This window comes from Quercus robur, chromosome 3 (genome assembly GCF_932294415.1).
Source record: "Quercus robur chromosome 3, dhQueRobu3.1, whole genome shotgun sequence".
In the NCBI taxonomy this organism is placed as follows: Eukaryota; Viridiplantae; Streptophyta; class Magnoliopsida; order Fagales; family Fagaceae; genus Quercus; species Quercus robur.
Window position 1 is genome coordinate 52,439,969 of NC_065536.1, and position 130,473 is coordinate 52,570,441.

A 130,473-nucleotide genomic window follows, 5' to 3' on the forward strand; every position below is an offset into this window, starting at 1 on the left:
CTAAATCGCCGAAAGCATAAACCTTGTTGAAGCAATGTTTGCTTGGAAACCAGCAGGAGGTGGCATGCTTTCGTGTCTCTTGTTGTGAGCATATGAAGGAGACAAGGATAACAAGAGGATGAAGCATGCAATTTGAAGAAACAAGTACTTGGAGTTTGCCATTTTGTGAGTCAAAAAAGGATCCTGTTTGTTTGTTTGATTGTAGGAACTAAATGGTGGAGCAAATGAGGTATTTATACTTGGTGCCTCTCCCTTGTGGGATGGTAGCTCATTAAGGCATTGTATGAACCTCCCTACCTTTAGGAGAGGAAAGATGATCTTTGTTTTACTTGGTCATTATCCAATGTCACAAAATTTGCAATTTTAAGTCTTGTGGTGTAAATTTGACTCTCTATGAGCCTAACAATGCTTGGGAACTCAGCTTCATTAGTGTTTGCAGAACTGATCACTCCTAAACACGTTGTTGGAGATTTAGACCCCAATTGTTAGAAATTAACCAATTTTAATCTAGAAAATTAATTAACCAAATATTTTGGGACGTTCAATTTATGGTTAACTTTTTTGTAACCTCATACATATGCATGAGATACAGTTACAAATAAGCATAATTAAATGAGTTTTAAAATTTTACCAAATTTATATATTATATATATAATGTTTGTATATTTGAAAATATACAATTGTTACTAATAAAATAAATATAATTTTATTTGAAAAAAAAAAAAAAACATTGAAATTGTTATCCATAAAATTCTCAATTTTAATTTGGCTAACCTCTATTTAATTTGTATAATAATAAATTAATGATGGTGATTTTTTAAGGTTTATTAATTTTGATTCTATGATTTTCTCATTTGATAAATCTTTTAACACAAAAATTTAAGAAAAATTAAATTGGACTCGATTTTTGTGGTATAGTAAATAGTTACCAAAATTAAGAAAATTGGTTGAAACACGTGACATAAAATTAAACTCCTATTTGAGATCTAATTGGATTTCTCTTAGCTTTGATAAGTAAAAATTAATATTGTGTACAAATAAATGCAAAAAGTAAATAACTGAAGCAATATGGTTACGAAAAGAAAAGTTCTACATGGAAAAACTCTTTAGAGGTTTACCACCAACTCCCAAAGAAACAAGTCCACTAAATAGAATCAAAGCACTATAATATAGAATCATCCTTAATTCTACTACTCCCCCCAATTCCCTCCTATAGCACTTACAATTTTACCACATGCAACTCAAAATCCTTAGATTCTTTTCTAGAAAACTTTGTACAAATTAATGCTCCATCTAAATTTCAAGTGTCACATTGAAGGTTTTCACTATAGCCCTTGATCATCAATCTTAATATCTTTGGTTGTTGCTGAGTGAGAACTCGGCTACAAAAACCCTGTAAATGCAAAACATAGCTATCAAAATCTTTATTTGGTTGTCCTTTTTAGTCCTCATATATTCTAGCAAGTAGGGCATAAAATGTTAGAGATTGGATGAATTAATACCTAAATTGGATTTTGTATCCGTAATTCTTGATCAAACAATAGGTATCAAGACATTTATTGAACTTATCTCAACCAATCGATTTGTATCGAGCTATGTATTGAGATTTCAAAAACTTCTTTCTTCTTGAATTGTTCTAGGCATAAGTCTTGGACTTCAAAAACTCTCTAAAAAGTAAAACACACTTAATGCCAACTTTATCTCATGATTTGCTAGCCTACAATCTATTGACCTAACGCATGTTTCTACTCATGCAACGACTATCACCAAAACCTTTTTTTGGGGTGATAGAATATGGGATCTATTTTTCTTTTTTAGTCAAAATATCATCAAGATAAGTTTATTTCCCCCTTTTTTTCCACATCTCCAATAAAATTTAAGCTGACCCCAAAAAAAATCAAATTTCATAGCAATTATAAAGAGTTATGAGAATATGGAATCACCTCGTCCAAGTCATCTGCTACCTTAAAATACCCATTGCTACTAATTGAAAATTGGTATCTAAAAAGATCTTATAATATTCTTACTTGAAAGATAAATGCTATCATTCAAGGTAAAATGACACTCATTACTATATTAAATTCCTTAATTAAATCAAATGTATGACTGCATTAAATTTAATTGTTCTTAAAAAAGATAAATTCTTTTGTATTTTATTAGTTAGCACAACTATGTAGTTGAATTTAATTGGAAAACCTATTATATATCAATTTTCATACAAATAATTTACATAATTTCAACAAGAAAAGAATTTTTATAAATTTTATATGTTGTTCAATATTTAGGTCGCAAAGTTTTAAGGAAAAAGTTACTCCAAACCATTATGTGGCTATTTATAAGATTATTCATGTTTAGTTTTAGTCCCTTAACTTTTTTAATGAGTTATGTCTTATGTGTTTTGGCTTTAAATTAAATAATACACATAGATAATTTTATAAATGAGATTAAATTTTATAAGGACGTGGTGTAAAACCCAAGTTTTGCTCTTTCAATTTCAACATGTCATATCATCATATTACATATTATAGAATAGGCACAACCATACTCAATTAATTCTAATACCCAGATTCTCAACAAAAAATAAATAAATAAATAAATAAAATAATCTAATACCCATTTGAAAATCCAACTTAATTGTGAGATTATTAAGATGTTATAATGTGTGATAAAGTGTATTGAATTTTAAGTAAAAAACTGATATAATAATCTCTTATTAAATGATATAAAACATGAGTTTTACACCTTATCTTTTCCAAATTCGGACCCTTTATAAATTGCCACATATTGAGTTGAGAAGATAAACTTTGTCCAAGTCTTAATATACCTCTCTATATATTATTATCTAGTTTTGTCCAACATTCAAATCACGAATATGTTGATCAAGAATATATTACGGTTTCTCACGAAGAGCGCATGGGTCAGCAACACTACGAAATCTCTACAAACTAACACCAGTTTGGGCAATCAGATAAAGTTTGAAAATTCTTGTAATAAAATTTGTCCCATCAGAAAACAAATTAGTGCATCTTAAAATAAACAATTAGTTCCCTCAAAAGAAAAAAAAGTTAGTGTTATTTTTTATAATAAAAAATTATGGCAAATACCAATTATTATTATTATTATTATTTAAATATAGGAATCAATTAGTGTCTTGATTGATAAAAAAATGTTATAGAACATATGTCATAAGCTCAATAAAATAGTAAAATTGTTAGAGGTAACAAAAAATTAATCTATACGCTTATATACTCTTCTCACATATGGGTTCTATTGTCTTATAATTTTGTTTTCGTGGCCATTTTGTTGCATTTGTGGTGGTGGTCTATTGCCAGGGTGCCTCATAATGAGATCGATGTCCCATTTTTCGAGTGATCTCAAATTCTCAATTGGAGGATGTTCCTATGTAAGTTCACCTCAACTGATCATTCATCTTCTTCAAAAGAACCCTTGGTTATCTACTTTATCTACCATAACCAACTTGTTCAATCTGAAGTAAGACTTCAATGGCTCGTACCAAGATCATTTGCATCAAACAATGCAAGATAGAAAAAAAGTATCACTTTCACACATTTAACTTCCAAAATCGCTCACATTAGTTAAATTAAAAATGCATAAATTTGCAAAGTTGCTACAGTAATTATGTAAATTTACACTAGCATTATTTACTATGCCTATAGTTTTTAATTCATTTTTTACGTATTCTGAGGTTGAAAAAAGAGAGTGGGTGATGGTTAATGGTTATTGTATGTGAAAAAAGAGAAACAATTAAAAAAATCAAAAAAATTTGATATTTTAATGAAATGTAGTGTAAAATAGATAATCTGATGTAGAGTGTTTTAAAAAATGTGAGTATGTAAAATAGAAAAAAAAGTAAGTTCTTATGCTAAAATAGAAGGAATTTTTTTGCAAGAGTTGATGTGAATGCTTAAGAAGACCTCCAACCAATCGCAAGTAGAAGCTTTTCTAGTCAAGCTGTTCATGAACTCACAAAGATGCTACGAAGATTGTTAAGGTATTAAATGGTGAGTAAGTAATTCTTAGAGCATTTGTATCAGCTTGTGCAAAAATTTCTATCTATTTTAGGATAAGAACATATTTTTTTTATTTTACACAATAGCTTTTCAAAAGAACCTACATTAGATTACCTATTCTATATTCTATTTTATTTAAATAATCATTTTTCATTCTTTGTTTATTATTATCTTCAGAGAGAGAGAGAGAGGAATTAGATGAGGCAAAAGATGAGAGAAAAAAAAATTAAAATAATGATATACAAAACTACTACAGTAACTATGTATATTTACATGATTAATGTAGCAACTTTGCAAATTTACCATCAATAACTTAACTGATGTGGGTGATTTAGGGCTTGAATGTGTAAATTTGACACTTTTCTTTTATTATACACCTACTAATGCTAATAGTCTTACTCTATACAATTGAATGGCCCTTCACGGTCTATCAACAACACCCTCAATTTACTTTTTTTTTTTTTCTTTGAGAATCATCCTCAACATTCATATAACAAGTTTGTAGGAATGATATGGACATATAGTCCATGGAATTCTAATAGACTAATTCTTATTGTAATAAGACTATAAAATAGGGGTGACAATATTCGACATGACTTGCAAACATGATATAGTTGTTTTGTGGGTTAATGTTTAGTTTAAATGGGTTAGTGTCAAAAATGGGTCAACATTCTGAACATGATTAATAAATAGGTAATCAACTGGAAATGGCCTATTTGAATATAAATAAATGTCATTTAAAAAAATTGATTATAAATATAATTAAGTAATTAAAATAATTTTAATAGTTATATTGATAAAGGATAAAGTTTAGCTACATATAAAATTGGTTGTACCTTAAGTAATTGGTTGTATCGTCCAACGATAGAAGCAACAACAAGCGTACCAGTGACCCTCGTCCGTATATGGACGAGCTTAACACCTCTAAGATCTACTTGTCATTTATGAACGACAAGCCTTCCAAGATGATCTCGTCCGTCTTTCACTAAAAGTGGACGAGATCATCCTGGAGGTCTCGTCCATCCTTGCTATGGATGGACTAAAAGTGGACGAGCTCCTCATGAAGGTCTCGTCCATCCTCACTATGGATGGACGAGTTCATCGGCCCGTCCGACCTAAGTAACTTCCACAGCGGTTACTCCCAATTCTCCGGACTCCTCGACACTGGGAACGGTTACCAAATAGATAACCGTTCCACACACTATATAAGGCTTCTTCGATGAAGGAAAAAGGTATTCAGACATTTTCTTACTTTTAAGAGAATACTTCTTCGTTACAGAGAGTTCCAAGTAACTAACTTGATCATCGGAGGATTTTCGGCCGGTCATCACCGGTCCCCTCTGATTCTGTGTCTTTGGTATTACAGGAGATAGCCCGAAGATCAACGTTCAAGTTTTATCAACCCACTGATAATCAAGGAATCATCAGTTGGCGCCGTCTGTGGGAACGATTGTTTTACAGTTTGTTTCTCCGTGACAAAGGGTTGATGGTTCGGACTAGATCAAGGGCTACTAGCCCAGGCCATCAGGGAAGCAGCAACCCGCTTCGCGATCGCCAGTCTGCGCCGGTCATGCAGTCATCTGCCCAACATGCACAATCTATGGCAGACGCTATGGCGGAGTTGACTCGCCAAAACCAAGAATTACGAATGGAGATCAATATGAGGAGGCAAACACAAGAAGAACGTGAAGGAAGACAAACAGATGGTCATGGTGGAAGAGAGAATACCGAAGTCGGAAGTCAGTTTAGAGGCACCACTTCGCGAACGGTACCATACTTGAAGGAAGAAATGGACCAAATGAAGAGAGTTATGGAGGAGATGAAAGAGAATATGAAAAGAGCGAATCCGATAGAAGACTTGGTTCACAGGACTGATTCTCCCTTTACGGCCTCCATCAACGGTCACCCACTACCATCAAAGTTCAAGTTGCCTTCTCTGGATTCATATGATGGAACATGTGACCCGTTTGATCACATAGCCACTTTCAAGACCACCATGCATCTTCAAGGAGTGCCTGATGAGATAATGTGTAGAGCCTTCCCAACCACCCTTAAGGGTTCGGCGCGAGTTTGATTTAGTAAAATACCTCCAAATTCGGTGAGTTCTTTTGAAGAGTTGAGCAAGTTATTTGTTAACAATTTCATTGGAGGACAAAGGCACAAGCGTTCCTCGTCCAGTTTGTTGACGATAGAGCAGGGAGAGAACGAGAGCCTTTGGTCATTTATCACCCGTTTTAACAAGGAAGCTCTCAGTGTGGACGAAGCAGATGATAAGCTTCTACTGGCAGCCTTCCACAACGGGGTGAATTCAGATCTGTTTATACATAAGCTCTACGAGAAAGAGCCCCAGTCCATGGCCGAACTCGTCCATTCGGCTCAAAATTTTATGAATGCAGAAGATGCAATCATTGCTAAGAAGAGGAAGAGGTCCGAGAGAATGGACGCAAATCCCAGTCGTCAGCACGAGCAAGGTACTCGTCCAAAGAAGGGACAGATGGAGGAAAGGAGAGATCGAGAAAGTAAGAAGCCAGGCCCTCCAGTACGGAACCAGCAGTATACCCCTTTAAACGCCCCACTTGAGCAAGTCCTTATGCAAATCAAGGATGATCCTTCCCTGAAGTGGCCGGAGAAAATGAAGGGTGATCCCAACAAGCGCAACAGGAACAAGTACTGTCATTTCCATAGGGATCATGGTCATGACACGGACGAGTGTTTTGACTTGAAGCAACAAATTGAAAATCTCATAAGGCAAGGGAAGCTGAGGGGTTTCCTTGGACGAGACCAGAGGGACGAGAAACAGAAGGGAAAGATGGAAGATTCATCGCGACCACCACTCGGGGAGATAAGAGTCATCATTGGGGGAAGTACAACTGGCCAGTCGTCCAAGTCCAAGAAAGCTTACTTGAAGGTAGTACAAAGCGTCCAGCTTTCTGGACGGTCACCAATAGCAAGATCCACGGACGAGCGGGCAATTACTTTCACGGACGAGGACGCTGACAGAATTCATCACCCTCATGATGATGCCCTCGTCATCTCCTTACTAATTGCAAACTACACAATCAGAAGAGTGCTTGTGGACAATGGAAGCTCAGCAGACATTTTATATTATCCAGCTTTTCAGCAGATGAGATTAGGACGAGACCAGCTCCGTCCAGTGAACTCCCCCCTAGTAGGCTTTGGTGGGATGAAGGTGCAACCAGTGGGTACCATTTCCTTATCCGTGATAGTGGGGGCATATCCACGACAGATTACCAAGGATGTGAACTTCCTTGTGGTAGACTGTCCATCCTCTTACAATGCCATCATTGGGAGGCCAACTTTGAATAGTTGGAAAGCTGTTACCTCCACTTACCACTTATCAGTCAAGTTTCCAACAGAACACGGGGTAGGACAGGTACAAGGTGACCAACTGGCAGCAAGAGAGTGTTACTTGGCCATGCTGGCCATGGATGAACAAGTTCAAGCAATGAACATTGAAGAAAAGAGGGTTGTAGCAAAACCTACTGAAGCATTGGAGGATATTCCCTTGGATGAAAATAACCCTGAGAGGTGTACCAGGGTTGGAGCAGATTTAGAAGAGAAGATTAAGACGGACCTCGTCCAATTTTTGAAGAACAACATCGACGTGTTTGCGTGGAGTCATGATGATATGCCGGGTATAGACCCTAGTGTCATTACCTACCGTTTGAATGTCTGTCCTTCCTCCAAGCCTGTGCGGCAAAAGAAGAGGGTGTTTGCCCCATAAAGAGATAGTGCAATCAAGGACGAGGTCCAAAAGCTGATGGTAGCAAAGTTCATTCGGGAAGTGTACTACCCGGATTGGTTGGCCAATGTAGTAATGGTCAAAAAAGCGAATGGAAAGTGGAGAATGTGCGTTGACTTCACTGATCTGAATAAGGCTTGCCCCAAGGACAGCTATCCGTTACCGCGCATTGACCAGTTAGTAGACTCAACTGCAGGCCACAAATTGCTTAGCTTCATGGATGCCTTTTCAGGATACAATCAGATAAGAATGGACGAGACTGATCAAGAGAAGACATCTTTTGTCACCAGTCAAGGCTTATTCTGCTATAAGGTGATGCCGTTTGGTTTAAAGAATGCAGGGGCGACATATCAGAGGTTGGTCAACCACATGTTCCGTCCGCAGATTGGGCGGAATGTGGAAGTCTATGTAGATGACATGCTGGTGAAAAGTCAAGACGAAGGAAGACATCTAGACGACCTGCAGGAGACATTTGAGACATTGAGGCGGTATCACATGAAGCTGAATCCTAGCAAATGTGCTTTTGGAGTATCATCAGGGAAATTCCTTGGCTTTATGGTATCCCACAGGGGAATTGAAGCAAATCCAGATAAAATTCAAGCAATACTGGACATGAAGCCACCGCAAAATACTAAGGAAATCCAATCCCTCACTGGACGAGTCGCTGCGCTTAACAGGTTTGTCTCTAAAGCTACTGATAAATGTTTGCCATTTTTTAAGGTTCTCAAAAAAGCATTCGAATGGACCGACGAGTGTCAGAGAGCTTTCGAAGATTTGAAGGTATACCTTACCAGGGCACCGCTACTAAGTCCATCAGTGGAAGGAGAGGAACTATATTTGTACCTAGCGGTAACCCCATATGCTGTGAGCTCAGCATTGATAAGAGAGGAAGATAAAGTCCAAAGACCTGTGTATTATACAAGCAAGGCATTGAAAGGAGCGGAAGGACGATATCCACAAATGGAGAAGTTGGCCTTCGCACTGATCACAGCGTCAAGGAAGCTGAGGCATTATTTCCAAGCACATGTCATTAATGTTATGACAGATCATCCTCTCAAAAAAGCAATGAATAGACTGGAAGCTGCAGGACGATTAATCCAGTGGGCTGTGGAGCTAAGTGAGTTCGATATCAGATATCAACCAAGGCATGCCATAAAAGCTCAAGCCCTAGCAGATTTTATCGCAGAGTTTACCCCAAGTCATAATGAGGCAGAGGAGAGCAAGAGATGGATCGTCCATGTGGATGGTTCGTCTACACGGCATGCAGGAGGAATTGGTGTGGTCCTGCAGTCCCCAGAGGGAGACAAACTGAAACATAAAGTCCGTCTACAGTACCAAGCGACAAACAATGAAGTCGAATATGAAGCCCTCCTCAAAGGGCTAGAATTGGCGAAGTCCGTGGAAGCCAAGTCCATATGTGTTATGGGAGATTCCCAACTGATCATGGGGCAAGTGAATGGGATGTATGAAGCGAAGGAAGGACGAATGAAGAAATACCTTGGTAGGGTGATGCGCCTTGTGAAAAGGTTCGAAAAAGCTGACTTCGTTCAAATCCCCAGGGAGGAGAACGTGGAAGTTGATACTATAGCAAAAGAGGCCTCAGCAGATGAATCATTAGAGAAGTCAGATGAAGTTCAGTATATGCCGAGTATAGATGCCCAGGAAGTACAGCAGGTGGATAACAGAGAAAATTGGATGACTCCCATTATATCATATTTGAAAGACGGACGACTACCAGAAGAAAAGGACGAGGCCAGAAAGGTGAGGGTGAGATCAGCTAGATACGTCCTTATGAATGAAGTGCTATACAAGAGAGGCTTCTCTCAACCTTACCTTAGGTGCCTTGCTCCGGACGAAGCGAACTACGTGCTGAGAGAAGTTCACGAAGGGGCATGTGGCAATCACTCAGGAGCCAGATCACTTGTCCACAAGGTCGTCCGTGCAGGATATTACTGGCCGAACATGCAAGCTGATGCAAAAGCATACGTTAAAGTCTGCGACCAGTGCCAGCGATTTAGCAATGTCCCCAGGCAACCGTCGGAATACCTCACCCCAATGGTAGCACCGTGGCCCTTTGCATAATGGGGATTGGACATTTTGGGTCCCTTCCCTTTGGGAGTAAGGCAGATGAAGTTCTTAGTTGTGGGCATCGATTACTTCACCAAATGGGTGGAGGCAGAACCATTGGCAAATATCACACAACAGAATATTAAGAACTTCGTGTGGAAGAACATTGTTTGCAGATTTGGAGTGCCGAAGGTATTGGTGTCTGACAACGGACGGCAATTTGACAATGCACTCTTCAAGGACTTTTGCTTACACTTTGGAATTCAGAACCATTACTCCTCGCCTGCACACCCCCAAGCCAACGGCCAGGCTGAAGTAGCAAACCGATCCTTGTTGAAAATCATCAAGACTCGGCTTGAGGGGGCAAAGAGAATATGGCCAGATGAATTACCAGGAGTTTTATGGGCATACAGGACCACTGTGAGGACCCCTACAGGGGAGACCCCTTTCAAGTTGGCCTATGGAAGCGATGCAGTCATACCTGCAGAAGTGCATATGGCTAATCACAGGGTGATGACGTATCAAGACAAGGATAATGAGGACCAGCTTCGTCTGAACCTCGATCTAATAGACGAGGTAAGGGCAAACGCAGAATACAGGGCAGCAAAGTATAAGAACCTCATGGCTAAGCAGTATGATGCGATGGTGAAGCCTAGGCGTTTCAATATAGGAGATCTCGTCCTAAGAAAGGTCTCTTTGTCAACCAAGAACCCAGCACATGGGAAGTTGGGCCCAAACTGGGAAGGACCCTATAGAGTAATCAACTGTAAAAGACAAGGATCCTACTACCTGGAGGCCCTGGACGGGAGAAAATTGGAACATCCTTGGAATGTGGAGCACCTGAGGAGGTACTACCAGTAAGAGTGAACCTATGGACGAGACTTAGGTCTTATCTGTCTACTAGCGTACTATTATGAGTAATGCTGTTTGATACTACTATGTTTGGTATTGTTTGTGTGTGAAGTTTGAAACTATGATTTACTTTTTATAGTTGTGTTGTGGTTATGGACGAAGTCATGAAGTATGTATTTATTAAATAAAAAGGCATCAGTGTGCATGTGCCTTGTCTGTAAACAATATTTATGTTATGTACAAAATGTTGTGTGAATTCTCCGTGATATTGTCGTCCAATTCAATCCTCAAGAGGGTTGAAAGATCCAAGACGAACAAAATCTCTGGACGCAGAGATGTAACGTCTAAATTTTCTTGAATAAAAGAAACCACATCCATACTCGTCCAACTCATGGACGAGGTAAAGCCAACTGAAACAATCCAAATTCTGGACGAGACAAAAAGTTGGCAAAATAAGTAGACGGTATGTAAAATTAGTTTGCAAGTCTTAAGACGAATCAAGCTAATTAAAAATACTACCTGCTAAGACGAGTTAGACTACATGAAAAATATGTATTCTCGACATGGACGAGCAAAGAGTAAAATAGCTTAGCAGCATCCGTCCATGCAAAGAAAATGAAATCACTCGTCCATTCAAAGAAAATGAAATTATTTATCCATGCAAAGAAAATAAAACTTCATTCAAAGGGTGGACATCCTACGTCCAAAAACCCTTGATTAGTTTGAAAAGCAGAAATAGTATACTTAAAAAACCCGTCCTAAAACCATGGACGAGTATAATGTATTCTTGTTACATAAAGAAGGTCCAAAAACAAAGGACCAAACACAAAAGTTACAAAAAGAAAGAAAAAGCAAAGCTACAAAGGTTAAAGTCTCGTCCTAAGAAGGGGGAGCATTCACAGCAGGCTCGTCCTGAGGAGGCTGAGTACTGGCGTCGTCTTCCACGTTGACGTCATCAGAGCCAGTCTGAAGGAGAGAGCTTGTGGCAGCAGCAAGGTTAAGTTTGATTGTGCTGAAGTCAACTTCAAGAAAGTTTTCAACAGCGTCCATTCTGAAATCTTTAAAACCAGCTGCATAATTGCGATCCAAAGTGTCTGTATACTCTTTGGACGACTTGAACTCAGCCACAGCGTCCTCTCTTGCCTTGGAAAGACGAGCATTCAACTCATTGTTCACCTGTTGTAAGTGATCAATGCGCGTCTCCTTCTCCAATGCATCCGTCCTTAGCTCCTCAATCAACTTCTTATGCTCTTTGACCTCGTCCTTAGCTTTTTCAGCAAACCCAGCCCATTTCTTACAATCAGCGTTCACCTCCTGAATCCTTGTCTCCAACAAGACTCTCGTCTTGTCCAGCTCCGTTGCCTGTCTAGACGCTGCTATAAACTTCGACATGGCCTGTGAATAGACAGAACAACATGGAATGATTAGATGAGGAAAATTTAATAACTGAACAAGGACGAGGGATGCTAGCATACCTTGAAGAGGTCATGGACGCCTGAATGTTCAAATTCCTTCAAGCCCATGTTGTAGCACATGTTTATATCCTCGTCCTTGACGGCTGTCTGGAAACGTTCCCAAGCCAGATCTTCGCTCTCAATTATGTTCGTAGAAGGCTGGGACGAGCCAGGCATAGTAAACTTGGCTAAAGGAGTTCTGGGCGGAGTCTTGGACGGAGTGGATTCAACTGGAGTGGACGAGTCCACGTCGACTATCTGGACGGCAGGCTGAGTCTGAGGAGGTTTTGACTTAACCACCTTGGACGAGCTCTGCTTAACCCTTTTGTCTCTACGACTGGGGAGCCCTTCCAGGTCAATACTCTTTGGCAAGAATTTTCTTTTATCCCCAGCCGTTGGACGCGTCTGACCCTCAGGACGATCCTGGGCTATACCTTCAGGACGCTTCCCTTCTCTAGCAATTTCCTTCCCTTTGTTCTCTTTCATGGTTGACATTCCTAAGACGAGATGAACAAGTTAAGAAATGTATACAAAAAGAGAAAAGGGTATACAAAAAAGAAAAGGGAAAGGAAGTTTAGCTAAAAACTTACTTTTTCGCACAGTAACCTCGTGAGCTATAGCTTCGTCTGAAGGCTCGGGACCTAAACCCCACTTGGCTAGACGTCTAAGCGTGACAAGAGAATGGAAGCTCCTATCTACGTGTAGACGAGCCCTGTGGACGCGGTCACGGTGAAATTTGCTCAAGGACAGACGTTTGGCAGCTACAACACAATGAACAAATAAAGGTTAGAAATTGTAAATGTACCAAATAGGAGTAAGAATAAAAATAGACGAGGGGAAGGGACGTACCTTCTGGACGAAGGTTCCCTAAGTCCCCAGTGTAAGGAGGAAAGGGATCCCTGCCAACGTCCACAGGGTTCCCTGCCCAGAAGCCTGAAAGAAAAATGAACTCCGTCTTCCACTTCCTATCAGACGAAGCTAGGGACTTGATCAATCTACAATCATTCCCTCTAGCAGTAAACTGATAAAAACCTTTAGACTGACTTATGGCAGAAGGTTTATAACAATAAAGGAACTCGTCCACTGTAAGAGGACGGTCCCCACCAAACACTTCCCTCCACAAAATTTGCATGGAGATAATTAACCTCCATGCATTGGGATTGAATTGACAAACACCTAAACCTAACTTGACTAGTAACTCCCTAGCAAAGGCATTTAAAGGAAACCTAAGGCCACCTAAGAAATAAGATTCATAGACGCCTATTCCAAAATGGGGCTCACAACACCACTCTCCACGGACGGGTAGCCTAGGGTTAAACTCGTCTGGGATTTGATACCAGGACCTAAGGTTACCTAACCTTTGTTCGTCTGTCTTAGAATGGACACCTACAGCGCAACTAAAGACGGTCTCTACCTCGTCCGTAGGATTGGACGGAGAACCAGCTTGAGAGCCAGAAGCTCTCCTAAGCTGTTCTTGGACGACTTCAATAGGGAGCCCAGGGGCCCCAGAAGAGTAGTTCTCGTCCGTGCTTCCTCCACTCTCATCACTAGCACCGCTAGAGCTAGACCTATCACTAGTATCATCACAATACTCGTCTATAACCTTATTAAGGCTATCTGTAGACGAGGAAGCGACAGACATCCCTAACAAGAAACTTAAACCTAAAGACGAGAAAAAGAAGAGTACCTGGCTCTAGACGGAAGAAGACTCTAGACGCAGAGAACTCCTAGACGAGGCTCTAGACGATGGATGTCAAGGAAGAAAATTTCTGGAATGAGGAGGGTCAAGGGAGGCATTCCACTATTTATAGGATGCTGACCTGGGTAATCGAAACGACCCAACCAATACAGAAGCAACACGTGGCATCTACCTTGGAAAAATAAATCGACGGAATCAGTCTCTAATAAGAAAAGGACACGTGGCACAGTAATTATTAACCAATTGTGTCCAAGAACGTTCAACCTTTTGGACGACTCACATGGACGAGGGGGCAACTGATGGTGTCACAAATAATCCTAAGCCCATAATTCGTCCATATGTATCGTCCAACGACAGAAGCAACAACAAGCGTACCAGTGACCCTCGTCCGTATATGGACGAGCTTAACACCTCTAAGATCTACTTGTCATTTATGAACGACAAGCCTTCCAAGATGATCTCTTCCGTCTTTCACTAAAAGTGGACGAGATCATCCTGGAGGTCTCGTCCATCCTTGCTATGGATGGACTAAAAGTGGACGAGCTCCTCATGAAGGTCTCGTCCATCCTCACTATGGATGGACGAGTTCATCGGCCCGTCCGACCTAAGTAACTTCCACAGCGGTTACTCCCAATTCTCCGGACTCCTCGACACTGGGAACGGTTACCAAATAGATAACCGTTCCACACACTATATAAGGCTTCTTCGATGAAGGAAAAAGGTATTCAGACATTTTCTTACTTTTAAGAGAATACTTCTTCGTTACAGAGAGTTCCAAGTAACTAACTTGATCATCAGAGGATTTTCGGCCGGTCATCACCGGTCCCCTCTGATTCTGTGTCTTTGGTATTACAGGAGATAGCCCGAAGATCAACGTTCAAGTTTTATCAACCCACTGATAATCAAGGAATCATCAACGTGTACAAAACACCTTTGAACGTTTAGACCCCCAAAATACAACTTAACCAATACAAGCAATATGTCAAACAACTAGTGTGCGGAAACTTAACACATGCTATAATACAAAATTGGTTAAATACTATCTAAGCCATAACAGAATAAAACCACAGCAGATAATATAAAGGCAAAGATAGAGAGGAAGGAAGATGCAAACACAAAGACAACACGCGAAGTGTTATCGAAGAGGAAACCGAAGTCCTCGGCGAAAAACCTCTCCGCCGCCCTCCAAGCGGTAATCAATCCACTAGAAAATACAGTTGGGATACAAGGACAGCAATAGACCCTCCAAGCCTAATCTACCCAGTGCACCTAAGCCCTCCAAGCTTCTTGCTCCAACGAGGTTGCGCCGAACCTTTTTCTTTTCTAGCTTCCCGGATTCCGCTACTAGACCGTAGCATCAACCAATGAAGATTGGCTCCTTCCTAACTGCTTCCCAGAAATCCAAACAACTGTCTCACAGTGATGATGATGGTGAGAACCAGGTTTGGTATAATGCCTCTCAAGGATTTGACAATGGAGAGGAAGAGAGTAGGGGAATTTGAAGAGACTCTAAGATATAGATTGTGGGTGAAACAATCTTGTTTTTCTTTAGGGTTTCTCTCTCAAAATTCTCTCTGGAAGCTCTCTTTCAATCGTGGGTAAAAGGGGTATTTATACTGGAGTGGGAGAGGAATGTGAAATGTCAGGTTTTACAAAACAGGGGTGGCTCGCGGCTTGACTAAGTCGCGAGATCCAGTCGCGAGTTAACCGTATGGCCAGTTGTCCTGTTTTGTCCTGTAGTGCTCCAGCTAGCATGACTGTTCATCTTCCAGCATGCTTGGCACGTGTGCTGCTTCTGGCGGCTTGCAGCCGCGAGTAACCCGCGAGTCCTAGCCGCGAGTCTTTGTTTTCTTGCACACTCTTGAGCAATCTTCACTCTATCTCACTCACTACCCTTACAACAAACCCACCTAAATACAGGGTTACTAAATGCTGAATTACAAGCAAATTTGGCACGGAATAAAGCCAATTAGATGGTTGAATAAATTCAACCTTACAGTTACAATTATACTTAATAAAATAAAGGGTAAAATAATTTTTTGGTTCCTAAAATTTACCAAAAGTTTTTTTTTTTTTTTTTTGTCCCTAAACTTTAAAAAGTTCTTTTTTCATCCCTAAATTTTGTAAATAGTTTTTTCAATAGTTTAGGGACAAAAATATGGATGAAAAAAGAATTCCTTTCAATAGTTTAGGGATGATTTTTTTTTTTAAGTTTAAGGGGGAAAAAAATCATTTTCAATAGTTTAGGGATAAAAGACGAACTTTTCAATAATTTAGGGACGAAAAATGAACTTTTTAAAGTTTAGGGATGAAAAACAAACTTTTTGTAAAGTTTAATCGTTAAAGTTTAGGGACCAAAATAGTATTTTACCCTAAAATAAACATGACTATATATTTTGAAAATTTAACCATCAAATTACATGTTCTTTACACTCTTAATATACATGTCAAATTTTGTGTCAATCAGATATTATTTACCAAATGATCTATAAGTTTATATTTTATGCATAATTTTAAACTACAAAAGCTTGCAATTTAAACAATTTATTGATAATATAATTATTGATCTTTGATTTTCTAGAAATTTTACCATTGCGCACCCTTGGTGCGATGGTCACTCTACAAGTATAAATACTTGTGGAGTGTGGAAAAAGGGTAAGGGTCGGGGTTCAAGTCTCCAAGAGAGAGTTTCACACACATATACACTTAGGGTATGTTTGATTAGGGTGAAACCAGGGAGGATGGAAAATAATGTGGAAAATAACATTTTTTCTTGTTTGGTTCAAGAGAAAAAACAAGAGAGACAAAAAATGAGGAGGAAAATAATCCTTTTGGGCCCACATTTCTTTGTCCTCCCAATTTGGGAGGAAAACTAAGGAGAAAATATGTTGAATGATGTAATTTACACAAATACTCTCATTTTATTGCACTCACTTACCCCTCTACCTCACTTTATTTCTTATATATATTATATAACAAGAACATAATAGTCAATTTATATAAACTACATTTTCCATCCTCCCCTTTTTTTTTCAACCAAACAAAAAATTTTTCCACCCTCTCACTTTTCTACCTTTCCAACCAAACACACATGAAGGAAAACCAAATCTTTTCTCTCCTCCCACTAATTTTCCATCCTCCTATTTTTCCACTCCTCCAACCAAACGGATCCTTAGATTAAGTTAGAGTAGAAATTCTATCTTGTAAAAAAAAAATAATAATAATAATCTAGAAATTTTACAAGCATGGAGGATATAAGAAGAATATGTAATCCAATGGTTGATTTGTCAAAATTCACCTCCAATAAAAAGATATTGAGTAAGATTGATTTTATAGTTAAACTTTTTCCATTGATAAATTTTTCAATGAAACTCTCAAGTCCTCAGCTCTTCTACCCAAAACAAAGAAAAAAAAATTCCCTTAGATTATGTATTAAACAGATTGAAATGAGTTGTGTTATGTTAACTCCCTTGATTAATAAGTTGTATTAGAAATGAGGGAGATTTGATTTGACATAATTATTAAAGGACAAAATTAGTTACGAAAGTGGCTATAACTTAAGGTTACAACTTTTCTAAATATCTTTTTATTAGAGGTAAATTTTGACAAATCCACTATTGGATTACATCTTCTTTTTATACTCTTAATGCTTGTAAAATTTCTAGAAAATTAAAGATCAATAACTATGTTATCAATAAATTATTTAAATTGTAAGTTTTTGTAATTTAAAATTATGCGTAAAATATAAGTTTATAGATTATATAGTAAATAATGTCTGATTGATACAAAATTTGACATGCGTATTAAAAGCGTAAAAAACATACAATTCAATGGTTAGATTTTCAAAATATATAGTAATATTTATTTTATTGAATATAATTGTAACTAAACTTTGTTCATTATTAAATGAGTTTAGGTTTGAGCCACACTATAAGAAAAATAGAAACGCCCAAACATGCATTTCAATGCACCACTTTTTGAAACGTAAAACCAAAGTCGGCAGCGTTTCCTCGCCAAAACGACACCGCAGTAACGCTTTCTAAAAAAAAAAATTCGGTAAACATTAAAAGTGGGTGGGAAATTTCAATTTGACTGGGTGGTTTTTGCTAATTACTCCGTGCAACAATTTCCAGATTCAACTAAACTACAATTCTTTAGAGAGTCTTCAAATCACAAATCTAAAGCTCATCGTGAACCGTCCGATCACCGCAACAACACGACGCCGTTTCCATTCACAGGTCAAATACAATAATAATTTCCCGTTTCTAGGGTTTCGTTTCGTTTTTCATTTCCAGATTCTAGATTTTGAATTCATATATCTCTCTCTCAGGTTTCGTTTTTCGAATCTCACGGATCTGGAGGGGCAACGGTTTCGATTATGAGCGATTGAAATGTCTGAGAATCATAGCTCAGAGCAGGTTCTGGAAGTTTCTGGAGCTCAGAACAGCAACTTTCTTGACTCAAATCCGGATCGTGCAATCCGGGCACCCGAAGAAGCTAACGGGTACTACGACCATGACCGAGTCAATCAGGTAATGAATTTATGATTGGTTGAAAGTATAGTAATTTTGATTTGATGTGAGAAATGGTTTATAATTTGTGCATATTAGTGAAGAGGTTGAGAAATGATTGCAGGAACCGGCGTTATTGTCGGTGATGGGTCGTGCTGAAAACGATAATGATAATGATAATGGGGTTTCGGAGGAGGAAGAGGGGGGTGATTTTGTTGACTGCTCGGAAGAGTTGGTTTCTAGTGCTGAGAAGGAAGCAGCAGTTGTGGCAGTAGCGAGGGAAGAATCGGGGGATGATGGGGTTCGAGGAATCGAAAATGGGGTGTTGAATGGTTACGTGATGGATGAGCAGCCGGAACAACAACGACTGAGCAATGCACAGGAATACAAGGTCGAAAAATGTTGTTTAGTTGGGTAGTTTTGTTTAGTTACTCTTTGTGATTATCAATTTGGTATCAGAAATGCTATATGTCCGTAACGTTTTCACAATAGATTCTAAGTGACGGGTTGTTACTGATGAGCACTTCTCTTTTGGTATTGATTTGTGACTTTTGGCGTGCAGGACGAAAGAGAGGCGTTTGCTAGGGAAGTTGCTGAGCTTCGTCACGGGCTTAAGGCTCTGATTAATCATCAGCAGCCGTTGCTTGGTGAGAATGAGAGTGGGGAAAATGATAATAGCCCTTTGCTTGAAATGATAAAGGAATGCTCGCTGTTTGTGAAATTAGCTTCAGAGGACCGATTGCAGGCTGAGGCGACAATGAGAGAAATTCATGGTGTTGTTCTTATGAATGAACAAGAGATTGGAGATCTCAATGCACGGGTTTCTGAGTTATCAGTGTCGAATGATGCTGCGGCGTCTTATATGAGTTCGGTTCAGAATTCTTTGGAAGTATCGTTAGAAAAGGATCGGCATGTAGAGGATGTGGCAAACAGGATGTTAGCTTCTCTAGCATCGGTAGGTTATCAAGAAGAATCATTGGAGGATTCTATTAGTGGGAAAATAATTCAGGTTGAGAAAGGCAACTCTTTGTTGATTGAGAAGTACAATCAGATTCTTTCTGAAATTGATCGACTTAGGCAATGTTTGAACGAGACTGGGGTTGATATCAGGGTGCAAGAGGGTCATGGGACAATTTGTGTTGCTGCACGTGATGAGTTACTTGAGCTGAAAAGAAAGGAGGAGGATTTGACTGATAAAGTCAGACATCTAGAGGATGAAAATAGGAAATTAGTGGAACAACTTGACGGGCATAAAGAAATGGTTGAGAAAGTGAATGCAGAACTTGCAAACACAAAAATAGAAGTTGAGCAGGAGAAGGTTAGGTGTGCTAATACCAAAGAGAAGCTTACCATGGCTGTGACAAAGGGAAAGGCATTGGTGCAACAGAGAGACTCATTGAAGCATTCTCTAGCTGATAAAACAAGTGAGCTTGAGAAATGTTTGATTGAATTGCAAGAGAAGTCTAGCGCATTGGAGTCTGCTGAACTAAGCAAGGAGGAATTGGTCAAAAGTGAAAATTTGATTGCATCTCTGCAGGAAACACTATCAGAAAGGACTTCCGTTCTTGAAAAAATTGAAGAAATTATGTCTGAGGCTGGTGTACCTGAGGAACTTCTTTCAATGGATATTAGAGAGAGATTTAGATGGCTTGTGGATGAGAGAAATATTCTAAAGGTTGTTTCACTGGAGTCTCAAAAATTGAAAGATGCTTTTTCCTCATTTGATCTACCAGAGACAGTTTCATCATCTGACTTGGAAGCTCGAGTGGGTTGGCTGAGGGAGTCATTTTACCGGGCTAAAGATGATGTAAATAGTTTGCAGGATGAAATTGCTAAAACAAGGGAAGCTGGCCTTAATGAGATTGACCGCTTAAGTGCTTCACTTTCAACAGCATTACAGGAAAAGGATTATTTTGAAACAGAGTTGGCTGATCTGATGAGGAAATATGAAGAAATTGTTGAAAAAGAACTTCAGGTTACATTGGAGAAGGATCACTTAAGTGCTTCACTTTCAACAGCATTACAGGAAAAGGATTATCTTCAAACAGAGTTGGCTGAGCTGATGAGCAAATATGAAGAGATTGTTGTAAAAGAATGTCAAGTTACACTGGAGAAGGACCACTTAAGTGCTTCTCTTTCAGCAGAACTACAGGAAAAGGATTATTTTCAAACAGAGTTGGCCAACCTGATGGGAAAATACAAAGAGATTGTTGAAAAAGAGCATCAAGTTTCAGTGGAGAGGGATCAGATAGTGAAAATGTTGATTGAGGTTTCTGGAACTGAAATGGAAAAGGAAGAAGGGGTCTATCAGACTTTCTCTGACAATTCCAGTCTTGTTCACAGATGTTTTGAGAAGATAAAAGAACAGAGCAGTGCCATTTTGGATTCTTCCTATGTTAATGCAGAATTGTTTGAAAGAGTACAAAGTCTCTTGTATGTAAGGGATCACGAATTGATGCTGTGTGAGAAATTACTCGAAGAAGAGATGATGGTGAGATCAGAGGAAAAATTGATGAATGAGTTAAAGTTGGTTTCTGAAGAACTTGTAGCACTGAAAGAGGAAAAGAGCTCTCTATGGAAGGATCTTGAAAGATCAGAAGAGAAGTCTACTTTGATGGATAAATTGTCAAATGAGTTAAAGTTGGTATCTGAAGAACTTGTGGTGCTGAAAGAGGAAAAGAGCTCTCTACATAAGGATTTTGAAAGATTGGAAGGGGAGTCTGCTTTGGTGGAAAAACTGTCGAGTGAGTTAAAGTTGGTATCTGAAGAACTTGTAGCGCTGAAAGAGGAAAAGAGCTCTCTACAGAATGATGTTGAAAGATCAGAAGAGAAGTCCACTTTGGTGGAAAAACTGTCGAATGAGTTAAAATTGGTATCTGAAGAACTTGTAGTGCTGAAAGAGGAAAATAGCTCTCTACAAAGGGATCTTGAAAGATTGGAAGAGAAGTCTGCTTTGGTGGAAAAACTGTCGAATGAGTTAAAATTGGTATCTGAAGAACTTGTAGCGCTGAAAGAGGAAAATAGCTCTCTACAAAGGGATCTTGAAAGATTGGAAGAGAAGTCTGCTTTGGTGGAAAAACTGTCGAATGAGTTAAAGTTGTTATCTGAAGAACTTGTAGCACTGAAAGAGGAAAAGAGTTCACTTCATAATGATCTAGAAAGATCGGAAGAGAAGTCTGCTTTGGTGGAAAAACTGTCGAATGAGTTAAAATTGGTATATGAAGAACTTGTAGCACTGAAAGAGGAAAAGAGCTCACTTCAGAATGATCTTGAAAGATCAGAAGAGAAGTCCACTTCAGTGGAAAAACTGTCGAATGAGTTAAAATTGGTATCTGAAGAACTTGTAGTGCTGAAAGAGGAAAAGAGCTCTCTACAGAAGGATCTTGAAAGATCGGAAGAGAAGTCTGCTTTGGTGGAAAAACTGTCAAATGAGTTAAAGTTGGTATCTGAAGAACTTGTAGAATTGAAAGAGGAAAAGAGCTCTTTATGGAAGGATCTTGAAAGATCAGAGGAGAAGTCCACTTTGGTGGATAAATTTTCAAATGAGTTAAAGTTGGTATCTGAAGAACTTGTAGCGCTGAAAGAGGAAAAGAGCTCTCTACAGAAGGATCTTGAAAGATTGGAAGAGAAGTCTACTTTGGTGGAAAAAGTGTCGAATGAGTTAAAGTTGGTTTCTGAAGAACTTGTAGCACTGAAAGAGGAAAAGAGCTCTCTACAGAAGGATCTTGAAAGATCGGAAGAGAAGTCTGCATTGGTGAGGGAGAAGTTATCCATGGCAGTTAAGAAAGGCAAGGGATTGGTTCAAGATCGGGAGAACTTGAAAAAGCTTCTGGATGAAAAGAACTCAGAAATTCAGAAGTTGAAGCTCGAGTTACAGCAGCAAGAATCTGCAGTCATTGACTGCAGAGATCAGATTAAAACATTGTCTACTGACGTAGAGCACATCCCAAAGTTGGAGGCTGATCTTGCTGCGATGAAAGATCAACGTGATCAACTTGAGCAATTCTTATTGGAGAGCAATAAAATTTTACAGAAAGTGGTTGAATCTATTGATGGCATCGTTCTTCCTGTTGATACAGTTTTTGATGAGCCCGTAGGAAAGGTGAATTGGCTTTCTGGGTACATTAATGAATGCCTGGAAGCTAAGACGCATGTAGAGCAGGAGTTGGGTAAGGTGAAAGAGGATGCGAATACCTTGGTTAGTGAGTTAGCAGAAGCCCAAGCAACTGTGAAATCACTGGAAGACGCATTGTCAGTTGTGGAGAACAATGTTACTCAACTAGCTGAAGAAAAGAGGGAATTAGAAGTTGGAAAGACAAATATTGAACAAGAGTTACAGAAAGCAGTAGAAGAAGCTTGTTCCCAGACCAGCAAGTTTGTCGAGGCTTTTGCAACTAGGAAGTCACTTGAAGAGGCCTTATCACTGGCAGAAAATAATATATCTGTGCTGTTCAGAGAGAAAGAAGAGGCTCAAGTAAGTAAAACTGCTGCAGAGATGGAACTGGAGAAAGTGAAAGAAGAGGTTGCTATTCAGACCAGCAAACTAACGGAGGCCTTCAAAACTATAAAGTCACTTGAAGATTCACTGTCTCAGGTAGAGACTAATGTTGCTTTGCTGACTGAGCAAAATAATGATGCACAAGTTGGTAGAACTAATTTGGAGAATGAGCTAAAAAAGCTGCAAGAGGAAGCGGGGTCCCAAGCTAACAAGCTGGCAGATTCATATGCAACAATAAAATCGCTGGAAGATGCGCTGTTGAGGGCAGAAGATGATATTTCTGTACTTCAAGGTGAAAAGAAAAATGCAGAAGAGGAACTATTGTCACTTAATTCCAAGTTAAATGCATGCATGGAAGAGTTGGCTGGAACCAGTGGCAGTTTTGAAAGCAAATCTATAGAGCTTGCTGGACACCTTAATGATCTTCAAGTGATTATGAAAGATGAGACTCTGTTATCAAGGGTAAAAGAATGCTTTGAGAAGAAATTCGAGAGCTTGAGAAAAATGGATCTCATTCTTAAAAACATAAAGACCCATTTTGTAGAAGTGGATTTAGAAAAGCTGCAAAGTCACCATGTCATGGAGGTAACCTTATACGAGCATGTGTGTGTATACATCAAAATTTTTCTTGTTGAGTGATTTTTTTTTTTTTTTGGGGGGGGGGGGGGGGGGGGGGGGGGTTGTGGGGGGGTCTGTGCATGTTATTTTGGTAGATCTCCATATGTGTGTATTTAGATTTTGCCTTTTTGTACTTGATTCTGTGACTAGTAATTACCTTCACCTATATAATCGTTATGAGTGCATCAACTTCAATTAGCCAATCTGTCTGGGTCTTTAAATCAGAATTGTTAGCATTGAGTATTGACAAGGCATTTTCAATTATAATTAGAATTATCAATGGAAAAGAATATACCACTGGTTTGGAATATGTATGCTCAAGTGGATCACTTGTTTGCTTTAAAAAACAGACGACAGTTGCCAATTTTTTGGTTCTTTATTAGTGGTTGTGGATCTCTCTTGCTAACATGCTCTCTTTTTCTATTTAAGAATGCAGAATGAATCTAAAGCTTTTCTCTTTCTCCTATCTAATCTTTTCCATCTTTTCTCTAATTGGCTTGTTTTATTTATTCCAGGATGATTTAAATGTTATGAACTCTTTCTCAGATAGCCTCAACAATATTGTTGATGTTGAAATTGATAACAGCTGGGTGAGTGCTGCAGATGGTGACAATATTTCTTCACAATTTAGAAAGACTGTGGAAGGGTTCCAGTCGAGAAACAAAATTATTTATGATAAAGTCGAAGGTTTTTCATCTTTTATAGATGAGTGTATCGCAGGTTTGTTGAGAAAATTACAGGAAACACAGGATGGTGTAGTATTTGTACTTGATCACATTGAATCTTTGAAACAAAAATCAAAGAATCTGGAAATGATTCAACAGGAACAGGAGACCACTATAGCCATGTTAGAAAATGATGTTGCGACTTTGTTGTCTGCTTGTGCTGATGCTACGAGAGAACTGCAGATTGAAGTGAAGAACAATCTATTGGAACTTATCTCTGTTCCTGAGCTTGAGAAGTTGAACCATACTTTGTCTTTAGAAATGAGAGAGACTGATGGAGATGCCACAGTTGAGCAGCAACAAAGGCTTGATGGCAACAAACATGTTGATGCTGCAAATAAGTTGTTATTGGCAACTAGAAAATTTCAATCTCTGGTTAAACAGTTTGATAGCACAAGTAATGTGGCAGCCGCTACAGTTGAAGAATTGCAAAATAAATTGAAACAAAGTAGAATAAGTCTTGAAAATGCTATTGAAGAAAGGGATCTAAACCAAGATAGAGTTTCCAAGCTAGAGAGTGAGGTAGAAGAATTGCAAACTTCATGCAGTGAGCTGAGGCTTAAACTAAATGATTCTCATTCCAAAGAGGAAAAGTTAAAGGAAAGAGAGGCAGAAATTTCCTCGCTGTCCAATACTTTGTTAATGAAAGAAAAAGGTAAACATCTTTGATGGGATCTTGCTGCACAAATCTATTTTGGTTGTTATTATTTTTTCATTTTTCTTCTGACTTCTTTGTTCATATTTGTTGTTTCAGAGGCAGAAGACTCCCTTCTGTCAGCATCCCAAGTGAAAACACTCCTTGACAAAGTTGGAGGGATTGAAATCCCTATGGCAGAGTCAGAAGTTGGAGACCTGGTGCCCCATAATTCTGCTCATGTAAAGAAGCTCTTTTACATTATTGATACTGTTACTGAGTTGCAGCAGCAAGTGAGGTTATTGTCTCATGACAAAGAAGAGCTGCAATCAACAATTACAACACAGATTCTGGAAATTGAGCATCTGAAGGAGGAAGTTGAGGAACTTGTCAGGGACAGACAAGATTCCGAAAAAGTGAAGGATGAACTGTCTGAGCTCACTTTTGGTTTGGAGAAAATTATAGGTATTTTAGGAGGTGAATTGTTTGACCAAAAATCTGCTGGTGTCAAGGGACTTCTGTCAGTATTAGAAAAGCAGGTTGTGACCATGCCTTTGGAATTGGAAAATTCAAAATCAAAAGCTCAGGAGCTTGGCACAAAGTTGTCTGCAAGCCAAAAGGTTGTGGATGAATTGTCAATCAAAGTTAAAGTTCTTGAAGACTCACTTCAAGATAGGAGTGCTCAGACAGAGATTGTTCAGGAAAGGAGCATCTTTGAAGCTCCCTCATTGCCTACAGGGTCCGAGATATCTGAAATTGAAGATGCGGTAATTATTGAATTACATGATTTTTTAATATAATTTTCTTCATGCATGATTTTTTTGTTTCTCTGAACAAAGTTTTCACGGATAAATATTAAGCAAACTGTGTTGGTTTTTGGATCTCAAAAGACCTTAGGTTCAGGTCTTGCAGATGTTCCAGTAAGACAATTTTTGTTTCTCTGAACAAAGTTTTCACGGATAAATATTAAGCAAACTGTGTTGGTTTTTGGATCTCAAAAGACCTTAGGTTCAGGTCTTGCAGATGTTCCAGTAAGACAAATTAGATTAATTAATATATTCTATATATATATCTGTACTGCCTATAGAGTGTCGTTTTTTGGTGATCTATGTGGCCAACCTAATTGTTAAAACTTTCCATTGGAAAAGTTAAAGCTTTCTTCAATCCTTTTTCTTGTTCTCTCTTCCCTAATGAATTTCAAAACTTAAGTTGGATATTGAAAAAAGAAAGATGTAGTTCAGGCAAAGGAGTAATGATATGTAACACAATTTGGGTAGACTTGCTGTTAGGTGACTCAAAATTGTCCTCTCCAAATAATAGAGAAGATGCGTGTATAAAGCATTTCTTGCCATATGCAGGGCTCACTTGGGCAGACTACAAAATCTCCTGTCCCGCCAGCCACTGTTGCAAGAACTGTGCGAAAGGGTTCGGCTGAGCATCTCGCAATCAATGTTGATGTGGAATCTGAACGTTTGATCAACAATGAGGGAAGTGATGAGGACAAAGGTTTGCATTCTATCTCATCTTCATCCAAATATTCAGTTTAGAAAGCTCAGGTAATTGACGTATGTTTTTTTCTCTTATCCAGGTCATGTATTCAAGTCTCTGAACACGTCAGGTCTCATTCCAAAACAAGGAAAGTTGATTGCAGATCGAGTTGATGGAATCTGGTAACATGCCATATCATCTGCTTTAGTTTATGTTTCAATTACTGTATTGAAATTTGGAACCTAATCTACTAACTGGCGAATAAAGTCATAACTGAGTTGGATTATGTTCTATATACAGACTCGATACTAAGTTTCTTTTTAATCTGTACATGCAGGGTATCCGGTGGTCGACTTTTGATGAGTCGTCCCCAAGCAAGGCTAGGCCTTATTGCCTATTCACTCTTATTGCATATATGGCTGTTGGCAACGATTTTGTGACGAATTCTTTGATCATCTGTTCTCTGGATCATACCGCAACAATATTCTTAGTCTGCAAGTTGTATCATAGATAAATAACATTTCTATTTTTTTTCCCATTCTTTTATGGTCACGGTGGTTAACATGTTCATATTTTACATATCACCATATTGATTCTCTGAAATCATATTTTTTTAGGGGTTCAGGGAATACATGCCTCTCTGCTTTTAGAGAGATGTATCACTTTAGTTACTTAATAAGTCTTTTGTCCTGTTGGAATTTTGAGCTATAGTTTCAAGTTTGGTAGATAAACATGAAATGTAAGTGGTGACACACCATTTGTTCTAGACTTCTAGTATCTCTGTGTTAACTATGCGGACTTTGAGGATTGGTGCTGAGACTGAGAATGATCTTCATTGAAATCGGAAATTATTTCTGAAATATTTTAATTATCTACAACTTATTGTTGAGCAAATTAAAACTCATAGTTATCCAATTTAATTCCAATAAGCACCGAGAGATATTTGAATCTCAATTTTGCCTATCTGGACTAAATTCTGAATACAAATATTAACTTGTACTAAGTTATTAATTCAAGAATTGTAAACCAAAAAAAAAAAAAAAAACCTACAAAATTAAATATCTATTTATATTACAGGAGTTAATTTCTTCTTAAGGGTTTTTTTTTTATATAAATAAAATTGGATTTAATACGTATTAGTCATATCTACTTTTTTTTCTTTTTTCCTTTTTCCCTTGAAACGTATGGAGTGGACGAGGATTATTCAAAAATAACCATTTAATTTTTTTTTAATTAAAAAAATAGAGGATTGAGATTGAGAGAAGCTTTCTCCTCGTTTGGTCCTTGAATATTCTGAATTTCCAAAACTATCCCCCAAATGGCCACGTGGCGATAGCTGAAAATTTAGACAGAGAGTAAACAAACGGTTGGGAAGAGTTGAACTCTCAGTAGTTCAATGTTCTCAGTTCTTACTTTCTCAGCCTCAGAGAATTTGAACATCTTTCTTCTGCTTTTCCCAGCAAAACTCAAATAAGGTTTGGTTTTCTCTGAATTCCAGTTGCTTTACCAAAAAAAATATAGAGCTTACTTTCTTTACCCATTTCTTTTCTCTTTATAATTGAAGTAGTAGTTGGAATTTAACAGACATCCAAAGTGAAGTGCACCCATTTGGATTTTGAAGCTGCTATCTTTTTATATATATATGGGTTTGCTCACTATAAACTGTTGGTGGACCAGAACAAACAATTTCTCTACAACCCTCTTTCCTTACAGAGCATCTACCTTCATGGGTTAGTTTTTTCAAACCCCCTTTAATTTATTTCTCTCTCTCTTTATGTTTTGCTAAGTTTATATTTCACAAACACACATATATTTATATATAAAGAACAGTTATTTGTATGTTATTCTTAAACATTTCCATTAAGGCAGATAGGGGGTTGTGCGTTGATCATTCGTTTTGGTTCATGCATATAAGAGTTGGGTCAGACATTGCTCCTTATAAAGCCTTATTTAGTGCTGGTGTTTAATTTCCCAAATGTTGTGGTTGCAGCACAATGATAGTGATATTTTGTTGGTCCTATATATGGACCTGGGATGTTATTATGTAGGCTTGCAAATATGGGAGGGGATTTCTGAGACTTGGGTCTTAAGTCTTGACTGTGTATTAGGAAGAAATTACTTTATAATAGCACAGAGGGATCGAATCAAATGAGGAAGGGACAAGAACTAGTCCTCGTTTAGGCTTTGTACTACAAATAATGGAATATTTCATAATTTCATCTGTTTTTTTTTCTTGGTTGCTTTATATTATGAAGTACAATAACAATGCAACCTCAAGATGCTATTCTATTTTGAAATTCTACACTAACATTACAATCTTAATAGCAAGCTGCCCCATCTAACAGCATTGACATATTCCTAGCTGAGAAGCTCTATTTTTAGTCTTGCAGTATTTCATTTTCCATTGACAATGTACTTGTTATTTGTTAAATGCTTAATTTTTGTATGACTGTCCAAATGTGATTAGGCGGGAAGTTTATTCACCTCTATGATGCGGAACAGGTTGTACTTTCTACATTGCACAGTGTAATATTCTCTTCTTTTTAGCAATTTGATGTTAAATCTGAGAAAAATTGCAGAACTTTTGTTTTTCTATCATCTCACACTAATATAATTCTTTTTGCAGGGTTTTAGATTTGATACAAGGGCTTTTGCAAGCCGGAATTCAGTGAAGAAATTGAGAAGAAATAGACAACCACCTGAAATTGTAGCAGATATTCCTCCCACAAAAGATGATTATGTTCAAGATGAAAACTCAGCTTCCTCTTTTGAAAATTCAGTTGATCAGAATTCTACAATAAAGCCTTCCAGGAGTACTGTGCTTCAGGCATGTACCATCACTTCTGGATTAATAGCGGCTTTGGGTATAATACTTCGTCAGGTATGCTTACTCTCATGCATCACTACCTTGGCATTCTACTCTATTTTTGCCTAAGAGTGATATTTCTGGGATTGTAAGAAGCCACCTAGTCATACTCATGTCATTTCCGCTCCGTTTTGGTTTCTCATTGTGTTATTTGAATTAAACGCTTCCTCCTTTTTTACCTTGTGGATTCTTCCTTTTTTTCTGTTTAGATTGAATCACTACTTAAGAGTGGAATCAAAATTGTGAGACAATTTCAGAAGTTTGAATTAGGAATATTTTATTTTATGATGATGTAAATGCGCTACACCCAGTTCCCCCTTTCTTTATCCTCTTGTTTGTGACAAACAATGCATCCTTGTATCCACTTATAACGTGCGAGTAATGTTCTGTCATATTGTTAAATAGCAATCAGTGCCATAGGACTTTTTTTCTATTTAATATCAATATTTTATGTTCACGCCAAACACCAGTCATAAAACTTTGTTACTTAATGTTCTTGATTTTAGTCAGGACATGTCACTTTGGAGTAAAGGAGAATTCTCAATTTCACTATAATAAAAATTAAAAAATTTCATGGGCAACATTATGTTTGGTCAATCATCTGGATCTTAATTTTGTTCTCTAATTGCTATTTGCAGGTATCCCATGTTGCATCAGTGGAAGGATTGCCAATCCTTGACTGCTCCGCAGAAGTATCATGTATAAATTTTGTGTTCACTTCTTATTGCAAAATTTTCATTGACTTTTTTTATTGTTCTCCCTTTTCAGATTCAACATCCTGCTTCTTTCCGCAGAATGCAAAAGAGACATTTTCTTTGAAAATAACTTTTTGGAAAACTGAGCAGACAGGATAGTGAAAATCATCTAAAATGAATAGTTGTCCTAAAAGGCTAAAACATGATTAACATTTCTGGGAAGCAGCCCATCAGCCAATGGCAGTGGAATAGCAGACACCAAATGCAAATCAAATTATTGGTTTTGTTTTTCTAGATTTTGAAAGCTCAATTGTACTTTCTCGTGGATATGAAATATAATTTTGGGTTTTGATTTTCAAAAAAGATGTTACTAGAATAATCAAAATTTGCTCATTTTTCAAATCTGCAAAAAGGATTAGAAATCTATTGAAATATAGAATATGCTGATGCTTTATTAAAATAATTTTCCTGATAATTATATAATGTGGAGAATGTCATTCTAATATGGAATCATCTTTCCAATATTCTATATTTTATTTTTATACAACCTTTTTGCCTCTTATGTTGTAGACTGGAATTGGGCATTTCATTACTTAAAAGAGTGTCATGTTTTCCCCATGTACAGTTGGTTTTGAGATGTGGCATCTTGAGTTGATTACAGGAATAGTTGTATTGATATCATCAAGCCGATATCTACTACTGAAGACATGGCCAGATTTTGCTGAGTCTAGTGAAGCAGCCAATCAGCAGGTAGCTGTACTGATTTTCCTAACTGTCTCTAGAGGGACTCGTACATATCATTTAATTTTTGTAATGAATTAACATCTCTACAACTGTCAGCATAGCTAGAATTATATATTGGATGGTTGAGAAAAGTACACCCCCCCCACCCTCTCCCCCCCCCCCCCCCCCCCCCAACAAAACCCTTATCTCCCCCAAAAAAAGAAAAAGAAGTCACTGCTCCAGTTGAGTTGATATTGTACCAATCCTTAGCTGCTTTGACGAATTCCAACAACATCCTATATTTGATGCAGGTCCTTGCTTCACTTCAGATTTTGGATTACATAATTGTTGCATTCCTGCCTGGTATTAGTGAGGTAATAAGCAAAGAAAAATGTTTTTATCATTTGTGTGTGTGTGTGTGTTTTTGTTTTTAATTATAGTTCTATTAAGAGTGCATTGTTACATATGCTGGTTCATGGTTGACTAGGAATTGCTTTTCCGTGGTGCATTGCTACCACTTTTTGGATTCAATTGGAAGAGTGTCTTTTTGGTTGCCGCTATTTTTGGTGTTCTACACGTCGGCAGTGGCCGAAAGTATTCCTTTGCTCTCTGGTATTCATCTTCTTGACATGATAAAGATTTCATTTTCTCCAAATTAATTTATGAATCAATTGCATTGACTCTCTACTTTACCTTATTTAAATTAAGAGTAGGCATATATCCTCTTCATTTAGTCCCTACTAATATTTAGTATGCCCTTCTTGCTGCATCTTCTACTTTCCATTCTCTGATAGCTCTAACTTTCAAAGCAAATGTGATGCCTTCACTGGTCCATTTAAGGCAGAAATTAAACATTGAGTAGTTATCCATCATCTTATAAGTGAACAGCTCTAACAGCCTTTGGACATCCAGCCATGGATTATATTTTATAGTTAGTGTTTTGCAAATAGAATTCATATTAGGAGACCTAGTGTTCAAATCCTCCCTCCCCATTGTTGTCGAATTATTTATAAAAATAAAATTATAAATTATAAATAAAAAAATCAGAAGAAGTTTGGATTGTATTGTTTGATGTCCTATGGAATAATCTTCAAACTATTCAGGCACTGTGGGCTCCAATTAATCAGGATTTTGGTGTTTGACATGTTTCAGGGCAACTTTTGTTGGGCTTGTGTATGGTTATGCCACAATTATGTCTTCTAGCCTTATTGTGCCAATGGCTTCTCACGCGATAAACAATCTGGTTGGAGGGATTTTGTGGCGATACACCTCAAAATCATCAGAGAAGTTATAAGACAATTACAATCTGCCTCATTTTCAGTTGTTAGGGAAAAAATAATAATAATAATAAAAAATTAAAAAAAAAAAAAAAAAATGTTCTTCAAAACTGGTCAATGGTGTATCCCTGTCTAGTTTGGTGTAAATATGTGGTGTGGTATACATGACTTTGTCACCCACTTGTGCTGTAAATTCTTGTAGAACCATCTTAGTCTAGAAGGCGGGTGGTTAATGCAACAATATTAAGGCTATTATTACAGAACTCGCCCTAACTTTACTACTAGGAAACAATATATCACATTTTTATTCTTGAAGTTGGAACTTTTTTCTTTTTTTTTAGGTTCAATTCCTTCAAATTGGAATAGAGCAATTTTTTAAGGATCATTAAATCTATGCAGTCGGTCGTGGAATTCTATCTCCTACCATTTTCCCTAAAATGAAACTTTTATTCATTCAAACTAAATTAAGATCACTCAATTTACCCCGTGAACACCTTAAATTTAAATGACAACGTTTTCCTCTAAATTAGTTTGGAGAATCTTTTTCAACACATTATTTGGCAATCCATAAAACTATCTATGCATATTCTTTAAACAAGTCACATGAATCATTAATAGGTTATGTGTTAAATAGTAGACAATGAATAATGGTTCTATTAATCACCATGTAGTGAATTGAAAGAATTTTCCTCCAAAATGATTTGAAGGTAAACTTTTTTTCATATTTAGAAATGCACAAAATTATGTTTTATTTTTATTATAGATATGAAATATTTAAATTTGTGGAATCCACTTCATGATGATCATTCTTTTTCATCAAGGAACTGTTTGGTTTTTGATGTAGACGGTATTGGAATTTTAAGTCCCTTTATGTTTGTAAGTTTTTAAAAGAATGAAAATGCTAAAAATACTACAAATTTTCTACATAATCTTTACAAACTGATATAATAATGAATTTGATTGATAGATGTCAACAACATATATAATTATATATGAATGTTAGAATCACTTTTTATTTTTTCTTATTAGTGTATCACATTAATTTATAAAGGTTATATAGTAAAATTTGTAATACCCCAAACCAATTTCACTCTTAAAAAAATGGAAAGGAATAAAATGAATAACTCATAAAAGAATTGAATTGAATGGAATATAACCTAATGTATTTTCTCTAATGTGTTTTGATGTTTATAAAAGATGGGGTAGGAAAGAAATATTTATCAATAAAAATTTATATATATTAATTGCATTCATTTTTTTATTTTTATTTTATCCTTTCCAAAGTAGGGATGTAATTGGTATTTCATCTCCCTTTCATTAATATTTTTTTAAGAGGGAAATCTCCCTTTCATCAAGGAGTGAATGTTCTAAAAAATGGGAGGAATATTTCCTGGGGAATGGAATGTTCTTAACAATTCCTAATGAGTCATGACCAATCCCTTACTCCATTCCATTACTTTCAAGTATTAAACTTCTAAATAGGAAAGTTAATGAAATATTCTTAAAACATTCCTTTCCATAATTTCAACCATTACATCCCTTTATTTTCTCCCATCCCAAAATGAAAGTAAGTTGACTTATTCTTTTATGTAGAACTTTTTAACACCACATTTAAAAAAAAGAAAAAATACAACTTACTCAAACTCTAGTTTATTATCAAGTGTACTTGGCTAAGTGTTTTTCTTAAGACAAAGTTTAGCTATAAAATAGATTGTAGTTTTAAACTATAACTTTACTCAAAATATTTTTATTAAAAGATGAATTTTAACAAATCCACCACTAGATTACATTTTCTTCTTATATCCTCTATACTTGAAATTTTTTTAGAAAATTAAAAATCAATAGCTATGTCATCAAAAAATTATTTAAATTGCAAGTTTTTGTAGTTTAAAATTATGCATAAAATATAAGTTTGTAAATCATATAGTAAACAATATCCGATTGATACAAAATTTGACATGTGTATTGAGAGTGTAAAGAACATACAATTCAATGGTTAGATTTTCAAAATATGTAATAATGTTTATTTTATTGAGTAAAGTTGTAAATTTAGGCTACAACTAATTTTGTAGCTAATTTTTTTCATTTTTCTTAACTTATTTGGGTAGGTATAGCACTAAAGCTTTTTTAAAACCTCAATTTTCTTCTAGATACATCTGTATTTTTGTTCAATTTTCATCTTTTAAGCAAAATAAAATAAAAACTGTACCAAATCTAGAACAAAGAATCCCAAGTATGGTTTTAGCCAACTTAGCCTACTAGAAAAAAAAAAAAGGAAGAAACAATTCAAACAATTTCAAATATCAAAACCTTAACTGACTTATTTGGTCATGAAAATCTTGCTAACATGCTATACTAAGTTACTAACAACTGATCACAGGGAACAATGACAACTTAGCAATTTACATTCGGGTTTCTCAAAAATTCAATTGGGGTATTCTTTTGTTGTTATTAATTTATTATTAGCATTATTATTTCAACCTTGACAACTAAAACTTGTCTTTCTTATTTTTAAGGCTAAAATGAAAATTTATCCTCTAAGTTTTAAACAGAATTCATTTAAGTCCTTTAAGTTTGTTTTCGTTCATTTTAGTGCTCTAAGTTTATTCAATTATGACATCTCCGTTAACTTTCGTTAATTTTTAAAATAAAATTAAAATTATGGGAAAATATTAATTGATTAAATTTGAAACTTATAAGATTGTAATAAAAAAACAAAGTTAGAAAATTAAAAAGGTGAATTTTGCAAAAAAATTTCTTTTTCTTTTTTGGGATAACCTAGTCTTACTCTTTCATCAGTAAAACAAGGAAACAAATTTATTGTCCCCGCGTTTGAGACGAGTGCAATTCGTAAAGAAAAACTGAAAATCGTTTGGTCTCCTCCAAATATAAAAGTTGCATTTCCTGTTACCAATATTTCATCAGAATCGAAAGTACCCTTCTTCATTTTCATTTTTATCATAATTTCTCAAACCCCAAAATTCTGGTTTTCCATTTTTTTTTTTGTTGGTTCTTTCATTTCCTTATACAACTCAATCATGTCTTCGGTAAGAAAATATAAAATCCCCGTATTGTTTTTCGTACACATTATTGCTTGTGTTTCATTTCCCATGTGATCATAAGTGGGTTTTGTCGTTTCAATGTTTTTGTTTTGTTTGAATAAACACGTGCATTTTACATGGTTTGAGATATATCATGAGAATAATAGTGGGTTGGTGACTTGGTGGGGTTTATCATTTGTGGGACATGAGATTCACAAGTAGGGACTTAAAATAATATAATATATTTAAGGTCTATTGTTAATGTCTTTTTTTTTTTTTTTTTTTTTTTTTTTTTTCTCTCTTTATTAGACTATTTGGTGATTAGGGTTTATGTTGTTCTTGAAATATAATGCAATTTTTTTATTTTGATAATTACAATGAGAAAGAAAATATTTGAACTTTGAATATTTCTATTAAAAATACTCATTTATTGTTTTGAGTTTATTGCAAGCTTGAGAATAATCACATAAAAATAGAACTAGTGGAGAATTTTAATTTTATTTATATACATTTTTTAGTGGAGGAGGCATATTTGAAATCAACAAATGACATTAAGCTATGTGACTCTTGACTTGAAGCTGATTTTTATGTGTTATTATTTCATGAGTTTATTTATTTATTTTTAATGAATAGCAGCAATGAATGCATATGTTAAATTTTTTATGGTTTTCTTTGCTTTGTTTGCAGCTCAATAAGGATCGGCCTCTCCCCAAATTCGGAGAATGGGATGTGAACAATCCTGCCGCAGCCAGCGAATTTACTGTCATATTTGACAAGGTTAGAGATGAGAGGAAGACCGGTGGGACATCTAGTAGTGTGTCACCAAATCCATCGCCAAAATATACAGCCAGTGATAAATACAGCCATTCCTCCAAGTCCAACAACAAGGTATCAATTCATTTCATATCTCTAATCTCTGCCTATTGTTTTTGGTCCTTGGTTTTATAACTCTCTTGATATTGAACTTGTTATCTACATGTTGAATGCAGAGAAAGTGGTTCTGCCTTTGTTAAGTTGCTCCTTTGGATTCTCTCTCCCCTTGAAGATCTCAGAGAGACAGGAGACTTTGGCTGGCTATGGTCGTTGGGTACTTGTGTTGGAGAAGAGGGTCGTGACATTGTGGTTGTTAACCTTGCTTTTTAGTGTCATTTTTTCTTTTTTGGCTATGGTTGTTGGGTACTTGCATTTTATGCATTATAGCTTGTACTCCCGGAGTGTATTGTATATATATATACACATGAGTTTCCTTTCCTTTCTAAGTGCAAAAAATACCAGTAAATGTCTTACATTCACTTCTCGTGTTTTAAATATGGACCGGACATTATCTTTCATTTAAAAAAGTATATGGCTCACATATAAATATAATTATAAATACAATAAAAGTTTGTAACAATTTCATAACAAAGCCCTTAAATCAATTGTAAATAAATTATTTTATGAAAAGTTTGATATCATTTTCATTAAAAAAAAAAAACCATAAGAAAATTAATTTTTTTCTCTTTTCTACGTAAAAAGTTTTTTAAAATATTTCCTAAATCAAATGACATCCATTAACTTTTTCCTTCACAATATTCTCAAATTTAAATTCTACTTTAACTTAATTTAAATATCTAAAACTTCTTTTTAAAATTTTGAACTTTGACCTTTACCTTTTCTTAACATCATATAAAATTTTTTTACTTATAGAGTAACCATTACGCCTAGACTCAGCAAATGATCACTAAACCTTAATTATCATGAAATTGCAACTGCTAACCAGATAAGTTCGTAGTCTATTCATATTAAGTTTCTTTTCAAAGTGCAAATGCGTAGGTTTGATTAGTTGGGCAAGGGCACGTGCACAGACTCAAGGTAGTCATAGAATTTAGGGACAGATGAGGCCCACATAAATCTCAAAATTGGGCTACTTTGAAGTTTCCTTTGAACATGAATCACTAATTTTAATATAACTTTTGGTCAAATCCGTCACCTCATATTTCCTCCACAGTTAACGTGGAGAAAATGGAAAGTGGACTCCATTGCTTCTACAAGACTATCTTCAATGGCCACTACTATGTATAATCAAAACTATGCATATATATATATATATATATACTCTTATTACATTTCTATCTTAATGCTTGAATTACTGAATTATAATTCATAGACCCACTTTTTCTACTTCTTTTTATATATGCACAAAAACTATGAAAATGGAAACTTGTGCATTGGTAGGAGGCTGCGTCACCGACTACATAGCGATTGCCATATCCATCCTTTCCATGATCTTGTATGTTTTCCTTTCTGGGGTTCTTTAATTATTGTTTTGTTTCCCAATATATGTGAAAAATTTTAACTTCAGTAGAGCTTATTAAACATGTTATAAGAATTGGAGGCTGAGTGTTTGATGATATGTCTCAGTGAATTTTTATTATTTGCAGAAAGATCACAGAATTGCCTGCTTTTTTTTTTTTTATATATTTATTAAAAAGTGCTGTTGTTGTAGACCATTTATTAGTTGGTTATTTTAGGTGGGTTATACTGTTTGACTGTGTCTAATAAACAAATTTTATTATTTATTATCAGCTCAGCATATTGTAGATTTGATCAAACAAGTTATGGGGCTAGTGTAAGCAAGTAACTGAAAATATATATATATATATATATATATATTTATATTAACAATCAAAGGCAAAGTAGTTTTGACTTTTGAGTCTTATGGGATGTTATTGTAACCCACAAAGTGAATTTGATTCAATGTGGCAAACTAGAAAGTATTAATTTTTTTTTTCTGGGTTGAGCTGTGAAGAATTTGAAGAGGACAAATCTGCAGCAAGTCAGTTGTAAGCTGGGCTGAGCTGGGCTGGAGTGATTTATAACTTATGGGCTGACAGGAATGCAAGAATTCATGTAAGGAAAGATTTGCACTGAAGAAGCGAATTGGTGCAATGGCTTATTTCTGATATTAGGTGTAGGCTGTCTTGGTCTAAACAAGTGAAGCATACCTTTGAAAAACATAGTGTTATGCTGTATTTGGGGAATTTCTGAATTTTTTTTTGGTTTGTTATTAGGCTGGGAGCTTAATAAGTCTAGTGTTTGTCTGTAGTGTGTGGCTGCTTGTTTGTACTGTGTTCTGGTGTTTGCAAGCTTAGGCTGCTTGTTGTAATTTTTTTTTTTTTTGGGGGGTGGTTCAATTAAATTTTCTCATTCATAAAAAAAGAAAGCATCAATTTTTCTTTCGAGGAGAGAGAGAGAAGAATATAGGCCTTGGTGCGATGGGAAGTGTCTTCCACCAAAAGCGACAGTCACGGGTTAGAGTCCAAGAATCAACCTCTCCAAAAAGAAATTGGGGGTAAGGTTGTTTAACAATTACCCCTCCTAGTCCCAGCAAAAGTGGGAGCTTTGTGCACTAGCCACAACCTTTTCTTAGGAGAGAGAGAGATACAGTGTCCTAGAACAAACTGAAGTAATGGAACTAGTAAATACTTTGTGTAGCTAGTTTCATGAATTTAGGAAATTAGGGTTCTTTAAATAGCTTTGCAATTCATTCCTCTCTTGAGTCTTTCTAGTTTCTCCCTAACAATAATGTGGAAAGAATTGTTGGTATGCTGTTCCTAGGTTGATAAGAGAAGTTATTGATGTGATGAGCATTGGCATGTAAAGAAGATAATTCCTTTCCTATCTCATATGTGTTTTCTTTTTGAGTTATTTGGTATGCATTTCTCGGGTAGTCAAACAATGTGGAATTAATTAAGCAGAATTTATTGAGCTGATTTACTTGAGGAGTGGATGTTAGAAGTAGGGAGCATAAGAGTTGGAAGAGTTTGAGGGTCTCTTTGTCTGATTATTTATGGGATAAAAACTCTTTGCTAGAGTTTTTACTTTTTATTTGCAGTTTTCTTAAGCCATTCCTGCTTACTTGGAAATGATTGTGTGATTTGTGTAACTGGCAGCTATATATATAATCAAACGAAACCAATTGAGCGTTCATTGTCTGTCAACTTGATTCAGACTAGTCGCTGCCTTCTTTTTCTATATATATATGGCTTTCCTTATAAAAACATAGTGAAATTTTTAATTGGTCAATTGAAAGTAATTGCTTATGAAGAATGCAAATCTTTGAAGTAAACTTTTTTTAAGGTATTCCCAATATGAAGAAGTTCTTTTTGGTTATTGTACATGTTTTTGGTACCAAAGAAGAGTTTATTTATTTAGAGACTAACTTCTTTTGTCATTAATTGTTTGGCTTTGTTCTTTCAGACTTCTCTCACGGTTACTTGTACCCTTTCTGGTTCACAAGGTTCCTCGTACTAAGAACAGTGGCTTCTGGATTCCAATAATTCATGTTTTTGCCAGCTTCAACCTTTTGTTGTCAATTGTGGTAGATTATAGATTGTTTTGTTACCCTTACTATTTTTTTTTTATGACTTCATGCACCAGAAAATTTTTGTAGATGACTTTTAGTTATACTTGTTACAATACTATAGGCCCATGTTCCGTGCAGGTGTCTGTCAATTTCCTAAAATTCACGAAGAGGCATTGGTGGCAGTCTTGCTATGTTTGGGCAGGTTTTTCACAGCTTCTATTATTGTTACAATCTTTCAAGTCCTTGTTTATTTTTTCATTTGTCAGATGCTTATTTCTTTAGAGCACCAATTTCAAGCATCTTTTGCTTTCAGTTTGGGTTGAAGGTCCACTTGGATTTGGCTTACTGCTAAGCTGTCGTGTGACACAGGCCTTCCAGCTGTATTACATTTTTGTCAAGTAAGTAAAGATTTTGTTTGCTTGGGTAAATATGCTTGACTGTAATTCTGAAAGAAACTTGCCATAAGGTTGCATCTATCTTAAATCAATGATCTGACTGTAGATCTCACATCCCCACCCTACCTATTAACCACCCAAGCCAAGGTCCTTGAGACTTTTGTGATATGGTTGGTTGATTGTTCTGACGATAGAAACATTAAACAGGTCAACAACATGACTTATGGGGGCTAGTTTCATCTTCTTCTCTCTTTTTTTTCCCTTTTTTTGTGCAATGGTTTCGTAGACATGGAACATGTTTTATGCAAGGACTTTTTCATGTCTTGGGCCTCTTGGCAAATAATTTTTTTAAACCTTTTTGTGTCGTACTACACTACTTTACTAAAGCTGTTATAAATTTTTTACTTCTGATATTTCAGGAGGCGTTTACCACCAATCAGATCTTATATATTTCTTCCACTAATACTGTTGCCATGGATTGCTGGGGCTGCATGTAAGAGTCTCTAAATTGAATCAATTTACTTATTTGGATATTTATCTTCTCAAGTTGGTCTTTCTACAATGAAATTAAGATACATTTGGAGCAGTAACATTATTTATCAATGTAGAAGTATATTTTCCAATGAAGTGATCAGTTTTCTTTACTAATGTCCATTTTTAGTATTTATTTTTCTTTAATATTTAATATGTGTGAAACCTGTTTTATGCAGATTCTTAGTCCTTGAAAACGTATTTTCTGTTTTTGGTCCTGTTTGTTTTTCAGTCTCCTCACCACCCCCCCCCCCCCCCTCTTCCCCCCTCCCCCTCTTTTGGTCTTTTTTTGAAGATACTCTATCTTGGAATAAGTTCACTATAGTACATATTTCTTTTTCAGTTTGGTTTATACCCCATTAAGCGAAAGAACAATTGGAGCAGCTAATTTAACCACAACTTAATTCCTTTCTGGTATGATTTGTCATATTTATGCCTACAACCAAAGCATAAATATCAGTGTTGATAAAAGTATCAAGTGCACTAAAGTGCGAAGGCCTCTTGGAGGCTAGGCGCCAAGCGCAAACACCTGATTGAAGGAAAACATACATTTTTCAAATATGACTTCTAATAACCTCTAATAGAAATATTCATCTTATAATAAAAATTAAATAAAAACTCAAAAACTTTATATTTTACCTATTTGGTAAGTGCAATTGTATAATATCTGTAAGTTTAGAAGACATAGAAATATACATTTCTCGAGTTTTGTGCCACATTGTCTACTTTGGGTTTTATGGCGGGGACGGAATGCTAGACGCTTTGAGGACTTTGAACAATTGATCCTTGATATAAAGTCCTTTTTCTTTCATACTCTCCTTGAATGGAACTTAGTCTTACCTTCCTTCTCTTCTATATCCCTCCTTGTTCTAGTTGATCATTTTAATTTGGGTCCTTAAATTTTGCCACTGAAGTACATTTCCAGTGTACTTGGGTTGGCTATTCTTTAATAAAAAGTTCTTATGTTATTTGTCAAAAAAGAAAAAAGAAAAATGTATAATATAGGAAATTGAAGTCATAGAAAGTTTCAACATAACATTTTATGTAATTCTCTTGTGCTTTATAAAAATACATAACTGTGATAGTTATGATCAAATGAGGAATATGGTTTAATCAACATACATCTAAAAGGCAAAGACCAAATATTACAAGAATAGTAATTAACTTGGCTTATATCTTTTGACATGTAAATAAAAAATAAAATTTATTGTGTAATATAATATAACACCTTAAGAATAGTGTTTGTCCATGTCATAACCTTCAAGATCGAGCAATTAATTTTAACGATTCATATATATATTTCTTTAGCAATAATATAAAAAAGAGTGCCTAGGTATGCTATGTTCTTCTTCAAAAAGCGCCAAAAGGTGCACTTCATTAAATGAGCTTCACTTTGGCCAAGTGAAGCGCTTAGACTTTGGGGCTTCAAGCATTGAGTTTTAAAAGCACCTAAGTGTGCTTTTAAGAACACTGATAAGTATGCAATTCTCAGTACTTTTTCTTTGCTGGTTTACTAGGGCATTATTTATATATAGTAAACATTTTCATAAGGTAGAGGCATTATTATTGAATTGTTATGGGAATTTTCAAACCATATGTCTCTAAATGCGCACATTCCAACCCTTTTGTACCTTTTCTTTTATTTGTTTGCCAAACTTCTGTTAGGAGCTTCAAACTCAATGTTCTAGTACACGACTTTTTGTTGCTTTCTTACAAAATTTAAATAACTGTGGAAAAGAGTCTTTTGTCAAAAGCAGTATAGATTATGAAATTATCTATCATGATTTCAGTGTAGCAGGGGAAGACAATTCCCAAGTACAAAGATGCATTTAATCCCTGGAAGTTCTTGATGAGCAAGGTAATCATACCAAAATTCATCAAGAACACTCTCAAGTAACAATTATCAAGCCTTATTTTCTCTGGTTATCACAAAACACCTTCCAAGTTTTGATAGTGTGTGTTTGGTATCTGCTTATTTAGCTTTTTGATAAAAGTGTGCTAAAGTATACTTGTACTTTGAAAAAGTGAGAAAAACTCTGGTTTTAACGTACATAAAAGCGTAAGGCTAAAAGCTTGTTGAATAAGCTGGAGGCAAACAGGCTATTAAATTGGTAGCAGTGTTTTGTATTATGATCTTAGAACTGAACATGTAAGTTTAACACTCTTGGGATGGGCGCTTTTTCTTTCATGGAATTGTATTTGACTGTCCATCAATAATGAATAATCCTGGTCCAACGTTACTGTAGTTTGACTATGTATCTGAGTGTGTTATTTCACTTCATTTTATTCAAGCAAGTTATTTTAAATGTTCTGCTGTCTGTGTGGCTTGATTGATCTTGTCAGCCAAAGTTTTATTTATACATGTCATCAATATCAGCCTAGAGCTCTTTGGATCTGGTCATAGATTGTGTAGTTTTTCACTCCTCCATTTGATTGGTAATTTCTAACAAGAGTACTGACATATGCTGTAGTTATCCATATGAAGAAGCCTCTAAATAAACGGTGCCACATGGGGACTTACTGGGTCATTCCAACTGCGACTCTCCACACATTGTATGTCGCTGCTTTAGTTGGATTCACTGGGGCTATTCGGCACATAGAGTTCAGGTTTGATGAACTCAAAGACCTGTGGTGGGGGATACTTTTCTCAGCCTCTTCCATTGGTATCCTTTTTCTCTAGGTTCTATACAAGGCTTCATTATTTTTTTTATTTGCTCTATGTACATTGGCCATATATATTCTATAGACACAGTTGGACAGTCCTTTTTGTTTTTGTTTATTTTTTTTGTTTTCCTCTTTGTTTTTAATTTGGAAACATTGTTTAGTGTTTATGGTTTTTGAAGTTCTCTAGCTACTTAAAACATATTCCACCGCATCCCCCCCCCCCCCCGGGTGACCCCTTTTATTGGTAATTACACACTCACCTGGTGGGTCTTGAACCACAATCTCTCCCTCCATCTTGCTCTTACAAGGGGAAAACATGACATTTGAGCTAGAGCTCATTGGAAGTTTAAGAACATATAACCTAGAGTAGTAGTCACAGCTTATTGGAAAACATTCTGATGACTTAAAAATTGTTGCGCATAGGTTTTTACGATAAAAGGAAGCTGACAATTGATGTTGGTGACTAAATTCTTGAGTGTCTATGTGCAAATTAAAGTACTTAAGATGTCCAATTAGGAATTAGTAATAATGCTTTTGGCATGGACTCTTGTAGCATCAGTCATCTTGCCATGATTCCACTTAACTGCAAAAACAGCCACCCCAAAGAGAAGAAAAAAGGAGGGAGGGGGCACCATAGGCAGTGGGTTTTTGCTGCTTCTCTAGCCATTAGGGAGTTCAGTTAACATCTGCATCTATAACACAATGGAAGAACAAACAATGGTCTGGGAACTTTCATTGAGAAAGTCATAATAAACTGAAATAGTTTATTGTGTCTTGGATCTCTTTCTTCGATATCTATCGTATACATCCTAAGTACTAATGCTACACCCTTCCTAATTTTGTAATAAAACATACAGAAAAATAATTTAATCAAAATGACTCACCTTCTTTTTGGAATTAATTTGTGCTCTTTTCCACTTCCAGGAGTATGGGTTACTGCTTACATTTTGAATGAAATTCATGATGAAATATCATGGCTTCAAATTGCCTCCAGATTTCTCCTTTTAATTATGGTATGCCATATGATTGGTTTGTGTCTCATTTTCTTTATTCACCTTCGCCATCATTAGTTGATTGAGATTTAAGTTCTAACCGTCTTCAGCTCATGTATTCTTGCTAACATTTCTCAGGTATATTCTACAGGCAAGTATTCTAGTACAGGCTCTTTTCTCTTTATCAAGTTCACAGCCTTTACTCACTCAAATCAGTTTAAGGAGAAAGGCACCTCAAGAATTTGAGACAATGGGCCAGGCTCTTGGTATACCTGATAGTGGACTACTATTGCAGACGGAAGCAGTTCAAGTCATAGATCCCAATGAACCATTGGATAAGCTTCTTCTGGACAAAAGATTTCGGCAGTCCTTCATGGCATTTGCTGACAGGTTTCATATTCCTCCCCAAGCTCCAGTATTTGGGAATACATTTATGAGGAAATATTTCTTACGAAAACTTATATCATGAGAAAAATTCCAGGTTTAGAGAAAAATTTTCTTAAGCTAAATGAAGAGGGAAAAAAAACATTGTTTCCATGTCCTGAATTCCATGGAGATTAATGGGGCCCTAAAGCCTAGAAGATATCTCCAAGACTCCCCCCCCCCCCACCCCCCGTTTTTTTGTAAATAGAATTGAAGATGAGAAATAAAATTAATTGTTTGGAATAAAACTTCTTCTCTTTTCAATTACAGTTGTTTGGCTGGGGAGAGTGTGCATTTCTATGATGAGGTGCATGAGCTTGGCAAACTACCTGTAAATGACCCTGTAAGAAGGATCTACATGGCACGGTATATTATTGACAAGTACATAGTTGCAGGTTTGTGGTTTGTGGTTTTTATTTTGGGATTTGTATTCAAAGCAATTTATTTTCAATATGCATTACCTCCGACTTAAAGTCTCATGCTAACCTTTGAATACAGCTCATATGGCTCTTTTGGGTTGCACGTGCCTCAAATATAGGAATTTTTAGGTAGCTGAAGCATTAATGTTGGTAGTGACTTCATCTAGAAAGATGTTCAACTGGTAGTTTTGGCAATCAGAGATGTTTGTACATTTTTACATCTTTAGAATTCTAACTACTTTTCCTATTCATCTTTTTATGAATCTGGCATGATAATTAAATAAATGGTGTCTACTATCCTCAGCTTAGATTGCTTCACGTGGAAAGCCATCATTGTGTATGCACCTTATTTGGTTTGGTTGTGAAAGATAAAAAACCTACCACTTGGCTTAACTTAAGCTTTAACCATTAAGCTACTTGAGATTAGATTGATTAATAGTGGGTTTGAGCTTTCTAATAAGATGAATAAATCAAGCTTGAGTAGCTTATTACTAGGATTGTTTCTAGTCCTACTTACAGGTGTCCAGTATCTTTATTATTTCCTCCCTTTATTTCCAATTATAAATGTCTATCTAAAATTTGGCAGCCTTCGCTCTGTATGCTTGTAGAAATCTGATTTGTTTGAAATCACCCATCATATGAGCAATTTTCTCCCATTTCCTCTTCCATGACATTGCCATTTTTTAAAATATAATCATTACTTATAAATGCAAGTCTCTGGTAAATCTTTTACTATGAATTAGTAATTGAAGGTTGACGCCTGGTTTGTGTTTTCACTGTTTAATAAAGAAATATGGGTACATCACAATCATGTTTGTTATAGGACAGATCAGCTATGTGGCACCATGTGGGCTGCTATAGCCTGTTTCTTTCCATAGCCGGAAATGCACCCTAATTCTTTTTTATATCCTATTACCTTTGAAGCTTATGTGACTTATCTTTATCTGATTTCTTTTGATTGATTTATAAAGGTGCGGCAAGGGAGGTAAACATTTCTCACCGAAGCCGACAAGAAATTTTGACTACTGCTGATCTTGCACACCCTAATCTCTTTAACAATGCACTAAATGAGGTGATGCAATTGATGAAAACGGTAGGTTATTTCCTTGCGTTTATATAATTTTACTGGTTCCTTTGGATTGGTACCATGTCTGAGTGTTTTTTTTTTCTCCTTCCCCTCAAGAACTTGGCAAAAGATTACTGGTCATCCATGTACTTCATGAAGTTCAAAGAAGAAGCTAGTATGAGATCTAATGGCCTTGAGCTGGAACAGATGACAGGTTTGAACTTCTCTCCTAGGTTGAGTTCTGTACATGGTGCTGATGACCCCTTTCACCAAGAACACTTTTCTAAGGGCTCAGCCAATGATAGTCATGATTCGGACACACAATGAACCAAGAATTGTGAATAGTTGTGCACGTATCTAGAAACTCCCATTTTAACTCTTTCTCTGAAGTTTATACATTCTTTACCCGGACAAAATGGCTTGGAAAGCCAATAAGAAGAAAATGGAAAATAAAGGATGAGGGAAAGAAGATAGGTTGAACTGAGTAGCAACTGCAGGAACATGTTTTATGTATCATACCTGTACAGACATGTATTAAGCCTAAACCAAACTCACATATACCCTTGGTGAGGGTTGTAAATGAATCAAGCTATTTATGAACATTTCATGCTCAGTTCAAAAGAGGAAAAAAAAAAAAAATTCATGTTTGATTATTTAGCAAAAGAGCTTCAATCCTAACTCTAGGCTCGACTATTACACACGTCAAACTCAAACATAATAATGTACTTGTGAGTATATGACTCAATTTATATATATATATATATAAAATATTATTTGTTATACGTGTAAAAAAAATAATAAATAAATAAATAAAACTTATATAAACTTGATATTGTATTGTATAAGTTTGTAAATATGTTCATAATATGTCAAATTGTTATTTGTAATTTATTGATAATAGAAATAGTTCACTTTGTAGTAAAACTAAAAAGTGTATATAATTTTTAACAATTTGAGGTTGATAAATCTTTTTTTCTTTTTTAGAAGTTTATATACAAAAACCATTCTTTCTAATTAACTCGAGTAGCTCATGAACAAGATCAAGTTTGCTCAATAAGAGAATGAACCAAGTTTAAAATCTAGTTTGATAAAGTGTTTGATCTCAAACTCATATTTGAAATAAAATTAAATGAACAATCTTGAACTTTTAATATTTGTTTCCAGCTTGATGTTGTAACAAAATTACAAAATCGTTACACCTACTACAGAGCTTCCTTTTTAAGGATTTGGTTTAATTTTTCCATTTTAAAAAACGAAAAGGTAAATTAAGAATATGTTGTACAATGCATATTTGGGTTTAGCTCTCACCAATAAAATCTAATTCCTTCTTTTCTGTCAAAGCTCCAAACGACCCTGGAGGAATATATTATACTTGTACATATACATACATGTGAAGTTGAGTTGTAGGCATCTAGGCAATACAGGTATTGAGTGATAGACTGATAGTTTGATTAGTTTAGCATTGTGTGAATGACCATGAAGACATGAAGAAAATAAGTCTTTTTTTCCCCCACATATTCCCACATCTTTTATAATGTCTTGTTATTTCCTTTATTTTACAGTATTTTATTAACACAAGATCCTAGTCAAATTCTAAAGGGAAGTTATCCTCACAAAACAGACTCGATATAGTTTGAGTCCTAAGATGATAAATTTTTGTAGGGCCTTTTATATTTAAATAAATTCAAACTAAATCAAGGTTAATTTGATAAATTAAATACATTTTTTTAGGATAAGATGAATTAAATACATAATTTAATGAATTAATACTAACCAAACTAAGGTTAATTTTATATAGAAAATAAAATATCATGGTTCAAGTATAAAATTTAACAAAGAGAAATGAAATTTATATATTTTTTAAAACAAATGTTTACTTTATTTTGGATAAGTTGATGCATGGTTAAATAAAATTTTAATCTAATTTTAAATTTGTTTTATTTTGGTGTTAAGAAAGAGATAGAAATTGTAGAGTGTGTAGTCATGTGGCAAACTATAATTTCACCACCAAAATTTCAAATCATCATCCCTATGTTTGCTTCAAAAAAGAAAAGGGTTCAAACTTCAAACGCGAGAACTTCACAGGAGGTCACCCTTCCTATTACTACACTTGCCCAAACACGCTATAATGTGAAGTTTTGATAAGATCCAATGCAGTAGTGTTAGTATGATCACACCCTAGCTAGTACTAAATTAGGCAATTCCATTACATTTATTACTTTATTTTAAGCATTTTAAAATTATATGTGACACAAGTCTATTAACTTATATAAATTTATAAAATAAAATTAGAAAATGAATATATGTATGTATTTTATTGCATGCTTCATATAAAAAGTTTATTTTTATTCTCAAAAAAAAAAAATATATATATATATATTTATATATAATTAGTTTACATTCAATTATTGAGATTGAATACAATATTGCTTAATTATTTTTACATGATATAAATGCTGATTTATTTAACGTTATCAATGTATCGTTGTCATAGAAAATGTCAAATCTGACAAAACTTAAATTCTTCACTATTGACATTTCGATAAGAATTATTGTAATTTATCATTTATTTTATTTTAAAAAATCAATATTTCTCTTTCACTAAAGCTTCTTGTAAGAGGAGTAGATCCACTTCTGGGCCGAGGCCCAAAGGACCTTAAAGCTCGCACTAAAAAGGAATGGCTAGGCCCACTACTATGAATTATAAAGGGAAGTGTCCTCCAAATGATTCCTAAGGAGTTCAGAATATGTTGCCAACGCTAAAACTCTCAACCAAGGAAACAAACATGGGTGACATCGGATGATACAAAGGAGTAATCTTGGAAAACCCGTTCCTTTTCGTAATCCAAGGTACCATTCTCCCTAAGAATATCTCAAGAAATTCCCTGAGAAGATAAGCATCACAGAGATTGCCACCTCCACATTAATGAGAAGTTCTCCACCTAATTTCTACCACATTAAATGCATATATGAAACAACTTGAACAGTACTAACACCTCCAAATTCCTGTTTTATGATAAGAATATGGGGAAACCAATGGAAGGAGGGAAAATATCCCAAAAAGATCCAGCTAAGAGTAAGCCAGCTGAAGGGATAAGGAAATAAAAAGACCTATAAGAAGTGGGGGGAGGGGGGGAGGGGGGGGGGGGGGGGGAGGACATGAGAAAGAGGATCTAAAAAAAAAAAAAAGAAGAAGAAGAAGAAGAGTGGAGAGATTTTTTCTTACCTTTGAATCCCATCATCATGGGAAAAAAGTGTAATGGTTGTTGCTAATAATATTAATATAATCTTACTTTCATAAATTAGTTGTTTGAGTTTTCCATTATGGAGTTTTCACCTCGTACATTAGATAAATAAATTGTGTTATTCGGATATCTCAATCCACACACATAGTTATTGAAAGTTTGTATTGGTTGATAAGACCATGCATATCCTCCAATGGGAGGATTAGATAATTTCTCCCAAAATGGTATTATGGTTGAATTGAAATCCTATCCATATTTTTTAGGAAATTCTACCATGGAACTTCTAAAAATCATATGAACTAACTTGTAACTCGTGCTTATACATGGAAATAAAATATTGAATAATAGTAATTATGAAGGTAATCCTAGCTTTCTCACTGAGTAATATAAATAGGCACTTGACGCAAAATTATACTATAATTATAAGCTAATTTAGATTTGGATTATGCCCTGACTTAATATATATTGCCGATTTTCTCATATATTGTGATTTGATCTCAGTTTTCTAAGGATAGTTTCTGACTCTAGTGATGCATCACTCACATAAAAATAATCACCCCTCAAAGAAAATAAAACCTTGAAGATGCATTCAACCACTGAGTTCTTATAGAATTTTGAAGTCATAATAAGAATTAGAAAACTTACCCCATGTCATGCAATACGGTAGTCAACCACATTATTGTTACAATCAGTTCTACTAAGTTTTAGCACCATTTTCCCCTTAATATTTTGGAAGGTAGATTATACTTGCAAATAAACCATTACACAGAATCAATTTCAGCCTCAAAGTTTTATACAACATTAATTATAAAGTAATTGCAATTTAACCACTTAAATTGTTGAGAATGAACTACCTTACAGAAATTTCTATGACATTATTATGATGCTTTCTAATAACCATATAAAGAAGACAAATACATACCTAGCATGAAAACTCCTTTCCACTTATCAAAAATATGAAACCTTTCTAGGAAACAATGTTAGTGGCAAATTTGGAATGAATTCAACCATAAGACTTGTCAAGTAACCCATGGAAGATTCGTCTTTTTCTTTTTCTTTTTCTTTTTTCGAATTTTTGAATTTTCCCTTCTTAGCAATATTGATTCACTGATTTCTTCAGGTGGATATGAGAAGCATTATGAGAAAGTATATGCAACCACTACAAACCTCTAGGTATGATGGTTACTCCTCAAATACAAAGTTCTTATGAGGTGGAGGGGGAGAGGCAAGGGCTAGAGTTCCAGTATTCAGGAGGAAGTTTCACACACATATATATTTAGATTAAGTTATAGTAGAATTTCTATCTTGTATAATTTTTTTTCAAAAGAAAGAAAATATATGCATGAGTAGAAGTTAATTCAAATTTTAATATATAGATAATTCATTTAACTCTTCAAGGACTACATTCAGTGGCAGCTCTAGGAATTTTTTCCAATGTGGTCATTAAGAAACTTAAATTATACAATATTTAATAATAAAAAAATTATTATATCTCATTATCAATGCTGCAAGTTATATCTCTTTCAGTTTCCAAAAAAAAAAAAAAAAACTATATCTCTTTCAAAATTTTAGTTAAATAATTTTTTTTTTTTTGGAATTTTCTTTTTGTTTGTAAAGACCCAATATATTGTTAAAATGACTAAAGTTTGACTACAAACTTATTGTAGCCTAAAACTACAACTTTCACTAAAAAAATTAACGTGACTACATATTTTAAAAATCTAACCGTTAAATTGTATGTTTTTTTATGCTTTTAAAACATATGTTAAGTTTCATGTCAATTGGATGTTATTTACTATTTAATCCATAAACTTATTTTTTGCATATAATTTTAGACTACAAAAATTAAAATTAAACATTTGATTGATGATATATGCTATTTATTTTTAATCTTCTTGAAATTTTGTAAGCATTGAGAATATAAGAAAAAAAAAATATAATCTAATTGTGAAGTTATTAAAATTCATATCTAATAAAAAAATATTGAGTGGAGTTGTAGTCTTAATCTACAACCAAGTTTTTTGCTAAAACTTTGTCCAAAGCTTAATTGTATTAGACCTAAAAAAAATTTAGGGTGGTCACACATTCTTTTTAACCTAAAAAAATAAAAATAAAAATTTAAATTTTATACATAATAAATTAATAAAGATTTTTTTTTTTCCACGCCAGGGTGGTCCTGTGACCACCCTGCCCCTAACGTGGAGCTGCCAATGACTACATTTAATCAATATTAAATTTGTACCCATCACATGTCACTTCAATCAACCTACCTAGAAAATAAGAATAGAAACAACAAATTTAGTATCGGTTGTAACTAAATCTTGGGGCTTTAGAAATTTTCACAAGAGCAAGAAAGTCTTTTTCAATTACAGTTTGTAGTAATTGAGTATGCGAAGTATTTGTGAAATTTGAAACTCTTTTAGGCAGGGCCTTTGTTCGCTGCTAGCAATTTCATATCAACCTTTTGTTTTACCCCATTTACAGTGGCATTTCACACCAACAGAGGCTGCTGCCTAACTTGAATATGTCGAAGTTAATGCTGGTTTTGGGTTCAAACAACGTGAACTATGGTGATAATCCTATTACTGATCTGTTAGTGATTTCTTCCATAGTTCCATTGGGGTTTTCTTGTTTGATGAGGGATGATTCAGAGTGATTTTGCAACTGTCTGAATCAATATTATGTTAAAACTAATGCAAGAAAAAAATAAGATACAAAAGTTTATTGAGATACAATAAGCCAAAAAATGACATTCTATATTAGAATTAAGCAAATGTAAATTTTCAAATCAAGTCATCTATCTACAAGATAAAATGGATATTTTGCTCTCATAAGTTTTGTGTCGGAGTAAGCAATAATGACTCATGTAATTCTCCATAGACCAATTGCTCATACAAATGCTTAATAACACAAAAAACTTGACTAAAAATATTAATAATAACAATCAGAGCCTCTAGTATTAACTTAAACAACTCAAATGTAGGACCATATCATAAATATCTATCCAAGTGAGTTATTATGTACAAAAATCAAAGAGTCTATAATTAATGAACATAAAGTTTTGTTTTTTGTTTTTTTTTTAAATGGACCATTTGAATTTTCTATCTAATAATATTCTTACAAGACTTTTTGAAGAGTTAAAAAAAATATAAGAATGATTATCAATAATATTTAAATTATATATGTGAAAATTATACTATATATCTTAATGTATATTTTTTAAGTATATTTATGCATATGCATGGTGTTATAAGCTAGTATATATATAAGTAAAGCTTAGAGAAAATTAAATTAGAATTTGAAATTAGAATATGATTTTGAGCCATGTATCTAAATTTATGTGGTGATCACGCCATAATTATTCACTTAAGTTTGTGTCATGTGTCCACTTAAGTTTTTAATTTTTGTACCAAGTGAGTTAATGAGTGCAAAATACTAAAAATCAAATATTAATTAATGAAATATAAAAAAAAAAAAAAAAAAAAAAAAACAATCACATATACTCAATTAAAATCACCACACAACAAAGATCACAGCATGTTCTATCTTATTAGAAATTAGAAGAAAAAAACGATCATAAGTAGTATTAAATTTAGGTAAGAATTTTAATATGTGACCAATTACGTGTACTTTTAAAAAAAATAATTTGACTAATTATTTATATTTTTATAATAAAAATTGTATTTGATTTTAAATGTATATATATGTATGCATGCGTTACATGCTATTTTTTTTTAATAATTTGACTAATTATTTATATTTTATAATAAAAATTGTGTTTAATTTTAAATGCATCTATGCATTTGTATGAGTTATGTAGGGGCAATTTTTGGAGCCCAGGCCCAGCAGGTAAGTGATTCTGGCCCAAAGAGCCCTAGACAATGAATTTGTAGAGAGCGGGTTACAGAATTAGGCCTTAACGAAGTGAGTGTTAGTTAATTTTGGGCCATGCAGCGATTTGAACATAAAAATACCTCCTTTAGATCCACTGGATGTTCGGTCCGAGGAGACGTGTGGGTGCACTTCTGTTCCTGATTAAAGTCTATAATCTTTCTCTCTCTATCTCTCCTTTCTTTCTCCTTTTTTCCATCTTCCCTTCATGGGGATGCCTTTCTCTTATATAGCCTCCTTAAAGTAATCAGAACCTTACACTTGTTGATCATCTGGACCTTCACTTGAGTGTCCATCCCATCGGATATCTACCCTACCTTTCTATAAGTTGCAGTGGCCAAGGTAACACTGTTCGCCTGTCTTCTCCACATTAATGCGGCCATAACAGAAAAGTAGCTTCCCTGCATTTAATGCGGCAGTTGTGGTTTCCCTCTGGACATCCTGTACTCTCTTCCTTCTCCCGGCCTTGTAAGGCTCGTCCTTACTACCAATATTCGTTGGAGTGATTCCTTATTATGGATAGGGTGCATGTTTGGTCCATATTTGGCACGTCCGAAGAGGCATTCCTCCTTGGACCTCTTTTAAAATAAGTTTGGACTCATCAGAGTTGGGCTAGAAGTCCTTTTGGCGCCCCATTTTCTCCTCGGTCGTGGCTGGACTCTGTATGGGGCCCAAGACCCATTGTTTGATTTGGGAATTTTACCCCTACAAGTTACATGCTAGTATATATTAATAGGTAAAACTGAAAGAAAATTCAATTAGATTTCAAATTGGACTTCAATTAAAGTCAAATTGTGCGTCATGTATCTCATCTAATCTAGTTTTTAAAATTTTGTGCCGAGTTAATTTAGTGTAAAAATTGGATTTTAATTAGAGTTTAATTTTGCATCATGTGTCTCATCTAATCTTCTTTTTTTTTTTTTTAAATTGTGTCTAGTGAGTTAATTCAGTGTTAAAAATGAGGAGTCCAATATGAGTAAACCTATGTAATAAATAAACAAAACTTAGAGAAAATTTTGTTAGAATTAAAATTAGATTTTTCCTTGTTAGCTTTTCATACAAATTAAATTGTTTAGATTTTTGCTATTATTTTTTCTGAACTAATGAGGGTATTTATTTATTTATTTATTTATTTTTTAATATTGTTTCTATTTACACATTTTGTATATGAAAATCTTGAACATAACAAACTGTAATTGAGCTAAATGATCCAATGCACCTATCATCATTCAATTTATGAGATACTATTAAACCAATTTATTCATTTATTTTGTGTTATATTTAGTAGAATTTCACAGACAGTGATAGTGAATTGATATTGTATATGTAGTGTCCAATAGTGATTTTCAAAATTATATATATAACAACAGTGTAATGAGAAATTGGGCGTAACCAATATCATTAAAATTGCAAGGGAAAATCATTTTAGTACCTCCAAATGTTCTGGTCAAACTAATGTCTTATATATTTGATAACTTAAACTAACATCAATAATACCATTATAATTTATTATTCTCATGCATAATCATGAGTTACATACTAGTTTGTTTTATAACAAGTAGATTAAATTTTTCATTTTATCAGTATTTTATTACAGTATTATATAATTGATATTAAAGATGTGATGCGATTAAAAACATATGTGAATAAATATTTTTAAGTTGAAGGAAAATTGTGTATAGAGAGAGATTCATGTAATTGTTTAGTATGGATTTCTGCAATTCATTAAAAAATAATTAGCTTCTGAGAACGAGCATGAGCGCGTGCTTAGAGATTCTTCTATTTTTTTGGATAAAATTTAATAATTTGCATCCATTATAATTTGTGATTACTTCATTTTTCATTCACAAAACAATCTAAGGGTATGATAAGTATTATGTGTTTCATCACACCCCTAGTTTTTTTTTTTTTTTTTTTTTATTGAAAAATATAGTAATCCCAAATTATAATGGATGCAAATTCTTAACTTTTACCCAAAAAAATAGAAAATCCTCTGAGCACGTGCTTAAGGCTTAATAACAATTATCAATTTTTGTTTAATTCTAAAATTTAGTTTTTAAATCCTAAATGGTAGCCACTTACTACACATCCATAACAAAAGTTAAAAAGAGCTTAAATTTAAAATTTAGCAACTACTTTCATAACATTTTTAATGAAGTAAATTAATAATTATAAAAAAATGTAAATTGAATTTCACATAGAATTATACAAATGATAAATATAGTTTCTATTACAAAAGAATTTTTTTTTACAACAATTTCTTAGATAACAACCACTTCATGTGAGGTTTGAATCATAACAACAATTTCATTCATTATTATTCAAAATTGTTATATTTTTCAATCACAAAAAAACCTAGGGTGTGATGAAATTTATGCATCTATGAGTGAAACAATCTTTTGGTATAAATATCATCAAACCCCTAAATATTTTTGTAATTGAAAAATATAATAACTTCCAATAATGATGAATGAAAACTTTCCAAATGATAAATATAGTTTGTTACATAAGAAATTTTTTTATAACAATTTCTTAGATAACAACCGCTTCATGTGAGGTTTGAATCATAACAACAATTTCATTCATTATTATTCAAAGTTGCTACATTTTTCAATCACAAAAAAAACCTAGGGTGTGATGAAATTTATGCATCTATGAGTGAATTAATTTTTTGGTATAAATATCATCAAACCCCTAAATATTTTTGTAATTGAAAAATATAGTAACTTCCAATAACGATGAATGAAAACTTCACAAATGATAAATATAGTTTTTGTTATAAAAGAAATTTTTTTTTATAACAATTTCTTAGATAACAACCGCTTCATGTGAGGTTTGAATCATAACAACAATTTCATTTATTATTATTCAAAGCTACTATATTTTTCAATCACAAAAAACTTAGGGTGTGATGAAATTTATGCATCTGAGTGAAATAATTTTTTAGTATAAATATCATCAAACCCCCTAAATATTTTTGTAATTGAAAAATATAGTAACTTTCAATAATTAGGAATGAAAACTATTAACTTCTACAAAACAAAAATAGAAGTATATATTTCATCACACCCTAGGTTTTTTTGTAATTGAAAAATGTAGCAACTTTGAATATTAATGAATGAAATTGTTGTTATGATTCAAACCTCACATGAAGTGGTTGTTATCTAAGAAATTGTTATAAAAAAATTTCTTTTATAACAAGAGGCACATATATATCATTTGTATAATTCTATGTGAAATTTAATTTACATTTTTTTTTTCATAATTATTAATTTACTTCATCAAAAATGTTATGAAGGTAGTTGTTAAATTTTAAATTTAAGCTCTTTTTAACTTTTGTTATGAATGTGTAGTAAGTGGCTATCTTTTAGGATTTAAAAACAAAATTTTAGGATTAAACAAAAATTGATAATTGTTATTAAGCGCATGCTCAAGGGCTTTTCTATTTTTTTGAGTAAAAGTTAATAATTTGCATCTATTATAATTTGAGATTACTATATTTTTCAATCACAAAAAAAATCTAGGGGTGTAATGAAATACATAATACTTATCAAATCACAAACGCATAATACTCATCACACCCCTAAATTTTTTTTGTGAATAAAAAATGTAATAATCTCAAATTATAATAGATGTAAATTATTAATTTTTACCCAAAAAATAGAAGAGCCTTTGAGCACGCATGTGAGCATGTGCTCGGAGGCTAGAAGATAAAAAAAGATGTATAGAAATTCAGGTGACAGATGACATTGTGAATAGACTTTAAGATTTACACGTGATCTTCTTTACCTAGCATCATAGAGTACTTATGAGGGCATTCATTCTGCTCAACCATTCAGAATATACGCTTTTTTTTTTTTTTTTTACTACCTTGGTTTGGTTTTTTAACAAAGAGTTAAATTAATGGGGGTACTGAGTCACCAATTTAAAATAGGAGAACATCAGGCATACTTAGATTAAGTGAGAGTAATTAAGATCAAACTTAAGACAATTAGAGCTCTAATTGTCTCAATTGGATGGGAAGAGTTGGGAGGACCATCCTCAGGAGGTTCCAGTAATTTCTCCCATGTCATTACTCCTTATAGCAACTCAACCAAACACCAGAAAAAAAATCTAGTAATTAATTAAGTAGTACTGACAAATACCAGACCCAGCTTCCAAAGTTCAAACCTCAAACAACACAATCACATCACTCTAACCAAACAACTAGCTAGGCCACAGAAAAAGGAAAAGGAAAAAATGATACCAGCATGCATTCATCACCTCACAACCCAACCAGCTTGGCTTCTCTTTCTCTCATTCATAGGTTTTCTTTCCTTTCTCAAACACTCAATCTCTATTCTCAAATGGGTCTTCATCACATTTCTCAGACCCCCAAAAAACCTCAAGAAATATGGTTCATGGGCTCTTGTCACTGGAGCCACAGATGGCATTGGAAAAGCCTTTGCTTGCCAACTTGCCCGGAAAGGCCTAAACCTAATAATAGTCAGCCGAAACTACGATAAGCTCAGAACTGTTTCAAAGGAAATTCAAGCTGATTTTCCATACACCCAGATAAAGATTATTCCTTTAGATTTCTCTGGCAACATCTCAGCTGGTGTTCGTCTTATAGAGGATGAGATCAAAGGGTTGGACGTTGGCATTTTGATAAACAATGTGGGGATAACTTACCCTTCAGCGATGTATTTTCATGAGGTGGATGAGAAGGTGTGGATGAACATTGTTAAGGTGAATTTAGAAGGGACTACTATGGTTACGAAAGCTGTCCTGCCAGGGATGATTCAAAGGAAGAGAGGAGCCATTGTGAATATTGGATCTGGAGCAGCCATTGTTGTGCCTTCCCATCCTCTTTTCACAATCTATGCTGCTACAAAAGCGTAAGCATATATCAAACTTTCTCTTTCTACTCTTTTTTTTTTAAGCATGGCTGCCTCATATTATATATTTTATAAGTACAGTATAAATCTTCTTTGTTTTTTTCAAATAAACCAGTAATTAGTAGGATTTAAACTCTTGAGATTTCTGTTAGAAACACGAGATGTGATTTGAATTACAAGCCTCTAATAAATACTTAAAAAATAAATAGTAAATAATTTGTAAGATAATTATAGTAATTTTTTTTTTTTTAATAATTAATTGAACAAAATGAATACATTGTGGTAGAGTAGACTCAGTAGAGTAGTGTAGTTGGTTGTTTATTTGTTATTTGTTTAGGTAAGGTGCATGACAAAATTTAATCTGAAAATTTAATGCAAACCAAATTGTCATTAAAACCATCGATCAGATAATTTTCCAAAATAAAAACCATCGATCAGATCCACATAAACCATTTTCGTACTCTAGGTTTTATTTTTTATTTTATTTATTTATATATATAAACGATAGGGTGATAGAAATTTTATTTTCATATTGAGATTAACTTTGCCATCTCTTTGAAATAATAGATAAAATTTTATACTTCTTGATCCAGTAGCGGTTTTATGAATTTTCTTAAGAGTAGTCATTAAGAAATTTAAATTATATAAAATCTAATAAAAAGAGAATTTCATACATTGACCAAAAAAACACAAGCACACATGTAAATACATAAAATCTTACAATTTTCTTTTAAATTTTTTTAAAAAAATTTTGAAATCATTATATAATAATCTCATTATTAATGTTGCAAGCTATATCTTTTCAAAAGTTTTGTTAAATAAAATTTTTCTTGGACTTTTTCTTTTTATTTGTAAGGACCTGATATATTGTCAAGAGAACCAAAATTTAAGAACAAAATTTGGCTACAAACTTAGTTGTAGTCACTCTCACTAAATAAATTAATATTGTTACATATTTTGAAAATCTAATCGATGAATTGCATGTTCTCTATGTTCTTAAAAAATGTCAAAATTTCATGTCAATCAGATATTATTTATCATTCGATTCATAAAATTATTTTTTATGTATAATTTTAGATTACAAAAACTCAAAATTTAAATATTTGATTGACAACATAGCTATTGAACATTTATCTTATTGAAATTTTGCAAGTATGGAAGATTTAAAAATAAAATGTAATTAAATGGTGGATTTATTAAAATTCACATTCAATAAATATATATATATATATATATATATATATATTGAATAGAGTTGTAACCTTAGTCTACAATCAAATTTGTTGCTAAATTTTGTCCAAAATTTAATTATGTTGGGCCTAAAAAATATTTAGGGTGGTCACAAAGGTTTTTTAAGGATAAAAAAATCATAAATTTTTAAAATTTATACATAATGATTTTTTTTTTCCAAGGTCATGGGCGGCTCTACATATATTCAATTTACAAAATACATTGCATTAATATTTGAGACTAACACTTATAAGTCTCATCTACTATATATTTTCATTTTTCACTTAACCAAAAAAACAAATTGTAAAATTTTTCTGTGTAACACATGGATCTGTTACTAATTATAGTAGTTTGTAAGCCCTTGTAGATCTAGTGGGTTAATTATTTCAGTACAAGCTAGTGGAAAAAGATTTATAAGGGTAATTTAGCAAATTAAATGGAGAAAGGGCAAAAATGAGAATTAACTTATATGATTTTGACTTACATGTGATTGTTAATTAATCATAAGTTAACAGCCACTCAGAATATGGGGTAAATTTTTTATGCAATCATGCAATGGAGTAGTAATATTATAAATATTCCTTCAGCCAAAAAAAAAAAAAAAAAGTAATATTATAAATATTCATAATTTGAGATGCAAAGTGGTATCTTATAATATAGGGTGAATTTATGCAAAAATTGTATGTATCGGCAAATAAACTTTGGTCACTTGATTCTTCAAAAAAAAAAAAAAAAAAAAACTTTGGTCACTTGCCACACGAGTCTCGCATGTTCCTGCTACAGTTAATAAAGGGCCCATTCCTTTTGTCGCCTTTTTAGCTACCCAATACAAATTGCCACGTTACCGGTAAGTCTCTCATGCCCCTGCCGCAGTTAATAAAGGGCCCACTCATTTTGCCGCTTTAGCTACGCAATAGAAATTGCCACGTTACCAGTAATACATCAAATTCAAAGAAATGTCAAAATTAAATTATAAATATTAGGTACATTAAGCTTCGTTTGTTTGGATTAGCGTATGCGTCAAAGGAGTCTGCATTTTTAGCTTTTTTTTTTTTTTTTTTTTTTAAGGACTGGCGTCTCTTACACTGTTTATGAGACATGAACAGTACATTAAGGTAAATGAACAGTATTTTTTTGTATAAACAGTAATCGAAATTTTTTTTTTATTGTTTTCAATTTTCAGTTTTTAGTAAAATAAGCTGTATCTAAACGCACACTTAGTCTTATTGCGTGCATAGGATTTTTAATTTTTTTAAATGTCAATAATTTTTATTCATCCTAATTTGGGGTTATAAGTTTGCCAGTGAGGTTTCTGTTTTTTTAAATCATTGAAATAGCATGAAATGCAATGAGATCCAGCACAAAACATTAACACACCCTCAAATTATAACTTAATAAAATGTTGAGCTTAATTAATGTCAAACACAAACAAAACCTAACCATAAGAGAGGATATGATTTTGGTATTAATTTATGTCAGAGAAAAATTATAACTTAATAAAATGTCAAGCTTAATTAATGTCAAAGGCAAAATATAACCTAACTAACAACAAGAGTGTATATAACTTTTGTATACAAATCTTACCTTATGGAAAATAGTATTCTTCTTCTTTATAGCAATAGTGTTCAGTGTGGAAGAAAGAAATTTATAGTTAGAGACGTCAACATTTGAAGGTGTTAGGTAATTTAACTGGTGATATTTTCATATATATATTTTCATACATTTGAATACTGTATAAATTTTATTATTTTTTTTTTAAGAAAGAAAATGAAAAGACGACCTTCAACCATGTATTCAATAGGCCTAATGTACAGGGCAGAGCTACATTGCTCCTTGGGGGGCCAGGCCCCCCCTCCCGAAAAATTAGAACCGGCTTCCAATTATTTATGAGATTTCTAGTTAGTCCAATGGAATTTTAGTTGGCCTCCTCAATTGTTCAAAACTTTATTATCCGTCCATTTCAATTATTCCTAAGATTTATTGTTAGTTCAAAAAATAATGACTACAGTTAATCTTTTCAATTGTCCAAAAAATTTATAATTAATCCAATGGATAATGACTCACTCTCTAGCATCATTGACAACCCATTTCCCAACATAATTTCAAATTTTTTTTTTTTTTTTCATCTTTAGGTACCTACAAAGCTTTGTTGTAGTGGCTAGTGCCAGCCCATGTTCCATTTTCTTTCTTCTCAAGACAAAAACTCCTATCTCAACCAAAATTATTAATTCTTTTTTTTTTCCTGGTGCAACATCATCTTCTTGACTTTTTAAAGAAGTAAATATGCAAGTGCATTTTCTTCTCTCTCTCTTTTATCAATCATCATTGTTATTTTACCATTAGTATTATTTTTGTTTCTTTCTTCTACCTCTATGTGTGTGTTCATATGCATATGGGTATTTAAGGGTTTTTTTCTTTTTTTTTTTCCACATTTTGTATTGCTATCTTTATTCCATTAAGGATTGTTAGGCATAATTTTGATGTGAACTGTTCTTTTATTGGATTTTTTTTTTTTTTTTTTTTGTATTTGTCTATAATAAAATATATAATTTTTGTATGTTTATTAATATTTAATAATATAACAATATATCAAAGTTAATAATTTTGTGTTCAATATGAACTATGGTTAATATATCAATACTACAATTCGGCCTTTCCAAGTAAAATTTTCTAGCTATGCCCCTTGCTAATGTAGTGACCAAAAAGGTCAAGAGGCGTAGCCACATGGGCAAGTGTGGGTGCAATGAGGTGGGGGTTTGCAATCTATGGAATCGCATATCGCCTAGGTGTGGTAAAGGAGAAGGTTTTATATGTGGGTTGAATATCTAAAATATTAACAACATTTTTTCCCTTACTTGGTGCTACAGAAAAACAAATCCATGAAAAGTATGAACCCCAAAAGGATAATATTGTTAATATGAAGATTAAGGCATTACATATGGTATCAATCCCTTGCTTGGTTTGCTATTATTGTATCCTTCTTTTGATTTTTTTTTTTTTTTTGATTTTTTTGATTTTTTTTTTCTGGCAGTTATATTGACAAGTTATCAAAATCTCTAGATGTGGAATACAAGCATTATGGAATTGACGTGCAATGTCAGGTAACACATTCTAAATTTCTCATGACCTTTTTTTTTTTTAATTTATTTTTTGAGTGAATGAAAAAAATGAAGTGTTTAACAATCCACTAAAAAAGAGTTTTAAGGAGTCCTTAAAGTTGAAAATAGTTTTAAGGTTAAAGTTAATTTAAAAAAAAAATCAATTTACAATTCATACTTTATAAATTTAGAATTTTATAATACTATTAAGTGTAATTAATTTGCCAAATACTCAAAATACTAAAAATCTTTTCAATTAAATTTTATATCACAATAACTTCAATGGATGTCGGTTTTGTTGCTTTGAGGCTATATGAATGATCCTACATCATAAGAATTCTATAAAGCAGGATCATAGGATTTTACATTCTATTATCTAGGATTGCAATCCCATGTTGATCCTAACCTCCTGAAATATTCTACACCAATCTAAATCTTTTTTTTTTTATATATATAGGATGGTAGGATTTTAAGATTCTAAAATCTAGGATCAGGATTTTGACAACCATGGTTTGCATAATTCTAGTTACTATTATATTCAATTCATTTTTTATTAGACTTTAGTCGCATGTTGTGTGGGTGTGTGTTGAGTCACACATCAAGTAAATATTGAGTTAATATGAGCTTTATTAACATCTACAAGGAAACTAAACTATGACTTATTCTTCTTGCTTTTCATTTTTTGTAAATATTACATAAAAATAAAATTAGCATTTCAAAATTTCAAATGGCAGGTGAGGCCGTTGGGAAATCACAAGCAAAAATTGAGCCTAAAAAGATGACTTTAGAAAAGATAATGCCTACTGTTTTTGTTTTTTTTTTTTTTTTTTTTTTTAGCTATAGCACCATATGGGGCTGCTGTTTGTCATGGTAATTCATTTGACATGTCTAATTAAGGAAGGGTCATTGACTCATTGGCTCAGGTACCATTATATGTTGCTACAAAAATGGTGTCCAAAGTGGCTGCAATTGAGAGATCATCGTTGTTTATACCATTGGCAGACGATTATGCAGGAGCTGCAGTTCGCCAAATTGGGTATGAAGCAAGGTGCACGCCCTACTGGGCTCACTCACTACAGTGGTGCTTTGCTCGCTTGCTTCCGGAGGCTCTTCTTGATTCTTGGCGTCTTTCTATTGGTATTCAGAGGAGGGGACAAGTCATTGCATGAAGGAACTTTCTGTCTTACTTTGTCAATGGCGTTGAACAATTATATGCAATTTCTTTTTCTTTGAAGAACATGCAAAACTATTATTGAAGTTTGTAGAAGTTACAGATCGAAATATAGCATATATAATTACAAAGAACAATGACTAATATATAGGTTAATGTTAAAATGAAAATTAAATTTATAACATTTTTTACTAATAGAAATCATTTCCAACCATGATCATGCAAATGATATCACAGGGACACATGTTAAATGTGTCATTGTTTTATGCATTGTCAAAAGAGCACGTGTTATCATTTTCTGTATTCACCATTTTTAAGATTTCAACTTTTATAACATATATAAACCAAAATCTAACCCCAAACCTAAATTAAAAACAATCCAACCAAAATACCCAAACCTAAACCCAAAGGAAAAAGATAACCTTATTGATAGCAGCCTTTTGAAGTCTGATCTCTTTATCTTCACCTTATAGGGTTTCTGTCTAGTGGTTTTGGTTGTCTGACGGTAACGGTAGGTTGGTGATATCTCTCTGGACTAACAGAATATGGAATCTCTTTTTTTCTTTTTTTTCCCTTCAATATTACTTAGTTTATTCTTCTTGTTGTTGTTGTTTTTGTTTTTTTTTTTTTAAGTGAAATGTTTTAAAACCAAATCATATACCCTGTTGTTTAAAGTTTAAACCGTGTGTTTAATGGTATAGCATATACATGTCTTATTGGGAGTGAATTGTGGATTTGGCTTCTCCAATTATATATAGTATATGATATAATGGATGATATCATAATAGGTTTCCTATTAAAAAAAATAATAATAATAAATTTGGGTATAAAATCTTAGCTTCAAACTACCTTGAAATGGTTTAGCCCTTGAAATTCTTTCCAAAGTTGTTGGCCTGAATTTTTATTTTTATTTTTTAATTTTGTTCTGCCATTATTTTCCTTTTCTCTTTGTGGTTGGTAGTTGTTAACCTAAATAGTAAGTGGCTCTTGTGGTCTACATAGAAACACATCTTAGTTTTCCGAAGATACCAATGTTTTGAGTTTTCGTCCACAGACATTGCGACAAAGCTATACCACAATCATAACACATCTTTGAACAATATCATGGATCTCTATCGATTATTACAGATAATGGCTGTGAATTCTTCAGTATTTTATGCCCCGGATTCCATCAACGGGCCCAAACCCAAGGGCAGAGTTTGGATTTTTATATTGGTCTAGAAGGGCTGCGAGAGGCAGAGTATGTGCAAAATACTCCTCCTTAGATTAGTAAACACAATTTGTAATGGGCCAGATAATTGTAGTTTCGAAATCATACAATTTTAGTAACCCAAAAAAAGCAAATCACATAATAGAAATGAATTATGTATTTCCTAAATAGTCTGCCCTTTTTTTTAATAGGAAAAGTTAGAACTAGATTAGATCACCATGGGTAGAGGAAAATCCATTTCTAATTTAAGTTATTTGTGACTCGAGATATTTTGTAATTATCTTCTTCTTAATAAAGTTAATAATAATTATAGCTTTGGAATGTCATATAAGTGAGTGAATTCTTTTTCTTTTTTTTTTGATAAGTGAGTGAATTCTTACCTTACTTCATTACCATAATTTCTCCTCTAAAATTCCAAAAACTAAACCGTCAATATTCATTCTAGATATCTATACCGATGAAAGTGAAATCAACAAAGTGACACTATAAAGATGATTTGGAGTTTTGATTTTTTGAACCCAATCCTTTTAATTAGAAAAATTGAACAATATTATTTTTGCTTATACAAATATAAGAAAATTATGAGCTTACATCGTACTATTAATATAAGGTTTACATTGTAGACTAAACAAACATGTATAATCTTTTACACTTTTTGCAATATAAATTTTACACTGATAGTACAATATAAACCAATAATTGTTCTAAATATAGTAGAATTTAAAATTAAATTCAAACCGAAAATCTCTTATTTGGTCAATAAAAAATTAACTCAAGGCCATCTTACCAAGTCATAAGACTAAAATAAAACACACAATTTGGCACCCTTGTGTAAAAATAAAAAGGGGAGTATAAGTCTATTAGACACACTTGCACCTATAGCACGCAATACTTGTGACTTTTGTGACTTCACTTCAAAACTGTGACTTGAAATTCCAGTTTTCCTATGTTTTTGGAGAGAGAGTGTACCATGTATACATTAACCCTCCAATTCATCCCAACCTTTTCTACAGTACCAATGTTCTTGATTGGCTTCGCCTTAACTGCCAATGTTCTCAAAAATGCGGGGTCTCAGAGGTTGATTAGGGTATTATCTTTCCCATGGCAGTTTGGGCTCTCTGGCTTCGGCGAAACAACATTGTGTTTGGTAGAACTGGTCAATCCAGCGATCTCCAGGATCAGTCCTTAGCAAGAGCAGTTGAAGTTGCTTATTTGGGTCTTTCAGAGAAGCAGTCTTCAGGTCGTGCTAGAATCTAGGTGAAGTGGTTTCCTCCTCCTCTCAACTGGTTCAAACTAAACTCGGATGGGTCTTCTATGGGTAATCCGAGGTTAGCTGGAGGAGGTGGAATCATTAGAGACAGTGGTGGAAGATGGCTGAAAGGTTATGCGCGGGCTATAGGGGTTACAACAAGTGTGGTTGCTGAGTTATGGGCTTTAAGGGACGAAATTCGGCTTTGTATTTCTCTAAACCTGCCAGCGGTGGAAATTGAATTGGATGCTAAAGTGGTGGCTGATTTCATGAGAAGCAACAATAGTAGAGCTAATAGCTCGGATGTTATTATCGTCGATTGTATTGAAGGCCTCAAGAAAATCCCCCTTGTTAGAATTTTGCATTGCTTTAGAGAGGCCAACAAATGCACTGATGCATTACTCCCTCAAGATTTTATGATTTTTATGAATCCGCCCCCTGAGGTTGTAATGCTCCTTAGTTTAGATGTTGTTGGTACCTTGTATGACCGGTTTATTCCCTCTTCTTTAGAGGCTTTTTAGTTCAATGAAATTTCCTATTTACCAAAAAAAAAAAAAATGTTTTGGAGAGAGAGTGTACTATGTATGCATTAAACACATTAAACTCAGAGTAATGTTTGCGACACATAAAATGAAACATATGATGATGGATTCATACCAGAACACCTCTAGCACAAGTAACTAGTCATGTACAAATTATGATAAAAATTGTGTTTTTCTGGCATTACTCTTACACTTCGTTTTCCCAACATAAAATGGTGCCAACTAGTCCAGCAAAATACAGTGGCAGCTCCACGTTCTCTCATGTGCGTCGTTTTTTGATTGTTTAATTACGGTGGTTTTCCGCTCATCTACTTCACCCAACTATTTCCTCTCTTTCTGACTCTGTTGCCTGCATAAATTGAATGCCTCTTGGTCTGCTAACTGTCCTATCTTAATTCCTATATATCCAACCATCTTTTAGCATTAAACACGACCAATTTGGCCATTTCCTCTTACTCTCTCAAACCCGTCCTGCCCTCCTAAATCAACCCCCAGCTAACCTTGTCAATCTCAAACCTACTCTTTCTCCCTCTCCTTACAAAAACCCCATTTGGCCATTTCTCAGATCCAAACCAAACCCAAAAAAAAAAAAAAACACACACACACACACACACTCTGTTCCAATCATGCATACCTGTGTTCTAGACAAGCTCAAGACTCAACCTTTCTGGGTTCCTGTGCTTGTCACTTTAGGTTCTCTCTCGGCTCTAAAACTTTCTCTCACTTTCCTCAACTGGGTCTACGTCAATTTTCTCAGACCACCCAAAAATCTCAAAAAGCACTACGGCTCATGGGCACTCGTAACTGGACCCACTGATGGTATTGGCAAAGGTTTCGCCTTTCAATTGGCTCGGGCTGGGCTTAATCTTGTCTTGGTGGGTCGGAATCCAGAGAAGCTCACAGATGTCTCGGATTCTATTCGAGCCAAGTACGGCAAAACCCAGATCAAGAATGTTGTTGTGGACTTTTCTGGTGATTTATCTGAGGGGATTAAGAGGATTAGTGAAGCTATTGAAGGTGTAGATGTTGGGGTTTTGGTCAACAACGTTGGGGTATCGTACCCTTATGCCAGGTTTTTCCATGAAGTGGATGAGGAGCTTTTGAAGAATTTGATTCAAATCAATGTTGTTGGTACTACTAAGGTTACTCAGGCTGTTTTGCCTGGGATGCTCAAGAGGAAGAGAGGTGCAATTGTCAACATTGGCTCTGGAGCTGCCATTGTGATTCCTTCTGATCCTCTTTATGCTGTTTATGCAGCCACTAAAGCGTAAGCATAGTCTTGCAGCAAGTTCTTTCTTTCTTTGTTGAATTTGAGATAACTTGAAAATTTTTGGTTCATTTTATAGTTTTATGAGCTGAAAGGAGGTTACTTGTGTTTTTGATCAGGTATATTGATCAATTCTCGAGGTGTCTCTATGTTGAATACAAGAAAAGTGGAATCGATGTTCAGTGTCAGGTATTGAGCTTATGTCTTAGATAATCTTGTTTTGTTTTGGTTAAGTTTTATTTATGTTCAAATGATTAGTTAATATCATTCTTCTTAGAATCCCATTTCCTTTAATTTTTGTATATTTCTTAGATTTCTTTTGGTGATACAATAGTTGTCTTGAGAAGGACAACATAGGATGGAAGTTTGAAATTTAGATTTGTGCCATTAATATTGAACAAAAACTACTTCAGACTTTAAGCCTTGTCTTGTTGAGGGTATTGTAGAAGAAGCCAGCTTTTGGTGGGCTTTTGAAGCCAAATTAATAGCCTACTATTCGACTTGAAGCTGTTAGACTTCAAATGGAATTGTCGGCCACCTAAGCAAATTTAGTGGTATATGGCAGCCCTGTGTCCCATGCTAGAGGCAAGTGGCTGTGATTGGTGAATTATATTAGTGTGGCCTATTGTCATCTAACTTAAAGTTTTTAATGCAATGAGGATACTCAATCTATTCACAACCTAATTTGCTTCCTAGAATATTAGGTAAAGTTATCTTTTCTTGTTTATCCATTTCAGATTGACGGTTTATATTGTAGACAACGTTGCTTGTCTTAATTTGCTTATTAGACTCATTAGGTAAAGCTTGTCTTTCATTGATTTCCTTTTCATATTAATTTATCCTTTTAAATGTGGCATGAAGGATTAATAGATTGTTTAGCTTAGCTATGGACTGTGGGGAAACAGAAAAAAAAAGAATGCCTATGTTGACATAAAAATGTAGTCTCTTTATTTTTTTAGGACAATGATAGATAGGCTATAGATTAAGGGGTGGGCCTTAATCAAATATCTTTTATTATTTTTAGAAAGTAACAAGAGGTCTGGCTTTGTGGGATGGCAAGCGCCTCCACCAAAAAGCAATAGGTCATGGGTTTGAGTCTTGGAATCAGCCTCTCCAAAAATAAAATTGGGGGTAAGGTGGTCTATCAATCACCTCTCCCAGACCTTGCAAAAGTGTGAGTTTTTTTGTACTGGCCTACTGGGTTTGACCCCCCCCCCCCCCTCCCCCCTCTTTTTTTTTTAGAAAGTTACTGTCAGGGTGTTAGGTAGCTTCATATATTATTGAATCATGTTATTGATAAATATAAGGGGTTGTTGTCTAGTGCAATGATAAAAGGCTTGGGCTGTCAAAGGCAAATGCAAAGATATAAGCATTAATAGCAGTCAATTTCATGCAAAAAAAGCTAGAAGGTAGGATCAAATCCAAGCCATCCCTCCCAGCCCCCTTCATTTTGATTATAGGTTAAAACTCTATCTACTGAATCTACTGATCATAATAACAACTTACAATACTCTATGCAAATCATATTTTGTCCTTCAATAGGTCATGAATTTTACATGAAACCTTCTACATGGTCAGAATTTGGACAATCCATGCGCAACCCCCCCCCCCCCCCCCCCCTCCCCCCTTCTTCTTCCCCCAACCTTTTCCCAGTTCAAGTTTGTTTTTAAGTTGGACTGCTCATTCTGCGTTGGTATCATGAGGACTTTCTTTTATATGCTTAAATATGGGATGTTGGATGAGTGGATAATGCAGTTCAAAATTGGGTTCATTTATGATGAGTTTAAGGCAGCTTCGAATAAGTGCAAGATAAGGAAATATCAATGGGATGGTTATATTCAGTGACCAATTGATGTCACCTGTAATTAGGAATGATAAACTGCTAAACAAAAGATCAAATAGAAGTAACTCTAGAGGACATAAGTTTAGGCAATGAAAAAATGGGTAAGTGATGATATGGACTCACATATAAAGTGAAGCAATTTGCTTAGTGAAATGCAATGCTTTGCATATTTAAGATGTATGTTTTTTTTTTTAAAATTGTTAAGTGACATACACACCGATGGGTCTTGACCCATGCTATTACCTTCCATCCCATTATTGTGGGAGGAGGAAATGTCATTTGAACTAAGCAGATAGATGCTTTTCTTTTGTGTGACTATTTTATGTCAAAAGCATTTAGCTTATAGACATGCAAAAAAAACTGTGTTGTGAACTTTTGTTCGCTTATCACCCTTTGTATTGCCTTGGTTTATGTTCTCTGATCAATCCTCTGGATGCAGGTTCCACTATATGTGGCAACAAAGATGGCATCAATCAAGAGGTCCTCCTTCCTTGTTCCATCAACAGATGGATATGCCCGAGCAGCTTTGCGTCACATAGGCTACGAGCCTCGTTGCACACCTTACTGGCCACACACCCTCCTCTGGGCTTTGGCCTACTCCTTGCCGGAGTTTGTTGTTGATGCATGGCGGCTGAGGTTTTGCCTTGGTATTCGAAAGAGGGGACAACTCAAGGACTCAAGGAAGAAGGAATAAGCCAGCGTCTTGCTCTAACCTTTATCAGGGATGGGTTCTTAGTCAAGTACATTGGTGGATTAAAATTAAGAATGCTAATTGTATGGTTGGAGTTCACCTTGCAATTTCATTAGCATTATGAGAGTTTGGTTTCATGATAGACTGTTCTTCATTTTTCCTCGACTCTTAAAGTTTGATTTTATGAATGTTATAAATGTGGTCCCCAAAGGGTGGTTTTAGTTTCCTTCAATTTATTTCTTCATGTCAACCCTTGGTTCTAGTTTGGCGCTACATTTATTAGGTTAGTTGAATATGTTGGCAGAGTTGGTTACTAAGGGCATGTTTGGTAGATTGTAATAGACACTGTAATATAATAGCTATTACTGTAGCATAACTATTCGGTTGTTTGGTTATGTTTTTATTACAATAAATAGTTATTCCTTATGAATAGCTATTCTTCAAAATGAGGAATAACTATTCTTTATCAAAAGTAATGAATATCTATTCTTTCATCTTATGTAATAACTTTTTAAAAAAAATTCTTAAAAAACCATTAGTTGCCACATCTTCAAAAAGAAAGAATATAAATTTTTCTTGTTAATTATTAGCTCAATTTTGAACACTCTAAAATAAGTGTATTTTAGGAAATCTGACTTAAAAATAATTTAATTACACATTTTTTTTATACTCTACTAAATTGTTGATGTATATTCAGAATTCTACTCCTAAATGGTCACCAAACTAATGAATAGTAATACTTATTACATTCCAACTTAATGTATTCCTTGTAATATTTATTCCCATTCTCATGTAATAATCATTATAATGTATCAAACTTGCCGTAAATATTTTTCATGACGATTTCGTTCACGCAAAAGAAGCAGATCAAGCACCCGTTGCAATCATGTTTTTAAGCTTTCCAGTAGTACAGATACGGTTGCAACAACTCCTACCCGTGCACTAATGATTAAAACAAGCAACCTAACACACAAATATGACCAACTCAAAAAGTCATGTAAAAAATGTAGTTTTTCTTCTGGCATGGTTTTACTGGTTTGGATTGGAGTACCACATCATCTATGTTTTTTTTAGGTGGATTGACAATACCGTTAAGAAGAGGATTTACCAAAGATTTTATACAAACTTAAACTCACAATTATTTGTACCCATGCTTATAGCGTAATAATATGTTTCTGGAGTAGGATTTCATTTGTATCTGCTAGAACTAGAACTATTCTTAAATGTGGTTAATGCCCAATTTTTCTAGAGGGCCACACTAAGCAAAACCCATTTATTTTGGGCCTACTATCTTTATTTTTAGCTTTTTTATTTTCTCACATGGCCTAAAGTTCATGTAATATTAATGGAGAAATTGAAAGAGTGTGGTATGGAGGGTAAAGAGTGGGCCTATTCTGAGCTTATCCATAGACTCAGGAGATAAATTTTGCTAAGTGAGCTAGTAACACTTGCAAAATCCATAAGCAAGCCTCGTGCAAACCACAAATACAAGAAAAAACACAAAATTGATCTGTTGCATTTGCCATAAATCTGGGGCTAATTGTCTCCACTATGAAAAAGCACTTTGTCTTCATTTAATATTGACTGGCCAAATCCCTTAAATTTAGTAGATTCTTTGGGGGTATGTTCCTCTTAAAATAGTCCAAAAAAAATTGGTTTAGTCTACCGATTGTCTAAAATTGTCATAAAAAGCAAGTGATTGTAATATCCAAATAAGATCAAACTCCAAGTAGCCATTCTTTTAAGAATCCAGAAACCAAGAAACTCAAATCTTTATGTAAAGTTGGACATCGTACACCATTTAGTTCAATTATAAAGCTTAGCTCCAGTAGTTACATTTTAGAGAGGAAGTAATAGATCCCAAATTTTGCTTTTCTGTGGGTGTGGTCGCATAAATAAACCTTCTCTCTCTCTCTCTCTCTCTCTCTCTCTCTCTGTGTTGTATTATGATATTATGATCATATAAAGTTTAAGAGTAATTACTTGGTTGATCTCTCATTTTGTGGGTTGGTATCTTTAAGCAGTTTCTTCACTATACATCATTAGCCTCTATTCTTTATAAGAGTGAGTTGTAGACTTGACTCATTTCATCTTGAACCAGGGTTGGTAAGTCCAAACCCTCTTGAACCAGTCATTCAAAAAACCTTCCTAACAAATGTCTTATGTTTTATTAAAAATTTAAAACCGAAGGGGAATTTGCATTTTTGTTTATGTTTCTATTTTTTGAATGGCATAAATGATTTCAAATTATAAGAACAAGGAAAATCTAGATTAATTACTGTTAATTGAAAGCTTATCAAGCCCATATCCTGCATAATAAAGAGGGCAACCTTTTTCACTGTTTAAACTCTAATGCCATTATACAAAATACTCATCATTGTCATCAATATGAAATTTCCCATACAAGAACAAACAACTTTATCAACTAAATTAACTCAGATCCACAAATCACATGTTATTAAGCTCAAAACAATGCCCTCAATGATATATTATTATATTTGTACACTTCAGAAATTAGCATACAAGGTTACTTTTCACTGTTTAAACACTAATGCCATTATGCAAAATACTCATCATTGTCATCAATATGAAATTTCCCATACAAAAACAAACAACTTTATCAACTAAATTAACTCGAATCCACAAATCACATGTTATTAAGCTCAAAACAATGCCCATAATAATATGTTATTATATTTGTACACTTCAGAAATTAGCATACAAGGTTACTTTTCACCTTTGTTTTTTTTTTTTTTTTTTTTTTTTTTTTTTTTTTTCCCTCCTTAACAACAATAAGTCTAATTACATAACAAAATTTATAAAATTTGAAAATTGTGTAGGTAGCAAGTTGTGATGAGCGTACAATAAAAGTGATGTAAATGGTGGTCTCAAATTAAAGTAAATTTATACTAAATTACTGATTAAAATTTGCCACCTCAACAAGTTGTATAACACTAAAATTTGTTTTGTCTGTTGCATTATTGTTTACTTAATTTTAGTTTGGATACAATTTATTTTGTTGAAAACTAAAAACTGAAAACACTGTAGCAAAATAATTTTTAAATGTGTGAATAGTATCGTGAAACCCATTTTTAATAAAAAGTTGCTAAAAAGTGAGGTTTGTAAGTCTTGTAAATAGTCTACGGAACCCACTGATACACTCCACGTGAAAGTAGCATGTTAAAAAAAAAAAAAAAAAAAAAAAAAAAAAAAAGAGGAAAACGCTGAAAACGTAGACGCGCAGGAAATAAGCCCAATCCAAATGGGCAATTAGGTTATGTTTGGTAACAATTTTTGTTTTCTATTTTCAAAAGAGAAATGATATGTCCACAACATTTTTACAATAAATCCTAAGTGGCAGGTTGTTACTGGTTGTTATTGTTGGGGCAAAAAAGTAATCTTAGTGTTAGATTCAAATTTAAACCAATAACAACTAACCACCTATGATTTGTTGTGAAAATGTTGTGGACATAGCACCTATCTTTTCAAAAACTTGTTTTTAGGAATATAAAGAAAAAAAAAATTTCTTTTATTTTTGAAATAAAAAAAAAATTTTGGTTAGTTGAAATTAAAAAGCTAGTTTTTTGAAGAAAAAAAAAAAAGAAAACACTAAATATGTTGTTATTAAGATTTGAACTATAATGCTAACTCATTAAATGAGATAAATTCATTAAATTAAATGTGTATTTTCATTGACTTTTGAAAATTAAAAACTAAAAATAACATTTTGCATGTTTTCAGTTTCTTTCACAAATTGAGTTTTGAGAACAGTTTTTGTTGTCAAATAAGTTTATTAGTCTCAAAAAAAGAATTTTTTTTTTGGAAACTTAAAATAAAGGGAAAAAACAGTTTCCAAACATACCCTTAGTGTGTGTTTAAGAAGGAATTTTAAGTTGCAGTTTGCATAATTTATCCACTGTTTGCAGATCCCACATGGGTCTTGCAAGAAAGAAACTTATTTCTACCCCGGTTAGGTACTATTTTCGAGTCCCACTCTATAATTTTTGCTCACTTAGTGCCTTTTTTTTTTTTTTGGCTATAGCACTTTCAGCCCATTGTTAAGTGTTTTTTTCTTACTTTCATCCCTTTGGGTCTAGTGTTTACAAAAACAAGTTGAGCCCATCATCAAGGGTACTAAAAACACTTAACAATGGGCTTTCCTTCCTAAACCCAAGCGAAGAAAAACACTAAGAGTATGTATGTACTATTCTTAAAGCGGTGCGCGCTTCTGTGTCTCTTTGAAACACCAAAAACCCAAAACAAAACAAAAACCTTGTGGAACTCCCAGACTTCCACTACATATATATACATGTATATGCCGCCATACAACAATAACCTGTGTGTCCACTTTCACCCTCATCAGCTCAACCTCTAAAACTACTCAGTACCTCATTCATGGCGAAACCGGGTTCTGGGTCCGGTTCCGATTCTAATAAAGCCTCTCAGAATGTTGTGTTTGTAGACACCAGCCTTGACACCCACTTGGCCTTGTTTGTTTCAGATTCCGACACCGTTTCCGACCTCAAAAGTAATCTCTTTCTTCCATCACCTGAAACTTTTTTTCTTTTCTCTTTTTGGGTTTTGTGCTTTTGTTTTAATGAGAGGTTTTTGCTTGGTTGGTTGGCATTTTGGAGTGTTTGTTTGGAAAACGAATTTTTTGGGACCAAACAGTGTATATAAGCATGTTAAATTAGATTACTTATACTGTTTTATAGCTAATGCTAGGAAAGTTAAAGTATTTTGATCAATTGCTATTGCCCAATTTGTGGGTTTTTTTTTTTTTTTTTTGGTGTGTTTGTGTGTGTGTGTGTGTAAAATAATTTCAGAATAATTCATGAATAAGTCTTGAGTTTTGCACTGAGAAATTCTGGAAGACATTTGTTGAGCTACATATGTTGAATATGCTGTATGGCTGCACTTTTTGCCTAGGCCTTTTGACATTGGAATGCTATAACTAGGTGAGATTGAGCTGTTTCTTCAATTTATAGAATGGTTCTAGCTAAACCTTTGTTAGCACTGGATCCTTGACATTGTTCAGTGTTAAGAAAGATGTCAATTATGCATTGAATCTATGCATTGAGGGAGTGATATTCACATCAATTTGAGGCGAATGAAAGTTCAACAGAATTCAATTATAGTGATTAGCTATTTTGAGGGTTAGTCCTCCCATAAGAATGGGGTTGACGGGTAAGGTGTTGGGTTCATTGCTCTCTAAGTGCACATGTAACTTACCAATATAAAAAGGAGGGAGGGGGAGAGGAATCTCTCTAGGGAACATTGCGAAAAAAAAAAAAAAAAACTGAGATCAAGGGATGAATTAGAAATTCAAGGGTTTTTGAAGCCCACTTCCAATGACTCAATGAGACAAATTTATATTATATTATCTTTTGTTAACTAGCAATATGCCTATGCACTGTTTATGTGTTAATTAATAAAATGATTGTATACTTAAAAAAGGGATAAAATAAACGATATCTTATATTGATTTACATTTCTAAATGTGAGTTTGCATTGAGATGGATAACACTTTTGATATGACAAAAAGAAAAACATGATTTTGTATAATTATAATTTTTAGTAGTTAAATTTCAAATAAAATAAAGTAATTAGTAATCCAAATATTTAGAACTGTTTTTTATAAGTTCCTAATTATTTAGACTTATAAAAAAGAAGAAGAAGAATTATTTAGAACTTTTGCTGATGAAGTTCCAGTTGAAGCAAGATGGCTGATAACTTCAATGTTGAATTTTGTTAATGGAGTTCAATAGGAGAAAATTGGTTGTAAATTTTTTTTTTTTAATAAAAAATTTAACTAATCAATGCTTATAAATAACTGATTCTTAAGTTTTGGGGCTAAAGCTTTGTTATTTTTGTTGTTGTTTTAATCAAATCTTAAAAACACAAAAAGAAAAGCAAAACAAAGAGAAAAGAGGAAAAAACAACTGTCTCATTGTGAAAGGATTGCTTGTAATATCTGCATTGAGTCACGTGGAATAAACACAATGTACAAAACTCAGCCTTTATTATATCATGGAACACATGATATCTTATCATTTTAAGTAATTTGGTGATGTATAGATGTGTACCTTATGGTTCTTCACCATTATGATCTATGCAACTCCTAGATTAATGCCAGGGAAAAAGATAATTCTAATTTCCCACCAACTAGTGCTTAAAAGGTCTCTACTAATTAAGCAGTTATGCCTTTTCAGTTTCTATTCCTAATGACCTTTACATGTCGTCAACTTGCAGAGAAAATTCTTTATGAGCACCCACTGTGCTTTCCTAACACTGGGAAGATACAAATTCATGCTCTAAAGGTATGCTGCTTGAACATATAGAAAAAACTTTTTGACATTTTGCTTTTTGAATATATTTCATTCAGTTGACAGAGTCTTTTAAACTTGGCAGGTAAAGCGCAAAGGATACTTTTACCACTTATCAGATTCCATGTTTGTAAAAAGTGCTTTTGATGGAATCAAGAAGAATTGGTTTCTTTGTGTTGATGCCTCTCATTCAATGGAGCATGGTGAAAATCAACAGTCCCTTATTCCCGGTTCTAACAACATATTAGCCTGTTTTGGCACCAATAATAGTACTTTATTTGATAGGATTGATCTTCCTCATGATGGTTCTCTCAAAAGGCCATCTAATATTAATGGTTCACCACTACAGCTGGTTGGGAGCAACCAGAATGTGAAAGAGAATATTCCTATGGCTGACCAGTATGGTTCAAGTGATTTTGGTGTAGAAGTTTTAAAAGAAAAAAATGCTTCAGTTCATGGATTTGGCAAAGATGCGTCACAACAAGATATTGCAGTCCCAGAATACTCTTTAGATAATGCAGGTAGAGAAGTTTCATTTGATATGAGGATGGGAAACAAAAGTATTCCTGATGAACCTTGCAGGAGTTCGTCTTCTAATATTAGTAAGAGGTCAGTTTCTACAGTAGAGAGGAAGAATTATCTGAGCAAGGAAACTGAAGTTAAAGAAAAACATGGTAATGGCAAGATTGAAAAATTTAAGAATGACATGGATGTGCAAGGCAACAAGTCATTGGAAGAAGCTGCACAATCTAGGTCTCATAAAAAGAGAAAGCGTAACATTGAAAAGAAAATTGGAGATGAAGATTCTTTGAAGGAAAAGAGAGTTTTGACTTGTGATTCTACTAAAGAGATCTCCAAGGCAAATACCATCTTAGGCAGTATATCTTCTGAACCAGTGGAGGATGCCCATTTGTTAGAAACTGGTTCAAGCAGTGGGAAGCATAAGAAGAGAAGAAAGAAAACTTCAAATACTCTCAATCAGGTAGTTTCTGCAGTTCCTTCTTCTGGAAAAGATGTTAGAGAAGAGAACTCTCAGGTCACGGTGGGACTTAATCACAAGGATTCAGGTGGAGAACCTGGTGCAGCATCTGCTCCTGGACAAGATGTCCAGCTTGCAACTGTAACAGCTTCTGAACTCTCTGGAATTTCTTTGAAGGAAAAGCAGGGTGATTCTGTTCATGAAATGGGGGAAAATAATGAATTACCCTCTTCACTAGTGGACAAACAGAAGACAAATGTGACCGTAGACAGTTTAGCCACTGAACCTTTGGAAAATGTACATTTGCTGGAAACTGATTCAAGCGGGGTAAAGAAGAAGAGGAAAAAGAAATCTGATTCCCTTAATCAAGTAGTCACTGCTGTTCCTTCTGCCAAAGATACTAAGGAAGAAAGTTCTAGGGTCACTTTGGAAATTAACCAGAAGGATTCAATTAAAGAACTGGATGCAACATGTGCAACTGGAGAGTGTGTTCAGGATGCAATGACTTCTGGACTTCGTGAAATCTCTGAGAAGGAGAAGGAGAAGGAGAAGGAGAAGCAGTATGACTTTGCAGTGGGGGAACATGACAAAGTACCCTCTTCACTAGGTGATTCCCATCCGTTTTATTCATATGTGATTTAATATAATCTTGCTTTTGTTTAATTTTAGTTCAAGTTTGTTGAAGATGTATGTTTAATTTGTACAACACTTGTGAAAAATTGGCATGTCAGAAATTATATTTTAAATTTTAAAAGAAAGCACCTCTATTAACCTCAAAAAATGTGCATTGTTATAAGGGTGCTGTCATTAATGGCAAGAAACTAATACATATTTATTGTTTTTATGATACTTTCAATTTTCTATATTTATGTTTTTAATACATGCAAACCCTGTATATGTTTACTGTGATATATTCACTAAGATATATACATATATAGCCGCATTACCTGTGCTACATCTCTCATACTTGCCATGTCTGCACCCCCTGCCTTTACTGATACATGACACTTGTGTTGGTTTTCAGAAATCATAGCATCTTTTTGCTGATTATACTGCTCCCTGTATATGTTTATTGAGATAAATTCTCTAAGATATATAGATACATAGCCACGTCCCTAATGCTACATTTTTCATAAATACCACATCCAACAGCCCTTTTCCTTTGATGATACATGACACTCATGTTGGTTTCCAGAAGTCATAGCATCTTTTGCTGATTATACTGCTGGCTCTTTTGTAGATCTTGACATGAGTGACACTGATGCTGGCAATGTGAAAATCAAAAGTAATGCATCTGAAGGAGCTGCTGCTGTTGGAGTAGGGAGAAATACAAAAGACAGTTGTGTTGTTGACCTTGAAGGCCATCCCTCTGTCATCAAAAAGCTGAATAATCTCCCTAAGCTTTCCAGGCCTGAGAATAGCATCCTTAATGACAATGCCAATTTTGAAACTGATCAGACTGACAGAGTTGAAGAAAAAAGAGAATCATCACATGACAGAGATCCTAAAGGGATGCTGTCAGAAATGGACAAACCATCTAGTCGGGGTGAAACAGACATGAATGCTAAAGAAGTGATTGTCACTTCCAAATTTTCAGATGGAACTGGAATTGTTGAGCATAGTAAATCTGGTAAGAAAAAAAGGAAGAAGAGAAAAGCTGAGGATTCAGTTGGAGGGACACCAATTAAATTAGGTACAGAGCTTGTTAAAGGTTCTGAACATGAAATATCTTCGGCAGAGCCTGATAAAGCTTTAGATGGTGATAATTCCACTAACAACACTAAGAAAGGAGAAAGAAATTTCTCTCAATCTCAGGAGAAGGAAGTATCAAAAATAAAAACATTAACTACGTCCCTTTTGGCTTCTGATGGGGAAACTGGTGATGTCAATGGAGATGACGTGGAATCCTCAAAGCAAATCAGCAACACTCAAGCAGATGCAGAGAAGGATGAGAAAATGCGTAAGAAATCTAAAAAGAAACAAATTGCTACTGCAAAGAACCTCCTGGATTTACAAACAAAAGATCAAGATGTTGTCCATAAGGATCCAAAACCTTCAGCTGATGATCAAATGGAAGTGCAAGCTTCTGGTGGGGAAACTGGAGATGTCAATGGAGATGAGGTGGAACATTTAAAGCAAATCAGCAAAACTCAAGCAAATGCAGAAAATGTGGATGAGAAAATGAGTAAGAAATCTAAGAAGAAAAAAAAGGCTACTTCAAAGATCCTCCTGGATTTGAAAACAAAAGATCAAGATGCTGGTGATAAGGATCCAACACCTTCAGCTGATAATCAAATGGAGGTGCAAGCTTCTGGCGGGGAAACTGGTGATGTCAATGGAGATGACATGGACTCCTCAAAGCAAATCAGCAAAACTCAAGCAAATGCAGAGAATATGGATAAGAAAATGAGTAAGAAATCTAAGAAGAAACAAAGTGCTACTGCAGAGAACCTCCTGGATTTTCAAACAAAAGATCAAGATGTTGGTCATAAGGATCTAACACATTCAGCTGATAATCAAAGGGAGGTGCAAGCTTCATCCAAATTGACAAAGAAAACTAAGTCAGCAAAAACAAGTACCAAGAATAAATTAAATGAATCAAATTTGAAGCACGAGAAAGATTCAGGGGTTGAAATCGATTCTCTTCATGCTCAAATGAATTGTGTGACTGACAAGTCTTCTCAAGTTCCATTACATACAACTGAAGGCAATTCTAAGGGAAGGCCAGTTGAAGATGAACAGTCTGAGCAAATTCTTCCTCCTGACGAGAAGGTTCCAAAAGCTTCTAGAAGTGACTCTGGAACTGGCAAGTCTTCCCAAGTTCCATTACATACAACTGAAACCAACTATAAGGGAAGGCCAGTTGAAGATAAAGGTGCCAAGCACATGCTTCACCCTGAAAAGAAGCTTCCAAAAGCTTCAAGAAGTGGCAAATCAGCTCCTCAATCTAGTATGTCTGATACGTTCACTTCCATTCCTAAAGAAGTAACAAGGCCTGGCACTCTCAATGCTTCTGAGACCAGAATTAATTCAGAGAGAAAAAGTGAAGCTTTAGCTGTATCAAAGTCTAACTTGGGAGATTCTAAGAATTTAGTTCACCAAAATAAATTATTTAATGAGAACAAGTCAGGTGCAGGCCAGGGTGTTAGAAAAGCTTCTGTTAATGACACTGGGGAAGTTGTAAATAGCTCACAACATGACAAGAGCTTGCTAACTAAATTGGGAACAATCTTCAAAGATGATAGTAGTGGGTCTTCTGAAGACGAAGATGGAGTTGACAATTCAGATGCCAGCACCAGAACACCGTCAGATAATTCATTTTCATCTGACTTCTCAGATGGGGAAAGCAACGCAAAACTCAACTCACCACGAAATGGTAATTCAATTTCTGTCTGGATTTTTAGCACCCAACATTGTTAATTGTATCAGAATTCAGGAGGTTATTTTTCCTTGTACATTGCATTATATTTTCTCTTGCATCTTTTGTGATAAGTGAACAAGTCAGACTCATTGCTTTTGTTCTTTTTAAATGTTAAATATTTTAAATGTGTTTGGATGTAACTTTGATTGTCTCATGGCAAGAAAACTTGAATGATCCATGTTGACCTGATTCAGATATCATTTAGGTGGACAGCATTTGAGAAGGTATAATTACAGTGTTTAGGCCTTGAGGCAAACATAATACTTATCTTTTATAAACTGGATGGCAATTTCCTTAAGAAATGCTTGAAAGTTGAAACCTCCTATATGTGTTTAGCATTGAGGGGGCGTTTGGTTCGTCATGATGTTACATTATACCGTAATATTACATTATTGTAATCATATATTAATGTAATCTCAATACAATAATACAACATTATATTGTTTAGGAAGATGATGAGAATAAAATGATGTGGTATATTTTGTAATTTTAAATTATGGTAATGTTAGAAACATTAAAATAAACCAAAAACCTTAATGTCGTATCATTGTAATGTGCATCACATCAAGGGCACATCATAACAAACCAAACATTCCCTGACTGTATTATATATATATATATATATATAATATTTTACAAGGTAAAATGTCTCTTACTTTTAAGTATTAATGTCATCCACATCCACAAGTTGCAGTATCTCTTATTTTTTCTTTTAGTATTAACTGGATGGCAATTTCCTTAAGGATCTATAACATGAATCATGAATGGCATCGTCTTCATTTTCTCTGTTACTTTCTGTCTAACAACTTTGGTCTGAGCTTGTTGGAGCTAATTTTTCTATTCAAATCGAAATTGCCTTAGGATCTAATGACTCGAAAAGAAATAACAGTGGTGGAAGAAGCATCATGAAATCATGGTAATCTCTCTCTCTCTCTTGTGTGTGTGTGTGTGTGTGTTGGGGGAGGGGGTTTAAAACTTAGATACAATTCCTTGTGTGCACTACATAAGGTTTTCCAATCAATTCAAACACATAGCTGTATTAAATTTAATTGTCATTGAAAAAGATAATGCTGATTGTTGTTTTATTAGTCAATGCAACTATGTGCTTGAATTTAATTAAGGAACTAATATACTGCACCTAAGGAACTGTATGGAAATTGTTCCATGTGTATATTTACTGTCAGCTAGCTTTTTTGACATTTAGAATTTGCCAATTTAAAGGCTACATCCTCATAAACATTATTTCTTTGTTATGTATATTTTGCACTCATCATTATCTCAAAAAGTCTTTAATATATTTGTGATCCGTGGAGCAGCTCTTCAGTTGCAAAGGGTATGGACCTCGGTACAATCCTTAGAAGTTCGCGCAGCTACGAGAATGCTAAACTAACCGCATCGCAGTCACAACTGGAAGACACTGAAAGCCAGCCTGTTGATTTTGTTCCGGACAGTCTGGCTGACCCGTAATTGCTCTCTTTGTTTGAATGTAATTTTTGTTGTGTCCAGGAGCAAAAATTTTGGTCCTTATTCACTGTAGGCTGCGCATGTCTCTATGTACTGTTGAGAAACAGAGGCATTAAGCATATCTGCCGGTTTTTTGTTTAATAATCAATTTCAAAAATTTTGAGTTTGTGTTCAGTGATTGGATTTTGACTAAGAATTTTGACTGATAATATGATACAATACATAAGGGAAGGAATTGAAAATTTGAAAGGATTGACTTTATTTTCTTCTTCTTCATCATCTTTTTTCCCAATAATAACTATTTTTCCATTCATTGCATGTCATTCAATTTAAGCCAATAAGAAAATTTAGCATGCCCACATTGAAACAAAAGCTATATAAACCCCATCCAAATGTCATCACACAGGCATTCTCTCCAAGTTCATTTTCCATGAACTAAATGGAGCCACATCTTCATCATCCATCACGAATGAATAAGCAATTTGCACACAGCTAAATTTTTAGAGGGTAAAAAATTTCAGTTTCTATGTTGTACATGTTATGCGATGCCTGAAGTAAAATTATATCTATTTGTAATGAAGTTTTAGTATAATCAAAATTATTTTTATTATGAAGGCAAGGTTAGGGATATGGAATACCAAATTTAGTATCCTCTCCCTAAAATGTTAAAGAGAAATAGTTGAATATGAAATACCACAGCAGAAATGGCCAAAATAGCACTATTTATCAAAATATGAGGCAATATACCACTGTTCACGAAATATTTAGAACAATACTACTGTTTTAAAACTCGAGTTTAAGAAACGTGAATTTACAGAAATTGAGTTTCCAAAAAACGCGCGACAGTGGCACCCATTTATTTGAAATTTAGAATTAAAAATGCCACATAGAATTCAAGTTCATAGAATTCGAGTTTATAAAACGCGAGTTCCATTGAGCTAGAAAGAATCAAGTGCTGCATTTGGTTGAAGTGTTAAAAACAAAATAGGATTAGGGAGAAAAAGAAGGCAGGGGGAGGCAAGTCAAAGACAAAACTGAGATTTTGAAAAACACAAAAAGTACTATTTGAAGAAGAGAGAGGCAGTGAGCCAATAAGACATAGGAAAGCAGACTGTGAGTTTGTTAAAAAAAAAAGAAAAAAGAAGAAGGATGATTGCAAGTATGGGAGGAGATGGTTATTTCAGCTATTATATGAATCAAAGGTCTGGTTTGTGGCTTTGGTTTTTCTCTCAACTCATACCATAGGTATTTGCTTTCTCTAAATTTCTCTTCTTTATGGTTTGCTTGATTTCTTCTTTTCATTTTTTTCTATGATTAACTACGAAATATAAGATGAAGAAATATGTACATCAAGCTTAATAAGCAACTCTCTCTAAAAAAAAAAAAGAAGTTTAATAAGGAACTAACCAGCTTGGCTTCTTTTGGTTCATTAAGTTTAACAAGAAACAAGGAACTCGATTTATATGAACTCGAGTTACATGCATAACTTGAGTTTTAAAATAGTGGTAATCTCCTCAAAATTTCACGAACAATAGTATTTTCCAAAATATTTTACCAAATTGTGTTAGTTGGCCATTTTTGCTAAAAATACCACAATAAAACTCAGAAATTTTGTCACAGCTTGTCAACGTTGCGAGTTATGAACAGTGGAGTTTAGTATAATCAAAATTATTATAAATATGAAGGCAAGGCTAGGGTGGATATGTAATATCAAATTTAGTACCCTCTCCCTGAAATGAGAAATAGTTGACTATGGAATAATGCTAGTATCACAACAAAACTCACAACTTTTGTCATAACTAGCATCACAACAAAACTCACAACTTTTGTCCTAACTTGCCCAAGTGACAAGTTGAGTGATGGAGTTGTGGGTGCATTAATTATTCCATATCCAACTATTTCTCTTTAACATTTAATTGGGTATTGGCTTTGTGGTTATAGAGTCAGCAATGGGGTCGGGTCCTATTGCTTGAAAATTAATCTCTGGTAAGCGCAAAGATACTGAATTGAACCTGCATGGTTTAGCATATTCCAGGCATCAACAAGAAAATACAGCATTCTGGATTCTGGTACAAGTAAAAAGAGGTTTACAATCATGATAGATAATCAAATTCTTTGGTCAAATCGGCAATCTTCTCCCTAGATCGTTTGCCTTTCTATACGCTTTAGTATATTGATGCTTGATGATAGAGAGTATCACGAAGTTTCTTTTTGTCCCGTAAAGTCTTAACCAGTTGATTTTATGGGTTTGAGAGTATCCTTTATTCCTCTTTATCTTTACGTATATTTCACCTAACGTATACTCTCATTATTATTATCTTATTGTTATTATAGTATCATGATTCATGCATGATGCATTGGGCCACAATTAAAATGATCCCAGCTTACTCCTTCCTTTGATAGGTCCCAATTAATTGCATCTTTTATATATAATATAGTAAATGTATGAATTAAAAATTAGAAGAAAGCCAAGGATTGCGATGCTATTGATGGAGTACACAGCTCACCAACATCATTAATCATACTCATCCTGCATTATTAGGATTATTAGTTGTGGTATTCTTCAAGAAATGGATAAAGCCTGGTCTTGAACAAGAGATAGAGTATCTTAGGGAGCGACCCTAGAAAAACCTCTCACAGCAATAATTATATTTATATCATGTATTGGATATATGCATTTTTCTCTCACAGCAGTATGTAAGAATGCATATATCCATTACATGAAAAATATTCTCATCTTTCAAAATATATATATATATATATATATATATATATTCATACACTTGTGAGCCGACACCACATGTTGTGAGTGGCAAAGTGCATACATAGCTCCTCCATAAATAGTTTTCTCTTAAATTGACATTAATTCAAATTTTGGATTTGAGAGGTAAATGAATCTAAAATTTCAAATGTTTTAGAAAAATCAAATAAGCAACAGCAGTAACAATAAAAACTTGATTAATAATTAATATATTTATTTTTTCTCCTAGTGAAGAATATACCTTTCATCATTTAGCATCACAATTTTGGTGATCATACATGAGATTTTATCACAATTTTGGTTGTCGTACACGAGATTTTATTAAAGGTGTGCAAAGTGTTTAGTGTTCCTAATAATAAAGTCATTCAGAGTTTAAATTTTTCTCTTGTATCATTGTAACTATCAATTTTTTTTTTTTTTTAAGTCTTCTAAAAGAAATTATTTTTTTAAAGAAAAAATATTTTATACAAAAAAAATACACAAAATTTATGAATTATCTTCTTAAAAAATTATAACGTCTCAACATATAATCAACCAAAAATGTAATTACTAATGTCAAATAATAATTATCTCACTCATCGAATGTATGTATCTCCTCTCTCATACTATAGAGGTGATTGTAATCATGAAATGCTCACATACTGCACAAAGATATATGTGTATACTTTATGCATATATATCGAATCTATGAGATATCTTTTTAGGAAAAAATTGCCAAACAGACTATTTGTGGGAAAAAATTAGGTGTGTGGCACGTTTTCAAAGTTATTTAGCAAGGTAGACTGTTTTTGAAAGTCGAGTTTGGCAAACTCGACTTTGGGCTGAAAAACGAACACTATAGTGGCGTTTTTTTGTGGCTATAGCAGCGTTTATAGAAAACGCCGCTATAGGAAACCTATAGTGGCGTTTTTGACAAACGCCACTAAAAAAAACGCCACTATTGTGTCTGTATTCCAGCCCAAAGTCGAGTTTGCTAAACTCGACTTTCAAAAACAGTCTAACTAACTAAATAAGTTTGAACGCGTGCTGTCCAGCTAAAATTTTTCAGAATTTTCACTGTTTGGCAAATTTTGCCCATCTTTTCATGATGAGGACAGTTTGATAATTTTCTTATCTCAAAACACGACTTCCGTATCCAACCCGAAACCGTCTACTTTCCGAATATGAACAAGCTTGGACCCCCTTGAACATCTCCACCAATGGTTTCACACTAAAAAGATCATTGGCAGAGTACTTATCCGGCCGCCCAGACAACGCCACGTGTAACACACACACCCCATCAGGCTTCAACGTCCGTTCGATCTCGGCCACGAACTTGTGCGGGTACAGCGCGTGATCAAACAAGTTCGAGAACTCAAAGTCGAAGGTGTCATTGTTGAAAGGCTGGTTATGAAAGTCTCCTTTGATCACAAGCGGAGGACACGGCACCAAGTCAATCCCCACAGAGTCAGACACGCCGACACGTCTCAAGCCTTCAACCCCCTGGCCGACACGGGCCCCTATAGAAAGCGCTTTGGAATGGTTATGGAGGAGTTGCCGTTGCTTTAAAAGTTCGAAGAATTTCGCAAAGACTTTGAACTTTTCGTTCCCAATCACTGGTTGTCCATTTTTTTTTCTGAGTTTGGGGTTAAGGGTCTTGTTGAGTTGGCGTTGTATGTAGGATTTGTAGGAGGCGTATCCGGGTCGGATTTTGAGGTCCCCGGAGCTATAAGTCGGGTTTTCCGGCGTTGGTGGATTGGTAACGGAGTTGAGTTGGAGAGAGAAGATAAGGAAGAAGATAATCAGAGTGAGGGGATCAGGGGAAGAGGAAGAAGAAGAAAGTAAATGGATATTTTCATGTTGTTTGCATGAGGCTTCAAAGTTCAACTTCTGTGTGTTTATGGTTTTGGGTTTGGAGCCATGGACGTGAAGAAAAACTAAGATAAGGATTATTAGGGCGTGGAAAGAGAAATTTTTTACATCAATATAATATTAGTGGTAGTAAAACCTAATTAGAGTTCTTTAAGTGGTGTTGTTTAAGTCTTTTAATTCAATTCAAATACAATGATTTATTAAAATTTAATTATCCTTAAAAACATGAATTATGTGTTTGAATTTGATTACAAAACTTAAAGTACAACAACTAAACAACTGTAACAAAGTTTTCTCATAAGTTTGATAGGTATAGGATTCACTGGGTACACAAATAATGAACAATTAAATTAATTAGCTTAGCTCACCTGTCCAGACATAGCAGATTAATATGACGTAAGGAGTGAAGCATTGTAACTATGACAGAATAAATTAATAAAATAAAGATAGATGAGATCTACTCAAGTTATACTTTGTGTAACTCTTAATAATGTTACACTATTCAATATATATATATATATATATATATATTTTTTAATTGAATGAGAATTTTAACAAATCTATTATTAGATTACATTATCTTCATGCATTATTCACGCTTACAAAATTTCAAGATGATTAAACATCAATAGTCACGTTATCAATTGATTATTTAAATTCAAGTTTTTACAGTTTAAAATAACGAATAAAAGATGATTTTCTGAATCGAATGGTAAATAACAACTGATTTACATAAATATTAGTATGCATGTTAAGAATATATAGAATATATAGTCTAACAGTGGAATTTTTAAAATATGAATTTAATAACAACTTATTGCTGGGTGGTGTAATTATATATAAAGCATTGTTATATTCAAAATATTTTCACAACACTTTCAAAAAAATCTAAAATGTTAAGTTATTATTAATTTTAATTAGAAACAACCATTAAAATTATTTTTTGTCTGCCAATAAGAGAGCCAATAACATCAAATCACTTGAGATTTATTATGAAAAGATAGTGGACATAACATTTTTTTTCTTTTATATATATATATATATATATATATATATATATATATATATATATATATATATATATACAGACACATGATGGTAACTTGGTATATAATATATATCAATTTTACATTAGTTTATAAAGTTGACTTGTTTTATTTATCGTGTGGGAATTGGGACGATGAATCTGCACAAGTTGACTTTTTGTATGCCAATTTGTGAACTTGAGGTTAATATCTACTCTTTGGTTTGAGGTGGTAGAAGAAGAGTACGTCTTGTGATATGATATGTTTGTGCACATGGCCAATTGTGCATTGGTACAGCTCAGACTACACTCTTGAAGTCGGCCTAGGTTTCAAGTAAGGGCACAGTTTGACCCACTAAATCACAAACAGGAAATAAGCTCGTCTTAGATCTAGAAGAAGCTCGATCCCTGTTAACCACCAGTTGGAAATCAAAGCTAGCCACATCATAATATTACTTTCTTTTTACAATATAATATATAACTATTATGGGTGGCTAGCCATACCTATACATAGTATATGCAGATACTTGAAAGTTGAGACTGTAAGAATATACATTATTTCTCGTTTTTAATCGAAATACACAAAACTTAAGTATCAAGAAAAAAACATATATTACTGGCCAGAAAATTATGATTCAACAATAATTTCCCTTTTTACATGAACATCAACAATCATTCTTATGTAAAAAGGGGTGGCAATTCGGTGCTTGACGTGAGTCACGTCTTAAAGTATTCAATTAGGATTCAAGACCTTACGGTAAAATTCTTCATTGTTTTTTGTTTATGCCTATAAAAACTTTACAGATCATCCCTTCACTAAACAAACACAATCCTTAAACCCCACAACCAAATCTTACGGTTAGTGGCAAAGTCAAGAAATTTTTTCTAGGGGTTGAGTTCAATATATCAAAAAAAATAAAAATCATCAATATATATATATATATATATATATATATAAATGTTAAATCCAAAGAATAACCTATTTTATATATGTGTGTTAGTGAGTATGTGTCATCTATATCATATCATATAATATATAATAAAAATTGGATTTAAACGTCGTGGTTGTGCTAAGTGGTTTCACCAAATTGCAAATTTATTTTTGGATTTTTAGATTTAAAAAATATATATAATTTTTCTTCTCCTATAATCTCTAAGTTGGTCAAAATCTTAATTTGATTACAATCCAAATTCCTCATATAATCCATCTAATCCTTATTTAATCTTAATTTGATTACGATCCAAATTCTTCATTTAATCCTTATATTTTAAGTGTAGTATATTATAAAAAAAAAAAAGCAATAACTTTTTTTTTTTTAATTACTACACTACACGCTCTAATGCATCTTTAATTTTAGGTTTTTTTTTTTTTAAAGATTTTTAGATTTTTAAAAAATATATAATTTTTTTTGTCCTATAATTTCTAAGTTGATAAAAAATTTTAATTTAATTACAATCCAAATTCTTCATCAAATCTATTTAACAAACAAGTTTAAGTGTAAGTAAGACTCTTATTCTATTTGTTCTTATTGACTTATTTGGAGAAAGTAACAATAAGGATTTGTGGGGCCCGACAACAGATGGACCAGATCCACCTGTTCACAGGAAGACTTAAGGCCCAAGCCGAAGAAGATAGTAGTCCAAGCCCAATAACGCAAAGCATCCATGTGCCAGAGAAGCCGCCGAGGAGGGTATAGCCCTCGGCTGGCCCAGAACTACACTAAGGAAAGGGGCAAAAGTGGCATAGGGATAATCTTGTAAGAAATCTGAAATATCTAGGAAAGGCTGCCCATACTACCTGTCCTAGACAGAGCTTTGCCTCTCACAGAGTCGTGTTCCTTTAGCCTACTTGCCACTCCCCAACAACTCAGGTCTAAAACTGATGGGACAAGTATCAGTCTTGAAAGGATCGACCCTACACGTGGACGAAGGAAATTGAACGCATGCGAGTATAAAAGAAAAAATATGTAACCTAAAGAGGAGGCCTCCAGTCCTACGGAAAAAGGGGAGGTGTTTCAAAGGAAAAGAAATTGGAACCATGCATAAATATCTTAAGAAATCCACAGCCGGGTAAACACGACTTAGCCTTTCGATCCCACTCTCTACAAATGATATTGTATGGGCCCATTTACGTGCGAACCCAACCCAACTGCGGTTCCACGCAAATCGTGTGCTTACAATTGGCGCCGTCTGTGGGGATGGCTTGTGTGTTAGCTCGAGCGGTGGCGAGGTTGAGTTTCTGTCGAACAAGAGACTATGAGGATGCCCGTATCACCGGCGACGCATTGTTGTTATTCCCAACGTAGGCTCCTGCTAGGGGCTACGTTCCACGGTGTCAACGACATGGGCAAGCTTAGGGGCTTCAAACATCAGGCCGACTTCTTCCACCTTATTCGAGGAGCAAAACCTTCGGAAGAAGAATCAGACAAGTTTTGGACAGAACCAAGGCCTTGCATGGTCCTCGGACCCAAGCCTCTGGGGAAACCAACTACTTAAAAAGAATCAGACAAGTTTTGGACAGAACCAAGGCCTTGCATGGTCCTCGGACCCAAGCCTCTGGGGAAACCAACTACTTAAAAAGAATCATACAAGATTTGGACAGAACCAAGGCCTTGCATGGTCCTCGGACCCAAGCCTCTGGGGAAACCAACTACTTAAAAAGAATCACACAAGTTTTGGACAGAACCAAGGCCTTGCATGGTCCTCGGACCCAAGCCTCTGGGGAAACCAACTACTTAAAAAGAATCACACAAGTTTTGGACAGAACCAAGGCCTTGCATGGTCCTCGGACCCAAGCCTCTGGGGAAACCAACTACTTAAAAAGAATCATACAAGATTTGGACAGAACCAAGGCCTTGCATGATCCTCGGACCCAAGCCTTTGGGGAAACCAACTACTTAAAAAGAATCATACAAGTTTTGGACAGAACCAAGGCCTTGCATGGTCCTCGGACCCAAGCCTCTGGGGAAACCAACTACTTAAAAAGAATCACACAAGTTTTGGACAGAACCAAGGCCTTGCATGGTCCTCGGACCCAAGCCTCTGGGGAAACCAACTACTTAAAAAGAATCATAGGGGGAAACCAACTACACAAAAGCGCCATCGGAGCTCCCTAACTCCCAGTCGACTGCTCGGATGGATTATTATTAAATCATCAGCCTTGGACGACATTCACGCGCTTATCACAGAATGTCCAACTGATATCCCGGTTAGTTTCTTAAGTTTGATTTATTACAAATTATCGGTATGATGCTTGGTAGTGCTGGCAGATGAGATCCGATTAGATTATGCTTCAAAGTAGCTTTATCACAAATATTCTCAAAGCAACACATACATAGAGCACATTCGTTCACAAAGTTGTGTTGCCCATTAGATCAACGCTTAAAACATGTAAATCAATTTCCATTTTTATTACGATGGAGAAATAGTACAGTGTACAAATGAAAAGCTGGAATCAGCCCATGTCAAAGCTTACTACATAAGCAAGAAAAGAAAATACAAGAAAGCTGGAGAAAGCCGAGGAGGTATGTCGGAGGAAAGGTTGGCTACAGCTCCGAGACCTTATTCTTCCCCCGCACCCTTACATGCCCATAACTCAGGCAGCCAAAGAGACCCAACTTGAACCTGACACCGATGAAGAAAAGGTGCAGGGAGTTGAAGGTGATGGGGCTTTCTCTAAATATACACCTGCCGCAAAGCAGAGGCGCTGATGGAGGAAAACCCTTCTTCTGCCATACCAAAATGTTGGCATGAACAGAGCCTGCTTCGGATTTTGGCTAAAAGAGGGAGAGACGCCGTTCTCCCCCGGTGGAGATGGAAAACTCTCCTGAACTTGTGCTTCTTGTGCCCATACCTTACTGTTATAAGCCTCATGAAGACACGGCGCTTCTGCGGCGGAGACATTTCTTTCTTCCCAACCCTCACTTTCAACATGTTATGCCAAGAAGGGAGAAATCCGGATATGGAAGCTGTGATGTGGGAGAAAATCTGAAGGATTTGTGCGTATATAAAGCAACTTTCTCTCCTTCCCATTTATTGGAAAAGACAAGGTGATGGCAGTCAACTCATGTGGCGTCCCGAGAAACGCTACAGACAAAACAGTCCTGGCTCAACTTCCAACATCAACTGCAACCACAAGATTAAAGAGCCTCGTAAAGGCGCACTTCGGTCATCGTGACATCAAAGAGTACCACGTGGCCAGAAGTTGCAGAAATATCTCTTAATTCATGGGCTAGGTGGATTCGTGGCCCCGGGGCCGCTTTGTGTAAGGGCCCAGGTACTTTGGCCGACGCCGAGCAGCGGCCATGGCCGAGGACAATCACTGTTGGGCACCTCGGGAAATGCTCAAAGATAGGGGAAACCAAGTACTGATGCAGACATTGGTCTTGGATAGAACCCATGGCTTGCATGGTCCTCGGACTCAGGCTAAAAGGGGAAACCAAGTACTAGTGCAGACATTGGTCTCGGACAGAACCTAAGGCTTGCATGGTCCTCGGACCCAAGCTAAAAGGGAAAACCCAGTACCGATAAAACCCAAGTCTCGGACTCAAGCCTCTGGGGAAAAATCAAGTACATAAGATAAAACGCATACGTCCTGAACAAAACCTAGGTTTTGCAAAGTCCTCGGACTCAGGCTGCTTGGGAAGTCAACTGCCCGAATGAAGAAATTTCTCGGCTTAAATACTGGAAAAGGTTGAGGCTCGCGTATCATGGAGATGGCAGAACGACCTAATAATTGCCAACCTAAGGAGGCCATTCATCCGGTGGGTAACGTGTCCTCGGATAACTACTTCTTACACCTTATCGAGCATTTAATGCCCATCACGGCTAATTTTAAGATAAGTCTCACTCCTCACTGGTCGGATTGTTATGTTGAATAATAATCTTGTTAAAGTTATCATGGCATCTTTTTAGGAACGATTACCTTGGCCTTAGTTATTATTGACTCAAATGCTATACTATTATGCCGAGCAGCGCTTTCACATTTGTTAAAATATATAAACAAAACATACGAAATAGAGTAACAATCACTTTTATTAATATGAAAAATTGTTACAACATACAAGGAAGGGCTTAAACAAGCCTATACAAAAAAATGAACTGCTAAAACAGTAACAACATCCGTAACATAAATAAGTAAACCATCAAGTGTCTTCTGAACTCGCCTTCAAAGTCTCTCTGAAATCTATGCCTCAGAACTGTTCATATCAGGAGAAGATCCTTATACAAAAATAATGGAGGAGAAGGAAGAAGAATTAGAAGACATGGAAGCACTTCAGCAAGCTCTTGTCACTGAAGAATGCAAGGGAAAAAGAAGATGGAGGACATGAGCGGGAAGGAGGAGAAGAAGAGGGAAGCAATGAAAAGAAAGTAAAAGGAGCAAAAGAGGGAGAAGGGGAGCCATATTAGGTATGCTCATGAGAGAGCGGATGGAGATGACAAGGGAAGTTTCCGACCCAGTCACACTGGAAGTAAGGTGTGACGAGTCCCTGCTTCGGATTTTGGCTAAAAGAATGGGGAGACAAATCTTGAGTCTCCGCCATCCTTGCCCTGACCGAGCCATCTCAAGTTTTGTTAGGGCATAGCGTTTCTGGGAAAGGAAGGATTCATTCATGGCCGACTACTATGGTGGATGTGTTATTGGATTAGGAGTAACCAAATGGAAGAAGTAAACCACAAGAAGGGCCTGAGGGATTCAGATATGCAAGAATCACCTCCGAATCTCTCTCTTTATATAAGGGAGTAAAGCAGGGGCACGTAACCTGCTCTGACCCTCGAGGAAATCTGCGAATAAATGCGCATTCATTCCATTCCCCCACGTTATCAGTAACCGTAAGATTTGGGGGGCCTCGTAAAAGGAAGATATTAAAAGCACACTACGAATAACCGAACGGTATAAACGCATCACGCGCAAATCGAGGGAAACATCTCGTGGACCGGCACATTCCTTGGGGAGGTGAAAAGTCGCCGACGTTGATCAAAGGCCGAATTTAATGAGCCGCTATAAATGCTCGGTATTATCAAAACCCTCCTATCCAACTAAGGAGTCGGACAACATGGTTTTGAGGGGCTATTGTGGGGCCCGACAACAGATGGACCAGATCCACCTGTTCACAGGAAGACTTAAGGCCCAAGCCGAAGAAGATAGTAGTCCAAGCCCAATAACGCAAAGCATCCATGTGCCAGAGAAGCCGCCGAGGAGGGTATAGCCCTCGGCTGGCCCAGAACTACACTAAGGAAAGGGGTAAAAGTGGCATAGGGATAATCTTGTAAGAAATCTGAAATATCTAGGAAAGGCTGCCCATACTACCTGTCCTAGACAGAGCTTTGCCTCTCACAGAGTCGTGTTCCTTTAGCCTACTTGCCACTCCCCAACAACTCAGGTCTAAAACTGATGGGACAAGTATAAGTCTTGAAAGGATCGACCCTACACGTGGACGAAGGAAATTGAACACATGCGAGTATAAAAGAAAAAATATGTAACCTAAAGAGGAGGCCTCCAGTCCTACGGAAAAAGGGGAGGTGTTTCAAAGGAAAAGAAATTGGAACCATGCATAAATATCTTAAGAAATCCACAGCCGGGTAAACACGACTTAGCCTTTCGATCCCACTCTCTACAAATGATATTGTATGGGCCCATTTACGTGCGAACCCAACCCAACTGCGGTTCCACGCAAATCGTGTGCTTACAGGATTGTATCAATTTTTTTTTATAAAGTAACAATTTTACTTTTAACCTAATTTAAACTTTAATTTTTGTTTTTTTGTGTGTGGATAAAGTATCAAATGATAGCTAATATGTATTAACATAACAAGTTTAAGTTTAAGTAGGACTCTTATTTGGATAAAGTAACAATAAGTATTGTATCAATTTTTTTATAAAGTTACAATTTTACTTTTAACCTAATTTAAACGTTAATTTTTGTTTCTTTGTGTGTGGATAAAGTATCAAATGATAGCTAATATGTATTAACATTAACGTAAATGTAATTAAAAAAATCTAATTTAGGTTAAAACAAAAAAAATTAGCCCAAATATATATATATATATATATATATATATATATATATTTAAAAATAATGACAAATTTTGCAAAAAAATAAATGACAAATTCAAATCCATGTAAGTTTGAAGAAAAGCATACAAATTTTGTTTCATGATATTGACAAAAAAATAATAACAAAAAAAAAAAAGAATAAATCATTTTATGCATTCTGAAAACAAATATATTTATTGCACTCTTTTAATAAGTTATTACTTTTATATATATATATATATATATATATATATATATATATATATTTATGCATTTCATAATACCTTAGTTTCACACCATATGAATTTATTATATAACTTAAAAATAAAATATTTAATTATTTTTATTATCTATTCTATTATCTAATTTTAAGTAAATTAATAATAAAAAAACTATTTACATATGAATTTTGATTAAGCCATGTATCTCATGGGCATAATGCTAGTATATATATAAAAAACTGAAGCCTTTGACTTTTAGTTGACCTCTCTACAATTTTCTATATCAACATTTTTTATTTATATTTTTTAAGTTGATTTAATTCAATTTAAAATTTTGACACATCAACTTCACAAGACTCATAAATTTACATCTTATTATAATTTATTTTAATTAATTAATTAATTAGTTTTAACTTTTTTTTGGGACTCTTCCATATTAGTTTTACGTAAGCCCAAAGGAAACTAAACAAACTGACTATACTACACAACTACTATTAAGAGCATTAGTATTAGAGCTTGTAAACGGTATATGTTAAAGGATTTTAGCATCAAAACCATAAAAGTGTGCAAAAGTGTGTATTATCCAGTATTGTAATTGTAAAAAAATTTACAATTGTGCTATAGTAGCATCTTATTTATATGATGCTACTGTAGCATAATGGTATTCTTAAAAATCATTTTTTAATTGTCTCTCTTACTTTTTATTAATAATTCCAAAAAAATTTCTCTCTCCTATTTTTTGGGTTATATATTTTATTGTGTAGATATATTATTTTAATGTATTGTATAGGAAAATAAAAGTTAGAATGTTGGGTATGTTATAAAAGGGTATGGTATAATTGATAAAATAGGTTTTGAGATGGTAAAATAGAATTTTTTGAAGAAATTGAATGCGAATGCTCTAAGTAGTACTAATATATAAACACTCTTAAAACTTAAAGCTAGACTTAAGGGAGTAAGGAAACGCTAAGACAGAGAAAAAAATAGTGAAATACTTGTGGTGGGCCTTTTGTGTTTTGGGCTTGATTTTTCCTGCTGTACCGCAGCCCGTGATTCTAAGATAGGAGAGTTGGGACTAGCCTAACCGAAACACATCTTAGGCCAACTTGTGCACAAGTTGGGTCATCCCCATGTAGACACGTCTTAGCAGGAGCCTTGAATGTACAATGTGCTTACGGTAGGAAAGAGTTAGCCATTTGTCAACCCAAAACAAGATTTGTCTGCCAAAGAAAAATGGCTTAGCTATTCAGCAGCCACAAGTCCAAAAAAGAAGTCTATCTCCAATGTGAGTAACCTCGAAGGAGGCTCCTACTGTAGATATTACACACTTTGAAAAAAGGACCTAGATGGCTTGAATTTGAATTCTTAGCTTATCAGAGAATGGGTCTATTGAGAGGGAGAGAAATGGGTATCCTACTAATGCATGCCTCTATTCCTATCACTCATGTTTTCTTTGGGATTTTTATATCTTTCCTTTTATTTTTTTTTTTTTTTTTTTTTTTTTTTTTTATAACTCTACTTTGCTTTTCTTCTTTCTATCTCTGTTTCTTGCCGTTGTTTCCCCTCCTCCCTTCCACTGTTCACGACTATGGCCTTTTATATTGTCTGTCATGATAGGATTTACCATTTTTAAAATTTTAACCACTTTTGGCTCGTTATGGGCATTCTTCCAAGACTAGACTACTCAGTGGCCTGCCAGCTACCTAGCCACTACCATTACACTATGTTGGCTGCACCACGCCTTATTCCCATATAAAAGTGGTTTTGTTTTGTCTCTTACCTCTCTTTGTTTTCAATACTTTTATCCGGATAAGGGTTAAACCTTTCCCTCACCTACCTTTATGGCATGCATGTAGTGGTTCTATCTCATGTTTACTTCTTTTGGGTGAAATGTCATCCTAGCAGGACATTTATCCCTAGAAAAGTTTGAGCGGGAACCCAAAAATAGGCTTCCCCCTTCTCACTACCAGACCATACCCTCTCATACCCCTAACCCGTGGCCCACCTCCTTGTATTGGCCGAGTACAGGTAGGTGGTGCTTGGGCTCTTTGTGCATGCTCCACTTACGTTTGAATCCATTACTTTTCTGGCCTTCACACATTTGTCATTGCCTCCACATTTGTCTGATTCTACTGTACGTTTTGGTAACCGTTTAACTTTTGCAGCGTGAAAGATACATGGGTCTTTGGGCTTGCGCTCTCTACATTCTTTAGACTGGGCATTGCTTGGGTGCAGGCCCTTTCCTTCTTGCCTAGCCTATGTCCCCTTCTTTCCAGTGTTCGTGGACTTGGTTGATGATCCTGCCATGCCACTGCACTGCTTCTACTATGATACCACTTCTCTTTTACTTCGTTATTACCCCTAGGCTTATGAGCTGAGGCTCTTGCCAGTTCATTTCCTACATTATTCCTTCTTTTAGGCTTCACTGGCCAACATTCCTACTGGGCTAGCCCACTTTCCACATCCTTACCTCTTTTGGGTTTTTATTGGATCACATTCCTGTTGTGCCAGCCCATTCCATTCCTCGGGCTTCCCCGGCCCATTTCATTCCTCGGGCTTCTGCGGCCCATTTTCTTCTTCTTTACCTCTTTTACTCCCATGGGCTTTTGCTAAATCCTTTGGGCTTCCCTGGCCCAATTACCACATCCTTATCTCTTATTACCTTTTGAGCTTATTGGCCTTTATGCTAACCCTATAAATTTACTAATTCATTTCTTAGGCTTTCCTGACCCATTTACTTCTTCTTTACTTCTTATTATTCTCATGAGTTTACTACTTCATTTCTTGGGTTTCCTCGGCCCATTTGCTTCTTCTTTGTCACTTATTATTTTTCTTTTTATGGGCCTGTTGACCATTATTCCTACCATTCTAGCTTGCTGGTCTTTGCTTTACTATTTTCTCTTCCTATCTTCTTCATATTGTTAGGGTTCTTCTACCATTGAGCTTTTTGACAAAAGTGGGCATCAACAATACTCTGTAATTTCTTTTTAATCAATGTTTTTTAGATTTAGGTTGATGAGTTGGCCTCTCTCCACAAAGATACTGATATTTTTTCTAAATAATTGTGATTAATTGCTTTTTTTTTTCTTTTTTTTTTTTTAAAGAGAGAGTTTCAACCTTTTTGGTGCAGGCAGAGATTGAATCCCAGATCTTTTATTCAATCATCAGAGACTTTACCAGTTGAGCTAACTGGAACTCATGTGATCAATTGTTTAGTGCTCGAGCTTGAAATTTTTTATATTTTTAGATTACATCTCTAGGTCGGCTTTTCAATGGGTCCATTTAGTGGACTCATAATCTCAATAATTTTCCATAGATTATGCTATATTGTTGATTGTATGCTAAATTTACAGTGTTTTCTTTTGTAGCATGCGGCTTATCCTAGTGCATGAGCATACATAATCAACAAGTAATTATAAAGCACAAGGAGTAAGGGGAAAGAGATGCAAACACAAGATAACACCATGATGTATTACAAGGAAAACCAAAGTACTCGACGAAAAAACCTCTCCACGGCCCTCCAATAACTGAAATGATCTATTAGTGAATAAAGTTGGAGTACAAGGATATAAAAAGACGCTCCAAGCCTAACCTACCCAATGTACTTGAATCCTTCAAGTTCCAGGCTTTCAGCTCCCAACTGACTTCACCGAGTCTTGTCTTCACTAGTTATCCGGATCCCACAAGTAGCTCTAAATTGCATCCACCAAAGAATGACTTCATCCAATACTTCCTATAGGCACCAAAACAACTCTCAACACTCTGATTGGGTGAGGTATGTGTTTGGACTAAGAACATCTCAAGGATATATAATTAGAGAGGTAGGAGAAAAAGAAAACTAATAGAAATGTGTAGATGATTGTGGGTATACAATCTCTAACTCTCAAGTGGATTTCTAGGGTTTTCTCTTTGAAATTATCCTTACAATTTCGTGGGTGTGGGGGCCTTTCTACGTTGATGGGCTTGGGCCCATCTGCTACCCCAAGGCATGTGAGTTAATGGGTAAGGGAGTCGGGACTGGCCCCTTGGGAGTTATGCCACAGGCCAGCTTGTGTGCAAGCCAGGCATGCCCAATGTTGAAACAACTCAAGAATGGTGTGGCAGGCTAGGCACAACAAGTATGGTCGTGATGGAATAATTGTCTAACATAGCAAAGAATACTATAGCAGAACGACTTCTACAATAAAATATGCTAAGTGAGAGGGTTACAACAGAACAATTGATATAGCAGAAAATAACTAATACCACAGATAAGATAACTAATATAGCAGAATAACTAATACCGTAGATAAAACAAAAAAGGGTTACAACAAAGCGACTGATATAGCAAAAAGAGCAAAAGATATCACAGCAGAATAGCTAATAATATAAAGCACTACTGTAAAAAGAATAGCAACGGTAGTATCAAATAAACTAAAAGTCATCACCACAGGGTAGTAATGATGAATCTAAATAACTATAATATAAATGGCTTACTTCCCAATCTTGGGCTGAATCGTTTAGTAGGAGCGAGTCCAAAAAGGGAGCCAAACCCCAATATGGGTAACCTCGTTACAGACTTTTGCCATTGAAGTTACCCATGCTAGAGAAAGGGCCTAAATGGTTTTGGGTTCAGATTCACAGAGTCTTAGAGGGTGGGAGTGTCATGAGGGAGAGAAAATGTAGTCTATTGATGCATGCTCTTATTTCTGTCGTGTTTTCTCTCTTCCTTCTTTTTTACCACTTAGTTTTCTTTTTGTTCTTTGGTTCCTAGTTTCTTTCTTACTCTTATCTCTGTCTCATAGTTACCTCTCTTCCCTTTTATACCACTTGATTCCATGGGATTTCTTCCTTTTGTCCCTTAGGCTCCATCAACCATTTTTGGTTTTTTGTGGGCATCCCCTTGGTTGCTCGGCCACTACCTCTGCTCAGAGCATGCTTGCTACACCACTCCCCATCTCCAGAAAAAATTCCTTGTTTTGTTTCCCCCTTTCTCAATTTCTGTCTCCCTTAATGTATAAGGATTAGGTTATCTCGCTACTTACCTCTACGGCACGAATTAAGTGGCCCCTGCCCTTTGCTTGGCTCTTTTGGGCGAAACGCTATCCCAGCAAGGCACTCCCCCAAAAAAAGCCTTAGCAAGAACCCCATAATATGCAATCTTTTCTCCCTACCACCAAACCACACCCTCTGAACCCCATGACTAAGGGCTCACCTTCTCTGTATTAGTTGGGTATGGGTAGGTGGTGCTTTAGCCCTTATGTGAGCTCCACTATCCTCTATGTTTGTCTTCTTTTACTCCCATGACATTCCTGTCATTCTTCCCTCGTCTTCTGCCACGCATGATGGGCTTGTGCGTATCTCCCACGACATGAAGGGTGTGTGGGCTTTTGAGCCCGTACTGTTTCCCTTCCTTTCCTCATGAATTGGATATTGTCTAAGCAGATATTTCTACCCTTTCAGCCCATTGGGCTTTTATTTCAGCTGTTCCTTTTCCTACTATGCCCTTGGGCTTGCCGGCTGTTATTTTTGCCATATGTGCCCATAGGATTTGTTACCCATTTTCTTGGGTTTCCTCGACCCATTCGCTTTGTCTTTGCCTCCTATTGTGCCCACGGGCCTGTTAGCTATCATTCCTGCCACGTTGGCCTATTAGGTTTGTAGGGTTTCAATTTACAATCCAAGCCCAAAACGTATGGGATATTAGCCCAATGAGCCCAATACAATAAATTTGTAGAGTATGGATCAAAGAACTAGGCCCTAATGAGTTGAACAACGGCTAGTACTGAATTAAATGGTAATCAAACACTAAATAAGAGATTCTGATATCAGTAGACTTTCAGTCTGAGGAGGTTACACTTGTATATATTGATCACAATTGAAAACAAAGACAATTTAGATTGCTACAGTCTTTTTTCTCTCCTCTCCCTTTTCTCCCTTTTCTCAGGGAGGGTCTCTCACATTATATAGCTCCTTCTGGAACATCTTGATTCTGCACTTGTTGATCATTTGAGCCTCCACTTGAGTACCTGTCCCATTAGACACTCTTTCTGGCTTTCTGTTAGTTGTGGTAGCCAAGGTAACACTATTCAGAGGTCTTCTCCACATAAATGCGGCCAGAAAAGTAGCTGTTATGCATTTAATGTGGTGGCAGCAGCTCTCCCCTAGATATTTTTGGGCTTCTTGCCTTCTTGTATGTTCATGAAGCATGGTCCTATCATTGCAGCTTTTTGGAGGGTCATTCTACTTGCTGGAATACATATTTGAGCTACACACACCACATCTGAGGAGTAATTCCTCCTCGGATTACCTTTCATTCGTTTCTTACTCATGAGACTTTAAATTGGGACCCTAAATGACTATTTGCCCCTCCTCAGACCATTCAGCGTCCTCGGACAAAAGCCCAAGACCCAACATATTATCCTGGGCCTTTATCCCCACAGAATTTATTACCTCTTTCCTTGGGCTTCCTCAGCCCATTTACTTTGTCTTTACCTTTTATTGTGCCCATGGGCCTATAAGTTGTTATTTCTGCCACGTTGGCCCACTAGGTTTATACCTCTTTCCTTGGGATTCCTCGACCCATTTACTTTTTCTTTACCTCTTATTGTGCCCATGGGCCTGTTGATTGCCATTCCTATCACATTGGCTCATTAGGTTTATTACCACCTTCCTTGAGATTCATCAGCCCATTTACTTTGTCTTTACCTCTTATTGCGTTCATGAGCTTGCTGGCTGTCATTCCTGCCACGTTGACCCATTGAATTTATTACCTTGCTTTTACCAATTATGCTTCTTTTTCCTCCCATTTTTCTTATTGTTGGGTTTCTTCTACCATTAGGCCTTTCGTAAAAAATGGGCATCAATAGTGGGTAATATGAGCTTTTATAGTGTGGGTAAAGAAATGAAGAAAGCACACTAAAATAGGCTAGTAGTGCATCTCGCTGGTTGACCAAGTCGCAAGATACCTTCTAACACTTGACTCTTCAACTTCCAGCATGTGCTTCTCACGTGGCCTTTCGCGGGTTGTCCACTCGCGAGCAAGCCGCAAATTGTGTTTTCTTCACAGTTTTTCATCAATTTCTCACATTCAATCCTTACATTGAATCTCACAAACATACAAGGAAATGATTGAAAAAATACAATCAAATTTGACACGGAATAAAAACCAACAAAACATAATTGAAAATTACAACTTTACAGAAGTGATTTCGATCGGCTTTCCTTCCTAGTAATGACAATCCCGGTTGGGTAATCAAAAACATTATTTCAAATATTAGGGCCCTCTCCCCTATTTTGTAAACTAGGAAGCCATATATTCTTCTCAAGTCCCTTAATTTACTTGCTCATCTAGCTGCTTAGGTGGTCTCGGACTTATCTTTCAAGCCTTAATCCATCTCCTTTATCCCTGGTTGTGTATTCTCATTACAAGGTGGAGATAGATTGGGCCAGAAAAGCCTTTTGTAGTCCTTGTTTCTCAATAAATTGTATTATTCAAAAAAAAAAAATAGTTTGTAAATTATAAACTATCTTTTTTTTTTGGAACAAAACTATGAACTATCTTATAAACCATATTTGTCACAATTAATAATATTTTTTAAACATTCTAGATTAAGATTTTTTATTAAATAAATTAGAGATTACATAAGTAGTGTATACTTATAATTTTAAAATTTATGAAACATAAAAAATTTAATCAATTTTTTTTATAGTTAATCAATTTTAAGTAACATAAATAATAAAATATTTTTACATGTCTAAACACATACAAGTCAATATAAGAAAAATATATCAACAATATAAACTAAAGAAAAACTTTATTTTTCATAAATGACAAATGCAATAAGGATCTTTAACTCTTAACCACGAAATCTACAATAATATCTTTTTTCTAAAAGGAAAATAATATAAACATAGTGTAAGGACTAGATTTGATCCTTGGCCCAAAGTATGATTGGATCCAAGCCCAATAGGCCCAATATAATGAGTTTGTAGAGAGTGGGTTGGAGAATTAGGCTCTAATGAATGACTTAACAGTTAGGATGGATTTCGAAAGATAATCAAACAAAGATGAAATGAAGCTCTCTAAGTAAATTTGTCCTCGGCCCAATTCGAGGAGGTTTGTTCCAGTCTATATTGATTGAAAAAGATTACTGATCTCATTTAAGCTGTTATAGTGCTTCCTTTTACAAATTTCCAATCCTTTCTCTATGGAGGGTTTTTTACATTATATAGTTTCCTTTTGATGATCTTGATCTTACACTTGTTGATCATCTAAGCCACTACTTGAGTGCTTGTCCCATCGGACATCCTTTTTGGCGCTCTATGAGTTGGGATAGCCAATGCAGCACTCTTCAGGGATCTTCTCCACATAAATGCGGTCAGAAAGTTAGCTGCAGTGCATTTAATACGGTGACAGCAACTTTATCTTAGATATTTCCTAATTCCCATTCTTCCAATATGTTCGTAACACACGCCTCCAGTAGAGGAGTTTCCTGAAAGGTCACTTTGAGTGATAGGATATATATTTGATCTTTACTTGGCTTACCCGAGGAGATATTCCTCCTCGAACCACATTTCTCAATCTTTCCGCTTGCATGTTACTTAGGGGACTTTGAACTTAACATTCTCACTACTGTTTCTTTGTCCTCGGACCAATCAACGTCTTCAGCCAAAGCTCAAAGCCCAGTATACAATTTTGGGCCCTTATCCCTACACATAGTATACATATCTCTAATTCCCAAATTCATGATAAAATAAGGTTATCTTTTTGAATTTTTTTTTTTTTTTTTTTTTAACAAACCTTCTATTAAAGAGATTTGCTTATCTAGTTTTAATATATATATATATATATATATATATATATATATATTTTTAGTACACTTTTTTTATATGAAAATATTGAGTATGCTTAAGTTTAATAAGAGGATCCTCTCTTATTTGTCATTTTCATAAATTTATACATTTTCAGGAACATAGATCTAGAATACGGTTTGGTTTAATGAATTAAATATGGTATAAAATTAATTAAAGGGAAAAAAAAGTACGGGGCCTTTAGTTAAAAGATATATTAAAAAATTCTTTTTTATTTAATAAAATATATTAGACGTAGAGAAGATTTTCAAAACCCAAGAAGGCCGGACCATGCCTCCCTTCGCCCCTGCCCATAAATATGAATTTTTAAAATCACCTTTTATATATATATATAATATCACCTTAAAAGCAAAAATACTCATTTTAAAGTAAGTTTAAGGTTTATATTTAGCTCCCTAAATTATTTTATATAGCAAAAGACTATTATATTATTTTCTAAAAGCAACTTTCACTATTGCAGTTTGATCATCGGTTGAAGCGAGGAATAACGGTTAATTCTCAAAAGCAGGACCTACTCTTTTCGGCCGGAGGGCCCAAGGAATCGTAGAAATAAAGAGGCAAAAACATCATTATCATCATGTCATGTCATGTTGTCTTTTAGGTGAATTAAGGCGGACTTAACTCTTCAGAATAAGCATATGAACACATATATGCATCTTTTACCCATTAGAATTTTGAAACAAATGGATATGCACAACAAAAAAGTCTATAGATTATGATGGATTAGCAGTAAGCAACATTAATCCATTTCATTGATTTAACATGTCACAGTCTTAGATGTAATGCGGCAGTTGTTGAAGGCCGGTCATTTTGTAACACATTACCTAGCTATATGAACACAGTACAAGAAAGAGAGAATGGACCCATGCACACCTCATCAAATATAATCATTATTATTCATTAAATATTATAAGGGCTTTGATTGTTTTTCATGTATCCACACCCTTTCATGTTATGCCACATTTTTCCACATCATGTGTATAATATTTATTTATTTTCTTGCGAGATAGTTAGAGTACATTAATATGCTGATTTTACTGTTCGAATTCTTTTTTTTCTTAAACCCCCAAATACATCATACATAAAAGGTTTAATAGTGTCCAGTTTTAGACATGCGTTTAAATCTTAACATGTCCAATGTATTACTACGCTGGACACAGCTTGTTGTCTTGGAGATATCATTTTACCTTGGGTAAAAATGCATACACTTCCAGCTATATTAGTAGTCTTAAATGCACAATTTCTATGGAAAAAATATATATAAATCTCAAATTAGAATTAGTGAAAAATTATACTACACTAAACCAAAAAAAAAAACCTCATATATATAGCAAAGAAAAAAAAATCCCATATTATAAACAAACTCATATTTGGTTACATCACCCAAAAAAAACCAAAAGACAAAATTTTTGAGTAAATTAATGACAATAAAAAAAGAAATGAAAAGAAGAAAAAAAAATTCATGCCAATTAGATCACTGTTTTTTTCCTGAAGACAACCTCAGTATCCAATCCGAAACCGTCAACTTTTCGTACGTGAACAACCTCCGAAACCTTGAACATCTCCACCAATGGTTTCACGCTATACAAATCGTTAGCCGAGTACTTATCGGACCGTCTAGACAAGGCCACGTGTAAAACACAGACCCCATTAGGCTTCAACGTCCGTTCGATCTCTCCAACGAACTTGTCCGGATACAGCGCGTGATCGAACACGTTGGAGAACTCGAAGTCGAAGGTTTCGTTCCCAAACGGCTGGTTGTGAAAGTCACCTTTGATCACAAGCGGAGGATACGGCACCAAGTCGATCCCAACCGAGTCGGACACGCCGACACGTCTCAGAGCCTCCACCTCTTGCCCGACACGGGCCCCAATAGAAAGAGCTTTGGACTCGTTGAACAGAAGCTCTTTTCGCTTCAAATCTTGGAAGAACTGAACAAAGACTTGGATTTTTCTGTCCCAATCCCTTGTTGTCCATACTTGCCTGAGTTTAGGGTTAAGGGTCTTGTGGAGTTGGCGTTGTATGTACGATTCATAAGAGGCGTATCCGGGTCTGATTTTGAGGTCTCCGGCGCTGTGAATTTCGGTTTTGGATGTTGCTTCTGTGGTGGTGTTTTGGTGGTGTTTGGGTTTGAGAGAAAATAAGAAAAGAAAGAAAGGGAGAAAGAGAAAGAGAGAGAGAAAGAAGTATTTGAGTATTGGTGGTTTGGTTTGGTTGTTTTTCATGTCTGCACGTAAAAAGGAAAGCTTGTTTGTTTGTTCTTCTTCTTTCTTCTTTGTATTCTTATTCTTCTCTCTCTATAAATCCAATGTTAGACCGTGTTTGTTGCATGAGAAAAATAGGGTTGGAATATATTGGAAAAGAAAAGGATGGATGAAAAATTGAGTGTGGGTTTTGTAATGATCATGAACAGACCAATGAGGAAGGTGCATGTATATATGAATATGAATGGTGGTGTAAACTGTTAAGTGTGGGCATTGTTTTTGTTTGATCAGATGTTTTTATTTACAACCTGATTGATAATTTGATACATATCTATCACAAAGTGGGGTAAACGCGGCTGGCTAAGGGTAGCAATCTACTTATCTACTAGTGCGATATTTTTTTGGGGACAGCCGATATCAGTTGAGGCAAAGACCATTATCACAAAGTGGGCTAAATGGGGTTTTTTTTTCCCTTCCTATAGTTGTATTCGTTGTTAACCTATATATAATGTACAAGAAAATTTGACAAAAATACACAAACGTGTACTGTATATACGTATTAAAGTATAAATAATAAAATCTAATTATATATTTGTAAAAATGAGCTTCCCTTATTTTATTAATCCGAATTGGTTTAGTATTTGGTAACTCTATCCAAAAAGACGGTTAGTTCTAATCAGTCTAAACTAACATATTTTAGCACTATTTGTTTTTATTTTCAAGCCAATTTAGTACTATTTGTAACTCTAAAAATTAAAAATAAATATTATAATGATCACTAGAAAAAAATGTGAGTTTTCAAAAGTTTTGTAGTAATATTAGGAGATATTATCATAAAGTCAAAAGGTTTTCATGAGAGAAAGAAAGAGAGAGAGAGAGAGACTTACCACCCCCATACCTAAATAAGATTTTTAGATAAAGGCATAAGTGACCTAAACCTAAAGCATATCTTACTCTACGATATTCTCACGAATCTCATCCGGCGGTCCGGCCTAGCTATAAGCATATCGTAATTCGTAAAACTATGTTCATCAAAGAAAGGTAATAAAAACATTCTTTGATCTTACAATTACAAATACTAGCATATGTCTAACTTTCTAAGATCATAGCTCGAGTTTGTGAATGAAGCTAGTGTCCATATTTTGCGGCGTTAATCCCAATTCCCAAGGCATGATGTACACATCATGTTTTACAATGTTGGCAAGGGAACGACACTTTATCCCGGAATATGTGGTAATTAAATTTAAGGCAAATAGGGATGCATAATAATAAAAAATTATGATCATATTATTTGTGCTGCAACTTTGATGTGATAGACTATAACTAGTTAAGAAAAAATTATAAATTTATATAAAAGTTGCAGACAACAAATAAGTTATGAATTTATATAAAAGTGACAAACAACTTATAACAGTTTGTCATAAAAAATCATTATAAGAAATAGTATGGTTCTAAAATTATTAAGACAATACGTGTCACTTTCCTTCTTCATCCACCCCTACAAATTACAGCATAATTCATCACTTCATCACTTAGGACCAATGCTCCGTCCAAGCTGCGGAGCCAATGACATGACATCTCCAGATCACTTTAATTAATTTATCCCACAAGTCTAACAGTCTAATATTGTTTTTTTATTTCTCCTAAATAATTCTTTTTGTTAATTAACTTAAAACCTTAAAATTCAACATAGTCTCTTAATTTTACTTTAACTATCAAATTAGCCCTTAAATGTTAATTTTTTTAATCAATTTAATCCCTTACTTTATCAAAATGAATCAATCTAATCCTTTTGTCCAAACAATAAAATCTATTAAATCGTATGGTGTATCTCATAAATGTTTTAATAGGCCGTTTATCATGTGTGTGAGTTAAGTAGAAAGTGATGCATGAAGAACAATGTTTAAACTCATCTGAGTTGGGCATTTATTCATATGTTAAATTATCGTGCATGAACAATTTATTCATTGATTTTGAGAGAGGCATTTCTGAATTTGTTAGCTAGTTTACACTGAATATCTTGTCAGCTAAATTGGAGCCAGCTTCTTTGAATTATTATGTGATCACAACATCTTTCGGTGGAAAGTTATGCCTAAAAAATAAAAAATAAAAAAGAAGAAGAAGAAGAAGAAGAAGAAGAAGAAGAAAGGGTTATACACTTATACTTATCCCAGACCAGATGAAGAAGGAAATTATTGGATCAGGGATCAGCCATATTTTAAATTTGCTAATTTTAATCAATTTTAGAAATTGCATCACTATCCTAAGTTCCTTTGGTGGTCTATCTATGTTTGTTACAATGAAGTTTAAACTAAAGATCTGGTCTATCTATGTTTGTCGATCAGTTTTTTTTGTGTAGTTGCACATTAGTCCATTAAAGAAATTTTTTTTATTTGTTTTTATTACTTCTCAATACAATGAAATCCCGATAAATTCCTACTTAGTGAATGCACAAATACAATATTCATTAACAAAAGCTTTAAACTCACATTCAAAGCACTTAGCAAGAGTCTTGTAATTCAACTAATTGACATCTTTTGGTGTTTTTATAAAAAATATTTAGGTTTCAAATCTCTCATCCTCAACTATTGAATTATTAAAAAAAAAAAAAAAAAAATTCAAAGCACTCAAAAAAGAATCGAGATGATGCCATGCTATAGATTAACCTATGCAATTTGAATGAAAAACATGTAGGCCCAATAAGAATTAATAAAATGAAACATGATTATCAACAAGCCCACCGTTTTAGTTGTTGACCTTTTGCTTTTTAATTTTTTTTTGAGCTGTGCATATTAGCTCGTCAAAAACAAATGTATAAAAAGAAATCATGCTCTGATTTTTTTTTTTTCCATTTTTAATAATAATTTTGTATCCAGAATGCTCCACTTTATTATTATTATTTTTTTTGTTGCATCAGTCTGCTCCACTTTTCTTTGGTTTGCATCAATATGCTATTGCTCCACTAAACAAACCCCACCCCCCACCCCCACCCCCAAAAAAAAAAAAAAAAAACAAAAACAAAAACAAAAAGATAGAGATAAATGCATGTCCAATAATAATACGCTCCATGCGTACCAACTGGATAAAATAATGAGTAGAGTGGCGGCTGGTGTACACTACAAGTCAAACGTAGATCTCATCAATTTATTTTAAGGTTTAAAATCGAATAAAGTTTATGGGTCGGTTTCACCAAAGTTTCCGTATGATGTCTATGTATATCTTGAAATGGTGGAAATGAGGAGGTTTTATCACCAAAAACTAAACCCTAAGGGTTGTTAGTGGTCATGCTGGCCAATTGAGAGCTGACAAGCATTGAGTCATAAATGGAATCGAGTGATTTTGTTGGGTCCCAAATAATATTACTATAAATATTAGTGATCCAAAATAACAAGCACACACAAGAATACAAATATTTACGTGGAAAACTCTTTCTTCTTGAAGGGAAAAACCAAGAAACAAACTCCGAATCAATTCACTACTATCAAATTAGTTACAATAATTCTTGAGTATGTCTCACAGTTAAAAAAAAAATCTCTTTTTTTTTTTTTTTTTTTTTTTTGCTCATACACACACACTAATTATCTCTCTGAAAGGTGGCAACACTTTTCTATCTCCTTTCTATTTTCTTCTACATGCACAACTCTCTCTCTTGACTGTCTTCTTTCTCTAAGTGGCTCCCTCTTGGCTACTTTCTTTTCTCTTGTGTGGTTTCCTTTTTCTCATTTTTCTTCAACATGTGGCATACTCTTTCTTTTTCTTTTGAAATACACACACCTCCTAAAACCTAATAAACCATGTCTTTATATAGTACACACATAGCCACCTACAACTTCTAATCCTTATTGAACAAGGATTCTCACAAGTATTAATTATCAAACACAACTCCTACTCAAACACGAATTGGAACTCATGTGGTCTCCTATTTCTAATAGGAGTTTTCCACTACATGGCTCTCCTGCCACAAAATTGAGCTAGACCCACAAAAATCTCCCTCTCCAGCCCATTGAGGAAGGAGATCTTCAATCTAGCTCTTTAATTCGAATCCATGTCAGTCAAGATGACTTTAAGCTTGACCTTCTTCACTATCTTCATCAGCATTGAGAACACCTCATCAGCGTCAATCCTTTTCATTCTCAAACAATTAATCTCATCTTGGATATCCTTAATCCAATCTCTTAGCTTCCCTTCATCAGAAACCCAATTATTCTTGAAGCTAACAGTTTGATATTCTCCAGTAGTCCTCTTCTTACGAGGTTCAACAATCTCTAGTGAAGGATATTGCTCCCCTTGCTCAAGACCTCTAGGATCTTTTACTTCATCATCATCCCATGTAACCTTAACATCTTCATATTCTTCATCACCTACCACTTCCTCTTCTGAAGCACTATCGAAAAATGAGAATTTCACCCTTTTGGTATCAACACCATTAATCCCAACTCTCATCTTTAGAGTCTTCCCAAAATCTTTAATATCATCGAACTTTTTCTTATAGATCTTCACATGAGTCCTGTACATACCGCAACAAGCATGCCCTTTTGCAACAATCAATCTTCCCTTAGTAAGTTTCTACCTTCCATTAACAAGGTGATTACAATAACCCGCTTAATCCATAACCAATGTAGAAAACACATTCATCCTTAAATTTGGAACATGTCACACATCCTTCAACCTTATGGTGCTACCAACATTTGTTTTGATGCACACATCACAAATTCCCACAATTTTCGAATAACTAGAATTACCCATCTTCACGGTACCAAAGTCCCCCGCTTTGTACATGGTAAACAACCCTTTCCTAGGGATAACATGGTAGGAAGCTACAGAATCAACAACCCACTCAACATTATTATTAGCAACATGCTCACACTTTTGTTCCTCAACAGAGAGCACCACAACATTCTCAGCAATCATAGTAGCTGTAGTATTTTTCTCATTATCATTCTTATCATCTTTACCTTCAATTTGTTCTTTATTCCAATGCCAACAATCTTTTCTTATGTGGCACTTTTTCCCACAATAGAAGCATTCTCTAGTTTCTTTAAAGTAAGATTTATCTCTTAATTGTGACCTACTATTGAATTTTCGATCATTAGGTCCTATGCTTCTACCTCTGCTCTTGTTCTCCGTGACAAAAGCTTGATCTTGTTCATTGTCTATATTCGCATCTCTCCTGCAAACCTCTAACTTAAAATCAAATCTTGAATATCATCATATTTGAGTTTGTTTTTCCTTGCAGAATTACTCGCTACCATTCTCATGGCTTTCCAACTATTTGGTAAAGAAGCCAAAAGAATCAATGCACGAACGTCATCATCAAATTTAATTTCCACCGAGGATAATTGATTTGTGATTATATTGAACTCATTCAAATGTTGCGCTACAAAAGTGCCTTCTGCCTTCTTCAGATTAAATAACTTCTTCATCAGATGCACCTTATTGTTAGTTGATGGTTTTTCACACATGCTAGACAAAGCCTTCATTAAATCTACTATGGTCTTTTCTTTCACAACATTTTGCTGCACAAATGATCTTGATAGAGTTAACCGAATAACTCCCAATACTTGTCTATCAAGAAGGTTCCAGTCTTCATCATTCATAGTTTCAGGTTTTTTCCCCAAAAGTGGCAAATGCAATTTCTTCCCACAAAGATAATCTTCAATTTACATCCTCTAATACCCAAAGTCTGTTCCATCAAACTTTTCAATTCCTGAAGCCTTGCCTTATTCTATGGCCATTGCTTCCACTGAAACCTGGCTCTGATACCACTTGTTGGGTTCCAAATAATATTATCACAAATATTTGTAATCCAAAATAGCAATCTAACACAAGAACACAAATATTTACATGGAAAACCCTTTCTTCTTAAAGGAAAAAATCACGAGACAAACTCCAAATCAATTCACTATTATCAAATCAATTACAATAATTCTTGAGTGTGTCTCATAGCTAAAAAAAATCTCTCTTGTTTTTCTTTACTCTCTCACACACTAACTATCTCTCTTAAAGGCAACAACACTTTACTCTCTCCTTTCTATTTTTCTTCTCCACCCATAGCTCTCTCTCTTGACTGTCTTCTTTCTCTAAGCGGCTCCCTCTTAGTTGCTCTCTCTTAGCTGCTCTCTCTTTTCTCTTGTGCGGCTTCCTCTTTCTCTGTTTTCTTCAAAATGCGATACACTCTTTCTTTTTTCTTCTGAAATACACACACACACCTTCTAAAACCTAATAAACTATGTCTTTATATAGTACACGCATAGCCACCTACAACTTCTAATCCTTATTGAACAAGGATTCTCACAAGTATCAATTATTAAACACAAATCCTACTTAAACATGAATTGGAACTCATGTGGTCTCCTATTTCTAATCGGAGTTTTCCACTACATGGCTCTCTTGCCACAAAATCGAGCTGGACCCACAAAAATTTTAGGGTTATTGTCTATCTAAGTGGTGTATGCCACTCAATCATTGGCTTACACAAGTAATGACTGATGTATGCTAAATTTGTCCAAGATTTGCATTTGATTTTGGAACGTGTTTGGAACTTGCATTTTTATTTTTGGCCTATTGGACTTGATACACAATGTTAACCATTTTTGTAGGAGATTGGGCTTCTTTCATCATCAGGATTAATTAGGGACCATGAGTATAGGCCAAAATGTAATGAGGTTTTTATAGATGTGAACATTGTTAGAAATATATTATCCTAATGTAATAGGCTCAAGCCCATCTACTATGTGTGCAAGACATGTCTCCTACATGTACTAGTAGTCTAGGGTTTAGCCTCTTATATATATGCACGTTATAGTTCATTGTAACATATGCTTTGTAGTACACTCTTACATTATAAAGATGTAGTCCTTAAGGGTTTCCTTTATGGACGTAGTCTGACAAGGCTAAATCATGTAACCCTCATGTTCTCATCTTCCTATTCTATGCTTCATCTTCCACATCTACTCTAGCATATACAACATGATATACACATCAATGCTAATATTTAACAAACATTAACAAGGATAAAGTGAAAAATCAACAAAAGATGTGGAAAAAAAAATGGTGAGTGCTATGACATAATTAAAGAAAGATTTAGTGGCTTTTGTTGGAATGATTCTTTAAATATGTGGACAATTGAACCAGAATTTTGAGAGCCACTCATAACAGTAAATTACCATATTTTTGTGAGTTTTATTTTATGTTACATAATTGTATAGTTGCTTAGATGTTACTAATCATTAATTGTATTATTTTTCTCTATTTGTACTAGCCTAAACTTGTGGCCAAGTGGATGTCAACACATATTCCAAACTACATTAAGATGACATAACTCTGGGTTAAAGATAAAGCAATAGGTGATCATGCTAAAACTTCCAATGAGAAACGTGCAAGGTATGCTACTTTGAGCACTATTGATGACATTGATATAATGGTATCTCAAACTCAAAATAGAGTTTCTTTGGAGGACTTTGAAGTAAAAGAAGATGATCAATGAGGTTAGCTGAAATTAATGTCATACATTCTTGAGTGTCATTGCAAGATACAATTTCTCCTACAAGCAAGAAAAGAAGAGTGTCAGAAGATGATGAACATGATCGTTCATTTGATAATATATCAATGGCAATTGATAGGGTTGATAGTGTGACTGAAGTTATGACAAAGTTCTTTTCAAAGATATCTGGAGCAGAAGTTTATGCAACTTTGGAGGCACTAGACCTTGAACCAATTTTGGAAACGGCTGCCTACATATTTTTTTATGGATAATCAAATGTATAAGTGTACGCTTTTCGGTTGCTCAGTTCTTAGGTGCAAAGATCTCCTATTGAAGTTGATGTCGAGGTATATGTGTGAATTTTCTTGGAAAACTTTGGATATGTGTTATTTGATTATTATGTTTTCTTTTGACAACGACTCATTAGAGGAGTTTTGTTTACCATGCTAGACCTTTAAAAAAGTTTGTTTTCTTTTTACAATGTTTATTTTGTTGACAAAATATGTGATGCATGAATTACTCTACGACATAGCAAGATATATATCTACACAGTTTGATTTTTCATGTGGTAGCTATTGTAATACCGTGACATACAAAAAATAAATATAATTGGACTAACCCACAACCAAAAACGTTTTTTTTTTTTTTTTTTAATTTTTAAATGTGGTTTGTGTCTATATATATTCATGCCAATTTAAATCCAGTGGACTGAATGAGTTGTTTGGATCATGATACTGTGTGGTATTTTTTTTTACTTGAATGTTAGAAAACTATACTAATATAAAGGAGGTATACATTTGTATCACGAAACTCTTGAGGTGCGATAACTCTAACCTTGAATGCTTCTTGAGAAACAAACACACACACACAAGAGAAAGAGAAAAGGGTTCTAAACTAGAATCATTTTACGTTTTCATGAAATGAGGGGTTTAATAATAATGTTTTTGTAGAATAATTATGTCACATTCCTTATAAGTTTCTCTCATATAAGGTTATTTTCTTTCCATTCTTTTATTTTAAAACATCCAAACAAAATTATTTAATTCAATTTCATTCTTCTTCTCTCTTTTTTTCCCATTTCTTTCCATTCTGTAATGATTACTCATTCCATTTCAATTGGACCTCAAGAAAGGAAGTAATATTATTTTTTCCAAGGACAATTTAATTTAATGTAACTATTGTATTTAAATTTGATTAAAGAACCTAAAATACTGCATGCACCGACCTGAGGCATTATTCTTAAGTTTTGCCTGGTAGAGAACGTGGCAATCCCTAGAGATCAGTTGTATTATATTTCTATCCCAGTGGCAGTAAGCTGTATATGATCTTAGTTGAACCAGTAATTTTTTTTTTTTTTTTAATATTTTGGACTTTATTACTCCAAATTAAAGAATTAGATATTAGAATCCACCCAATAAAAGTAAAACCCAACTTGACTTAAGCTTGTTCCAGCTCCAATCAAGGCCCAATAACCATTTTTTGTTAGTCTTTTTTTTGGAAGCCCAATTCTGGCCAGATTCAAGATCGGCATTTCGGACTTCTCCTTATTGTTGTGTACATGGGCCTAATAATTCACCTAAAATGGGTGGACAAGGAATGATCTGGATGAACTTCTGTTAACATAGGGAGCATGAGTATGAGTAACTTCTTTTCTTTTTCTGGGTGAACAACGTGAAAATTTTGCTGTGAAATCTGCAAACTGAGCATGTTTTCCTTCATAAATACGTAGGGTGTTCCATGGAAGGGATTGACCAAGTTGTTTAATTTGGCACCGATACAAATAAAATTTCACAAACACAAATTTTTTAAAATTTTTTAAAATTTTTTTTTTTTTCCCCTGAATCATACACACAAAAACACATGGCTCCTCTATGTCAAGTAAATAAAATGGTTAGCAATTGTCACCTCATGTTCATGGTTACTTGTCTAGGGTTTCTGGCAGCTCATATGAGACACCAAAAGTAAACTTGAAAATTATACAGAAAAGAATATGTAGTAGTTTTTAATTGCTTTAAGCTTATGAGCTGTAGATCTACTAACACAAGCGAAAAATCAAAACCCATTAGGGTTATGACAGAAATATCATCTCAGCACTTTCAAACCATCCGAATAATAAGGAAAAAAAGTTCATTGACAACATATAAGGAACAATTACAAGTTACTTTTGTGCCATTTACTCCCACAAAATCCTTATTATAAAAACTCACTCAGACCTCATCCTGTTGATCTGGTTCAAGGCTGGTTGCAGAATATTGTAGAGGACCCAACCAATAGCTGGAGCAACAACAATCAGAAGAAGCTGTCCCCTGTTATCACTAGAGGAGGCATCAGCAGCAATGGTAGCAAATTCACTAGCTGATGCATGGGGTGCTGACATGAACCCTGATGCAGCCAAACCTCCGAGCCCAAGCCCAATGATCACTCCCTTGATGCTACGCATACGGTTTATTTGGTTAAGAGCTGGTTGGAGAATGTTGAAGAGGACCCAAGCTATGGCTGGAATAATGGGAAGCAACAGTGCTATGCCACGGTTGTCACCTTCAGCTATCTCAGCAATTTGTTGGGCAGCTAAGGCTGCATCACAAGAGCTCAAGGTTGAAAAGATGGCTCCAGCAATGGCAGTACCAGTTAGAGAAGTTGACAGGTTAAGATTTTCAACAGGTTTTGAGGAGGTAAGGCCCTTTGGGAGGTTGTGAATGGAGAGAAGGGAGATAGGCTTGGTGGTTGGCTTGATGGGGTTGAGCATTTTTGTGGAGCTGGTGCTCAAGCACTTGGCATTGAGCATGGCCATTGTGGTTATGGTTGCTGCCATTGGTGTTGATTTGCTTTTGTTGGTCTTAGTTTTCCTAACTTTAGGCAGTGGATAGATGGGAAGAGTGAAGGTTGTGAGAAGCTCAAAGATGAGAAGAAAAGTGGTGGGTTTCTAGATGGGAAAGCCAAGTTAGGATGTGAGGACCAATAGGGTTGTGCTTTCTAGATTCTTTCCTTATCCAAAGAGTCTGATTGGGGAGATATGGACCTTATATTTCATACCCTACCACATTTTCTTATCACTTGCCTGTTACTAAATTGTATGGGTATTGGATAGCTAAGGCCATGTAATGAGTTTTGACTCAGATGGATATGAGAGCCTATAATGATAATCTTGGTTATGTTAATCAATAATTATTTTATGTATAATGTTTATATATTAGATATATGCATCTTCCTCTTCTTACAATGCATACATTTCTTTTCAAAAAAAAAAAAAATACAATGCATACATTTTATACTAGTGTGAGACTCATATATTATGAAGATGCATGTATCTAATACATAAGATTTATTCTTCATGTTAATTTTGGTTCAACATAACACATTATCATTCTTGCTACAATTTGATAACTAACGTGTTGATTTGATTTTAAAAGTTGAAGGATTAAATAGACATAATTAATAATTAAAAATCAAATTAAGCTCTACCTAATAATTGGCGGACCAAATTTGTAATTTTTTACCTTTGCTAAGCAAATGACTTGACCAACAAATTTTTTTTTTTTAATCGACGGTAAGAATTTGCACTTATGGCATCTATCTCATGTAATTACTCTTTATCATCATACTAAGATACCAATTAGTTTCTTTTTAGTGTACAGGAGATTCAAATCTAGGTTTTTTATTTGATGATAAGGAACTATATTAGTTGAACTAATTGAAACTTGTCGAGACCCATTTTAGCAAAGAAAGAAGAAAAGGGCCAATGGCAAGAAAAAGCCAAACAATATAACAAAGAGTGAAGAAACAAGAATTAGCAAACTGAGAAAAAAAAAAAAAAAACCCATTAAACCCAAGTGGTAGGAATAATGATCTACAGGCCTATAAAATAATAAAAAATGACCCAAAGAAAGCAAACGGGCTCAAGGGAGCCCAGAGAAGGAAATAGTAAGTCCATGGAAATTATAAGAAATGGAAAGCAAGCAAAATGGGTCGGAGGAGCCCAAAGAAAGGAATTAGTAAATGGGGTTGGTGCGAAGGCTAACAAACTCCCGAAAGTAAAGGATATGGTAATTGGATCGGGGAAACCCAAAAGATGTAGTAAAGACCCATGGGAATGTAAGAATGGAATGGGCCAAGGATGCCCAAAGGATTAAAGCGGGCCGAGAATGCCCAAAAGAATGATATGGGCCAAGGGAGCCTGTGAGAGACCGCGCCCCCAGCCCGTTTTTATGGAATATTGGGCCAAACCCATATGAATGGGTGGAGTCATGTTATTGCCTCTCAAAATGAAAGTTCTACTAGTTTTATTTTTCCCTTTAGATTAAGGGTTTTACAATGAACTCGCTACTTATTTAATTATTGGGATAAATAAGAAAACTAAAATTGAAAAATTCCTCATTTTATTAATTTTCAATTGAATTTACATTGATCATAGGAAAATTACATGATTTTGGTCCTAGATACAATCTAAGATAAAGTACATGGTTTTGTTTCCTAGTTACAATCTAAAAATCGAAAATTACATGGATAAGCATTTGATTTACTAACCCTTAATCTAAGCTCGAAGGCTATGTTACAAGGTGGGAAGGTGTTAGGCACCCACCTTGCCCAGTGAAACCGATCTTCTAGACTATGGTGGCCAACATTCATAACACATCATCCAATATGTTATCAATCAATTTGCATGTTAAATTTAATGTGTGTGCATGTGATAAACCCTAATTCAATTTATTAAGCATGACATTTGGATTGAAAAATAAACTCTAGTAAATGTGTGTGGATGGTGATATCCTAGATTCAATAATTTAAAAGAATTATTAAATAAACATCTTTTTCATGTTTTTGATGTGGCTTTAAGATCAAAGTTAGTGTTATGTATGAACATGTGATGAACAACCAAAAACATATGAAGAACATACAAGAACATTTAAGAACATTCGAACATATTCAAGATAATTAAATAGTTACTGTGGGGTCCAATAATCGACGGGCCAGGCCCGTTTGCTGATGAAGGGTCCAAAGGCCCAAGCCCAAAAGGTCATGGCCAGAGTTTAAGAATAGAGTGGCCCAATTGGCCAGGAGACGTAGCCGAGGACAGTGCAGTCCTCGGCTGACCCAAGAAAAAGGGCAGAAAGGTAAATGGGCGTGCTCGCAGGGGAAATCTAAAATATCTAAGAGAGGCTTCCTTTGCCGCCTTTCCCATGCATATCTCTGCGCCTGACAGAGCCTTATCCATGAACTTTATCAACAACTCTCAACGACTTAAGTCTGAGACTGATGGGACAAGTATCAGTCTTGAAAGGGTCGACCCTACACGTGGACGAAGGAAATTGAACGCATGCGAGTATAAAAGAAAAAATATGTAACCTAAAAGAAAGGCCTCCTCCAATCCCACAGAAAGGAAAAAGGGCTTCCGAGGCAAATATACTAGAACCATGCATAAATATCTTAACAAGACCACAGCCGGGTAAACATGACTTAGCTTTTCGATCCCACTCTCTACAAATGATATTGTATGGGCCCATTTACGTGCGAACCCAACTCAACTGCGGTTTAACGCAATTCGTGTCCCTACAATTGGCGCCGTCTGTGGGAAAGCTTGCGTGTTAGCTCGAGCGGTGGCGAAGTTGAACTTCTGTCGAATAAGGGACTACGAGGATGCCTGTATCACCGGCGACACATTGTTGCTACTCTAACATAGGCTCCCACTAGGGGCTACGTTCCACGGTCTCATCGACATGGGCAAACCTAGGGGCTTCAAACATCAGGCCAGCTTCCTCCACCTTACTCGAGGAGCTAAACCTGCGGAAGATAAGCAAATAAAAGAGAATACAAGTTTTGGACAGAACCAAGGCCTTGTATGGTCCTCGGACCCAAGCCTCTGGGGAAACCAAAAACTGAAAAAGAGACTACAAGTTTTGGACAGAACCAAGGCCTTGCATGGTCCTCGGACCCAAGCCTCTGGGGAAACCAACTACTTAAAAGGAGACTACAAGTTTTGGACAGAACCAAGGCCTTGTATGGTCCTCGGACCCAAGCCTCTGGGGAAACCAAAAACTGAAAAAGAGACTACAAGTTTTGGACAGAACCAAGGCCTTGTATGGTCCTCGGACCCAAGCCTCTGGGGAAACCAACTACTTAAAAGGAGACTACAAGTTTTGGACAGAACCAAGGCCTTGTATGGTCCTCGGACCCAAGCCTCTGGGGAAACCAACTACTTAAAAGGAGAATACAAGTTTTGGACAGAACCAAGGCCTTGTATGGTCCTCGGACCCAAGCCTCTGGGGAAACCAACTACTCAAAAACAAGCTTACAAGCTTTGAACCGAACCAAGGCCTTGTATGGTCCTCGGACCCAAGCCTCTGGGGAAACCAACTGCTTAAAAGGAAAAGCTGTGTTACATGGACTCTCTAGTTTGCCTTTGAATCCTCAACACTAAAGGGACTAGTATGGAATGGATTAACGTGTTTCCAAAAGCATAACTGAAGTCATGCAATGCTCGGTCGTGCCCTTGGATGAATTATTCAAAGTTCGTCGCCCTCGGACAATACTCCCGCGCTTATTACAGAACGTTCAACCGTCATCTCGGTTAGTTTCCTAAGTTTAACTTACTATGAGTTATTATTATGTCTGATAGTGTCCATAGATTAGAAGTAGTTGGATCGTGTTTCAAGAGTGCTTGCTCTAAATACTGCCGAGGAGAAACACACACATGGAGCACACCAACTCCCAAAATAGTTTTATCAAAGGAACAGCGTTCAAAATAAGTAAAGAAATCGTCATTTCTTACTAAAGCATAGAGATAGTACAAGGTACAATGAAAAGCTAGAACCAGTCTATGTCAAAGCTCACTACATAGCCAAAAGAAAGGAAGATACAAGAGAATAAGTAAAAGCCGAGGAAGTAGATCAGAGGAGAGGTTGGCTACAGCTCCAAGATCTTGCTCTTCTTCAATGCTCTCACTTGCCCACAACTCAAACAGCGAAAGAGACCCAACTTGAACCTGACACCGTTGAAGGAAAGGTGCAGGGGGTTGGAGATCGTAGGGCTTTCTCTAAATATACGCCTGCCGCAAAGCAGAGGCGCTGATGGCGGAAAATCTCTCTTCTGACATACCAAGATTCTGGCATGAACAGAACCTGCTTCGGATTTTGACTAAAAGAGGGAGAGACATCCTTTCCCTTCGATCGAGATGGAGCACTCTCTTGAACTTATGCTTCCTGTGCCCATACCTCACCATTTTTAGTCTCATAAGGGTGCGGCGCTTCTGTGGCAGAGGGATTTCTTTTTTCCCAACTCTCGCCTCAAACAGGTTATGCTAAGGGAGGACGACACTGAGTATAGGAGCTGTGATTTGGGAGAAAACTAAAGAGTTGATGAGAGGGTGAAATAATTTTCTCTCTTATCTGTTTATTTAAAGAAATAAGGTGGTGGCATTTAATGCACACAGCGCCCCAAGGAACGCTACGGACAAGATGGCTTAGGCTCAATCTCCAATGCCACCTGTAACCAGGGGATTAAAGGAGTCTCTGGAAGGTGCACCTCGAACATTGGGACGCCAGAAAGCACCACGTAACCATAAACTACGTAAATACCCTTAAAGTTATGGGCCAAGTAAATTCGCGGTCCAGGCCTGTTCTGCATGGAGGCCCAGGGACAATGGCCCCCACCGAGGAATAGCTGTTGCCGAGGACAACTTGCTGCTCGGCACCTCGTGAAATACCTGAGGAAGAGGAGAAACTAAGCTCAAAGAATCTTGGACAGAACCTAGGCCTTGTATGGTCCTCAGACCCAAACCTATGGGGAAACCAAGTACTGAAAAAATCTAAGTTGAAGGCAGAACCTAAGGCTTGCATGATCTTCGGACTCAAGCTAAAAGGGAAAACCAAGTACCGATAAAGACACAAGTCTCGGACTCAAGCCTAAGGGAAAAATCAAGTACATAAGATAAAACGCACAAGTCCTGAACAAAACCCAGGTTTTGCAAAGTCCTCGGACTCAGGCTTCTTGGGAAATCAACTGCCCTAATGAAGAAATTTCTCGGTTTAAATACTGGAAAAGGTTAAGGCTCGCGTATCATGGAGATAGCAGAACAACCTCATGATCGTCAACCTAAGGAGGCCACTCATCCGGTGGGTAACATGTCCTCGGATAACTACTTCTTACACCTTATCGAGCATTTAATACCCATCACGGCTAATTTTAAGGTAAGTCTCATTCCTCACTGATCGGATTGTTATGTTGAATAATTTTGTTAAAGTTATCGTGGCATCTTTTTATCAACGATTACTTTGGCCTTAGTTATTAGTGATTCAAATGTTATACTATTATGCCGAGCAGCGCTTTCACATTTGTTAGAATATATAAACAAGACATCCGAAATAGAGTAGCAACAACTTTTATTAATATGAAAAATTGTTACAACGTACAAGGAAGGGCTTAAACAAGCCTATACAAAAAATGAACTGCTAAAACAGTAACAGCATCCGTAATACAAATAAGTAAACCATCAGGTATCTTCTGAACTCGCCTTCAAAGTCTCTCCGAAATCTATGCCTCAGTACTGCTCATATCAGGAGAAGAACCTTATACAAAAATAATGAAGGACAAGGAAGAAGAATTGGAACACATGGAAGCACTTCAACAAGCTCTTGTTGCTGAAGAAAGCAAGGGAAAAAGAAGATGGAGGACATGAGTAGGAAGGAGGAGAAGAAGAGGGAAGCAATGAAAAGAAAGTAAAATGAGCAAAAGAGGGAGAAGGGGAGCCATATTAGGTATGCTCATGAAAGAGCGAATGGAGATGACAAGGGAGGTCTTCGACTCAATCACACCGGAAGTGGGGTGTGACGAGTCCCTGCTTCGGATTTTGACTAAAAGAGGGGGGAGGCACATCTTAAGTCTTCGCCATCCTTGCCCCGACCGAGCCATCTCAAGTTTTACTAGGGCATGGCGTTTCTGGAAAAGGAAGGATTCATTCATGGCCGACTACTATGGTGGATGTATTATTGGATTAGGAGTAACCGGACGGAAGAAGTGAACTATAAGAAGGGCCTAAGGGATTCAGATATGAAAGAATCACCTCTGGTTTTCTCCCTTTATATAAGGGAGCAAGACAAGGGCACGTAACGCGTTCTGATCCCCAAGGAAATCCACGAATAAATGCACATCCGTTTCGTTCCCCCACGTTATCAGTAACCGTAAGATTTGGGAAGTCTCGTAAAAGGAAGAAATTAAAGGCGTGCTACGGATAACCAAACGGTATAAGCGCATCACGCGTAAACCGAGGGAAACATCTTGCAGACCGGCGCATTCCTCGGGGAGGTGAAGAGTCGCCAACATTGATCAAGGGCCGAATTAAATGAGCAGTAATGAAGGCTCGGAGTTACCAAAACCCCCCTCCCCAATCCAGAGGCCGGACAGCAGGGTTTTGAGGGTCTATTGTGGGGTCCAATAATCGACGGGCCAGGCCCGTTTGCTGATGAAGGGTCCAAAGGCCCAAGCCCAAAAGGTCATGGCCAGAGTTTAAGAATAGAGTGGCCCAATTGGCCAGGAGACGTAGCCGAGGACAGTGCAGTCCTCGGCTGACCCAAGAAAAAGGGCAGAAAGGTAAATGGGCGTGCTCGCAGGGGAAATCTAAAATATCTAAGAGAGGCTTCCTTTGCCGCCTTCCCCATGCATATCTCTGCGCCTGACAGAGCCTTATCCATGAACTTTATCAACAACTCTCAACGACTTAAGTCTGAGACTGATGGGACAAGTATCAGTCTTGAAAGGGTCGACCCTACACGTGGACGAAGGAAATTGAATGCATGCGAGTATAAAAGAAAAAATATGTAACCTAAAAGAAAGGCCTCCTCCAATCCCACAGAAAGGAAAAAGGGCTTCCGAGGCAAATATACTAGAACCATGCATAAATATCTTAACAAGACCACAGCCGGGTAAACATGACTTAGCTTTTCGATCCCACTCTCTACAAATGATATTGTATGGGCCCATTTACGTGCGAACCCAACTCAACTGCAGTTTAACGCAATTCGTGTCCCTACAGTTACTATCATGCTTTAATCCTAAATTTTCATCATGGCAACACAAGTTAGGAAAAAGGATTATACCTTCATGCAAGATTCATATGGTGGAAGAGGAGACTCTTGGTAGAGGTTCTAAGGGTAGAGGAAAAGAAGAGTTAGGAGAGGAAGAGTGAGTCTCACTCAATACCTTGAGTCTAAGGAAAACCAAGATATGACAAGACTACTCAATTTCACTATAACTCAAGAAAGGGAAGAGAAGGGGTTTTTTGTGTGTCATGGAATGAAGGAGAGGGGGGTTTATATAGTAGTGGTGGAGGAAATATGAATGGAAGACCATTTAATGAGAGTTGACAAAGAATCATGAACGTAGACCTCATTTTAACCTTGGGGGAAATCCGGTGCATTAAATGGAAAGATTGGTGGGAGTGAGGAGCAAGCAAAGTTCAGTTTTCCCGTAGCTCCTGTAACAACCTGTAAAGCCAACTTCGAAATATTATATCTGACTCAATTCTGATCGGAATTGTTTTATTCTTGTGCTCAAATTGAAACCCCGGATGTCTAGTTTCTGAGAAAATTAACTTCATTCATAGATTCAAAATATTCTGAGAGATATTGATGAAATAGTGAGCAGAGGTCATTTGTTAGAAAATGGTTTCAGCACAATTAACATTAATAGATCCCAAATTAGCTCCCAATTAATATTAAATGGCTCCAATCACTCCCATTTCAGACTTAATTGGTTTCAAATTTATCCTAATTAAAAGATAATTGCACAAATTACTCATTGAATAATTAATATTTAACTATCTAGTTAATTAGGTGTATGCAACCCTACCATAAAATGTAGTCCTAACCAATCAAATTATGGCACATCATCGTTTTCAAATTGATTATACTTATAACCAATTGAAATCAATTGTTCATAATCACATATAGTCGGACTCAATTTGTAATAATGCATCTCGGCCATTAAAACTTGATTTGATGATAACTTTCAATCTGATGGTCCGATTAGGGTTTATGACCAGTCGATTTGATCATTATAACATTAAAATCATTTTGGTAAAATGAGATTAAGGATCTAATGACCATAATCAAGATGTATATGTCCAAGGTAAAATTACCATTTTACCCTCCATGTAAAGTTAAATACGGGTTGCAAAATGGGGTGTCAACAGAATGCCCCTTATTGGCAGAGCTTGAAAAGCGAATGTCAATGTATGAAAGAGACACCTAACTTTGCAATTAGTATTTAACAATGGTGATTGCATGTAGATAAAAATGCAGATGGTCATGTAGTGGATCAAAATGTGGACCGAATCTTAGGGGAGATTGCCTACGTACCTCTTGGTGGGGGGATCAGGTCCAAACGTAGTTCATGCATGCAATTTTTTTTTTTTTTTTAAATGAGTACAAGACATGCTTACCTGAGGTCAAGAATATATGAAGATTCTAGTCATGTATTTCTGAGGACCAAAGGTTCGGGATCCTGGCTCACGTTTTTAGAGGACCTAGGATTTTTGGATCTTGGCTCATGTTTTCAGAGGACCAAGGGTTTTTTGGGCTTTGGCTCATGTTTTCAGAGGACCAAAGGTTCTAGATCCTGGCTCATGTTTTCAGAGGACCTAGGATTTTTGGATCTTGGCTCATGTTTTTCAGAGGACCAAGAGTTTTTTGGGCTTTGACTCATGTTTTCGGAGAACCAAAGGTTCTGAATCCTGGCTCATGTTTTCAGAGGACCTAGGATTTTTGGATCTTGGCTCATGTTTTTCAGAGGACCAAGGGTTTTTTGGGCTTTGGCTCATGTTTTCAGAGGACTAAAGGTTCTAGATCCTGGCTCATGTTTTCAAAGGACCTACAATTTTTGGATCTTAGCTCATGTTTTTCAGAGGTCCAAGGGTTTTTTGGGCTTTGACTCATGTTTTCAGAGGACCAAGGGTTTTTTGGGCTTTGGCTCATGTTTTCAGAGGACCAAAGGTCCTGGATCCTGGCTCATGTTTTCAGAGGACCTAGGATTTTTGGATCTTGGCTCATGTTTTTCAGAGGATCAAGGGTTTTTTGGGCTTTGGCTCATGTTTTCAAAGGACCAAAGGTTCTGGATCCTGGCTCATGTTTTCAGAGGACCTGATGGATTTGAAATTTGGACGTGCTTCCCAGAGGTCCGATGGATTTGAAATTTGGACGTGCTTCCCAGAGTTTCGATGGATTTGAAATTTGGACGTGCTTCCCAAAGGTCCAATGGTTTGATTTTGGATGTGCTTCCCAGAGGTCCATTGAAATTGAATTTGGACGTGCTTCCCAGAGGTCTATTGAAATTGAATTTTGGACGTGCTTCCCAGAGGTCCGATGGTTTGAAGTTTGGACGTGCTTTCCAGAGGTCCAATGGATTTGAAGTTTGGATATTATTCATGCCAATGTGTATGGGTCTTGTACCTTAGTTCCTGCAAAATAAATATTTCCAATTAATACCAGAGCTATTCATTGAAAATAACTGGACATACCAGGCCAATGCCCCTAGTTTGGGACATCTTGCATGCTTTGATGAATGCTGACTGTGGATAGCTAACTTGATGTTGCGACCACATGAGAATATGGAAGGAGATCACAATCTGCCATTTGTTCTAGAGATCTTTTATTTGAATCTATGCTCAAGAGATTTATCCTTTGAAGCTTTGACTCTAGAGATTTTTCCATTGAAGTTTTCAAAATTTTTAATGAAGATTTGTTCATTGGAGATTTTTCCTATGAAGATTTATTCATTGGAGATTTTTCCTTGAAAAATTGAGATTTTTTTTTTGAAGAGTTATCTTGAAGATTTATCCTTTAAACATTTGAAAAAAAATTAAAAAAAAGATTTATTCATGGAGATTTTTCTTTTGAAATATGGAGATTTTTCCTTGAAGATTCATTCTAGAGATTTTTCCATTGCAATTTTGAAAAACTTTAATGAAGATTTGTTCATAGGAGATTTTTCCTTGAAAAATAGTTTTGGAGATTTTTCCTTTGATGATTTGAAAATTTTTAATGAAGATTTATTCATTGGAGATTTTTCCTTTTGAAGATTTGTTCATGGAGATTTTTCCTTTTTGAAGATTTGTTCATGGAGATTTTTCCTTGAAGATTTATTCTGGAGATTTTTCCATTGGATTTTTGAAAATTTTTAAGAAGATTTGTTCATGGAGATTTTTCCTTTGGAATATGGTTTCAGAGATTTTTCCTTTGAAAAATGGAGATTTTTCCTTTTGAAGATTTGTTCGTGGAGATTTTTCCTTGAAAATTTATTCTAGAGATTGAACTTTTGAAAAAAAATTTAATGAAGATTTGTTTGAAAAATGGAGATTTTTCCTTTTTAAAGATTTGTTCGTGGAGATTTTTCCTTGAAGATTTGTTCATGAAGATTTTTCCTTTGGAATATGGTTTTGGAGATTTTTCCTTTTGCAGATTTGTTCATAGAGATTTTTCCTTGAAGATTTATTCTTAGAGATTTTTCCATTGAAGTTTTGGAAATTTTTATTGAAGATTTGTTCATTGGAGACTTTTCCTTTGGAATATGGTTTTGGAGATTTTTCCTTTGAAAAATGGAGAATTTTCCTTTTGAAAATGGAGATTTTTTTTATGATCACAAAGTGAAGAAGATGAAGATGGACTAGAAATTATGAAGATTTATTCATGATGATTTTTTTTTTTTTGAAAACCTATCCTTTGAATGAGAACAACTTTGGCTGGAAGTTGATGTGGATTGCTGGATAAGTCCTTGCTTAATTCCTGCAAAAAGATAATTTCAATTAGCAATGGATTTATTCATTGAAATGAATTGGAAGTACTTACCCAATGCCCCTAGTTTGCGGCATATTCCATGCTTAGATTGAAACTGAATTCATTTGATGTTGTGACCATTGGGGAACATGAAAGAAGATCATGGTCTGCCATCCTTGGTTCCTGCAAAAAGGCTTTCTTTCTCTAGCTTGTTAGAAACCAATTATCGTGAAAACTTGCACACAATATAAATAGGCCAATGCTCCAAGTTTAAACATGCTTAATGCAAACAAATGGGCTTAACCTAACATGCACCCAAACAATTTTGTCACATTGTTTTGACTTTGTTCTCCAAGGTTGTTTGGGTGAATGGGACCGAGCCTCTGCAAGGCTGCCTACGTACCTCTCTCACAAAGGATTAGGTCAAGACGTAGTTCAAAAGAACTGGATTTTGAAAAAAATGTTTTTTTTTTTTTTTTTTTTTTTTTTTTTTTTTTTGTGGAAATGAGATTTCTCTTTCTTTCTTCTTCTTTTTATTTATTTTTTATTTTTTTTATTTTTTTTTATAAACAAGAGGTGATCCTTTGAACAACCATTTTGGCAAATCAAAGTGTTTAAGAATCAAACAAATCTCTTTGATTAAGAAGGATCAGGATCATTAAACTCATGTAATCAAATTTGCTTCATCCTTTTGAACATCGTCAAATTAAGTCTCCAAAGGCAATCAAGAAATGAAATGTGATAATATTTATGAATCACATTGTTGGGGGAACATCATAGGGAATTTTGGGCCTTTTTATATCATTCATTTCATAACCGTGGGCACATGACCAAGATCTTAGCAAAGGAGCCCAAGCTTGGGCATAAGCTGGCTTGAGGTGAGTTTCAATCAAGTTAGTCCCGACTCTTTTACCCCAGAACTATTGGGACACAACACGGCAGGAAGCAGTCTAGCCCAGAAGTACAGAAAGGCCCACCACAAAACACAACTTTTTTCGTCTAACTTAAATATAAGTGTATGTTAGAAGAAACTATGAAAGTTGGCATACATAAAATAATTTGTCCGTCATCTAGTTCAAGCTCTCATCACTCTCACAATATAAAGAAGTATCTCATGTGACATACACAATATAAGAACAAAAATATATATTCGATGCATGAGATAATTATTGTCACATATGACGTTCTTTATTCTAATCTTTTGGGATAATTACAGTAAACTCACTTGTGGTTTAGCCCATTTTCACTTTGCCTACCCGTAGTTTAAAATTTTACACTTTGCCCACTTGAGGTTACTTCCGTTAGGGCTCTGTTATTAAAAAACAACTTTTGCCACCAAAACATAACATAACTCAAATAAAAAAGTTAGGGTTTGAATTTTTTTTGAAAGAGCTTGGGTTATGGGGTTTTGTGTCTCCATGCAAATTACAAGCACAAAATGTCCCTGTAACACACTAAAAATCTCTCTCATCTCTCACGCTAAAAATCTCTCTCATCTCTCATGGATAAGATCTCAAGTTTAGCCCACCAGAGGGGAGAAAGCATTGGCGTCGCTTGATCAGGTGAAATAGCAATCACTTCCCTCAATTTGGAAATAACTTCCCTCATTGTTAGTCTCTGCCTTGGATCTGGTCAGATGCATTCTTGGATAACTTCACAGATGACATCAAGCTCATTATTTTTGAAGGACTTGAGTTTCGGATTAATTAGGTAGCTGATGCTCTGCTTGTCATTTAAATATTCAGCAACTTGGCAAGTTGATGATGAGTTATTTCTCTACAAGTATTCAAGAATTCTTGTATATTACTTATTAAGGGGGTCTCACTAAAAGATTTAGATCTTTAGACTAAATTACAACTTACCCAGTTAACAAGGTGCCCTTGTTCTTCTGAGTACTAGAGCTTTCCAGAAATGATTTCTAGTAACAATATTCCAAAACTGTAGACATTTGTTTCTGGATCAGCAAATGGTGGTAATTCTGAATTCTCTTTATCATCTTCACCTGAGGAGTTTCAATTTTTGTTGGCATGAGGAGTTTCAATTTTTGTCGTTTGAAGTTTTTTGGGTTTTCAACTTTTCTGGGTTTCCAGTTTTTGGACATGAGGAGTTTCAATTCTTGTTGTTTAAACTTTTCTGGGTTTCTAGTTTTTGGGTTTCTAGTTTCTGGGTTTCTAGTTTTTGGACATGAGGAGTTTCAATTTTTGTTGTTTGAACTTTTCTGGGTTTCTAGTTGTTGGACATGAGGAGCAGGAGATTTGATTTGATTTATTTGAACGTTGTTGAGTTAGATTAGGAGTTTTAATTTTTATCTAATTTTTCTCATACGACTTTATCATGCTTTTCAGATGCATAATTAGTTTATTTGTGGTTGAGATGATAATTTCAAATACAAGTTGAAGTTCTAAGAAATTGCATAATATTTTTTACCAATGGCACATTTTGATCTTATTTTCTCTTGAATTTTTACGTGTTTTATGTTTTGATATGTTTTGGGAGGAAAGAGACATAAAAATGGTGCAAAAATACATATTTAACATTCTTCTTAACGGAGGTGGGTAACAGAACCTTAACGGAAGTAACCTCAAGTGAGTAAAGTGTAAAGTTTTAAACTCTAAGTAGGTAAAGTGAAAACGGACCAAACCACAGAAGACTTATTGTAATTATCCCTAATCTTTTTCTTGTTTTTTTTGGTTAAAGAAAATGAGGGTTTGCTAAGTTACGACGTTATTTATTCTAATCTTTTTCTTGTTCTTTTTGGTTAAAGAAAATGAGGCTTTGCTAAGTTACGCCAGTATCCATGCAGGGCACTCAGGATAAGACCCACGAGCCAACTCTCGACTGTTCTTTATTCTAATAGCGTGTACGACAATGGTCAATAAGTATTTTCCACATTTGAGCCAAAATAAGAATCTGTAATGGGTGCCCAGTAGCCCCAGCCCAATCATTACATCCACTAGGCCCAATGGCAAAAGACCTATAATTTTTTTTTTTGAGAGAGA

At 35.2% G+C, this 130,473-nt stretch overlaps 8 protein-coding genes, 1 long non-coding RNA gene and 1 pseudogene across 14 annotated transcripts; 7 read left to right on the forward strand and 3 right to left on the reverse strand.

Moving 5' to 3' along the window:
* Positions 1-17,948: 17,948 nt before the first annotated feature.
* On the forward strand, positions 17,949-27,106 carry LOC126718307 (trans-Golgi network-localized SYP41-interacting protein 1). Of its 2 annotated transcripts, XM_050420432.1 has the most exons (9): positions 17,949-18,104; positions 18,197-18,398; positions 18,502-18,768; positions 18,940-23,460; positions 24,009-24,873; positions 24,973-25,619; positions 26,211-26,358; positions 26,441-26,522; positions 26,678-27,106. In XM_050420432.1, the coding sequence occupies exons 2-9, from the start codon at positions 18,258-18,260 to the stop codon at positions 26,778-26,780; spliced, it is 6,774 nt and encodes a 2,257-aa protein (XP_050276389.1). In that variant the 5' UTR covers positions 17,949-18,104; positions 18,197-18,257; the 3' UTR covers positions 26,781-27,106. The 2 variants fall into 2 exon arrangements, with proteins under 2 accessions (XP_050276389.1, XP_050276390.1); XM_050420433.1 differs by lacking the exon at positions 17,949-18,104 and having other exon boundaries at positions 18,144-18,398.
* A 546-nt stretch (positions 27,107-27,652) lies between these two features.
* LOC126718308 (uncharacterized) lies at positions 27,653-32,216 on the forward strand. 4 transcript variants are annotated; one of them, XM_050420435.1, is made up of 9 exons: positions 27,653-27,815; positions 27,925-28,070; positions 28,808-28,866; positions 28,967-29,221; positions 29,845-29,905; positions 30,527-30,651; positions 30,936-30,998; positions 31,112-31,236; positions 31,777-32,216. In XM_050420435.1, the coding sequence occupies exons 2-9, from the start codon at positions 27,983-27,985 to the stop codon at positions 31,916-31,918; spliced, it is 918 nt and encodes a 305-aa protein (XP_050276392.1). In that variant the 5' UTR covers positions 27,653-27,815; positions 27,925-27,982; the 3' UTR covers positions 31,919-32,216. The 4 variants fall into 4 exon arrangements, with proteins under 4 accessions (XP_050276392.1, XP_050276395.1, XP_050276393.1 ...); XM_050420436.1 differs by having other exon boundaries at positions 27,663-27,815; positions 27,908-28,070; XM_050420437.1 differs by having other exon boundaries at positions 27,691-27,815; positions 28,018-28,070.
* A 3,408-nt stretch (positions 32,217-35,624) lies between these two features.
* LOC126716420 (uncharacterized) lies at positions 35,625-36,194 on the forward strand. Its single transcript, XR_007652121.1, has 2 exons — positions 35,625-35,830; positions 35,932-36,194. It is a non-coding gene; the product is annotated as an uncharacterized LOC126716420 (long non-coding RNA).
* A 603-nt stretch (positions 36,195-36,797) lies between these two features.
* On the forward strand, positions 36,798-46,377 carry LOC126718309 (regulator of G-protein signaling 1). 2 transcript variants are annotated; one of them, XM_050420439.1, is made up of 11 exons: positions 36,798-37,211; positions 39,182-39,302; positions 39,426-39,489; positions 39,601-39,685; positions 40,102-40,175; positions 42,685-42,876; positions 43,802-43,890; positions 44,021-44,259; positions 44,563-44,687; positions 45,683-45,804; positions 45,895-46,377. In XM_050420439.1, exons 1-11 carry the CDS (start codon positions 37,129-37,131, stop codon positions 46,102-46,104), a joined length of 1,404 nt encoding a protein of 467 aa, XP_050276396.1. In that variant the 5' UTR covers positions 36,798-37,128; the 3' UTR covers positions 46,105-46,377. The 2 variants fall into 2 exon arrangements, with proteins under 2 accessions (XP_050276396.1, XP_050276397.1); XM_050420440.1 differs by lacking the exon at positions 36,798-37,211 and adding an exon at positions 37,692-37,831.
* Positions 46,378-56,994: 10,617 nt separating this feature from the next.
* On the forward strand, positions 56,995-63,399 carry LOC126718310 (very-long-chain 3-oxoacyl-CoA reductase-like protein At1g24470). The gene is made up of 3 exons (XM_050420441.1): positions 56,995-57,790; positions 62,052-62,121; positions 63,042-63,399. The coding sequence occupies exons 1-3, from the start codon at positions 57,153-57,155 to the stop codon at positions 63,285-63,287; spliced, it is 954 nt and encodes a 317-aa protein (XP_050276398.1). The 5' UTR covers positions 56,995-57,152; the 3' UTR covers positions 63,288-63,399.
* A 3,085-nt stretch (positions 63,400-66,484) lies between these two features.
* Positions 66,485-70,470, forward strand: LOC126718313 (very-long-chain 3-oxoacyl-CoA reductase 1-like). Its single transcript, XM_050420443.1, has 3 exons — positions 66,485-67,557; positions 67,677-67,746; positions 69,840-70,470. The coding sequence occupies exons 1-3, from the start codon at positions 66,917-66,919 to the stop codon at positions 70,092-70,094; spliced, it is 966 nt and encodes a 321-aa protein (XP_050276400.1). The 5' UTR covers positions 66,485-66,916; the 3' UTR covers positions 70,095-70,470.
* A 3,849-nt stretch (positions 70,471-74,319) lies between these two features.
* Positions 74,320-82,542, forward strand: LOC126718311 (uncharacterized). The gene is made up of 6 exons (XM_050420442.1): positions 74,320-74,619; positions 76,344-76,411; positions 76,503-78,003; positions 78,637-80,772; positions 81,679-81,733; positions 82,134-82,542. Exons 1-6 carry the CDS (start codon positions 74,487-74,489, stop codon positions 82,282-82,284), a joined length of 4,044 nt encoding a protein of 1,347 aa, XP_050276399.1. The 5' UTR covers positions 74,320-74,486; the 3' UTR covers positions 82,285-82,542.
* Positions 82,543-86,099: 3,557 nt separating this feature from the next.
* On the reverse strand, positions 86,100-87,013 carry LOC126719764 (uncharacterized; annotated as a pseudogene).
* An 18,325-nt stretch (positions 87,014-105,338) lies between these two features.
* On the reverse strand, positions 105,339-106,568 carry LOC126718314 (uncharacterized). The gene has a single exon (XM_050420444.1). The coding sequence runs from the start codon at positions 106,250-106,252 to the stop codon at positions 105,497-105,499; it is 756 nt and encodes a 251-aa protein (XP_050276401.1). The 5' UTR covers positions 106,253-106,568; the 3' UTR covers positions 105,339-105,496.
* Positions 106,569-115,824: 9,256 nt separating this feature from the next.
* LOC126718315 (photosystem II core complex proteins psbY, chloroplastic) lies at positions 115,825-116,658 on the reverse strand. The gene has a single exon (XM_050420445.1). It carries the CDS (start codon positions 116,524-116,526, stop codon positions 115,918-115,920), a length of 609 nt encoding a protein of 202 aa, XP_050276402.1. The 5' UTR covers positions 116,527-116,658; the 3' UTR covers positions 115,825-115,917.
* Positions 116,659-130,473: the final 13,815 nt, after the last annotated feature.

Coding starts and splice junctions, on each gene's coding strand:
- LOC126718311 (XM_050420442.1), top strand. CDS start 74,487: ATGGCGAAACCGGGTTCTGGGTCCGGTTCCGATTCTAATAAAGCCTCT. Junction 74,620..76,343: donor CACCGTTTCCGACCTCAAAA/GTAATCTCTTTC, acceptor GTCAACTTGCAG/AGAAAATTCTTTATGAGCAC. Junction 78,004..78,636: donor CAAAGTACCCTCTTCACTAG/GTGATTCCCATC, acceptor GCTCTTTTGTAG/ATCTTGACATGAGTGACACT.
- LOC126718314 (XM_050420444.1), bottom strand. CDS start 106,252: ATGAAAAACAACCAAACCAAACCACCAATACTCAAATACTTCTTTCTC.
- LOC126718309 (XM_050420439.1), top strand. CDS start 37,129: ATGAAAATGGAAACTTGTGCATTGGTAGGAGGCTGCGTCACCGACTAC. Junction 42,877..43,801: donor TTTCTCAGCCTCTTCCATTG/GTATCCTTTTTC, acceptor TTCCACTTCCAG/GAGTATGGGTTACTGCTTAC. Junction 45,805..45,894: donor TGATGCAATTGATGAAAACG/GTAGGTTATTTC, acceptor CTTCCCCTCAAG/AACTTGGCAAAAGATTACTG.
- LOC126718310 (XM_050420441.1), top strand. CDS start 57,153: ATGATACCAGCATGCATTCATCACCTCACAACCCAACCAGCTTGGCTT. Junction 57,791..62,051: donor ATCTATGCTGCTACAAAAGC/GTAAGCATATAT, acceptor TTTTTCTGGCAG/TTATATTGACAAGTTATCAA. Junction 62,122..63,041: donor GAATTGACGTGCAATGTCAG/GTAACACATTCT, acceptor TCATTGGCTCAG/GTACCATTATATGTTGCTAC.
- LOC126718313 (XM_050420443.1), top strand. CDS start 66,917: ATGCATACCTGTGTTCTAGACAAGCTCAAGACTCAACCTTTCTGGGTT. Junction 67,558..67,676: donor GTTTATGCAGCCACTAAAGC/GTAAGCATAGTC, acceptor GTTTTTGATCAG/GTATATTGATCAATTCTCGA. Junction 67,747..69,839: donor GAATCGATGTTCAGTGTCAG/GTATTGAGCTTA, acceptor CTCTGGATGCAG/GTTCCACTATATGTGGCAAC.
- LOC126718307 (XM_050420432.1), top strand. CDS start 18,258: ATGTCTGAGAATCATAGCTCAGAGCAGGTTCTGGAAGTTTCTGGAGCT. Junction 18,769..18,939: donor GCAATGCACAGGAATACAAG/GTCGAAAAATGT, acceptor TTTGGCGTGCAG/GACGAAAGAGAGGCGTTTGC. Junction 26,359..26,440: donor GGGAAGTGATGAGGACAAAG/GTTTGCATTCTA, acceptor TCTCTTATCCAG/GTCATGTATTCAAGTCTCTG.
- LOC126718315 (XM_050420445.1), bottom strand. CDS start 116,526: ATGGCAGCAACCATAACCACAATGGCCATGCTCAATGCCAAGTGCTTG.
- LOC126718308 (XM_050420435.1), top strand. CDS start 27,983: ATGGGTTTGCTCACTATAAACTGTTGGTGGACCAGAACAAACAATTTC. Junction 29,222..29,844: donor TGGGTATAATACTTCGTCAG/GTATGCTTACTC, acceptor TGCTATTTGCAG/GTATCCCATGTTGCATCAGT. Junction 29,906..30,526: donor CTGCTCCGCAGAAGTATCAT/GTATAAATTTTG, acceptor CCCCATGTACAG/TTGGTTTTGAGATGTGGCAT.